Source organism: Acinonyx jubatus, chromosome C1, assembly GCF_027475565.1.
Source record: "Acinonyx jubatus isolate Ajub_Pintada_27869175 chromosome C1, VMU_Ajub_asm_v1.0, whole genome shotgun sequence".
In the NCBI taxonomy this organism is placed as follows: Eukaryota; Metazoa; Chordata; class Mammalia; order Carnivora; family Felidae; genus Acinonyx; species Acinonyx jubatus.
Genome location: NC_069381.1, coordinates 215,456,336 through 215,599,176, shown reverse-complemented (window position 1 = coordinate 215,599,176; position 142,841 = coordinate 215,456,336). Strand labels below are relative to the sequence as shown.

Below are 142,841 nucleotides of genomic sequence, written 5' to 3'. Positions count from 1 at the left end.
CGAGTGAGCTTCCTCTGTTGCCAACACTCCACACGTGGTGTCAGCCATCGCGGTCTGTGTGCCCTCCTAGCGTGGCTATGCACTTCCGGCCAATGAGATCTCCAACAGGACCCACCTGTTGTTTAGAGACACACAGAGGAGAAAAAAGCAGACACCTTCCACGGCCCCGACTGCCTGTTTCTGGCACATCTGGCCGCAGACCATGCTCTCCAGAGCAACACTGCTGACATTTTGGGCTTGGTCACGCTGTGTTGGGGGGGGGGGGGGGGCCTGTACTCTGCCGGCTGTTGAGCAGCATCTCTGTTCCCTATCCATGGGACGCAGCCCTTTTGCATGTGGTCACTAAAAATGCCCCGGGCCATGGCCGTTGTCCCATGGGGGCAAAGTCACCCCAGTTAAGAACCACTGCTCTAGAAGCACACAAGTAATGTTCAGCTACTTTCTTCAAAAGCACTTTCGCTTTCTTTATGAAACAGACACACACACACACACACACACATACACACACACACACCACAGAAAGCCAACTTCCCCGAGGTACCAATGAATAAACATCTCAGGGCAGGTGCACATGAGTCGAGGCACCTGAGCGGGAACACTTGCTGAGGGCGGCAAGACCAGGGCCTACTGGCCGCGTGTTGTGAGCACAGGGCCCAAGACGGATGCCAGGCAGGTCTACACTCCATTCGTGCTTCCAGGGAGGCTGCGGGGAGCCCAGCCAGCCTCTGCCCGGCGAGAGCGGCTCGGAGAGCCTGGCCACACCACACTGCTGTCATTTGGGTCCCACGAGACAGCCCGTTTTCCAAATCCCCGGGTGCCGTGGGAGGAGTCTGAGAACGTGGAGAACGTCACTTGAAGCAAGACATCAGGTGGTGAGAGCACAGTGGAGGGGCTGACACATCCAGCCGCCCAGCCAGAGCCATCCACAAAGCCTGTGGTCAAGGTCGCTGAAGAAAACTTCCATTCCTTCATGATTCACATCCCTCCTGGCTCCGCAGAGAGCAGAGGCAGAGAAACAAAAACTAGTTGTTGGACTCCGAGAACATTCCAGGGCTCCAGGACTGACACACAACGCTGGGGCTGGAGCAGCCCCTGGGGGGGGGGGGGGGGGGTCAGGCCATTCTGACGGGCGGCAACCCTGAGGCAGAGGAATTCCTTTTCTCCATGTCCGTCTATAAAATGCTGCTGGCAATTGGTGCATTTTCCCTTTGAGAGGAACCAGAGCCATTCTGACTGCCGCCCCTGGGGGACAGGCCCTGCCGAAGGGGAGTCCGTGCAAGGGGGAGTTAGGGTTCTTGGTGTGCGGGCGCCAGGGCCAGGGCGAGGCCCGACAGCAGAGAGGCTGTGGAAGGAGCCACGTGGGCTGAGGTCACTCGCCCTCCACCCAGGACTTTGGGGGGGGGGGGCGGTGACAGCTGACCTGGGGGAGGGAGGGAGCGCGCAGGAAGGAGGGGAAGTTTGTCAAGACTGACGATTGCCAGAACAGAGTAAGAGGCTCAAAGTATGATCAAAGGGCGGCCTCTCCTGCTTTTGAATAATTCTAAACACTGTATAAGAATGTGGACTCCACCTCAGGCCTCCGGCCATGTAGGCCAAAGGTGAGGCTAATCAAAGTAACTTCTGGAATGTGTGGCTGGACCCCAGCGCGGAGGTGCAGCTGGGGGAGGCCGGCGGGAGGGCCCTGCGCGCACACACCAGCCCCGCCTCCCTGCTGCACCTGGGGAGCCGGTGCCGTTAGAAAGCTGATTCAGACCATGTCCAGGGTGCTCATTAAACCTGAACTTTAAACCATGCCCTTTCACCCTTCGGGGCCTTGGCACAGGCCCCTATCTGTCTACCCTCCCCCATCCCCAACCTATGAGACTGTTCTGGAAACATCCTCTCCCCACGAGATCCCCAAGCCCCAGGGCACATCACCAAATAAGCTGGAATCCCTCCTCTGGGGCCCACACGACAACCAGTGAGATACTCTCCCATCCTTTTCTTGGGTCACAGGGCTGAAGGTCCCAGCGGGGCGGGACCAGGTCACCCTATTCACGGGGCACCAAGAGCAGTGGCTGCCACTTGACTGGGGCTCCAGAAAGGCTGGTGGAATGGGTCCATTTCCTGGAGCTGCTCTAACACAGAACCACAGACTGGGGGGTTTAACGCCACAGAGCTGTATTCCCTCACAGGTCAGGAGGCCCGAAGCCCAAGGGGGAGGCAGGGGCAGAGTGGGATCCTTCTGGAGGCTCTGAGGGAGAATCCCTGGCGAGCCTCCCTCCAGCCTGTGGGGGCACCGGCAACGCAGGGTTCCTCGTTCCTCCTTCCTCTTCCAAGGACACCGGTCTTGGGATTTAGGGTCGCTCTTTAGGGTCACACTCCAGTAGGATTTGCGCCTGCAAAGACTCCAGGTCCAAATCAGGCCACATCCGCGGGTAATAGGGGTAGGACAGGATGGGATTCTGCCCACTGTAGGAAAGCCAGCCTGAAGGTCAGTCCCGGCCCAGAAAGCAGTGTCCGCAAGCATCCCGCCTCCCTGGACTTTCCGCTGCCTGCGCTGGTGGTGAGCACTTCCCGCCCGCAGAAAGGTGACTGCGTGAGACCAGGTGGCTGTCGGCCCTTCCCAGTGAGGGCGCAGTGTAGCCCCCACACCTGCAGTTCCAAACAAGACCAAAGCCTCAGTCACTAACCATAACCAGATGTCAAACACACACACACACACACACACACACACACACACACCATGCCACAGTTGGAGGAAGACCCCTGTGGGCATAGGTGTGCAAGTGTGTGTGTGTGTGTGTGTGTGTGTGTGTGTGTGTGGACACCCACAGCTGAGCCTCAGTCTGCGGAACTTGAGAGCTTTCGTGGACTTGATGTGCTTCCTTAGATAACAATTACCTTTGAGAGGGGCGCCCGGGTGGCCCAGTCAGTTAAGCGTCTGACCCCGATCTCGGCTCAGGCCATGATCTCATGGGTTTGTGAGTTTGAGCCCCGTGTCAGGCTCTGCACCGACGATGTGGAGCCTGCTTGGGATTCTCTCCCTCTCTCACTGCCCCTGTCCTGTTCACTTGCTCTCGCTCTCTCTCTCTCTCTCTCTCTCTCTCTCCAAATAAATAAACATTAAAAAATGTCTTTAAGAAACCAGTCGGGGGAGGTGGGAGAAATCGTATTTTTCAGGCTGCAGTGAGTCGTAAAGGGCAGCTGTATGAGTCAGCTCAGGCTGCGGTCACGAAGGACCACAGGCTGGGGGGCTTCGGCCCCAGAAATGTATCCTCCCGCAGCCCTGGCAGCCAGACGTCCACGATGAGGGGCCGTTAGGGCTAGTTGCTGGTGAGGCCTCTTCCCGGCTGGTGGACCGTCCCCCTCCTGCTGCGCCCACACGGCCTTCCTGAGGGAGACGCTGGGAGAGCCCTGGCCTCCGGTGCGTCCTCCTCTTCCTCTGAGGACACCAGCGCTCCGCCCGCGTGGCCTCTTTTAGCCTCCATCACCTCCCGAGAAGCGCGGTCTCCACATACAGCCACCTCGGGGGCTGGGACTTGAACACACGAGTGTTGAGGAACACGCTTCGGTCCATGAGAAGACGTGACTGGAGAAGACGCAGCTACTTGAAAGGACACAAAGCACCGAGGAGAAGGAGGCCCAGTGGGGCTGGAGGAACACGGAGCACGGCACACCCTCGCCCAGGAGCCTGGCGTGGAGGCGTGACCCCTGGAACTATGCCCGCTAGAAACACTTGGAGCTCCCTGGCTCCCTGGAGGGGCCCGGAGTGCTCGTGTGAGGGGGGTGAAGAGTGAGGGTCTGAGAGCAAAGTGGCACCCCGGTCTCCCTCGCAGGGTCCCCGGTGGCCTCAGTACCATGTGCGGAAGGAGGGCTTCCCAGGGGACCGCGCACAGACTCGCGGGAGCCCAGAGCCAAGGGGACTCCAGGTGTGGCAGGGTGACTAGGGGACCCGGTGCCACCTGTCCTGAGAACCCGATGGTCGGCAAATGTGAGAGACGGACAGAAGAGCCTGGGTCCTATCAGGCAGTCATAGCAGATAAGAGCTGTCCAGCCGTTCTCTCGTGCTTTCCTCCAACACTCCCCGGGGGCCAGCCCCGTTTCAGCCTCCAGACCCCCTCGACTGTGCTGCACGCCACACTGGAACACCCAAAGCTCAGAGGGCTCCCGGGAAGCCACCCGAGGGGCTTTACTTCCCCTCACGGCACACACAGACAGTAAAGGGGGGTCCTTCCCTTTCCCTAGAGGAGCTCGGGGTGGCTCAGAGCAGGCTCCGGGGCTCAGGGGCACCAGGCCCTCGCAGAGCCCCCACCCCCTCACCGGTGGGTTGGCACTTCTCTCAGGAAAATGCACAAACGGTACTCTGCTCGTGAAATCGGTGTGCCAACTACCAACACCCGCCAAGGGAAGCCCACGATTCACCCCGCAATGCGGCCCTTGGCTTCTGAAGAGGCCACCCCAAAGCAGCCAGCCAGCAGAGGGCGCCCCGCAGTCCCCGAACCTCCCTTCCACTTGGGCTGGCGTCTCCAGCTCCGCTCCTCAGCACCTCTGCTCACGGGAGGTGGTGATGGCCCCATTCACCGCACATGGAGTGGGTTTATTTGCTGCCGGGACTTTCCAGTCGCTTAGGGTGAAAATAATTGCATCCACATGGCATTTGTTTATAGAGGATTTCACTCGTGTTTCACTGAGTACCTTCCTTTTAACTCAGTGACTGAACCACCACCCACCAGGTTCCCCTTCTTCAGTTACCGTCGTTTCCTGTTCCCTGAGCACAGTTTGGGTTCTGTTAAATGGTGTCAGGTATGGCGCAAGAGGGCCTCAAGTGTTGAGTAAGGGTTAAAGATGGCCCACCACACATTAACTATAGAGACCCCCTCAACCACGTTAGCCCTCTGGGCCTCAGTGTCCCCCCTCTGTAAGGCAGCAACAATAACTCTGCTGACTACTTCATGGGACAATTATGAAAATCAAGTTTAAAACTCATCTGATAAAAGGCAAGCTGCTGCTGAAACAAGCGGTCTAGAATTATTTCATCAATCTGCCCGATCGTGACAGAAAAGCTCATATCAGACCAAACTCCCCGCCAACAATAACAAGAAACGCTGGATGAAACACAAAGATCCCAGGGAGAAGAAAACTGACCGATGTGAGTCTGACACCGAGTGCTGCTCCCACCCTCCAGGTGTTTGACAATTCATCAGCAGCATGGATTGGAGAGGACTGGAAGCCGAGCAGAAAGCGGCTGTGAGAGAAGCAGATTTCCGTCAGTCTCACAGGTCTGAGAGAGAGAAACAAAAAGCTGGAGTTCAAGGAAGCAAGTCAGCCAAAACGTGAGGACTTTAGGAAACAAGGAGAATGCACAGAGGTGAGCCCGACACTCTTCACCAAAGAGTGTGATCTCCTCAAAGTGATTCCTGATTTGTGACCATAGCCCACAGGCTGACAGGTCCTGGAGATAGCAAGTCAAGAGTCCAAAAAGCCAAGCAGAGCTTCAGGCAACCCCCACTATGCTGCGGAGTCGTTGGAGTTCAGGGCGCATCAAGGAGCACAGCTGTGAACAAAGACAATCCAGAAATAGACTTGGCCTCGCGAAGACTAAAACCACCTCAAATCACTTCACCATCTCATTACATTAAATCAGTCTACCCCTGATCTAACTGCCTGTCATAAACCAAAGTAAACCCTCTCTAAAGGAAGATAATGTCATTCAGAACTGCATCAATTTCTGGTACAATGCCCAACATGCAATCAAAAATTACCAGACACACTGGACACAGGATCAGGAGGAAAAGTCACAAGAGAATAATAACATAGAAACGGTTCAAATATCCATCAACGGTAGAATAAACAAATTAAAGCATAGCATATTCATATATTGGATTTCTACATACCAATTAAAACACTGCTATACAAAACAATATAGATAAATTCAGCCATAATGTTAGTAAACAACTCAGGCATAAAATTACATAATACGGGACCCATTTATAGGAGAGTCAAAGACAGACAAAAGTAATCCATGGTGATAGAGGTCAAAAAATGGTTATCTTTGAGGGAAATATCATATGCAAGGGATATGATGGAGACTTTGGGGTGCTAGGAACTTAAAATATCCTGATACAGGTGATTATTATTTCAATATGAATATAGATAAAGATGAGATAGAGATAGAGATTGAGGTAGAGATAGAGGTGGGTGTGCGTGTGTGTGTGTGTGTGTGTGTGTGTGTGTAACAAATCATCAGGCTAAACATGGGATTGATACATTTTATCATATATAAATGAGACCTTATTGAAAAAAGAAAAGAGGGAAATAACATTAAAAAAAAAATAGAACTCAATACATGACTTTAAAAGCAAAGTATACAGGGTGCCTGGTGACTCAGTCAGGGGCCGCATCTCAAACCTAAACTCTAAAATTGTACGTCCAACTATACCCGTTCCATATTTTTCACTAGGAGGCCTCAAAGATACCTCAACGGAACATTTCCAAGACCAAGTCTCATCTAATAGCATCCACATCAGTGAATGGCAAGACTCTATCCAGTTGCACGGGGTAGAAATCTAGGCAGTTTTGACACCTTGACACCTTCCCCCTCCTCTGCACTCATGACCTGATCAGCCACCAAGACCAGAAGGTCCAACTCCCTAAACAACCCTAACATCAGCGCACTTTTCTCCATTCCGCTCTCCTACCCCACCGACCGCCACACCGTCCAAGCTGCAGCGTCCCAGCTGGCCTCAGGAAAGAGCCAAATCGTTGGCTTCCCCTAGACACCAAGACTGGCTCTTGTGGCCAGTAGAGCTTTTCAAGACGCACGTCCCATTGTGACTTTCCCTACTTAAAACCGTGAGGTGGCTTCCTGAGGCTGTTGGGATGAGGGCCAGAGTGCTCACCTGGCCTGGTGCACACCCACGATCTCCACCTGCTGGCCTCTCCAGCCCCCTCACTCCCCTCTCCCTCCAGCCTCACTGGCCTGCCTCCTCTCAGCCCCTGGGGTGGCACGGCACTCCTCCTCCACGGGCCTCTGCACAAGATCCCCCTCTCCCTCCACCCTCAGACCTGCCCCTTCTCCTAGTAAACTCCCAGATTTGGGCTAGGTGTGGCTTCTCCTGGGGAGCCCTTTCCCCCACTACTTTAATACCTGCCTCACTAAACAGTGCTCCTTCCCTAGCTATCCCCTGCTCAGGTTCATTTAACCCTTGAAATAAGCCTAAGCAGTGGAGGATGTTCTTGGTCTCCCCGCCCCCCCCCACCCCGCTCCCCGCACATGAAGAGACTTCTCTTCCCCCAGAGAAGAGAAATGGCCAAGGTCACAGAGCTGGGGACAGGTCTCTCTCACTGAAGGCTCAGTACACATCCGATTAATGGAGAGAAAAAAAATTAGCCGGCAAGTAGAGCTCACTTAAAAAATTATGACACTAAGAACAAGCAGACAAGAAAAATGCCGTGATGAGGCGTTCCTTACTTTGAAATTCCTTCCCTCCTGCGTGTTCTCTTTCTCCCTTGCTCTTTTCCTCTCTCCCTGCATTCAGTAGCTAACCTGTCTCTCTTTAAATAATTCCCAAGGAAGCAGCCTGAACAGTCTTTCCCACAGATTTGAAAATTCCCTGCAATAAAAATGTCAAGGGTGAAATAAGGCAATGCATTTTCTCAGTCCCACCTCAGGCCAAGCTACACAGTAAAGGACCAAAAACTGAACAATAAAACTCGGGGTGAGGGCCACCTTTAACTTGCTGGAGCCCTGGCTGAGGTCCGTATTCAGTGCAGCGGGTGGAGCAGCTGAAGCTGTCACTCTCCAGCGTTCTGTTCCATGGCTGCAGTCTGCTCAGCCCCCCTCCCCTGCCCCCTCCCCTGCCGTGGCAGGTACAAACCCTGGAGGAACTCCGATCCACTCTCACAGGGCTGATTGCTGCCACACTGTCCTTTCTCGCCAGAAGTAAAAGCTTGCATTGTGCCCGCTCAGAGTTCCTCCACCAGAAGCCCTGAGGGTCCCACATCCCCAGGGCTCTGGAAGCCATCCCTTTTGTGGCTCTGCCCTGGGTACAATGCACCTGCTAAACTGAACCCAGGATGGTGATCACGCGTGTCCCAAACGGACCAGTTCTGCCACGCTGACAGCACATCCGAAGTGGAAGCCCAGGGGCGGGGGGGGGGGGGGGTGGCTAGGCTGATCCCTGCACCAATGGAGACCGTGGAGACTGTACGTGCAGGCATCTCACACCCAGGACAGTAAGTGACCGGGACCTTTGTCGTCACTGTCTTTCACCAGGCAGCCTATTCATGCTTCCCACTGACTCTGGACCCATGGCGCCGGCTCTGGGTCTGTGACATGCCTCAGGACCACTGCCTCTTCTCTGGGCCTGCCCAAGATAAGGTCAGGGCCCAGACTAAAGACCCAGGTGTGCGCCCTCCCGAGGGTCCTCATCCCCAAGATGCCCCACAACAGGCAGTGCCACACTTGTAAAGCCGATTTAGATTTGAAGGGCCTTTGGGGGAAAACGCTGCTTGTTTCTAGAGGCAAACCAGACATGGGTGATGCCCCGATGATGTACTGATCCCCAAGGCTTCGTTCTGTTCCACTGTTCATTACCCTGGATTGGAATCTCCACACAAACTCCCCATGCGCAGTCACGGGCAAATCCAATCTCCGCACTCCTCTGAGGCATCCTTGGTTTCGATGCTGCCATCACGGACAAGAATGGGAAACGCCAAAGATACTTGGTTATTCACCAGAGACTGTTCCTCCCTGTGATTTTGTAGGTAAGGAAAATCGGAGCCAGAGCACGGATACCCTGCCCAAGGCGAGAGGCCCAGCTGGCAGCGGACCCAGAGCCCTCCAAGGCCTTCAGGTAGGTTCTGTGTCCACAGGAAGACTCACGTTAGGGCAGGTGCACTTGTCTCCTTCAGCAGGAAGACCCTACAGGACTCTAACACTGTCCCCACCGCCCAGGGGCCTTCTGCTTGTCCCTCCTGGCTCCGTAAACCTACTGCTTTTGGTTTTCGTCCCATTTTCTGTAGAGATTAAGAAAATGTTTGAAATCTAAGGTCCTTCTAAGTATCAGTGACAAGGGAGCACTGGGTTTGGGGCTTCCCCTGAGATGGCTGATGTGTCATGATATAAACCTAGTCCAAAGGAAATCAGCATAGACAGACAGACACACACACATGCACACACAGGCGCACACACACACACACACACACACACACACACACTCACACACCACAGTGGTGTCAGAGGAAGCCTGGGGGAGAGTCAGGACTTTCAACACTGCCCAGTGGTAATGAGGAGACCACCCTGCCGCCCACACCCCTACAGCTTCTGGGGAGGCATCCTCTCCACCCCCCAGGGTGTCAACAGAGGCCACGAGGGGAACCTGGACTTCAACCCCACCTGACAGTAACTCCTCCCAGCGACGAGGTATCAGGGGTTACCTGCTAAGGCAGGTTTTATTTGAAATAAAACCCCAAATACCCAAAATGTTCAGGATACAACCAAAAATCACTCATCATTCCAAGAAACAGGAAACTCTCAACTTGAATGAGAAAAGACGGTCAGCAGATGCCAACACCAAGCTGACGCGCACAGGAAGTACCCGGCAAGGATTCTGAAGCAGCCATCATAATAATGCTTCAACAAGCAATTACAAACACACTGGAAATCAATGAAAAAACAGAAGCCTCAGCAAAGAAACAGAAGATGTGGAGAAGCTAATACACATTTTATAACTGAAAAAATACCGTAACCAATGCTTTTTTTTTAAACTCACTGGAAGGCTCCCCGGCAGAGCAGAGAAGGCAGAGGAGAGACTTGTAAACTGGAACAGCAGAAATTTCCAGTCTGAACATCACAGGAAAAGCAGGCTGGCAACAAAAATTCACAGAGTCTCAGGGACCTGTGGGGATGACGACGTAAGATCTGACACTCATGTCATCAGAATCCTGGGAAGAGGGAGACACACACACATACACACACAGAGACAAGAAGCGAAGCAAACGCCAGGAAGAGTAAACCTAAAGACATCTGCACCGAGACACGTCATAAGACTCCTCGAAGCTAAGGACAAAGAAAACACCTTGAAAGGAACAAGAGAAAAACATCTTTTTATTTATTTATTTACTTACTTACTTATTTATTTATTATTGAAGTAATCTCTACACCCCGATGTGGGGCTCCAACTCACGACCCCAAGATCAAGAGTCACAGGCTCTTCCGCCTGAGCCAGCCAAGCGCCCCCAGAAACATCGTACCAATATAAGAAAAGCAATTTAAATGACATGATTTGCCATCAAAAACCACGGAGACCAGAATGAAGAGGCACAGTATTTGCCAAGTGCTGAAACAAAAGAACCAGGCTGAGCCGGACTCCGCTGGCCGCTCAGTTCCTTCTGTGAAACCGGCAAGGTCAGAGCCAGCCCGGCCTCACTACCCCTGCCACCCACTGAGCCTCCCAAGTGAGGCCCATTTTACCAGAAATCAAGCACAAGCATACACGTTGACCTGTTGAGGATTTTCTGTATTTATGTTGTCAAATAACAAGTTTTGCTTTCAACGTTCTGATTCTTATGCTATTTATTTATTTTTGTCGTGAATTGCCTCAGTGCCCCCAACTCGAAGGCCTACATTTGTCACCATTGCCAGAATGCTCATTATAGGTTTCCTGCAAGTACCCTGTGCCACAGCAGGGACACCTGTTTCCATTCACAGTTGCCAAGGTTTTTTTTTAAAACACTTTTTCTACATCTACTAATACAATCATATGATTTCACCCCCTAATCTGTAAATACCAGATATATAATTTATTGTATAATGTAAACATTATTAAGGAAGGCCAAAACACAAACACACCCCCCAAAACACACTGCCTCAAAAATGAGAAGTTTAGGGGCGTCTGGGGGACTCAGTCGCTTAGGCATCCAACTTCAGTTCAGGTCATGATCTCGCGGTTCCAGAGTTCGAGCCCAGCGACAGGCTCTGTGCTGACAGCTCGGCCTGCTTTGGATTCTGTGTCTTCTCTCTCTGCCCCTCCCCCACTTGTTCTCTCTCTCTCTCTCTCTCTCTCTCTCTCTCTCTCTCTCTAAGTATATAAACATTAACAGCAATTAGAAGTGTCACTTGTGTAACAACCCCAGGTGGAGGTTCCTGATTGGCAGGAAGCCGCCCCCCCAACTCCCGCGCTAGGCTATACTCTCCCCTCCCAGCCCCTTCCCGCCCCCAGCTGTCTGCTAAACCGCGGAGCCTGCCTGCCTCTGCGTCCAGGGAGCAGGCGCCTGGGGAGGGAGCACGGACTCTGGCGCAGAGCCAGCGGCTGCGGATACAAACCCAAGGGGGGCTTAACGCATCCTACTTTCTATGTCGCTAAGCCAGTTCGCCGGATTTCCTTTCGGATCTCGCCTCTGTGCCTGAGCTAGGCCAGGGTGCCTTTTCCCTCCCGCATCTGCTGGGTTCTGTCATCAAGGCTATGCGAACTTCGCAAAACGAGTTTAGTCGTGCCAGGGTTGTGCAAACGCACTGCCTCCCTCCCATCAGCTCGAACTCCCTTTCGCAGCCGGCCTCCCAGACCGCGGCGTCTCTCCGGCGCCGGCGGCCGCCGAGCCAGGCTCTGCCGGTAGAGGGGGCTGGAGGGACGCTGGAGGAGGGCTGGCCTTCCTCCCTGCTCCCCGGGCCCCGGCTGGAGTCGGCGCACCCAGGGAAGCCCGACTCCCGGGAGTGTCGGGACACCCGAGACGGCTTCCCCGAGGACAGGTCAGCGGCACCCACCGCAGGCAGCTTCCTGCAGCTTCTGCAGGTGGCCCAGCCACCTTCTGGAGAGTTCAACGACACCCCCATGGAGGGCTTGCCAGCCGCGCCCCAGCAGGCTCCTCGGCAAGTCTGGTGGTACCCCCCTTCCCCAGGGGCAGTTTCCAGGTGATCGGTGTAGACCTCCCAAAGGTGGGGGCGAGGGGAGCGGGACCGGGAAGGCGGGGTCTAGCTTCTGCTTGCTCGGAGTTCTTGCCCACCAGTCTTCCCCAACAAACATGGACCAACTCCAGTCCAGATCAAGCCAACACATTCCTCTGCAGTCTGCTGAGCTGAACCGGCACCATCTCCAACAAGGTCTCAATCCCCACGCCTTAGGGAGGGAGTCCTCCCCTCCACATTCTTCCTTCCTTGTTACTCTCCCTCAGGGTGTTCCTTGGAACCCTCTGGCATCTCCACATAGTAGTTAGATCCCCAGAAATAGTCAATATTCTTCACATCACACCTGCTTTGTTCAGATTGTGGTGTGGTTACTCTGGACTGGACTGGACCCTGACGGACACAACACTGGTACCGGGAGTTTCCCAAGGGATAGACGTGCATGGGCGGGACCTGGGGATTAATTTGTACTCTTAATCTTAGATATACGTGGTTGAACTCACTACCTGTGGGAAATGCGATGCTAGTAACCCATGGCATGCACTGGTGTAAGACAAAAGTGTAGACATAAAATGTAATTTATAAAATGTATGATTATTTGATGGCAAAAAAATAAAATCAGTCTTTTCATTAAGAGTAGTTTGTATTTGTTTTTAATTTTTTTAAGTTTATTTTTGAGAGAGAGAGAGACAGAGGATGAGCAGGGGAGGGGCAGAGAGAGAGGGAGACACAGAACCCGAAGCAGGCTCCAGGCTCCGAGCTGTCAGCACAGAGCTGGACGCGGGGCTCGAACTCACAGACTGAGAGACCATGACCTGAGCCGAAGTCCGACGTTCAACCGACTGAGCCACCCAGGCGCCCAAGAGTAGCTTGTGTTTTTTTTAAGAGTTAATCAAGTTCTGGCCTTCGGCTGATTGGAATTCTGACCAAAGCAAGTGCCTTGGAGCCCCAGTGGTTGCTGAATTTGTTGTTTTATGGAAGTAATGACGACTACAGAAACTTGATGTGGGACCACCTCTTGAGTGCATGAGTGCTCACACAGAGAAGGTGACAAGTCATGGTGAGACCCAGAGAATTTCAAGGACAGCTGTAAAGGAAGCTTTCTCCTTGCAGTCACAGGGCTGATATTTCCCTTTCTCAAGGGAAAGCCAGGACACTGACTGGGAGAGGATCCTGAAACTCGGAGAGGGGACATCTGGTCAGACCCAGATGCAACTGGCCATCATAAACCCTGAGTCACTCTGTGCCTCTCTTATCAGTAGTAAGTTTGCCCCACGGTGTCTTAGAAGATTAATCTTCCTTTGCTTGAAAATCCTGTGACGACCTTGCCAAGGAAAAGGGATGCCTGGAAAGGGGATACTCATTCACCACAATACCCTCTGTTGCCACCAGACCCATAACTAGGCCCAAAGGGCAGAGTGCTTCAGAGGGACACACGGGTCCACGCTATGCCCCAGGAAGAACGGTTTGCACACCGAAGAAACAAGTAAGACTTTGCTCGTATATATCAGCAGAAATATGGGGAACATGTGTGGATTCTAAGGGTGTCGGAACAAAGCGGATGGAATATAACACCAGGTCAGACCAAATTTATTGATGATGGTAAAGTTACTAGAGTCCAGATTTAAGGTTCTCACTGGGGCAGCGGGAGGTGGCTCTAAGAGCGTATTTGGTTGCTTAAACTGAAACCTAAACTCAAAAACGGCCTCCATTTAACAAGGTGATAGGAATGTCGGACTGGATTTATCGTGTGAGACCTGCACCTTTATCTCCTAACTACACACTTCAAGAAGGCCCAGGAGATACTCCCTTCACGAGGGCACTAAGAAATACATTCGTGAGAGGAGCACCCGCATCCTTGAAAAGCTCTGGGATTACTCTCCTTGGCAGGTAGGTGTGACGGAGGGGATACTGCCACTGGGATGGGCTGATGGCGCGTTTCAGCGGGGGTGATGGGATCTGGAGGAGCAGAGGCCACACGGCAGGACTTGACCGCCAAAGGCAGGGGGCTGCATCTGCCACGGAGGACGGCAGGTATGTAGCAGTCAGCAGAATGCCACAGTCCACAGGGATCTCTGACAGTGGTTAACTGAACGCGGCGCCTCTAGAAAAGAATACTGATGATAAAACATGGCAAAAAAAAAAAAAAAAACACTTTAGATCCAGGAGCCCAAAACCTGACTTGAGTCTCATCTGTGGGTCGTGACTACCTCTCAGCCAGTCCCTAGAACTAACTCAGTGTACAGGCCTCCAGCCCCTGGCCGAAGGGGAGGCTGGGTCCCCGGAAGAACACTGCCACCCGGCCTCAAGTACACCACCTAGTTCCAAGCCTTCCCAAATCCATTCTCCACTTGTCAATAGAGGGCGCTAGGGGGGTCCTGCGAGGAGGAAGGGGCTTCTCTTCATAGTTCCACTGCACTTCCTTCCTCCCCACGCCCCGGCACTGGGCAGGTACGTGACACGCTGGCTTCAGCAGCACCCAGCAGCTTCGCGGCGTTCCCAGGGAGCCCGGCCTGCCCCGGCTAGCTTCCCACCAAGTTCCATCTCGCCCCCTACACTTAGGCGGCTGCCCAGCAAATTTCTCTGGCACTCCAGCAGGTGGACCAGCCAGTGGCCTTCTCTGCCCTAGAGTGGGATGCAACCACTACAGACCCCCCCTTCCCCTCCCCCACGATCTAAAAGTAAAGCATTCCTATGCAGCCTCCGGTAAGCCAGAATACCACAAAGCAAAGAAACTATGGCCATTTATGGAAAATGTTTGAGGGTTCCCAGACCCCAAAATCACCTTTTAGACTTTTCTGATTACCTCAGGACACATCTTGCTAACAGATGCACAAAATAAATCGAGACAGAACACAGATGCTCACACAGTTCAAAGCTACGGTCTCCTGGTGCTGAGACGCCGAGCGCGGGTTCCTGGGGAAGGAGCTTAGCGGGGCCGCTCTCACCGCTCGGGGTACGCGCTGCCTCCGTAATGGCTCACTGCACGATGAATGCTCAACATTACTTTTGCTTTTCACCTTTTTCACAGAAGTGAAAATGCCCTTCAGATTTCTTTCAGTCAGCAAGAATAGGCACTAATACAGGTCTATGGTAAAAGTGAAGTGGTACTGATGCAAACTTTCAAAACGTGGAGGATACCTGTAGGTGTGGACGGTGAGCATAGGTATAGGAGATCCGGGTCTGAAGATCCTGAGAATTTCTGCACACGCTCCTCTGGCGAAGCTACAGTTACCAGAGCATCTAGAAATGCCCATTTACAAGGGCACATCCCTCCTAACTGGGCCAGTCTTCCCCACTCCCTATTACACCTGGTGTTTCTGCACTAATTATGGCTCCTACATGGCCCCTGCACGCCCCACAGTCAAGGACACCCGCCTCCTAGGTTCTGGACTTCAGGGGTCATGGCTCCTAGGTAGATCGTGGGAAGCTTTCTTCCCAGCTCAGCAGTGCTGGGAAATGTGGGACATGCCCTGGGTACAACAGACCAAACTCAGGCCGCCTGGGGGGACGGGCAGCCACACCAACCACGTCTTCAGGGTGACCTCCAGACCCCAAAATAATCCTGACATCCAGGCCACAGCACTGAGCCCACAAAGCCCTTCAGTCATTCCCTGGAGATCTTGGCGGGCAACGCAAAGCAAGCCAAAAGCGGACTGAGAGTTCTTCCCTGTCATCAACTCTCCACCACGCATCCCCTCAATGCTGCAGACCCCAATTCTGCACTCAACCCACCCCACAGTCAACAGAAACCCCCAGACGAAAAAAAGGTGGCTTAAACAATAAGTCTTTTATTTCCACACCCAGCAGATTAATGGGAGGAAGGCAGTTCCTTGGGAAGTTTGACCTGGAAGCTGGACGAAGCCAACAAGAGCCCTATGAGGCCAATAATATCTCTGAAAAAAAGGTAAACGATCCCTATAAGCCACAAAACGAGCCCAGCTGAGGTCCTCCTCGCCAGAGCTGAGACACACATAGACCCTAACTAGTCAAGCAGAGAATAAAGTCCACCGGTGGCCGCAGGCTGCTCCTGAGTGTCCCCAGGGACTGGGAAGAGCAGTGAGATGAGTCCCTCCCAGCTGGCAGAGCTGGTGACGGGGCTTCTGTCACAAACACTGAGAAAGAACTTTGGCCGGGGTCCCCCACAGGTCAGAAAGTGATCGAAGCTCCGAAGAGCCTCCCACACACCTGGCACGCATTAGGAATATAGCCAGCGTGGACGTATAACCCTACGACGTTCAACTTCCGGCCGGTTGCATCCTCTCGGAGGCTATTCTCAGAGGTTCTCTCCCGCGCATTGGGTCATGCTCGACAAGGAGAACGCATTCCCTGCACACTTAAAGCCTTTCTCCAGTGTGCTGCTGAACGAGGTAAGGCCCTTGGCTGAAGGTTGTCTCACACTGGCTGGCTGCGCTCAGAAGGCCTTTGTGGAGACTTTTCTGGTGCTGAATGAGGAAGACTCTGGTGCAAGGCCTTCGTCCCCCTCTGCATTCATAAGGTCTTCCTCGAGTGTGAATTTGCTAGAGGTGAAGGCAGCCGGATCTGCAGCTTAACGCTTTCTCACACTAGTCATCCTTCCAAAGCTCTTGTGCAGCACAAATGTGGCCTGGGCAGAAGGTTTTCCCACATCCGCTGAACTCCTAACAGCTTTCTAGGCTGGGAACTGCCCAGCGCTGCATTATAGCAATTCATTCTGCGCCTTCAGAGGCAATCTCTCCGGTGTGAACATCCTGATGCTGGCTGAGTGAGCTCAGCTGTGGCTAAGGCGCCAGCACTACGGCGCTTCGGGGACCATTCTCTCGCGCACCTTCCCCGGATGCGGCCTTCCCACACTGGCTGCGCCCACGAGGCTGTTCTCCAGTGGGAACCGTGCTGCTGGCTGCGGGCGGCCCGCTCGCGTCTGCTGTGCCTTCCCGTGGGAAAGGCGGCCCCAGCCGCCCCGCTCCTGCGTGGAAGCCGGCGCGGGCGGGGACGGTCCTCCCCGGCCCCCGGACTCGGCGGCCCCTCCGCAGGCTCTCTCCCCGCGGCTGCTTCGGAGCTGGTTCACGCGGAGGCCGAAGCCTCGCTCGCACGCCTCCGCACACGCAAGGTTCTGCCCGCGGCCACGCCTCGCCCGGACCCGCCCGGCCGCCCCGCCCCCGAGACACTGACAAAACACCCCGCCCGAGGGAGCCAGCCCCGTCGCAACACCGCGCGGCGGGCTCCCAGCCTTGTCCGGAGGGGGGCGGGGGGGTGGGAGGTGGTCCCACTCCTCCCGGGGCCGGCACCGGACCACGTCCGCCGGCAGCGGGTCCTGAAGGCTCCCGCCCCGCCCGCCCTCTCCGCGACGGCTCACCGGCACCGCGAGACCCCGCCCGACCGCCGAGAGTTCGGCACCAGAGGCCCCGCCCCCTCCTAGTTCGCGAGCACGGGAACACCCTCCCGGCTTTTCACTGGCCCCACGCTGTGTGACGTCACCAAAATGGGCGCCGGGAAATGACATTTCCACACGGGGCGGGGCTTCGCTTCCTCTTAAAGGAGACGCGCCAAGACTTACGAGGCAGGTGCTCCAATGACGCTTCCTGCAGAGCAGTGGAGGCTGCGGTTACTGTCCGAGCACCTCCATAGAATGTTCTATTTTTCCAGAAATTTGTCCATGTTCTCTAAATTTTCACATTTCTTATCACAAAGTCGTTGATGATATCCGTATTAATGGATGGCAACATTATCTGTAACATTGCCCTTTTTAATAGGGATTTGTATGCCTTTTTGTCTTGACTAGCCTTTCCGAAGGTGTGTATATTTTACTTAGAAAGAAGCGTATTTTGGCTTGGTTGCTGCCCTCTCGTTTTTGTTTTTTCATGAATTTCTGCTCTTTCTTACTTTCCCCCCTTCTCTCTCTGGGTTCATTTGGCTGTTACTTTCCTACCTCATATTGTCAGCCTTTCTTTTAGGCTTCACCCCTCCATCTCTCCCCACAGAAAATGAGGATCGTATGTACAGCTTTCACTCACACACACTTCCCCACCCTCTGACCCTCTTCAGAGCTTTATGGCTGTATGGTTCAAACTCAGTGTTGATCCTATTAGGACCATGTCAATACTATAACCCCTGCTGAGTCAGCTAGTATTACCGGGGTCACTTTTTCTTTCCCACCCACCCTTTTCTTTTCCTTGGAGTATGTCCCTTGGTTTCCTAGGAACTTGTCAATAACTGAATCCCAACTCCTGTACAAGTACGTCCAGAGGCGAGAAGCAGCCTAGTAACTAAGACATCTCTGGGGCTCATTCACATCTAATCGACACTGGATGCCTTCTCTTCTGATGTACATCTCTGTCTGTAAGACATCTCGCTCGCTCACACCTAATCGAGACTGGATGCCTTCTCTTCTGATGTACAGCCGCCATCCTGGAAGCTTTCACTGTGCCAGCTTCCACCTTGCGCCTTGGCGTTGGGTCTGTTTCCTGTATACCATGTTTTCTCCTTTCTTGGTTTACTTCATTTTGGAGGAGCAGTACATTAACTAGTGGTTTCTGCGGTGTATGTGAGACATAAACTTTTTTTTTTTTTCAACGTTTATTTATTTTTGGGACAGAGAGAGACAGAGCATGAACGGGGGAGGGTCAGAGAGAGAGGGAGACACAGAATCGGAAACAGGCTCCAGGCCCCGAGCCATCAGCCCAGAGCCTGATGCGGGGCTCGAACTCATGGACCGCGAGATCGTGACCTGGCTGAAGTCGGACGCTTAACCAACTGCGCCACCCAGGCGCCCCGAGACATAAACTTTTAAAGAAACTAAATCTTTAAGCTTGACTTTTAACCTAGCTCAAAATATTCCCTCCAGAATTATGAAAGTCAAGGTCCACATTCCTCTAGGGTCCCATGTGGCAACTGAGGACCATGGAGTTATTTTGATACCTGATACTTTGTACGCGTCCTGTTGACTCTCTCCAAAAGCTGTAGCATCTTTTCTCTCCGGTATGGACATTTCAGTGATGTCCTGGCAAGAGTCTTCCGTTGTGTTAGCACTACATTGGCTCTTGTAATCTGGAAAATTTGGCCTTTGTTCTCAGAGTGCTCTTGATCTGTTGGAATCCACTGCAAGACATGTGACCATTTCTTTGCTCACATTCAGTACTGGTATGCTAGGTCTTTGTCAAAAACATACCTGCATATGAATTAAAACATAAAGACGAGGGGCACCTGGGTGGCTCAGTCGGTTAAATGTTTGATTTCGGCTCAGGTCACGATCTCACGGTTCAAGGGTTCAAGCCCCGCATCAGGCTCTCTGCTGTCAGCGCAGAGCCTGTTTCAGATCCTCTGGTCCCCTCTCTCTCTCTGCCCTTCCCCCACTTGCACTCGCTCTCAAAAACAAATAAACATTAAAAAAAAAAACAAACAAAGATGAATTTATTGCAGGGTTTTCGGCCTGCAAACCAGGCAACGCAAGGCTCCAAAAGCAATCAGTTCCAAGTTGCTCACAGACTAAAGGACACATACAAAAGTTGTTTTGTTTTTTCAGCTGATTGGTTACCTAGTGGTCTTCCTTCTTATTTGGATCAGGGTGGTGGAGTCGGGGAGTGGGGGGGGGTGGGGCGGGGGAGAAGTCCAGAGAGAGAGTGAACAGACCCGGCGTTTGGGGGCTGGCTGGTGTCCTCTGCTGACTTCTAAGAAGAGCTTTCGATTCCTGTAAGGTTAAGTTTCCTTTACGCGCCTGCGCTGACCGTCTACATTTTGTCCCTGACCTAAGTGACTCCATTTTAGTCTGGTTCTACACCATCAGGCTGGTGAGATTCCCCAAGAAGTCTCTTTCTGCTCTGCTGCTGCCTACAGGATAGGAGCCCGATTACCCAGCTGCAGACCTTACACACGGAAGGCTGGATGCGGCACACCTCCCTTCAGGGCCCACTGGGCCGGGGCAGGCGCAAGCATCCCACCGTGTGTAGCGGGGAGTCCTGGCGGTCCCGTGACCTGGCTCTCCGCCGGTCCTCACACTCTCACCCTCTTTCACGGCCACTTCTAAGGTCCCTGGAACTGCCGACCCCCAGAGCCTTTGGGAGCTTGGCAGTAAAGTCAGCTTCTCAGATACGCTCACTTCTTGCAAGGTCGTTTTCTCAGATGCGTCTGTAGTAGTTACCATTCACCTATTGTCTTGAGGTTCCAAAATTTTGTTGCCATTCAGTCATCTTAAGGGATTTATACTTTTTTTAAAAAAAGTGAAATTCCCTATCATTTTAACAGAATTTCGGAAAGGAGTTCTGGCAAACAGCCACACCTACCATACAGGACACTGGAAAATGAAGACCATTCCGGGAATTTAAGTGTCCAGCTAAAACTGTGGGTTCTGTTATCACAGATAAAAAGTGGACAGTGAAGGAAAACTAGCAATTCTGCCACACAGACTGAACTGGTTTTGAGACAGAGACAAGCCACCTTTTCAGGAGGGCTGGGGGTGAGGGGGGGTCGGGGTGAAGAATGAAGAAAACATCTGAAATCACACACACAGAGAACGTGCTAGAGCATCACTGAGATATGAGATAGGTCTTTATTTAGTTCATCCATTCCTGGGTTCATCCCTCCCGCTGTCAACATAGGTCACGTACAACAGGGGCCCAGAGAACATGGTTTTCCCCACAGTTCTCCAGCACCTGCCCCTGCAGAGCACTGTAGGGATGCCACCTACTTGAAAGCCATGGGTTTCAAACACTTTAGGGGCACGGTCTCTTCAAACTGGAAACCGCACTAAGTAAAACAGGTTCCATCCAGCAGTATAAGCCTGTGCCACATTCTGGGAGCCTCCCTACAACACAGCAAGATCCTTCAGGGCAGCTCCCAAAAGTCCCTCCTTCCATATTGTTAGAAACTCTCCAGAGAGAAACTTTCCCGAAATGTGTATTCAAAGATTTCACAAGACCCATTTCTACCCATTGAGATAAACGGTCCCCCAAATTAAGGCATGGGCAGGGTGAATTAAAGGGTAATAAAGCATTTATTAAAGTTACAACAACGTATCGAAGACGTTCATCACACTTAGAGAAACTCGTCACCAGGCACGAGGGCAGGCACAGTCACGGTCCCCGCTGCTGCGGGGGACACTCATTCATCACCAAAGCGGAAGGGAGAAGCAGGCCACGGTGAACACGCCCTGCAGCACGCCTCCGGGCACACTGGCCCCCTGCGTGTCACACTCTTGTGCCCAACACCCACAAGCACCGGGCGTCGTGCAAACGGAGCCGAGCAGGGACGCTGCTGTGGTGTCGTACGTACGGGAAAGCCGTGTGCACACCCACCATACTCCAAATGCATTTGTGCACATCTGGAAGCAAAACAACTTAAAAAAAAAAGATCCCCACGTAGTCCAGACACTGAGCAATTACGTGTTAAGGCAACAGAAGTCACCCCTTCTCCCTGCCTCACTCCTCCAGCTGATTGTCTGCCCAGAACTTCTAGTACATGTCGTGTACGTCACTAGCCTCCACTTCAAAATCCGCACGTCCCTCCGTGGACACAATCCCACAAACCATTAATGAGTGCACATCAGTTACTCTACTCCACACCAAGGGCGTCAGGCTGGGGGTGGAGGGGAGGATGAATGAGTAAGCCAGAGACAAAGAGGTCACACGGCCAAATGAGGCACTTCCAGCGAGCAGACACAAGCTGGAAGGGAATCCAGACCCCTCAGGACTGGTCGCTGAGTGCCCGGCAGGCACAAGACCCACCACTGGCGTCGTCACCAACATTCAGCGGTGCCACAGGCCCCCAGGGCCTGAGGTAAGGGCAGTCGTCGCTGAGAAGGCCTGAGAAGGCCACGCGAAACTTCCCGGGGGGGCTTCTCGCAGACCCAGGAAAAGGCCAGAGGCCTATCGCCACAGGGAGCTTCCGTCACTGCCAGGACGTAAGCACGCCCTTCCTAACGCCGCACGTGGTGATCCTGAGATCAGCGGGCAGCAGAAATGCTGTGATGCCCTCCCGTCAACAATGTATAGGCTGTTTGAGGAGTCCGTGAGGACTTCTCATCACCATGTAAACACACACCATAGCTAGACCGCGGTTCCCTGACTTTGAGACCTAGGAGACTGGCAAACCTAGAAAGAAATTCTGGGGCTTGACAAAGAGCAGCCAATATATTATAGCCAAGAGCATTTTAAAAAATAAAAATATTGCCCTCTATTATCTCCTTGATTACATAAAAGTACATTTTATCACCCAAATTAGGAAGGTCATTATCTCAGAATAAAATATGATCCTTTAGGTCGAATAAACTGGACTTTGTACGTTATTTAACACATGTCCTTATCCTTGTGACCTGCCCAGAACCCCCTGTGCCAAGGCCTACGCTGTGGGCTCCCATGACCTTCGTTGCCCCATGGGACACAAAGGACAAGCCCGATCCCCAAGGTCACAGACTCTTCAGCACCATCATCACCTCTAACGCATATCCGCTGAGAAGAAGGACAACAGTCACAGGGAGAGCAGTTTACAGTCACAGGGACCGCTCATGCACAAAGTGCCGTCACACGCTCTCCCACGCGTCCTCACGAAGTCCCGTGGGAAGGCACAGTCAACCGGCTGCCAGTGTGAGAGCACAGCCTCCACGTCACCTGGGACCTGCCCGGGCCACACGGCAGGGAGCGGAAAAGCACAAAGCGCGTCTCTCTCAGGCCGAACTCCCTTTGCTCAGGCCCACGCTCGCGGCACGGCACGTTCCTCTCCTCCTTCTGCCCCAACCTGTATTTACAGAACCAATTCGTGGGAGAGGGAAAAAAGAAAATAGGACGGCACTTAAGCCTGAAAACGGAAACACAGTCAACATGAGGAAACTGCTGACTGCCCTCTCTTTTCAAAATCACCTGACAGGTGCGTGTTGACGGAACCTTAGCAAAGATCAAAACAGAACATCAAAAGCCAAGCATCGCTGCCTTAATCCCTTTCCGTGAGCAAGGCAGGGCATAAATAAATAAATACATAAATAACATAAATAACATGAAAAGGCACGGCTGGGCGTGACATCGATGGCTTTGGGAAATGTACTCAAAATCCCCACCCAGGATGCCAGAGCTGAATTCTCAGATATCGACGCTGCCCCGGACCCTAATCCCTGCCCATCTGTCCACAGCAGCCAAGGCCCCTTGTGTGGGGACAGTAAGGACACTCCTGGGACCAGGCTGGCGGGACACCAGCAACTTCCCATTGGTTCGCTGTGCCCCTCCCTGGGGACGACTCTGGGCCCAGCCAGGCAGCAGCCTCATCACCACATTTCCTTGCTACCCCGGACTCGGGTGCCCCATGCCTCAGAAACGCGATTTTATGAAGTGTTCTGACAGTTACTCTCTCTTCTCCAGGATCCTATCCTTGCCAACAAAAGGAAAGGAGGCTTTAGTACAGTGTCACTCAAAACAGGTAGGAATGACCTTAAGCAACTATCCCTGTTTTCAGATTTGTGTTTGGCAGCAGAAGTTTCAAACTAGAGGCTGAACCTCAAAGTTGCTAGGATTCCGAAACAATCAGCAGAGTCTGGCTGATCAGACCTGTCCTCCTCAAAGGAAATGCTGAGGCCCCAGTCCCCTGCAGACTGCCCTGGGGCACAGCGACATTCTAGGGGCAGAGTGGGAGGCACCCCCGCCACCCACCCCCCCCCCCCCGACTCATGCTAGCTACCTCCCTGGCCAGGTCTGGGTGAGGCCCAACTATGAGGATCAACTCAGTCCATTCCTTTTAGAAAGACCCTGGGAAAATGGTTCCACCCCCCAGAAACCAGCCCTGCACCTGCTCCACTGGGCAATGGACGCTGACCCCACTCTGTGCTGGGCCCCTGGCTCCGTGCAGCCTGAAGGTTGCGCCTACAGGTGCGAGACCTCTGCACTGGCCGCATGCCCAGGTGCTGCTTTCCACAAGGTCCGAGAACAGAGCTACCCTCCTACCCTGGGCAGGGCTGGAGAGGCCCTGCCCCTCACAGGCCTCCGCAGAAAGCACCCAGCGGGGCAGACTCCGTGCGGGCCCTGAGTCCAGACGTAACTCACCCAGAGAACCTGGGCCGCAAGGGGACCCAGAGCCGGAAGAGCTGAGAAGTAAGGTGAACTACCACCTACTCCGGACTCCTCTCTCAGGCCTACCAAGGTGACCAGCCACGGCTTTCACACCTCCAGTGACACGCAGCCCCTACCAGCATCCAGTCCACCCACGGGGCGCTCAAGCTCCCCTGTGCCCAGGCAGAGCCCTACCTCCCCGAGGTCCTGGCACAGCCCGTGGGCCTGCTCCCACCCCGAGTGCACAAGGAGCACCCCCAGCCCTTCTCAGCGGAAACCCCGGCAGCGCTCGGCCGCGGCTCTAATGGCGCTGGTCCCCAGCTACCCACACCCGCAGCTCCCGGCTCGGCACGCGCCAGCCATCCAGGGTCCCAGGTCTTTGGTGGCGGCACACAAGCCCAATCTCGGGCTCGGACAGCCATCCCACACGGACACCACGCACGGCCAGAGCTTGTGACAGGATCACTTCAGCCGCATAAAGCCTCCAGTGACTGCGTCTCCCCTCTGAACCATCCAGCGACTCCTCTGCCCTCAGACCTCACACAGGCACCCGCAGGTCACAGCACGGCTTTCCGGTGGAGCCGTCCACCGCACACAAGGCGGGGCTGAGAATTCTCTCCCCGAGCCGCACACAATGACCGACACCGCCTGTCTGCTGGGCTACGACATACGACGCTGTTAGTCATTAAATAAACCTGTATCATTCATCAGTGCAATTGTTACAAACAAGGTATCTCTTCTTACAGAATATCTACACGCAGATTTGCAATCTGCCCATTTCTAAAGCCTTCTAAAGGTTAGAGTCGCCATCATTCCACACAATGGTCCTCAGAGGCTTCAAAGTGCCACATGTGGTTTCTCCAGAAGCAGCATCTCCTGGAGGGCTCTGCAAGGGCAGCCGGCGGCCCGCCCCGCCCCACCCCTGCGGACACAGCCGAGCCGCACAGCCCAGGTGTGAGTGAGCCCTGCCCACAACCGCAGCCTTGGGGATGGTGACCCGGCTCATGTCACCTCCCGGCACCCCAGCAGGCCGGCGGAGGCCCTCTGACCTCACCGCTATCCCCGTCCTCGGGTTCTAGGAGCAATGACCAAGACGTTCGGTCCCCAACGGTGAAGACCAATCAACCAAACGCCGCATGTTTTGTCCTCTGGACACCAAGCAACTGAGACTGTGGAACCACCCGGAGGACGACCGAGTCTCCCCGGCCCAGTGCGCGCAAGGACTGGGAGGCAGCGCCGCGGGGCCTCCCTTCTGTCGGAACTGGCAGTGAATGCTGTTGGAGCGGTCCTTGGTCCGAGTGTAGGCAGTCCGTTTACTGGCTACTTCTTCGGTGTGCGCCTCCCAAGATCAATCCCCGTCGGGAAGCTCCTCAAAGAGAAGCCGCGAGACCCGGTGGCGCAGTGCCGGGCACGGTCGCTATCAGGACAGGGGCGGCGCTGCGGAAGGTGCCTCTTTAGATGGTGAGCAAACGCAGCACTGAGACAACACAGCCGATCCGTGAGGCCAGGGGACCTCGCGCAGTGAGGACAATTAACGGAGGACACCGCCACCACGAGAAGACAACGCTCCAGTGGCAAGGAAGGGCCGTGTGTAGACAGGTGCCACAGGCCACCCCGGGGGGCAGGGAAAACAACCCAGCACGTCCATGAACTGCGTTCCAGAGCTCTACTTTTCCACCAAACTCTCCTTGCCTTCAGGCATTAGAAGGCTTGAATCAAACAACTGAATGGAGAAGTACAAACAGCAACGGAAGTACAGCTCTGGCAGGTGCCAGCAGCCCTCCCTGCCGGAGCTAGCTATGCGCAGGCCTCCAACCTCAGCCCGTCCTTGCACACGCGGCACGGCGCATTTCGTTAATATGCGACTGTGAGCATCCAAAACAGAGATACTGAGGGAGAGCGAAATTAGGTTTTGTATGAACTTTTCAGCCGACAATGGCCCAAGGACTGTCCAGTGCCCCCAGCACCCGAGATGGAGTTACAAGCCGTGGGAACAAGGCCGTTTCTGCTTTACCAACAGCCAAATGGGACTTGGTCGGAGGACATGGGGGGGTTGGTTCACAGGGGCAGGACCCGGTGTCCGCTTTCACCAGTCACCTTCCTCTTCGCGCGGTCGACCGCTGCATCTGAGCTCTACTCGTAGAGCAGAAACTTTTTTATGGGGTCCGGCAGAGGCAGCGAGGGAATCAGATGGAGTCGGTATTTGCCAAGAGCTCTCCTCACAGCCACCCGGCACAGGTTCAGCAAGGTCCTGGGGACACCTGGAACGCCATGGAAGAGAGGGACAGAGAAGGAGGGAGGTTAATTCCTCTCCTAAGGCTGAAGACGGAAGGCTGGCTGCGACTGACAGAACGCACTGACGCTCCCTGCCAACTGCCCAGCTTCACAGGGGACAGGGCAGTCCCTGGCGAGGAAGGTCTTGTCACCTGCTCCTCCCCCGCCTGCCCAAGGGGTGAGAGCTTCGTTCCCCGGGGCACCTGCTCACCGTGACGGCCCCTCCTTGACCGTGTTTCGTTTCCTAGAGAGAAACAAGGGCCGACTACAGAAGGCCCCGCCAGGTGTCAGCAACTGACCCACACGCGCACAGTCAGCCTCCGCTCTCGGTCAAGTCCAGAAACTCCAAGGGGGGCCAGGACAGACAGGCCAAGCAGTATGTGAGGCGTGCGGGCCCACAATGTTGCTCTGGGACAGGAGAGCCCAGCCACGGCTCTGCCCCGTGGAGCAGGCAGGACGCAGGAGGCTCCACTCCCCCGGGGTGCCTCCCGCTGACCACCGACCAACTCTTCCGGGGAAGCCCCGGCAGGAGCGGGTTCTAATGACAGCCTTCTAATGACAACCCCAACCACAAAAACACAACAAACTAAAGTTCTATGAGAGGTAAGGGTGGGGGCAAAGGTATTCAACCCAGATGCCCTCGAGACCCAGGCGAGAATGAGGCCGGGCGCGGGCAGGTCGCAGAGGGCACGCAGCAGCCTGCAGAGGCGCACGAGGTCAATTTCTGAGTCCCAGAGACGGACTCTGGCAACAAGACCAAGCCCCGGATCAACTGCAAACAGCCTATCGATTTGTTAATTCGTTAGCAAAACCGTTCTTCCGAAATAAGCGCACGATGGGCTTTATCCTAACAAAAATCAGAGGTACCACACAATAAAGACAACATATTTGTGTGGAACCGAAGAAGGGGGTGAGGACCCCTGGAGGGGGCAGGGCCGGCAGTCTGGTGTCAGGCCAACATTTAAAAACCGTGTGTCAGAGAGAGAACTGGGGGGCCACAGAGCAGAGCAAAGGGGTAAAGAGCACATAATTTCAGGCACTCTGAGGACACGCGCTTCCACGGATGTCTTTGTATCGACTCCTGGTGTCTAGGAATTTGAAAAGAGAAGACCCATCTGGAAGTACTCTCGAAAATTCCCAGCCGTAACTGAAGATTCTGACTAAGTGCTCAGTTGGAGGCTTTTTTCATCCCTGCCACTCGACTCCTTCAACTGACCCAAACAGCCTGCGAGTCAGAACGGAAGTCAGGCCACTTACTTCTGGCCTCTTTAAAGACCTGCAGTGCCTCGGGGTCCACCTTCCTTCTGCCTCTCGACTCTGGGCCCAAGGAGTCCCACGTCACCAGGCTCAGGTTGGCTCCAAACTCCACGAGCAGGCTCACGAAGGCGGCCTCGCAGCCGTGGCGCAGGACGGCATCCATGACGCAGCCGGGGGAGCCCCTGTAGAAGCCCTGCGTGTTGACGGGGCCATTGCAGTTGAAGTCGGGGTTCGCCCCCGCCTGGAGAAGCAGCTTGAAGCACTGGAGGTTGTGGTAGGCTGCGCTGATGTACAAGGGGCAGACCACCAGGGAGGTGAGGCGCCGCGAGAAAGGGGGCCGGATGTCAGGAGTCAGGTGGTGGTTGACATCAACGTCAGCCCCGTACCTGCAGGGGAGGCACAGGGACAGTCAGACCCAGGTCGGCAGCTTCCCACGGCACCCTCGGGAGACAGCCTGACCTCCGTGAGCACCGGGGGGCCGCACAGGAGACTCCACAGATCACAAGGGTCTCGTGACTTCCAGCAAAGGTAAGACAGCGGTTAAGAACTTGGAATCCACTCACGCAAGAAATTTACAAGGGAACTCTCTAAACCCTCTGAAGAGCCAACAATCCCACAGCTATTTCAGCTACTTCAAAGCAAAGGGAAAAAAAGGAAAACCTCCAAAGTCATCCGTTGAAATTGGCCAAACAATCCCAAAACCCAACAAAGGCCCCACCACAAAGACAAACTACCAACCGATTTCAATTGTGAATATCAATTTAACAACCTTCAATAAAATGTTAGCAAAGAGAATCCAAAAGTATATTAAAAAAGCAACGTACCATGACCTCATGAGGATTATTCCAAGAATGCAAGGGCAGTTCCAGTATTAGAAATTCCATTAACACAGTCCATCATATTCACAGAACTAAGGGGGAAACCACGATTATCTCTACAGGTGGGAAAAAACCTTGAAGGCATGTGACAAAACTCAACACTAATGCAGGTTCGTAAATACTCAATAAAATAAGAAGTGGTGGACATTTCCTTCTCCAGACAAGACCCAGATGTCGGAGTCTCCCTAATGGGGGGCAAACAGGGGCGGCTCTCCTCCTGGACCCACTCTCCTGCCTACCATCAGTCAGGCATTTCAAACAAAAGTGTTAGCGCAACCAGACAAGAGAAAGCAATCAGCCAATTAAGACGAGAAAGAAAAGGAAAAACCTTCCCTATTTTCAGAAGGTATGATTATGTCTGGAAAGTCCTGAATAATTAATAAAAACACAATAAGCAATGAGAGAATTTATTAAGTACGTTAATAAAGCTATAAAACCAACAGCCTTCATACATACAAACAAAAACAAGTTCAAAAACAAAACGGAAAAGACCTCGTTTATGACAGCAAAATTAAAGTGAGATATCTAAGCATAAACCTAACGGTACGTGTCTAAAATGTGCACGAAGGAAGTTATAAAATACTACTGAAGGCATCACACAAATAGCTCTCAGAAATGGAAAGACCCACCACCGTTGCCTTGGCGAGGAAGGGTCTACATTAAGAGGTCAATTTTCCCTAAGTTTATTACATAAATGAAAATCCCATTCGAGAACTAAATAAGTTCATTATAAATATAAACAAATAATAGTAACATCCCTGGAGTTATAGAAGTTGATTATAAAGGTCATTTGGAAGATCAAATAAGGAAAGACGTAAAAGCAAAGCTTTTTAACATGAAAATTAAAGAAAAACTTTTACGTAGCAAAAAAAAAAAAAAAACCAGCATAAGCAAAGTAAAGCAGTATGTACAAAATTAGGGGAATGTTGCAAAGGATTAATATCCTTAACATATAAAGAGCTAATAAACGGAAAAGATCAACTGCTCTATTGGAAATGAGCTAGAGAGGCTTAGCCATGCAAAAGGATGCTCAGCCTCGCTCATAACACAAATGCAAATTAAAACTACCTTTACACCTGAAATTAATATAACATTATGTCAACTATAGTTCAAAAAAAGAAAAACTAGGGATGCCCGGGTGGCACAGTCGGTTAAGTATCCGACTCCTGATCTTGGCTCAGGTCATGATCTCACAGCTTGTGAGTTCAAGCCCCACGTCGGACTCTGTGCTGATGGTGTGGAACCTGCTTGAGATTGTCTCTCCTTCTCTCTGCCCCTCCCCAGCTTGTGCCCGCTCTCTCTCAAAGTAAATAAAAGAAACTTTAACAATTTTTTAAAAAAAGAAAACAAGAGAAACTACCCTGAGATACCACTTCTCACCTATCAGACGGGGATAAACCCAAAATTTTATTGACCAGGCTCTAAAGAAACAAGAAGTCTCGTTCAGTTCTGGCAGCAATACAAAATGGAACCGTCCCTACGGCAGGAAATTTGGCAACAGCTGGCAAAGTTACGCATGCATTTACCCTCTGACCCATCCATCACTCTTGGAGTCCATTCCCAAGATACAGCTGCACAATTCTGAAAAGAGGCATGCACGCAATTCACTGAAACATCATCCATAACGGCTGAAGGCAGGAAACAACCCACAGGTCCCTCAACAGGAGACCGGCTGAATACACTGTGCTCCACCCGCATAAAGCCGCGCTGTACCACAATGAAAAGGCGTGAGGAGTGTCGCTAAAGACTGCTCTGGAATGACCTCCAGAATACGTTTCACAAGTGAGAAAGGCAGGACAGTCAAAGTGCGTAGTATGCTACTGTTTATCTGGGGGAATGCAGTTGCAACATGTACGTGTATGACACTCCTAGACATATCCACACTAGGCTTACAACTTAACAGGGGGGAATAAACCATAAAAGTTTTTAAATGGTCATCTACAGGGGAGTCGAAGGAGACCAGCGCAGAAGTTGCTAGACTTTTTAAATATACTTTGTTTTATAGATTTGACTTTGGAACCAGCTAAATCTATGTCGTGAAACAAATTAAATAGAAAGCAATCCCCAAAAATTAAAAGCAAAAGAAACCACTTTAACCCAACTGTGTAGCCACCTGGTGCCATCACGTCCTGCCTGCAGGGTGGCTCCTCTTTGCAAAACAACCAGACGATCCAGACCACTCCCAGCATCAGATTCACCTAGAAGAACCCAAGACAGGAAGCACAGCTTGCCAGTAGGACAGCTTCATACAACACCCCCCGCTCCCAGATGGGCATGCTCACGGCAGTCCCTGAGCTAACCCTATGGCTGTCCGCGAGCTCTTCTCTTCTGAGGCCCGGTGACAGCCCAGACGTGAGGAAATGCATCCTCACGGGACGGGTGCGTGGGCGGCCAGACCTAGAAGCCTCAATCTTCAGCAGGGCCCATCTCTAAACCATTCTACCAACGCAGAGTCTTCAGGGTCCCCACAAGGGACCTGCCCTGGTCACTGCACTCAGGGAAGTCCAAATACACAACTTACTGTCAGGATTTGGAGTTCCCCCAGCCCAAGTGCAAACTACCAACCCAGGTCACTTTAAGCAGAGGCCACTGATTAAAGCACAAAGGGTGGCCTGGCTCAGGTTATCAGTGTCCTGGCAAAGTTTAGAGGACGTCTGCTAAAAAACACTGCCTGGCACAGGGTGTTAGAGCCCACGTGGGGTGAGGAGGCATGTGTGGGAGGGGGCAGCAACATTAAGACATCGGTTATAGATGGAGGGACTGGCAAAATAAATAAATATGTTAAGGATAAGTGGAACCAGGCCTCTGTCAGAAAAGCCAATAATAAATCTGGAAAGGGAGAAAAGTAAGATGACCCCTGTGGTACCAGATTGGATTAGAAGTATTGGGGTGAACTCAACTGTCACTGTATTTAGAGACAGAAATACAGACAGAAATGTGTATATGTATGGGGCACCTGGGTGGCTCAGTCGGTTAAGCTTCCGACTTCAGCTCAGGTCATGATCTCACGGTGAGTGTGAGCCCCGCATCGGGCTCTATGCTGACAGCTCAGAGCCTAGAGCCTGCTTTGGATTCTGTGGCTCCCTCTCTCTCTACCCCTCCTCTGCTCTGCTCAGTCTCTCTCTGTCTCTCAAAAATGAATAAATGTTAAAAATAAAAATAAAATTAAAATAAAATAAAATATAAAAAATAAAATAAAATAAAATAAAATAGAAAAGAAACGTGTATAAGTAACCTTAGCTCTGTCCAGTCCAAGAGCCCGAAAAGAACAGCCCATAAGCAATAAACACTCCCAGTAACCAGATCTTGGCTTCTAAACACCATTCTCCACTAAAAAGAAGCCAGGACTCCTTGGAGAAATCTCTAATCCCAGAGCTAAGACAGGCACAGTACTAGATGAGCTTAGAATATATTGTTATAGGAGAAAGTAAGGAATTGTTCAAAGGATGTTGGGGGACAGGTCATAAGGACAAAGCTGGGTTCCAGTTTGACAGGGCTCCCTGTAGCCAAATTTAAGACAATCTGAGCATCAAAATAATAAAGTAAGGGATTATGACTCACTGGGAAACCACAGGTCTAAGACAAATAAATAAATACACTAAAAATTTGATAAGAAATAGGATAAACACGTGTTTCACGGTACCCCTCCACAAAATACTTACTAATTAAATAATTACAGAGGGGAAAAAGAATAGCTTTACAGTGGAGAAATGTGACAGACGCCACCTTAATCAAAAGATCCAAGCGAACTCCAGCGGTAACGGGACAAGTGCAATCGGGTGCAACCTGATAGGGTGTGAGGAAAAGAGCCCAGCCTCACCCCTGTGAGATTCCCGCCCAGCACGCACTCCCCGGCTCCCAGCTGGGTCAGCACCTGCCTCTCTGAGCTTCCCCCACACAGCCCTGCAACGCCACACGGGCTCTATCAGCACGTGTCACTGAAAATAGGGAATCGTGGAAAGCAGTGACGACGGGCCAACGAGCAGGGTCTAGGGCACGGGAAACAGCGTCGTTCTCCACGGTTGGCCAGCAGTTATGTTCTATCACCCGTCTCTTAAGCACTGTTCTGAGTGTCCGAAGGGACTCCTCTCTGAAACTGACACTTCTGCTCTCAGGCAGCACAGGCCTAAGGGAAGAGGAAGGAGGGGCACACAGGCCGATGTGCTCACAAGACCATCCGCTGCCCCACGGATGCCACGTAGCATCGTCAGACACCACAAACGCAGACATCGCCTATCCTCTTGGACCACGGAAACATCCTAAAACACGTACCAAACCAAGCAGAGACTGGTGTTTCATTTCACACACTCGATCAATTAAGAAAAAGAGAGCTTGATTTTACAGGGTGATTTTTTTTTTCCCCTCCTTTTCTTAGGGACAGGTGTTCCAAACTGTTTGTAATTTTGGGCAATAGGACAATCTGGTATTAGCTGAGCTACGGGAGAGACAGCCCCTCATAAAAACATACTGGATAAGATCCAGTTCATTTTAATCCTGAATATTTTCCAAAATTCCCCTCCTGCATTTAATATTCTGGCAAGGCTCCACCGGGACAACTCAGTGAATCAGTATAACTTTTGCACATACAGAAACACCACTCCTTACCTTTAAAAAAAAAAAAAAAAAAACCATCAGCAACATATATCAAGGGAATTTAAAAGCAACAAAATGGAATTTACTTGCAGAGAAACAGCAAATTACAATGTGACAGCAAAGGGCCCTGCATATAAGGGACAATGACTCAAGGCAGGAGCTGACACTGTATGTAGATTGTATTACTTGTTCAGTAACTGAACCACCCCGTCCCTATTTTCCAAGTCAGTAAGTCAATTACCTGGTAATTCAGAGAAAACTTTTTACTATATGCTCTTGGTACCTCATTGTAAAAGTAACGTCCTAGGCTCCAGTGAGGGAAGGAGATGTCTACTAACAGTAACACTTTCTCAAACAGCGCATCTGTGTGTGGACTTCTGAAGGACGAGCCTGCAGCTAACCCAAAGCAGGTATGCATCATGAACTGACTGAGATGCCTTCAAGGATTTCTGGAACCAAGATGAAATTTCACTGACCGATCTTACTCACGAATATTTCCAAATTAATGACTAACATTCTCCAAGATGCAAAGACAGGGGACTGAGGTGGCTTAGATCATCAAGCTAAAAATCCTTAAAAAGAAGGCAAAAAGCATCACAGCTTTATCACCTTCTAGCAAAACAACCATATTACCCTCATCTGTCTCCAAAAGCCAATTCCGTGGTCACTTAAAAAAATTTTTTTTTGATGGAGTAAATATATTGTCGGTACCTGGTTCAAAACCCACATTCTGTGCCGGGCATGGGGGACGGCAGACCTCCTGCTCCTCAGAACCACCCCCACTGGGGCCTGGCACAATGGGACCCTTATAATCCTTTCCACACTGCAAACTGGCTACCTCAACTACACTCTGTCCAACCGCAGAACAAAATGCCTCCAGAGCAAGGCACGGAAAAAGGCACCTTGGTAGAAAGAAGTCACTGGAGGCAGAATATAAAAACGTAATCTTGTTCAGATTTTTTAAAAGGTAACTATTAGTACAATTAAAATAAGACCAAAAATAAGTAAGTTAATTAACCAAGGAAGTAAGTACAAGTAAGTAAGTAAATAAGACCATAAACCATGTAAAGTAACAGAAAGCGGGGCGCCTGGGTGGCTCCGTCAGTTAAGTGTCCGACTTCAGCTCAGGTCATGATCTTGTGGTTTGTGGGTTCAAGCCCCGCATCGGGCTCTGTGCTGACAGCTCAGAGCCTAGAACCTGCTTCAGATTCTGTGTCTCCCTCTCTCCCTCTCTCTCTGCCCCTCCCCTGCTCACTTTCTCCGTCGTTCTCCCTCTCAAAAATAAAATTTAAAATAAAATTTTAAAAATTTTAAGTAAAATAAAATACAGAGAAAGCAAAGAAAATACAGATCATGGAACATGATACAAACTAAGGAACAGCTAAAAAACGAAAAGACAGACACAGACCTAACATCAACTATGGCAATAATGTTGACTCTATTAAAAAAACAAAGAATCCCATACATGCAAAGAAGAAAGGTGAGCACCCAAAGAACCACTTAAACCCAGAGTAAAACTAAATGGCAGAATGCTATGTAAATGAGCCTTCGGTGAAACCTTTGGTTTCGATAATGTGCATACAACCCACAGGCAAGAACTTCTAGGGGCTCAATTAGCATCAAAACATAGGAAGCAAAAAATACTAGAAATAAAAGGGGACACTGACAAATCGCAACAGTGATTAAAGACCAACAGACTTCTCTAAACTTGTGGCAGATCCAATGGCTAAAAATGTAAAAAAAAAAAAAAAAGAGAGAGAGAGAGAGAAAGAGAAAGAGAAACAAGAAACAAGAAATAAAGAAAAAAAGAGGGGCCATGAAACACAATTGAGGCTACCATACTGTACTACGCAAGTAAAACACCCACGGTCATGTACTTTGTTCAAGCAACCACAACAATGTAGTTCGACATTAAAAAAATAATAAACTCAAAAGAATCCCCCAAATGCAAATTACACAGTCTACATTACCTGTTCACAATACTATGCAACTGGTTCATAAAAAGTTGTATTCAACCCTTCTCCTCCATAGCCATAAGAACAAAGAGGAGAGCGACTTCAATAATACCAATTTCAAAATGAGGAAAAAACTTAGCAGATATGACCGAAGCTATAGGCAAAGACAAATTAATAATCTTGAAAGTTGACACTTCAAGAAAAAAAATAATCATTCGACTGCAAAAGTCTGGGGAAAAATAAAGTTAGGCAAATGGGAAAAAATTAAAACAAATTAACCAGTAAGCACAAAAATAAGATAACGGATAGAGCTAAGAAGGAGCTGTTTAGAAAGACCTACAATAGACAAATCTTTTAACAAGCCTAACGTGAGACAGAGAGAGGCAAACACAGACAACAAGGAATGAGAACACGGCCACAGGAACTAGCAGCCATGGGGCCACGCCCCCCGCAGGGACCCATACAGCACAAGGGTGGCCGGGCCTCCGCAGTACTGACCTGATGAGGGCCTTCAGAATGTCAGCCCTGCCCACACGCGAGGCGTGGTAGACTGGGGTGCTGCGGTGGTGCCGGCTTCCGTTGGGGTCGGCGCCGGCTTCCAGGAGGATCTGGGCGCTCTCCAGGTGCCCGTTCACCACAGCCACGTACAGGGCGGTCTGTCCCTTTACATCCACGAGGTCCACCTCGGCCCCTTTCCGGATAAGGAAGTCCACACAGTTGCCATGGCCGGCAGTGGCCGCGATCCTCAGCGGTGTGCAGGGCAGCCAGCCGCAGCACCAGACAGACTTCTCGTTGATGCGGCTAAGAAAGAACATAGGGGAGCCAGGCTGTGAGGGGCAGCCTGGAAAACTGATGAGCCGCTCGGCTTCCTCTCATACTGGTACCTACATGAAACAGACAGCAGGAGGGCAACCTCTTCAGACGGACACTCCTGTGCTTTACGAATGCCCCCACGTGCGTTGTTTTATGAAATGCTGGATCCGTGCACGTGGCAGAGCAGATCTGAAGGGCCCATTCCACGGCAGAGGAAACTGAGGCACAGGCAGACAGATGGGCACTAGGGCTGAGATCTCAGATTTCCTGATTCTCGGTCCAGAGCTCTCTGCTCCACAAAGGGTAGACGGGTCTGCCCAGGGAGTCAGTGCGGGGTGGAGAGCAGGACACTCGCCGGGAATCTGGGTCAGGGTCCCGAGGCCCCTTTTCACCAGCTACCAGCTGTGAAGGCCTGAGGTCGGGCCTCGGCATCCTCACTGGAGCCAGGCGACCGCTGTGGTCCCTCTACCTGTGACACAGCACAAGTCACAGCCTGCAGGAATCACTGAGGCCACACGGGGCTACCCTCCTGGCCAACATCAGCAGAGGGAAACTGGCCAGACTCAGCTCTCATCAAAAGGGAAAATCAGGCCACGGTTCCCTGTCAAGGAGTGCCATGGCCATGCAGTCCACTGACCCACCACGTCCTCCATCAAGACGCGGTTCACTTCACGCTCCCGAGGCAGCTGTGACCAGAGCCTGGTGATCCGGATCACGGAAGCAGTGACGCGGAAATACTTAGTGGGCCAGGGGCTCCTCCTTCGGCGCACTGGCTTCCACTAGCCAAAGAGACCGAGGAACGCGCCAAGGGCTCCTCATCAGAGAAGTACACAGCAACAGGAAAATATCGTCGAGACAGATTTACTGAACCCCAACATAAAACAAGAAAAAAAAGTACTTGGAAAAACAGTATGAAAACACTTGTCTAAGACCCAGCTGAACTCCGTCTCATTCTATTGTTTTTATTGTTACCTCTGCAAATTCAAGCATTTCTTTGAGCTTGAGTCATTCATATTAAATATTCATGTGGAATCCATCTGATGTCTTTGTATGATAATCCTTCCTAGATATTTACAGCTTTTTTTTTTTTAATACTGCTATCTATTCTGAACAATAATGCTAAGACATTAGAAGTAGAAAAAGAAACCTACTCTTGTATTGTTAGAAATCCTTCTCTTGGGAGCTATTCATAAAATGTGGCATTAATTTCACCACTCATATGCAGGCTTTTCTTCTATCAACTTCCCTGAAGGGGAAACAGAAACACAGAGCATGAGGAGTTTCTGGTGGCAGGTCAGTTTCAAATCTAGCTGGGACTCCAGTCCTGGACACACAAAACAGAGAACCCCCGGAGGCAAGGAAGACTCTACGCTCTCCCAGGTGTCCCCAGTGGGAAAAAGGTAACATCAACGCTCCTGCTGCTACGAAGGAAGAGCCTGACGGGGTTGGAGGATCTGACGGGCAACACGCAGAGCTCTATGGACAGAGGGAATAAGAAGGTGAGCACAGAGCAGATCCCAGGAGGGTGAGACACCTGACCTGAGACAGAGCCCCAGGCCCAGGAGGCAGACAACTGGGGACCAGAGAAGCTAGTGGAGAGCACATCAGGGGTGATGTATAAATGGGGTACATCAGGAAGTCCACGCCCACCAAGGGGTAACCAAATGAAAATAACAAAGGGGAACTTATGTATACAGCTTAGGGTAAAAGGCCACGAAAGACTTGGGGGTGCCTGGGTGGCTCAGCTGGTTATGAAAGGGCGGGCCTACGCCAGCCGACTCCATCTTGTTCTGTGTCCTTCACCTTGACCACACCTCCTCCCCTGGAGTAACCCCCCCCTCACCTGCCTAACAGGACTCGACCCTTTCCCAGGACCCTTCCCCAGCCAATCGGCTGAGGCCATAGCCATTACCTCACCAACTGTCCCCAGGCCCCAATAAAACCTTTGTCCTTTTGAAACTCGCTCTCTTTCCCTGGTATCTCACCGCTGCGTCGGTGCAGGTAGGGGATTGAGCTCGAGCTAGCTCGAATAAAGGCTCTTTGCTTTTGCATCGGACTCGGCTCCCTGGTGGTCTTTGGGGATCACGAATTCTGGGCATAACAGTTAAGCATCTAACTCCTGATCTCAGCTCAGGTCTTGATCTCAGGGTCGTGAGTTCAAGCCCCTCCTTGGGCTCCGTGCTGGGTGTGAAGCCTACTTTAAGAAAATTAAGAAAAATAAAAGCTATTAAAAAAAAAAAAAAAAAGAGCCACAAGAGACTTGGAAGGGGACAGGACCGCTGTTGACGAGCGTAACAGTGCTGCCATCAGGATTACCATCAAGGAAACTGACACCAGAGAGGGCCAGAAGTTTCCAGGAAATATAAAGGTCAATGACAGAGCGAGACTTGAACTCAGGTCTCCCTACAAGTCTGACCATGCTTCCCCGGTCTCCTTTCTCCCCCTGGCCTGGAAAGCACCAGGGCCTTCACCTGCAGACCAGGGAGTCACATGGACCCTCATGGATCATGCACTTCAGCTCCGCGCAGACCCACGGGGCCCAAGCACCGGGCCAGCCCCAGGACAGTGACGCTCACCTCCGGTAGCTGTCCTCTTGCAACAGGCTCCTGAGGGTCTGGAGGTCCCCCACGTAGGCTGCATCATGGAGCCTTGTGTCCTCACAGTGCTCCAGCGGATGGTCACAAAACTGCTCCCTCAGCCACTCCTTCAGATTAGGACCTGCACTGAAGAGAGGGGCTCCTGTCAGCCAGGGGAAACCCTGCCAACACCAGCCAGGAGGGGGCGCCATCTGCAGCAAGCCCCCTGTCCTCTGACTACGGGACCCCTCAAATGCTCAAGAACGAATCATTCCCGTGCTCCAGAAAAACAGAGAAATACAGAAAGTTTCCCGTAATGAAAGAAGCACATTCCGGACACCAAACCTGGCAAGGGCAAGAATTTTAAAAACACTGGTGGGGTGGAAGGTAAGGAGTCAACCGTACTGAAGGATACAGAAGATCCTACATCAAATATTAGCAAGGTTCAACTTAAAATACGTATCAAAAAATCCACCATAGGGGCGCCTGGATGGCTCAGTCGGTTGAGCTTCGGACTTCAGCTCAGGTCATGATCTCGCGGTCTGTGAGTTCGACCCCCACGTCGGGCTCTGTGCTGACAGCTCGGAGCCTGGAGCCTGCTTTGGATTCTGTGCCCCTCTCTCTCTGCCCCTCCCCTACTCATGCTCTGTCTCTGTCTCAGAAATAAATAAACATTAAAAAAAAAAATTTTTTTTTAATCCACCATAATATCACTCTACCTATCCCAGGAATGTAGGAGTGTCTTAATATTGGAAGAAACCATACGATCACCTTCTGTATTACAGAAAGACACTTGCCCTTGGCAAAATTCAACAGCCAAACAAATGCGGCTGTTTGTAACAAGCTGACCTGGGTAATGACCTCAGAGGAGTCTACGTGAGTAACTCATCAGCCGGTAACCTAAGATGGGGGCACTTCACTAAATATAAGTTACACCTCGGTAAGAAGGAAAATTTAAAAATATGTGCATATAAATAGAAGGCCAGCCTCGCATAATAGACTATAAACCTGGAAAATAACAAAGACTAGAAGCAGTGAGCACATACCATGCACCCGGGTTAAGAGTCGATGCTAGGAAACTTTTATTTTTTTTTTTATTTTTTTTTTTTAATATTTTTTTTTAACGTTTATTTATTTTTGAGACAGAGAGAGACAGAGCACGAACAGGGAGGGGCAGAGAGAGAGGGAGACACAGAATCCAAAACAGGCTCCAGGCTCTGAGCGGTCAGCACAGAGCCCGACGCGGGGCTCGAACTCACGGACCATGAGATCATGACCTGAGCCGAAGTCAGATGCTTAACCGACCGAGCCACCCAGGCGCCCCGATGCTAGGAAACTTTTAAATGGTACCACATAAATGAAGAGGTTTAACAAATCTCTTGGGGGGGGGGGTATTTATTCTTTTAATGTTTATTTACTTATTTTGAGAAAGAGAGCATGCCAGTGGAGAGGGGTAGAGAATCCCAAGCAGGCTCACAAACCCGTGACATCATGACCTGAGCCGAAACAAGAGTCAGACGCTTAACCGGCTGAGCCACCCAGGTGCCCCATCTTCGGGGTTCTTATATGCAACACAAATATCATAAAAGTTTATCTGGAAATAGGAATGGGAATCTTTTTTTTTCAGCACATATGACACGAAATCTACCCTACCAGTTAGTTAACAGAACTGATTATTTGTCATCAGAATAAAAACATAAACAGAATCCACTGCTCAGGAAAGACCTTAATATAAAGATAAATGGGTATCAAAATCTGTAAGGGATAGAAAGAGTAGTTGCTATCGACTGAATGCTTGTGTCTCCCCCAAAAATAATGTTGGAATCTTAACCCCCAAGGTGAGGGTTTGAAGAGGTAGTGACTTTGTAGGTGACTGGCTCATGAGAGCAGAACCTTCATGAATGAGATTAATGCCATTATTAAGAGAGACCCCAGAGAGCTCCCACTCACCCCCCACCACGTGAGGACAAGGCACTGCTGCTGTCTATGAACCAAGAAGCAGGCCTCCCCCAAAGAATCCGCTGGGGCCTTGGTCTTGGACTTCCCTACCATCAGAGCTAAGAAAAATAAATCTCTATTGCTTTTAAGCCATCCGGTAGTATATGGTATTCTGTTACAGCCTGAACGGACTATAGTAGTCAACAAATTTGTAAAATCAGATACCTACTTGCAAATTCTCGCGTTTTTCACCTGACACTAGAGCTCAGAAATAATCTCCAGATAATCAAGAGGTCTGCATACAACATCACAGACAGGGAGGGGCGTGAGGAAAGCGCTGGAACTCGGCTCCCTGCATTCAAGTTCCTGCCTTGCCACCCTGTTCCAGCATGCGACCAGGCACAGAAGGACACCCCTCCGCAGGTGCACTCCTTCCAATGATGAAGTTGGTTTTTATATTCAAACTGTATCTCTTTTGAATACCTACTGTATACAAGGCTTGGCCCTGGCACAGTGGGGGTGACGAATGTTTCCTTGCCCTTCAGGACTCAACGGATCATTGGCAGATGGGCAGGGCAGCAAGGGTTCACAAACACATGGGTCCCTCAAGCTGATCCCACAACACCTGTGGCAGATCAAGAGGCAGGCCCCAAGGAACCCTTAGGGCCGCCCCAAGGAACCCTTAGGGCCGCCCCAAACTCTCCTCCACTGCAGTTACCCACAGTCTCACCCCACAGAGTGAAAGAGTTCAAAGCAGGAGGGGGTAAGATGCAGAAAACATAGAACAAAGCCTGACAGGTTAAGTCGGGGGCCATGGACTTTTGCTAGGTTCTTCTCCGGCCTCCCCTCGCTGGCCGCTTTTCAACCGGCTCCCTGGCCCAGCTCAGTGCAGCCTCCTCTTCCCCAGCTCCAGATCCCAGGATAACTTCAACTTTGTGCTTTTCTGATCAGCTTCTCCACTGTCAACGCAATTACTCCGCAGAGCACTTAGACCTTCACTGGAAATGTCCGCGGCCCCTCCACTCCCGGGCCTGCAACACTCTAAATAACAAAACAGCACTGCACAGATACAAAAGAGCCCTGTATACAGGGGCAGAGCAGCCTTTCTTCCACACGGCTCCCGTCCCTACTGGGAAGGGGCCCTCAGGCCTCCTCTCAGCCCATTCCTCTCCCTCAGGCTGAAATGACAGCCCAGGCACCAAAGTCCTGATACCTGGGGTCAAAGTCAGTATCAACCGAATCTCAGGATGGAAGGCGCTTTGTCTGACCTGCCCCGGTTCGCTGGGCTGTCCCCGCCCAGGCAAGGTCTGGCCTGCAGGAGTTCCTCGATAAACATCTGGTGGAAGAATGGAGGGATGAAAAGGCCCACTTGAGCCAGTCTCCAGGTGTAAGAAACTCTCGGGAGACGAACCCGTAAAGTGCAGAGCACACAGAAGCACTCGGTAGGCAGGGCAAACCCAGACAACCAACACGGAGGAAATCCCGCCACAGGTTAGGGCGAACCTCTCCTCTCCTGTGCTTAGGAGGAGGGTCTCAAGGTGGAAACCCTAAGTCTGAGGGCCATTGTGGGAGGTCGCCGTGAGCCTTCCTAGCTGCCTCCTCTGCCGGTGGGCCCCTGGACATGCTGTGTCACGAAGAGCCCGCTGGGGACGGTGTTATCGCTGTCCCTTGCCTGTGCGTGTGATGTACCTCCCCAGGCAAGCCGTGGGTGGCGGGGCGGAGAAAAAGACACCTGCCCTCCGGAGGGGCTGGCCTCTGGGGGCTTTCCTGACCCGTGCGTTCGGAGCTGGGAGATGATCCATGTCCTACGGTTACAGTTGGGGTCCTATCAAATCCCCACCGGCTCAGGAGCCGGCAGTTAGAAAAGCAAGTTCCACAGGACAGTAACTCCGGCGCGAGGACGCCCACGCGAGGCCGAGGAGCGGGCACACGCAGCGGCCGGGCCGCCCCGCACGGAGAGCCGCGCTGACCCGCCCCCGGCGGCAGGGCGCGGCTGCGTGGGCCCGGCCGGCGGGGGACGAGGAAGCACGGCCCGGGCGCGGCCGCCGCGTCCCCCCCGCGGGGACGCCGGACCCTGCCCTCCGCTGCCCCACCGCCCCCGCGGCCCGGCGGCGGCGCGCACGTTACCTGCGGGCCCCGGCCCGGCCCGCCCGTGGGGGCCGCCGCCCTCCGCCATGGGCGCTTCCGACTTCCCCCGGTCAGCAGCCCCGGCCCGAGAGCGCCCCGCCGACCGGAAGCAGAGCGGCCACAGCCACTTCCGGCGCCGCGGGCAGGTGGGCCGCGTCGGGGGCGCGGCTTCCGGCGAGCGCGCACCTCCCTCGCGGGCTTCCGAATGGGGCTCCGGCCTCCGGTCCCGACGCCTCCCGTCCCGACGCGAGGCCCAACGAGCGCCGGCAGCGGGGCGCTGGCTGTCCGGGGGCGCGGCCTGTCGGGGGTGCGCGCCGTTGGGCCCGGCGGTGCGGCGGTTTCTGCACGAAAGTGGAGCGGTCTGGAAAAACAAGCTCACCTGGGGGCGGAGCCTAGCGCTCTCCCGCGAGCGCTGGTTGGGCGGCCCCATCCCCGCCCCCGGTAGGGGGCGTGGCCTTGTGCTCGCGGGTGTCTGCGAGACCACGGGCGGGTCGGGAGGCTGGTGGGAATCGGGTTTGTGCGGGGCTGACGGCGCGCTCCCGGGAGTGCGGGTTAAAGAAGGCCTGCGTGGGCAGCAGCGGCCCGCTCCGGAGCAGCCCCGGGAGAACGTGGATGCGAAGGTGCCGGACTTCCAGCTCGGTTCCCCGCGGCCGGTTCTGTTGGCCGGGCGCCACTACGGGGTGCATGTATCAATGTGCTACTAGCAGAAGGCACCCCAGAATGCTTTCTATGAGGGCGGGGCTCTCGTCTATTAAATTGTAGCACTTATTGACTGCCTGACACAAAGCATTTATTGAATAAATTAGTGAACAAAGGAATAACTTCTGCGCTCTCGCTTCTTGCAACGTTGTCAGTACAATCAATGTGTGTATTGAGCGTGGGTTCTGGAGCTCGGATTCCCTTGGCCGCAGACCTGGCAGGCCCGCGGGGGTGTTTGGTGGGGGAAGAGGGCTTCCTGCAATGCTGTTTGGACTTGATAACAGCAGACAGCACCCCTGGCAGAGGGTTGGGGGTGACGCCCTTGGTGCTGCACCGCCGGGAACCAGGGGTGTGCCCAGCCCACTGGGTGCGGAATCACAGAAACAACCCAAGTGTCCATCAGCGCTGGAATAGATAGAGTGTGGTCTGGTCATACAATGGAATGATATGCATGTTAGGAAGGACATTCTACGACATGGATGAACCTTGAGGACCTCATGCTAAGTGAAATAAGCCATTCACAAAAGGACAAATGCTGTATGATTCCACTTGTGTGAGGTCCCTGGAGGAGTCAAATTCTTTAGAGAAGGAAAACAGCACAGTGGAGCCAGCGGCTGGGGGCGGGGAGAATGGGGATTTGTTTAAAGGGCACAGTTTGAGTCTGTGAAGATGATAAAGTTCTGGAGATTGACCACGGATCAATCACACAACAGTGTGAATGCACATAACACTGTTGAACTGTACGCTTTAAAAAAGTTAAATACGTGTGCCTGGGTGGCTCAGTTGGTTAAGCGTCTGACTCTTGATTTGGGCTCAGATCATGATATCACGGTTCATAAGTTCAAGCCCCGAATAGGGGGCTCCACGCTGACAATGCGGAGACTGCTTGGGATTCTCTCTTCCTCCCTAGCTCTCTGCCCCTCCCCCGCTCACATGTGCATGCTTGCTCTCTCTTTCCCTCACAGGATAAACTTGGGGGGGGGGGAACATTTAAAATCATAAAGTCTATGATGTATAAGTTACCACATTTTTTTTTAATGTTTATTTATTTTTGAGAGAGACAGAAACAGAATTGAAGTGTGTTAGGGGCAGAGAGAGAGGGAGACGCAGAATTGGAAGCAGGCTCCAGGCTCCGAGCTGTCAGCACAGAGCCCGACGCGGGGCTCAAACCCACGAGCCGTGAGATCATGACCTGAGCCGAAGTCGGAAGCTCAACCGACTGAGCCCCCCCAGGCACCCCTAAATGTTACCATCATTTAAAAAAAAAAAAAAAAAAAGGAAGGCTGGCCCCACTTACCCCCACCCCAGAGGTCCTGATGCAGATGGTCTGAAGTATGGCCTGGGCCTTCACGATTTTTGAGGCTCAGGTGATTCTAATGTGCAGCCCTGTCCCAACCACCTTCAGCAGTGCTGCCTTCCCGGTCCCCAGGCATCAGTGCCTTTGTATCTAGGGGTTAAGTGGCCAGAGCAGAGCGTCACTCTGTGCCTAGGCCTGGCTTTGATGTCGCCCTCGGAATCCTGTCTCTTCTTGAGAAAGATCTGAGGCCCCACTCCATTCATGGCCTCCCACCCCTCCTCCTAAGCGCCCACCAGGCGAGGACGGTATGGTCAATGCCAGCAGGCGCTGGAAGAGGCATGAACCCTCCCGTTTTTCAGGAGCCTGAGGTTAAGGGGCCTGGTGCCATTCCCAAAGCACACAGTGGCTGAGACGGTGCTCGGCACCCCCGGGGCCGCTCTCCTCAGGCCTCACCTCTCTCCAGGGCCCACTTCCTCCAGGTCTTTTAAGCCCCGAACACCCACCAACAAGAGGATGATCAGTGAATTCTGCAGATGGGAGTAATTCAGCACGCATAATCTATAACCAACAGTTTGCCAGTGCCAGCCCAAGCGTGGGCTCGCGGGGTATGCCAGCCCATGGACACGGGGCCGGTGCCACCCCAGGCACAGTGGGGGCTGTGTCTGCCCCCCTCCGAGTCCCAGCAGCACCCTCACATTCTCCCACACCCACTGCTTCCTCCCACCCTAAGATCACCCATGGCCTCCTGTTGCCATCTGACAGCTCAGGCCACCCCCACAGCAGCCCACCCATCTATGTCCCCAGAACAAAATGCCCACTGTCCCCAGGATGAGCCCTCCTTGAAGTCTGGCCCAGTCTTCCTGGAGGACAGCTTGGCATAATCCTTGATCAGAAATTCCTCTTCTAGGCATTTATTCTAGGGAAGTAACCAGATGTGTGAGAGATTTAGCTATGGTGCTACTCATCAGGCATCATCTTTATAGCAAAAATGTCCAACGATAGCTTTCTGGCTCAGGAGGTCTGGGCTGGGGCCCCTCGTCCCCACTCCTGTCCCTTCCCCTCCTCCCAAAACACTGCTAGTGCTCCCAGTGGCTAGAAGCCTGAGCCCCACAGCTGCATGTGGTGAGGACCCTGGCCCCGGGCTCGGTGGTACTGGCAGCTCGATCCCCACCGCCCAGCTCCGGGAACAGGCAGTAAATCACCAAACGACAGGGTGGGAGAGGGCAGCTTTCCTGGTTCTGGGGACCCTTTGGGCCTGCGTTTGGGGCATCTCCTCCCAGGAGCCTCAGGCCAGGCCCCCCTTCTCCCACACTGCATCCCGGGTTGGGGACCCACCCTCCTTCCCTCCTCTGCCCAGGCTGGGAGGGAAGCAAGGGTCAAAGCAAGTCAGAGGCAGTGTCCCAGCAGGTCCAGCCAGGCTGGGGCAGGGAAAGGCAGCGGAGAAGGGTGGGGAGCGGTCAGTGTGGCCGACAATGCCTCTTCACACACCCGCTCTCCCGGGCAGGAGATGGCCGAGGACAGCGTGGAGCCCCGGGCTGACCTGCTGAGGTGTGTGTCCCCACAGGTGGCAGCGAGACCACGTGTCCTCCATCTTCTCCTTTCACCACCTGCCTAAGCACCTGCCGTGCTCCCGTCACAGGGAGGGGGAGGGAGATTCTGGGGCTTGGCGAGGAAATTTCAGCCCCAGGCCTCCAGACGCAGGAAAGCCTGTGCCTGAGTCTGCAGGGGGTAGTGACTCATGGCAGAGCCCACAGACTCAGGGACGACTCGCCCAGTCCTAGGGGACCAACCCTCCCGCTGCGCCCCCGACCGAGGGGGTTCCGAACGCAGGACTCCCGGTTTTAAAACCAGAGTGACTTGGGCCCCTCCCCGAGCCCTGGAATTGCCGTCGCCCTGCCCTGAACTGCCTCCCCCCCTCGCCACCAGGTCAATTTTCCCTGCAGAGAAAGTAGCTGAGATCCCGGCTCTGTCATGTGGGCTGACAATTCCTATGACATCCTGGGAACTCCCACGTGTTCCTTCGCTGGACACGTGGGGCCCTTCACCCCAGCCTCCTCCCTCGGGCAGCTCCCAGGACACATCCAGAAGCCAGTGTCTGCACGACCCGGACCCTGCCGGCCCCCCACAAAGCAGCCCAGGGCGACGTGTTTCTCCGGCTCCCCGGATGCCTCCCTGCCCCCACCCGAGCCTCTCGGGGGCGCCTGGGCTCCCCGCCAGCCCCCACGCACACATCCGCCTCGTTTATCTCTTCCCACCTGGACTCAGAGCCGTGTTATCTCTGCTGGCGGCCACGGAGCTTCCTCGAAAGCTGCCTCTGGTCCGACAAATATTTTGATTCTCTCACGGGAGCTGCCCAGCACTTGTTATTGAACAAACGGATAAAGTCATTCATCGACCAGAGCTAACAAGCGTCCTCGTCCAGGCGCTGTGCGTGGTCCCGCATGCAGGGGTGCGCGGCCCCGGCCCACGGCACCTGTGGCCCAATGTGGCAGGGTGCGCGGTGGCCCCCCCCAGAAGCAGAAGCCCACCTCCCAACCCCTGAAACCGGACAGCGCGACTTTGTTCGGAAAGAGGGTTTTGCAGATGAAATCCGGGCAATGATCTCAGGGCCCTGGACTCAGTCTAGACCCTAAGCCCAATGACAAGTGTCTTGATAGGAGAAGGACAGAGGGACGTTGGAGACTCAGACACACAGGGAGAAGCCACATGAGAAGGAGGCAGAGACGGAGGATGTGGCCACAAGCTAAGGAAGCCGGGGGCCATCGGGAGCCGGAAGAGACCGGAAGGACCTGCCCCTGGAAGCCCCAGGAGGAATGGGGCTCGATTTCAGACCCCCGGCCTCCAAACTCTGCGAGAATACATTTCTGCGTTTTTAAGCCACTGAGTGTGTGGTGACTTATGGGGGTGGCTGCAAGCAATGAATACCCCCAGTAAATGGAGCCAGAATCACAAATCACAGGCTGAGCGAGGGCTGTGAGGGACAGAGCAGGGCTGGGGCGCAGGGAGGCTTCTGCAGGAGGCAGAGAAGGGCGGAAAGTTAACCACGAAGAGAAGTCCGGGGAACGGGCAGTTGGGCAGTCGGGTGAAGGCCAGGGAGGGGCCGGCTTACTGACCGGGCCTCCCCTGGTGTCACAGGGAAGGCTTCGGGGTACAGGGATCGGATCAGGTTTGACAAGGGGCACACTGGCTGCCGTGTGCAGAGGGACCAGGAGGAAACACATGCAGGACTCCAAGGAGACCCGGGGTGACCCCACGCCACCCACACCAGCCCAGCCGGAGCCCAGAGGACAGAAAACACCTGTGTCCCGTGGGCTGGGCAGCGTGGGGCACTGGAAGGTTGCATTCATTCCTGCGAGAGGCCCGGTGGCCAACAGACACAGACCAGGCCCACTGAAGCTGCTTTTGGTCCAAAGGAGTCTTCAGTTTGGCTTGGGGACATAAGGTGGCCTAGAAAGGCTGGCTGCACTGGACTCAGAAGCTTCTCTGACTCTTGCTGTGTTTCTCTCTTGCAGCCTGCTCGGGTACGGGTCTCTGTATTTATCTCTGCCTGCCTCTTTCCCTTTGTGCCCCTTTTCTCTCTCCTCATCCTTTACCAGTTAAGCAAGAACTTAGCGGCTTCCAAGGACAGCGATCCTGGGTCATCTCCCAGGGTGTCCGTGGGCCAAGCACTTGGATGGGGCACAGCAGGAAAGGCTTTCCTCTGCCTCACGATGTCTGAGGCCTCAGCTGGGAGTTCAAAGGCTGGGGCTGGGGGCGTCTGAGGGGCGCCGGCTCCCGGGCTGGTGCCGTCAGAGCACGACATGTGGCCTCCCTGTGGGCTTGGGCTCCTCACAATATGAGGGCTGGATTCCCAAGAGACTGTCCAGAGAGAGGGAGAGACCTTGCCCACCTCTCGATAAGGAATGTCAATGTCGTTTCCAAAGCAAGGACGGCAGTGGGGGAGGGACGTATATCACTGCTGCTATTTTAGATAATTCAGTCGCTCTCTCTGCCTTTCCGTCCATCTCTCCCCATCACTCTGTCTCTCCATCTCTGCCTCTGTTTCCCTGAACCTTGGTCTTGCTCTGCCCCGATGTGTCACTGTCCCTGACTCTCTCCCTCTAGCACCCTGTGTGTCTCACCCTCCCTCTCTCAGCCTGCCAGCCTCTCCTCTACCCCTCTCCGCAGATGGGTTTCCTCGGTCCTCTCTGAGCTTCAGCCCCTCCCCCTGTGACTGGTCATTGGTCTCAGAGACAGAAACTCCAGCCTGACCCTTCGTGACCATCAGCTCAGGCATTCACCTCCACCATGGGTCTCTCGGTTCACATTCTGCAGACAGAGCCCTGGACAGCCAGTGGGCCAGGGTCAGGGTCCTCTGGCCCCAGAGCCCCTGCTCTAAGCCTGTATCGACCAGCAGAGTCTGGCCACTTGGATGATTACGAGTTTCTGCCATGGTCTTTGGGAAGGCGGTTCGGTTCCCCTCATTCACACAGCCCGTGGGTGACTTGTCAGGACTCCCCATTGCTAATGAGGGTCTCAACTCAAACCAGTAGGGACAGAAGCATCTATCCCATTGTAGCAGGCACTGTTCATGCCCGCAGCCACCATTCTGCAAAGAGGCAAGAGACAAAGAAATACGTGGAAGTTACACCCCTTGCCGGAGGCAGGATTCCCACTCCGAGCCTCCCACGGTTTGGTTCCTGCAGATGCCTGAAATCGCATTCCACCTGCGTCCCCCCTTCCCTGTCCCCTGCCACTGCCTGCTCCACTCCCCTGGGAGCCCATGCTTAATCTCCTGAACACACTTTAGGGTCTGCCCTGGGAAGCCCTCTGTATCAGTCAGGGTTCTCCAGAGACACAGAACCAATAGGATGTGTGTGTGTGTGTGTGTGTGTGTGTGTGTGTATGTGCATTTATACGTGTCTGTTATTACACACACACACACACACACACACACACACACACACACACAAAGAGGTTTATTTTAAGGAACTGGCTCATGTGATTGTGAAGGCTGGCAAGTCTGAAATCCAGGCCAGCAGGCTGAAAACTCAGACAAGAGCTGATGTTGTAGTCTTGAGTCCAAAATCCATAGGGCAGCCTGGCAGCCTGGAAACCCAGAGTCTGTATGCTGCAGTCTTGAGGCAGAACTGCTTTTTTTTCAGAGAAACCTATTTTTGCCATTAAGGCCTTCAACTGATTAGATGAGGCCCACCCAGATTATTAAGGGTAATGTTAATTTAAAGACAGCTGATTGTGGATGTTAATTCCATTTGCAAAATACCTTCACCGCACATCTGGACTGCTGTTTGACCAAACAACTGGGCACCACGACCTAGCCAAGCTGACAAAACTGAACACCCACTAAGACGTCTATAGAACAGGGGTGTCCAAGGTGGGATGGTCTTCAGGCACAGCTGGATCCTGGAACCCAAAGTCTGGCCCCAAGTGTCATCCATCTTTAGAGTTGTTTTGTTCTGTGTGCAGCCTCCACTGTGACAGTTTCCTCTGCGGGGCGTCACCATCGACCTTCAAACACCTCATTCAGCAACTGCGAGAAAACAGCCTCTCAGCCCTCATGCTCCCTCCATGCCAGGGAATACTCTGAGTGCCGTCCTGTGGCCCCGTGCCCACCACAGGGGCCGGTGCCAGGCTCAGAGCTGGGTCCCCCCCCAGGGCCCGGGAGGTCCCCCAAAAGAAGTAGATAAAGGGGCAGAGCAAGAGGGCCACGGAAGACAACGCAGCCACATAGCCCCTTTCTGCCACGTCACGCAAAAGCACGTTGCTTCGGTAACTTTCTTTCAGAAATTTTTTGATTTTGATTTTCAGAAACTTTTCTGATGTTTGAAGACGAGACAGCGATATTCTTTTCTCAAAGGTCACAGCCAGAAAGTACCTGCCATTCAACCTTCAGTTGCCTCTATCCGGTTGACCCAGCACCACCCGCGCCCTGTCCCCTGCAGCTGTGGACACACTGCGGTCAGCACCGAGGGCACGTGCTGGCTGCTTCTGAATGCATAAAGTAACCCAAGAATGCCCTGGGCTACAATTAATAAAGATCATTGTTCCTAGACGTGAACAAAGCCAGCCTTTATTTCTTTATTTGGTGGCCCATTTGGTGAAGCACTTAGGAAGCGCCCAGGCCAACATACACATATAGTGGTTTTAATTACATCCTGTGAATTTATTTTTCCAGAGAGAAATATTTCTTGGGGAAATGTCCATAAAAGCGACGTCAGCAGACGTGTGATTGTGTGTGTGTGTTTCCTATAGGAAGTCTGTTTAGTTTAAGTACCAGCTTGAGCACAACTCCTTGCAGAGGCAGGGGGCTGGCGAAGGCTGCTCGCAGCCCCAGAGGTGGGGATGCCATGACCTGGGGCCTCAGGCTGAGCTGGGCGTGTGGCCCCTGCCACCGGGGGAAGGCAGGTTGGCTGAGGGCGGACGGTTTCCATAGACTCACTGTCCAGGCAAGCCTCAAGGCTGCTCGCACAGCTTTGTGCACACAGGTCCGCTGGCTGCTTCACGTGTTCCTTCAGGAGACTTCTGAGCGATCGATCAGTTTTAGAAAGAAGGAGAAGGATCCCGGATGGAAGTCTGAGATGCACGACAGAATGACGAGCAGACATTGGTAAATAGGTGAATACATTCTGAGAGAGTTGGCTGCCCAGATAAGCAACAATAAAACAATTCGCAAACTAAAAAAAAACAGGCAAAATCGAAACACGGGGCTGGGGCGGCGCCTGGGCGGCTCAGACCGTCAAGCATCCAACTCTTGGTTTGGGCTCAGGTCATGATCCCAGGGTGGTGGGATCAGGCCCCGAGTTGGGCTCTGTGCCGACAGCTCAGAGCCTGGAGCCTGATTGGGATTCTGTGTCTCCTTCTCTCTCTCCGCCCCTCCACTGCTCATGCTCTGTCTGTCTCTCTCTCTCTCAAAATTAATAAACGTTAAAAAAAATGTTTTAGGGGCGCCTGGGTGGTTCAGTCGGTTGAGCATCAGACTTCCGCTCAGGTCATGATCTCGCAGTTCGTGAGTTCGAGCCCCATGTCGCGCTCTGGTGCTGACAGCTCAGAGCCTGGAGCCCGCTTCGGATTCTGTGTCCCCCTTTCTCTCTGCCCCACCCTTGCTTGTGCTCTGTCTCTCTCTGTCTTTCAAAAATGAATAAACATTTAAATAAATAAATAAATAAATAAAATGAAAAAAATTTAATTAAAAGAAACTTAAAACACGAGGTACTACATCATATTAGCCAGGGGTATCCTCGTATTGTTGGAAGGAAGCTAAAGATACGGATTAATCTTAGACTTTGTAAACTCGAAGGAGTTTAAAGTAGCTAAAGTAACTATTAAAATAATGACCATAGTTTGAAAGCATAACTTTCAAACCAGACAGGTCTAGGAAAATGGAGTAATAAAAATAAAAAATAGGACAAAAACTTTTCTTTTTCCAAAACAAGGCAAAAAAAAAAAAAAAACCAGGTAGGGGGGAAGTGAGCAAGAACAAAAAAGTAGGAAAAACTGAGCCCACGTAATGAGAGAGTATAATACGTCCAAATGGAATAGATTCTCCAGGTGAAAACAAAGACTGCCTGACAGAATGTTTCAAGAGACACCAAATGTGAAAATTCAGAGAGATGTAAAGGCAAAGGATGAAAATATACATCAAGGGAAATAATGTTCCTAGTGGGCAGGACACTTTTCAATACCTCTCTCAGTAAGTGATGAAACAAGGGGAAACATCTTCCAGGATGCACATTTGGGTGAGACCATCAACGGGCTTGACAGAATGGGCCTGGATGGTGTAACACGGTGCCCAAGATCCTTTTCAAAATTATGCGGAACACAAAAATAAGTGTGGGCAGGGATGTGGGGGGATGGGAACCCTGGGCGCTGCTGGTGGGGATATACAACGGTGCCCCTGCTATGGGAAACAGACCGGGGATTCCTCAAACAATCAGAGAATCCTCATGTGATCCCCGCAACCCCAGTTCCGCGTATCCATCCAAAAGAACGGGAAACGAGGACGCGAACAGGGATCTGGACAGCCACGTTCACGATCTGGACATTACTCACAATAGCCAAGCACTGAGAGCAACCTGTGTGTCCATCAGCGGACGAACAGATAAACAACATGTGGTCTCTCCATGGAGTGAGATGTCAGCCTTGAAGTGAAAGGCTGCCGAGGCTACAACCTGGATGAAACGCAGCCGTCGTGCCTGGTGAGACGAGCCAGTCGCAGAAAGACAGCACTGTGTGGTTCCACTTCCGTGAGGTCCCCAGAGCCGTCACACCCACAGGGTCGGAGCAGAAGGGTGGGCGCTAGGGGCTGGGGGGGGGGTGTGGGGGGCAGGGTGTCCTGGGGACAGAGTTTCAGTTTGGGGAAGGCGAGAAAGTTCCGGAGACAGATGGTGGTGATGACCGAGCTCCCCTGTAAAAACGGTTTGTAAAGATGGGAAAACGGACCCACGCCAGCGGCCAGCATGTGAATGGGGGTTCACTTAGGAAGGCGGGGCCGTGAGCCATGTTTGTTTCCCTCTTGGCGCTGGTTTCTGGCCGAACAAATGGCGAGCAGAAAGCTCAAACAGCAAAGGTCTTTGAGCCAGAAGCAGCAGCAGCTGTGGGGGCAAAGGACCGGGAACCGCCACCCACCTACCTCTTGAGCCACTCAGTGCTGCTGCTGCTGGCCTGACGCCTGCCCCACACAGGATCCACAGAGGCATCGGTGATCAGGGAAGGACACGGGGGACCCCGCCCCTCCCCTGCTTCCCAGGTCAGGACCCTGGCTGGGGCAGCCGATCTTCCCTGGGGTGGAGGAGGCAAGTTCTGCCCCATCTGCAATGCCCCCCACCCCCACCCCCTGTGTTCCAGCTCTTCTCTGCTTCTGGAACCCCCCTGCCACATGCCAGACCCCTAGGAGCGCCTCAGCAGCCTGGAGCCACTAAATTGACGGGGAGGAGGCCACACCCAAAGCCCCCAAATGCGCCTGTTCCAGAAAACAGAGGCTGAAGGAGCTAGAACCTCAGGAGGCCGTTTTGTCTGCTGCAGGGCAGGTACGGTTGTTTGTAAAGCGATCAGCTCACCTTCTTTGCGCTCCTCCCGCGGCAGACCCCCAGATCCAGCGGACCCGCCTTTACAGGGGCCTGGGGACTCGGGAGGAATGCCACCTGATGAACCACTTCTGGAAGGAGATGGTCTTGGAAGGGAGGATCACCCCAGGCACCTAGGGGGGTTTGCAGGGGCTGCCCTCCGGTGGGCGGAGCCGGCAGGGGGGAGGCCCTGAGCCACAAGGAGACCCTCCTGCCCCCCAATCCCAGCCAGAGGACCAAACCCGAGACTGTCTCCTCCCCTGGTCGGGGTGGGGCAGGGGGAGGTGAATTATAAATATTAACAGGGATATAATACATCTATTCTCATAGAAGATGTTGTTGATTTTGGCTGAACTCCTGTGTGCGTTGTGGCCGCAACTCACAAACTCACAAGTGTGGCTCTGACACATGCGTCATTATTGGGGTCACTCTGTCACTTTGCCCGTTTCCATAGTGTCACTACTCCCAGCCTGGCTGAAGGGAATGAAAGGAAACAGCAGCTGGGAAGAGACGAACAGTCCAGATAAAAAATAACCTCAGGGGCACAGGAAGACAATTAAGTGATGAATTCTCCCTGCTGACTACTTCTGTTTTTACTATAAAGTGTGTGGGGCGCCTGGGGGGCTCAATCGGTTGAGCTTCCGACTTCGGCTCAGGTCATGATCTCACGGTCAGTGAGTTCGAGCCCCACGTCGGGCTCTGTGCCGACAGCTCGGAGCCTGGAGCCCGCTTCGGATTCCGTGTCTCCCTCCCTCTCTGCCCCTCCCCCTTGCCCCCTCTGGGTCTCTCTCTCTTTCTCTCAAAAACAAATAAATACTAAAAACTTTTGAAATAAATAAACATTAAAAGCAATTCTTTACTGTAAAATCACGCACAATTCCCGGAAGCGTGACATTTGTGGGGCACAGGCGGCTCCGGCCTGCCGGGCGCCCGGCGCCCAGAGCTCAGGGCCTCGAGTGCCAGCACCTGGGGGTCGGCCAGGCAGGCAGCCAGGCGGCCGGGTGTGGACTGGAGGCGCCCCGCAGGCTGGGCCCCGCCAGGCCCCTCTGTAGGGCACGGGGAGGGGAAGCCGCATGACACGTGGTCCACCTCACCCCCCGGGAGACCACCTTGCCCTTTACAAGCTGTGACCTTCCTCATTCCACTGCTGAGGGCTCCGAGAATCTAAACAGCACGCACGGTTGTTTGGGCAGGTGTACAGATGAGGGAGATACAGAAACGGGTGTGCAGCCTTGCAGGACAGGAGCCCTGTGGGATCGGGGGGGAGGGGGTGGGGACCGCCCTCGGCTGGGGCACGGGGGCCACTGTGGCGGCGGGGGGGGGGGGGCATTGGGGAGGAGCACACGGGCTGAGAGAACCAAGTCCACGGCCAAGGTTCTGATTTCACAAGCATCCCCATAAGCTGAACGCTTAAGAGGGGTTTTTTTGGAACCTTCTATTTTTAAATGCATCCCAGTGTTTGTGTTGAACGTGCCCCAAAGACAGTTTCCTTCAGACGCATAATCCCTGAAGCGGAAAACCCACCGGAAGAGCGCCAGCTCTGTGGACCCCCTGGACGAGGCGCCAGGCAGAGAGCAGAGAGAGGGCAGCTCCGAGGTGGGCCCAGCTGTGCGGGGGACGGGGTGGGGACCCGGCACCCACTCAGCCTGCGGGCACTTTCTTCGTGGGCCCTTCCTCCGCCAAAAGCATTAAAAATGATCTTTTACAACTGTGTTGATAGAAAGACGACTATGTTAATAGTACATATGAAAACTTCTACTCTGACCTAAAAGTTCCTTTTTATCTGATTATAAAAGAAATCAAAACACCTTCACGGGTCCCTAAGGTACCGGGCGCCCCACAGACCCACTCAGATTTAGCGGCTGCGGCCCACAGGTGGCTGTGGGTCCAGCCCGGGTGCGGGGTTTGGAGCAGGGCCGGGGTCCCCCACAGCGCGCTGGGCTCCCTTAGAGCAAGGACCTCCTTAGCGCTGTGCTCAGATGACAGGACAAAGCAGCCCCACCGCCAGCAGCAGCCTCCAGGGCTGCTCCCCTGGGCCACACGCTCTGCAACTCAGCCCCGGCCCCGTCTACCCCAAAGGTGCCTGGGATTTAGAGCTGGCGGAGGCCTGTGACTTGCCCCTGCAGCCTTGGCTTTCTCATCTGTAAAATGGGTAGGAGGCCTGACTCCCAGCCCCGGAGAGGCTCACATGGGAAACTGGAAGCGAAGGATCCTTGTAAACGATTTCCCACCAAGAGGGTTCTTTTTCCCCCGAGGCCCCAGCAGAACGGGAGAGGAGACTTCCCGGACGGGGAGCCCTGACTGAGGTTCAAAGCCTAGGGCGACTGCAGCCAATCCAGGCAGCCAGGCAGCCAGCCAGCGCCGGGCCTGTGATCGCAGAAGACAGCTTTGCCCCGGAGTGTAAATGACAATTTTGGAAAATCCCGGAAGGACCTCACACAGGCTGCTTGAAAGTGAAGCAGAAAAACTGGCGAATGCCCTTGTCCCGATCAGTATCTGTTCCGAGAGGCACATCTCATCAGGAGCTGCCTGCCATGTTCCCCTGGTGTCCCCGGGGCCATGGTGGAGGCGGTTTCCGTGCAGGAGAGGAGGACAGAAGCTCCCTGGCTGGAGGAGGGCACTTGGGGCCCAGACAGGCCTCTCCAGGCACACTTGAGCGGTGACAGGGGCCTTGAGGGGACCGGCAACCACAGCCAGGCCCAGCCTGCCGGGGTCCTGAAGATCATCTCTGCTGAGGCCTGAAGCTCTAGCCTTTGTGCACGAGGGGGTGTGCGTGTTAAGAGACAGCAGACAGGGCAGTAAGGGGCTGGGGTGTGCAATTTCTGACAATAACCCACAAAGTAGGTGCCATGTGGATTAACCCAAATACAGGGGAAAGTGAGGCAGGAAGTTTCGGCCACTTGCCCAAAGTCACAAGCCAGTAAGGGAGCCCAGCACAGGCCGAAGGCAGGGCGCCCTGACCTGCTGGGATTCCAACCCAGGTTAACTCTGTCCTGTCTGGATTCCAGACTCTCGGCCACGTTATTTCTTGACAGGAAGGTTAAATGTCGGTCTCACACGCTTCTTCCCCACTGGCATCTTCTATGAATTGACTATATCTTTCATCCATCATTCAATTGGGCCATAAGTATTTTTCTTATTGATTAAAAGTCTTCATCTATTATGAATATTAACTCTGTTACAGATGTTGTAAATATTCTTCCAAGGGGGCCATCTGAGTTTTACTTTTGCTTGGCTAGACCCTGAGATATTTCCCCCATGACCCCGGGATCATGACCTGAGCCAAACTCAAGGCTCAGACACTTAACCGACTGAGCTACCCAGGTGCCCCAAAATAGAACTACTTAAATTTTTAAATGTTTATTTATTTTTGAGAGAGAGAGAGTGAGCAGGGGAGGGGTAAGGAGAGAGGGAGACACAGAATCCAAAGCAGGCTCCAGGCTCCGAGCTTTCAGCACAGAGCCCGACATGGGACTCGAACCCACACACCATGAGATCATGACCTGAGCTGAAGTCGGACGCTTAACTGACTGAGCCACCCAGGCACCCCAAAATAGAACTATTTTAAATGACATAAATATATAAATAGTATGATAATAAATGTGCTAAGAAATAACAAAAACACCTATAAATATGATCAATGCAGAGTGTTCTTCAATTATTTTCTTCTAGTAGTCTCATATTTTTAAGTTAATTTTTTTGGAACTTATTTTTGCATGTGGTCCGAGGCAAGGTTATAACTTTATTTTTGCCACGTGGATAACCGTAGGCTTCAATACCATTTACTCTCACAACAATCTGAACCGCCTGTTTTGAAATACCACATTTATCAGAAACGAAATCCCCAGGTTCACCTCTGTGGTCAGAAGTTCCTGTGCTGTCTTATTGATTAATTTATGTTTTCCCATACTTCGTTTTAATTACAATAGCTCTGTAGTATAGCATCGGCTTAAATTTCTTCCATATCCCCATTGGACTTTTTTTTTCACTGCATTCAATTTACAGATTGGTTTGGGGCGGTGGAGGGCGTCTGCACCTCAGTCCTCCAGGGTTGCTGGCGCTCGGGACCATGACAACGCCCAGGGCCCGGGGGACCCGCACCTGACCGGCCATCGGGTGGGGCGGGCAAGCGGCTCCTCTGCCTGGGGAAGCCCAGAGTCTCACTGGCTTCTCACTGCCAAGCCAGAAGGGCCTCACTCACTTTAGGAAGACAAAACAAATCTTCCCAGAAGTGCCGGGCCCCGTTAGCTCTAACGGGCCCCGTGCCCGGCTTCGAAGCCGCGAACCTCTGGCAGGCATCTCTGTTTTCAGTGCCACTACCCAGCAGGCGCGAGCCCCCACGTGGGGGCCAGCCGGCCATGGCAGACCTGTGCCCTTCCCTGCCCTGTTTATCCCCAGGCTCGAGAACCAGGCAAGGCTTTCCTGCGAGACTTCAGCTCAGACCGCCGTCCTGTTCCCTCCCAAGAAAATGCTAGTCGTGGGCTCTCTAACCGCGCAAGACTGGACTTGTATCTGGACTTAAGTGCGTGTCTGTGGCACATTTCAGTAGGCGCTTCCCTCCACTAGTAGAAAATCAGATGTGAGAACCTCCGCCCACAAGGGGACGTGGGCCGACCAGCTGGGAACACCCCATGGCTCCTGCCAGGCCCCCCGAGCCTGAGGGGGCCATGACCACAGGCTCAGAGGTACAGGAGGGGGTGTCCGGGCCACACGGACCCCAAACCCCAAGCTCCACTCCCAGGCCACCGTGGCCTTCTTCCCACCAAGATCTTGTCTTTGCCTTGGGGGTTTCTTAAGGGAAAGGGAAGCCTCTGTCACCAGACGAGAACAGTTCATCAGGGCAAAAGGCACCTGGTGGGGCGCCCGCCCCCCAGGCCTCACCAGACTGTCCTTCTCTGCCAGCGGAGGCGAGGTGAGGCGAGGACCGACACAGGGCCCAGGCCGTGCGTGTCACCGGCTCCTGCCCCCCTCCCCCCCGTCTCCTCCCCGTGGGCGAGGGGCACAGTCCCATCGATGACCCCAAGGCCCGTCGTAGGAAAAGCAGGCCTGTCGTGCCCCGCGGGCCAGCAGGCCAAGCTTCTGGCCTGGGCTCCTCCCTTGTTACGCCTGAAACCCACACCCGTCCACCGACTATCGCTGATACCAAACCGTCTGTGCTTCAGCAAAATGCGGTGACCCAGGAACACGGCACAGAAGCCGGCGATGAAAAGTCACCCGAGCGTCCGGATCCCGGTTTTGATTTTCAAGTCGGCCAAGGGCCTTTCCAGGTAGGGTTGGATTATGACCCAGGAGGGGACCATCCATCCGAAGTGACAATGGGGAACACAGCCCGGCCGGGAACGCGGGCTCCCTGGGCGGCTGCCGGCGGGCGAGAACGTGAGTCCCGGGGGCCGTGGGCGGCGGGGGTCTGCACCCTCCTCACAGGTGTCCTCCACACCGTCTCGGAAGGCACCGGAGAAAGCTTTCACCAGTGTCCCTCGTGGTGCAGAGGTGAGGAAGGGAGTGGCAGCCTCTGGCAGGGGACGCACGGCTCCCCGCACCGTCAGCCTGCGGCACTCCAGGAGCACGGGGGGACCACGCCCCAAGGACAGGGCACCCACAGAAGACTGGGGTAACTGACAACACAGCGGGGGGGGCCCATCCCTCACAACCAGACGGCAAGCACTGGGCGACAAGAAACAGGGATGATGAATACGTAACAGAACTAATCGATGAGTCAGAATAACCCATCCTGATCATGGGGGGTTGAATCTATGAGTGTAAGAGGAGTTTATTAAATTTTTTCAATGTCTGTTTATTTTTGAGAGAGAGAGCGAGCGCAAGCAGGGGTGGGGCAGAGAGAGAGACAGAGCATGAGAAGGCGAGGGGCAGAGAGAGAGGGAGACACAGAATCCGAAGCAGGCTCCAGGCTCTGAGCCATCAGCCTAGAGCCCGACGCGGGGCTCGAACTCACGGACCGCGAGATCGTGACCTGAACCGAAGTCGGACGCTTAACCGACTGAGCCCCCCAGGCGCCCCAGAGCACACTTGAAAAGCAAGGTGTGCAACAGTGTATACGGCATGCTCCCCTTCGTGACTCCGTGTGTTGTGGGGAGTAGAAGAGTGAGTACTCAGTCTGCTTGCTTTTCCCTAAAGAAACAGCGCGGCCAATGGGATGGCTGCCTGCAGGGGCAGGGACGGGAGGGAGGGAGGGCTCCGTGTGGTCTCCTTCCTGCCACTTACGTTACTGATTCGTGTCAATAGATCACCTCCTCAAAAATAAAAAGACCACCTTAAATGAAACTGGAGAGCCGTGTTTTAAAAATTATAATGATGCCACACACAAATACACAAAAAACTGGAATGATTAAGGATAATGATACATAAAAGAAAGGGTAAGTTTCTTTTAAAAAAAAATCATCTTCAGGCACCCGGGAGGCTCAGTAGGTTAAGTGTCTGACTCTGGATTTTGGCTCATGTCATGATCGATGTCACGAGATCGAGCCCTACAGAGGGCTCTGTGCTGACACTGTGGAGCCTACATGGGACTCTCTCTCCCTTTCTCCCTCTGCTTACGCTCTCTCTCTCTCTCTCTCTCTCTCAAAATAAATATTTAAAAAAAATTGAACGTTTATTCATTGTTGAGAGAGAGAGAGAGACAGAGACAGAGCGTGAGCAGGGGAGGAGCGGAGAGAGAGGGAGATCCAGAACCGAAGCAGGCTCCAGGCTCCGAGCCGTCAGCACAGAGCCCGACGCGGGGCTCGAACCCACAAAGAGTGAAATCGTGACCTGATCCAAAGTCCCACGCTCAACTGACTGAGCCACCCAGGTGCCCCTCAAAATAAATATTTAAAAAATAAAATAAAGTACATTTAAAAGTATTAAAAACTCATTTTCACACAGCACAGTCACAGGGTGCCCTGCTGGGCTCTGGTGGGAGCCACGATCAGGCCGTGGCCCAGGGCCAGCCGGGCCTCGTCTCCCAACGCCTCCCAAGGTCGCAGAGTCCGGCTTCATGAGACAACACGGGGGTTTCCACGGCGCTTCCAAGGCCACGCAGCCCCCGTCACGTCCTGATGCTTCCTGCCATCTTTCACTGCGGCAGGGCTGGTTCCGATTCACGTTCCCACGTGCTGAGTCTGTTCTCCAGTGTGTGGGTCCGGCCCACGCACTCAGGCCGGTGTGAGTCACACAGACCCGCCTGCCACAGCCCCCCCCAGACAGTGGTTGGGAAAGATGTCCAGGAGGCAGGCCCACAGGCAATTCCCTCCAGGGCAACACCATTCACAGACATGGCCTCTTTGGCGAGGTCCTTCCAACCGATGACGAATCCGGACATTCCCACATCTGTCCCCAGGGGAGCGGACACCTCGCCAGATGCCTGAGGTCTAGACAGCACAGCCGCGATCTGGCTCAACAACCCCACCGGCTGCAGAGCCCACGAGCGCCTGACGGCCCTCGACGCCCCGACGGCCACGTGCCACCACGCACGTCCTGTGCCGTCCCTACCAGGAAGGACGCTGGAGAAAAGCCAGAGCCCGTCGGGGCGGGACCACCCCCCACGGGGGAGCAGCAGCGCCCGTGTTCACACCAGTGTCCCCCGGGGAGGGAGCCCCGCGCACACCAGCTGGTAGCGTCCAGCCGGGTACTGGCTTCGAGGAAGGTTCTGAAGGGCAAACTTAAGTGCTTTCTGATCGTTACGGTTGTGGCGATGGCGGCGCTAAAAGGCTTTTTCTGAGACCCAAGTGGGAGACGTGAGAGCACAGTGAAGGACAAAACAGACGACGTGAGGGTGACTGATGAGCCCGGAGGCCCTCCGTCCTGCGTGCCCTTGCGACTGCCTGGCAGGTGACAAGGGGGCGGGGGCCCGAGGGCGCCCTGCTGGCAGCTCTGGCCCGGGGAGGACAGCGTGGGTTTTGATCACACTGGTCTACAAAGCCTGGACCCCTCCCCGGCTAACCGGGCACAGCCTCCGTGTCATTTATGGACTTCACGTTTTGAACCCCGTTTTCTTACCAGAAAGATCTCCTTGCTTGGTTTAAGAAGCTATCAATTTGGAACTCAGCTCTAAATATGGATTTAAAATTTTTGATAGTTTCAAAGCCATTTAAATGTCTTTTCTCTAGCTGAATTTTAAAAAAGTCTTTCCCTGGGGCGCCTGGGTGGCTCAGTCAGTTAAGCACCGACTTCGGCTCAGGTCACGAGCTCACGGTTTGTGATTTCAAGCCCCACATCGGACTCTGTGCAGACAGCTCGGAGCCTGGAGCCTGGTTTGGATTCTGTGTCTCCCTCTCTCTCTGCTCCTCTCCCGCTAGCACTCTGTCTCTCACTGTCTTGCAAAAATAAATTAAAAAAAAAAAAAAGTTAAAAAAAATGTCCTTCCCAATCTCCCTTTTTGAAGACGCTCGTTAACAAACAAAAAAGGGAGTCTTGTAGGGCCTCACTTCTGCCTTACTGTAAGGCTTGTATAAACTATACTTATCAAAACACCTCTTAGAAAAATATAAAAGCTTTTTATTTATAAAGCGCATCGCAGGACAGCTAACCTCAGAGCCCAAGGGCAGGCCCCAGCTCGGCTCCGGAGCGTGACAGGAGTTCCGGCCTCCGCCGCTAGGGGGCCTCCGCGACTCCCGTTCTCACTTCCACCCTCTGCTGTGGACCACGTGGAAGCCTGCTCCAAGGAGGCGGTGCTTGGCTCCTCGGAGGCGTGGCCACGGAGGCGAGGAGGCGAGCGGCTCTCTGCATCTCCGGCGTGGGTGGAAGATTCCGGAGCTGGGCTCGGAGTCCAGCTCTGAGCGGAATGTCTTCCCCATCGGCGGGAACGGCTGAGCACATGGTCTTGCTGTGCGCGGCCTCGTTTGAGCCGGATTCTTGAGGAAGCTCGAGCAAACGGGTCACCCTCGGCCTGTGACCTTTGACATCTACCTGTTCATTCGGCTGCGGGTCCCCGCCCTGCTGGCCCTGCTTTCGCTCTATGCCCTGACACTGCGCACGGACGGAAGATGAGTCTCAGTGAGCCGGGTGCAGCTTAGCGATCGAGTCCAAGTACACTTCAGGGGACCTGTCAGCACGGAATGCAATTCCAGGCCACCCCAGATCCTAACCCGCACTTCGTGCCACTAAATGACATCATCTTCACAGATTTCAGTCGTTACTATTTTTTTAAGTTGCTTACTGAAAAGAAAAATAAGCGTGAATACGGGAGCAGAAAGCTCAAATTTTAGTCCTGAATTAATTTTTCCAAAGCTTTACGCATTCTCTTCGAATGTAAATTAGCGTCAGCTCAACTTTTAAATTAAAACTCCTGCAGTGTGACTTCAGTACTTCCTGGAAATGTCTCAGCCAAAGTAGAGGAAAACACTTAATGATCTCCTTTGTGTATTTTCTCAAAGTAATGAATAACCTGAGGACTGACTGTGCCTATGACAAGATACGGTCATAATCACATGCAGAGACTTTCTATAACTTCATGAATGATCCTGAAATTTCTGATAAATGCTTACCTGGCTTATAAAACCTCAATTTACACAGAAGAGGTGTAAGTGTCATGGTATGAAGGAAAAGATAAATTTCCCTGAACTTTCTTCACCAGAAAAAGCAAAATACGCACATTTGAAAATAAAAAAACTCCCAAATGCTTATAAATGTTTTTTCCAGGTGTGAACTGAATTGCACAACCCATACGCTTCTAGCAAAAATATGTGATCGTTTTTAATGATTTATGTATAAAATAAAAATAAATTTTATGATACAATTTGATAAACTACTTCATACAAAATCTGACTCACATAAAATGTATGCCATTTTTTTGCAACACAAAAACTCTATTCAGATATACAAATTCATAAAAGGCAGACATCTTGAAGCAAAACAGTCCCTGTAGGGCTAAGTCGTTCAACTCAGTAGGAGAGAGAGAAGTGTACGAAGGACAGTTAACTGGCCGGCCGCCCGCCTCCAACAATGTACTCAGCACAATCTGATCACACAATTTAACGGTGCGCTGTAGAAACGAGGAGCTGGCCCGTGTGTGGAAACGGCGGAACTTAATCATCGGATGTCAAGCTTATTCAGCTTGGAAGATCACGTAACTACCTTAGAAAAGGACGTATTTTGGAAATGCCAAGAAGAAAACCTACCCATGCCATTCGTGCTAATCCTTAAAGAAGCAAAACTCCTCAGGCAACTCTAGCGTTTCAATGGCACTGCGTGGTTCACACAACAAATATCTAGAAATAACGGTATCGGGACCCAGAACCCAAGACCTGTGAGTATGTCTCTGACCAGGGGAAAGCCTTTACATACGAAGTTAAGACTTTCGTAAATGTTGACGATATCGTATGTGAAAAACTAAATATAAACCATGTTTTTAAAAAGCCTTGCTTTAAAAAACAAGTTCCCAAAAAAATGGTAACATCAAAAAAATGGGGTCAACTGGTGCATCCTTCGAAGTCTTCCTGCCTCCCAGGGACGCACGACTGAGCGCGGAAGAGGGAAGAGGCCGAAGCCGCGGGCGCAGGACAGCGAGGCCCCCCACCCGGGCTCACTGCTGCCTCCGTGGGGAGAACCCGGGGGCCAGACACCCGCCAAGGACACACTGAAACCTCCTCAAATCTCTGAACTTTAAGGCTGTAAACACAAGCCAGAGGCAACAGGGACCCATGAGAAAATGACCTCGAGCAGCGCGGGCCGTGGGTAAGAGGTTTAAAAACCTCCCGCGTGCCTCCTAGAGATACAGGCTCAAATGACCCCTCTGCAAGGGGGGATGAACTCAAAGTCGACCTTGCTCATCAAAGTTGACCTCGCTCTGCGTGTAAGTGCCAGTGCCCGACTCGAGGCCTGAGACCTGAAGACGAGGGACGCGGGTCTCCCTCGGCGCGCCAGCACCGCTCGCCTGCTGGAGGATTCTGGCACAGAGCTGAGCACACAGGCCACGGCCGAGACACGGAGAATACGCGTGTGGGAGTCCCCTCCACGGGCCACACGCCCGCGGGAGGAAGGTACGAGAACACGGCCCTTCCGGGCGGGAGCGAGCCTGCGCGTCGGTCGGAGGACACCGAAAACTTCATTTTTTTTCGGGAAACTGAGCTTAGAGAGGAGCGAGGCTCTCTCTGCCTTTTTATTCTCGGCCCGAGGAGGGCGGGCGGCTTCCGAGACGTCCGAGCATTCACCTTCTGGAACTCAGAGTGATGCTGCACACCATTTTCTGGATCTTCTCGTCGTTCCTCAGGATGTTGGCCTTCACGGCGCAGATCTTGTCCTGCTGGTCTCTGATCAGCTGCTCCAGCTCCGCCAGCTCGGCCTTCAGGGGCTCCACGGCACAGTCCGTGATGCTGGCGGGAAACAACACAGGGGCTCGTGAGGACCACGTGGCTCCGCGGACGCGCGCTTCTTGACCAAAACGACGCAAGAAGACAAACGGAGGTTATTCACGGCATCCACAGAAAAGGGCTAGGAGTACGAACACGCTCGGGTGATGACACGGAGGGCGAAAGCCCCACGCCTGAGAACAACGGGGGTCACAGCCTCACCGCGACCCGAAGTGGAGTCAAACGTGAAATTATACACAGGAGCCTAATGTGTCTGAAGTCTTTACGTGACGTACGCTGCAGAGAGCCCTGGGGACGGCGCGGCCACCAAGACCGCCGCGCCGGGCAGCCCTCCGCCTCCCTCACCTTCCTCCAGGGGGAGGCTCACCCAGCTGCAAGGGCTTCCCCCCAGAGACCCTCCCTCCGGACTCCCTTGCCCAAGGCATGAGGCCTTTCAGTCCTGGGTTACGTGCCAGGAAAAATCTAGCACATACTTGGGAAGGCAGAGGTCAAATCAGCCTTTCCCTTTAGTATTTTTTAAGCATATCGATACAGAATAAATACAAAAAGAGTGATGGTGTCCAACCATCCTGCCATAAAGCAACATCAGTTTTGCAAAGGAAGAACCATCTGGGTGCTACTTTTTAGTACGTTAAACGAAACGTACGAAGTGCTAACAAATGACCACGCTGGACTTGGCACCAAAAAGTTCTCGGTGATTTCCTAACTCCTGTCGTGCTGGAATTTAAAATCTTAAGGAAATTTTTAAGAATAAGCAGACTAATAAAAGAGTATAGCTTCGTTATAACACAGCTTATTATACGGGCTTAGAGATATATCACTGAGTCCAATCAGATACTTTTCTGGAAAAAAAAAAAAAAAAAAAACATTAACAACTGATATAGTTTCATGCTGGGACGATTATAAATACAGAGTGTCAAACATTTCCCTAAGATAAATCTCTCTTTAGCGGTTCTATTTCCTTCACGGTAGCAATTTCGAAATGAGTTCACCTGCATTTATTTCTTCTGGAGTAAAAAGTGAAAACACTGCCAAACTACAAACAGTTACAAAATTGGGGGGATTGTGGCAAGACACATAAAAAAAAATACCCATACTGCACAGTTCCCCGTAGTTTTTACTGCCTACGTCTAATTACGTGCGAAAGGTAACTCCAAATCTTTCCTACTTGTTACAAAGAAGTGCATGTTGCAGTATGAATGCAGAAGACACCGCTTTTGGGGAGGGTGGTGGTTTCCTGGGAGATGTCCCCCCGGCCCTGGGCAGATGTGGGGCCCCCCGCCCCAGCCCCATGCCCCGACTGACCTCTGTTCCTCCTGCAGGGGAGATGTCCCCCAGGCCCCGGGCAGAGGTGAATCACGGCTCCCCACCCCCCCCGGGGCCCTGGGCAGATGTGGGGGCTCCCCATCCCCCCGGGCCTTGGGCAGACGTGAGACCCCTCGCCCCCGCCCCCTCACCCCTGCCAACCTCTGTTCCTCCTGCAGGGGAGATGTCCCCCAGGCCCCGGGCAGAGGTGAATCACGGCTCCCCACCCCCCCCGGGGCCCTGGGCAGATGTGGGGGCTCCCCATCCCCCCGGGCCTTGGGCAGACGTGAGACCCCTCGCCCCCGCCCCCTCACCCCTGCCAACCTCTGTTCCTCCTGCAGGGGAGATGTCCCCCAGGCCCCGGGCAGAGGTGAATCACGGCTCCCCACCCCCCCCGGGGCCCTGGGCAGATGTGGGGGCTCCCCATCCCCCCGGGCCTTGGGCAGACGTGAGACCCCTCGCCCCCGCCCCCTCACCCCTGCCAACCTCTGTTCCTCCTGCAGGGGAGATGTCCCCCAGGCCCCGGGCAGAGGTGAATCACGGCTCCCCATCCCCCCCGGGGCCCTGGGCAGATGTGGGGGCCCCCCGCCCCCCTCGCTCCTGCTGACCTCTGTTCCTCCTGCAGGGCCTCGGCGTGCTGCTTGTTCTCACGGTGCCACAGCTGCAGCTCGTTCTGCATGGCGTCCACGTCCTCCTGGATGTAGTCCATGATCTTCCCCAGGGGAAGTGCGCTCTTGCACAGGGTCTGGATGGACACACGCAGCTTCTCTATCTCCTTGGAAACGATGTCCTTCTCCTTCTTCCACGCTGACTCAGAGACAAGCAATTTCTCCTGTGGTCAGGGGGGAAAACAGGAAGAGAAGGAAACATCCTCATTTCTGCGGGCCTGCCGAGGGCGGAAAGACACGGGAGTGGGGACAGTACTGGCTCGGGACCCACTGTCCTTCCTGTGAACGTGACACTTGGGCCAGCCGCAGCCCCGAGCCATGGGAGCAGGTACGCTGTGCCCACCGGGGGTCCGTGCCTTCCCTTCTCAAGGGTAGAGGGGTCTTGACCTGGAAGGCTGTCTGAAGGGCAAATTTCTATAAAGTAAGATTTATTCCCCAACTGACCAGAAACTTAGAGTTACTGTTACCAAGGCTTAGGGACACTGATGATTTTCCCAGACAGACTGGCAGAAAAGGGATCTGACCCTGCACCTCACTCCTTGAACGGACCTCTTTTCCATCTCAAGTGACACCGTAACCCAGCTCGCCAGGCGAAAAGAGGAAGGGAACCCTCCAGAGAGGAGGAAACCTGGCAACGTGGAAGGGAAGGAGAGGAAGTCTGCAAGCAGGGCATGGCCAGCAGCACCAAGCCAAGCGGAGGGTCAGCTGGAGAGGGCTGGACTGAGCTGGCTGGTACAGAGGTCAAGGAACCTGGGGCCTCGGTGGGAATCACTGGTGCAGAGGGTAGGGGGGAGGTCTCACACAGTAGCAGGCAAAGGAGGGAAGGAGACAGAGGCAACTGGAAAACTTCATTCAGTTTTGGCCAGGAGTTGCTAGGCTCTTTGGCAACCGACGTTTACAATTCTCTTCATATGAGCTTTTATCACAGACATCTCTGAATTTCAGAAATTGACGTACATGACAAGAACCAATGAATAGTTTGGCTTCTTGGAAAACCGTTCCCAGGATAATGGATACTGTTTAGGAAGCCCTCCCTGGATGTTCCCGCTCCACAAGGCTGGCTAAGGTGTCACTGCTTTACTGACTTAGAGTATGGGTCAAATGCTGTTAATTACATTATAACTAATTAACTTGTTTTTATCATATAACCATTTGTGTTACTTCTAATGCCAGTTTCAGACTGTAGGATCCAGGAGGGCAGGAGCCCTGTGTCTGCATCCACTGTGGCCCATATAGGTTCTCCTTAAATATCTGCCAAACTAACAAATGAAGTGACCGAATAGTCTGCCTCTCAAGATTCTGGCTCCACTACCTACTGAACTTGGACAAGCACGTGGAAAGTCTTAACATAATGCCTGGCACACAGAAAATGTTAAATAAACATGAGTAGAAACAAAAGGTAAAACTCATAGAACTAGTAAGAGTTAGGCAAGGTTGCAGGATATAAGATAAATATACAAAAATCAATTATATGTCTATATATTGCCATCACATGGACACTGAAATTAAAAATACAGTGTCATTTACAATTGTATACGTAACCAAACGAGAAAAGTATCTAGGTGTAAATCTAACAAAATATGTGTGGAACTTGCATACGAAAATTACATAATGTGGATGAAAGAAATCAAAACAGATCTAAATAAATGGGGAGACATACCATGTTCCTCAACTGCAAGATTCAAACATCGTGAAGATGTCAATTCTCCCCAAATTGATATACAAGTTTAATAAAATTCCTATCAAAATCCAAACTAAATTGTTTGGAGACACAGAAAAGATTGTCCTGAAATTTATCCAGAAAGACAAAGGATCTAGAATAGCTAAAATATTTTTTAAGAAAGAAATAAAGAGGGAGCAATCAGTCTATCTAATTTCAGGACTTATTATGTAGCTACAGCAATCAAGACTGTGTGGTATTGGCAGGATAGACACATAGACCAATGGAACAGAATGAAGAATCTAGAAATAGACCCTCAACCAAGTATGCCCATCTGGTTTTTGACAAGAGTGCAAAAGCAATTCAATGAAAGAAATAGAGCCTTTCAACGTGTGGCACTGGAGTAACTGGATATCCAGAGGGGAAAAAGGAACCTTGACCTAAGTCTCATTTCTTGTACAAAAATTAACTCAAAGTGGGTAATGGACTTACATATAGAACGTACAAGTACAAAACTCTTAGGAAAAAACCTAGGAGAAAACCTTTGGAATTTATGGCCAAGCAAAGAGTTCTCCCACTTGACCCCAAAAGCATGACTCATTAAAGGAAGAGGTGACAAAGCTGACTCTGTCACAGTCAAAAACTTTTGAAGACCCTGTTGAGAGGCTGAAAGACAAGTTGGAGAGAGAACATACTTCCAAACCGTGTATCTGACAAAGGACTAGTATCTAAAAAATATAAACTCTCGAAACTCAATAGTAAAAAAGCAAACAGGAAATCCAATTAGAAATGAGAAAAGACACAGACATTTCACCAAAGAGGATACACGGATGGCCAATAAGCTCATGAAAAGATGTTCAAAATCATTACTTATCAGGGAAATTCAAACTGAAGCTACAATGTGGTATCACCCTACACCTACCAGGGTAGCTTTAAGAAAAAGGAGTGACAATACCAAAGGCCGGTGAGGATGCAGAGAAACTTGATTACTTGGACATGGCTGGTAGGAATGTAAACTGTACAGGTTTTGCAAACAGATTTTGGAAAACAGTTGGGCAGTTGCTTGAAAAACTAACATGCAACCAGCAGATGACCTAGCAACTGTACTCCTGGACACTTATTCCAGAGGAATGAAAAGTTATATTCACACAAAGTCTGTACGTGAATGTTTACAGCAGCTTTATTCAGAGTAGCCAAAAATTAGAAACAACCCAGATGCCCTTCAACAAGTGAGCAGTTAAAGAACCAGCGCTACACTCACATGTGGGACAACACTCAGCAATAAAAAGGAACGAACTGCTGATTCACGCAGCCACCTGGCTGGTTCTCCAGACAGTTATGCTGCACGAAAGCGGCCAATCTCCAAAGACTACATGCTCTATGACTGCATTCACAGAACGTTCTTGAAATGACAACATTGTAAAAGTGGAGAACAGTTAGTGGTTGCCACAGGCTGAGGAGGGGGTGAGGTGGGAGGGGAGGGAATAGGCGTGGTTGTAAAAGGGCAACAGGAAGGATCCTTGTGGTGACGGCACTGTTCCGTATCTTGACTGCATCAAGGTCAATATCCTGGTATGATATTGAACATGGCTTTACACGACGTATCGGTGGGGAAAACGGAGTATATGGGAAATCTCCAAAGGCCGGTGAGGATGCAGCAAAACTCGATTACTTGGACATGGCTGGCAGGAATGTAAAATGTACATTATTTCTTGCAACTGCACGTTGAGTCTACAGTTATGTAAAAATAAACTTCACTGACGAAAAAAGTTAGTGGCCACACAAATGCCTTTCAAGTAAAATGCTAAATGACCAAAATGAACTCAAGACAATAAAAAACTACTTCTCAAGGGAAAAAAAAAATGTTGTCTTTATTATATCCAGATTAGTAAAACTCTGACTTAGTTGAGCAATTTAAAATTCTACTAAAACCCATTCATAATGCTTAGTAAATAATTCCCACGTACTTGGCATTGTGTTGAGTCTGATACAAAACTGTTTAGGGTGCAGAGCTTAGCATGGCTAATATGTGTAAATGTGCGATAAAACAGGTGAGTTGCAAGGGAGACAAAGACACTAAGGGGTTATCTGGCCAAGCTCCCTATTTTGGGTCACCGTGTCAAACTCCCTCATAGCTCTGAATCACAGCGCCAAGCAGAATTGGGAACACTAATCTTACGTTTATAAGTTTATTTTTAAGAGGTTAAGAATTCAAAACAAAATGCATTTGGGCTGGGATTATGAGTGGGGAGAAACTTTTATCATTGCCGCAAACACACTGTGGCAAAACATCAAAATTCTGGCCTTAAAAAAAAAAAAAACCAACCAACTACTTCCATCTAAACGAACATGGCAGGGTGGGGTGGATAAGCCAGTGATTATTTGCTTTAAAAGCACACCCCTCTGACGACAGACTGATTTATACACAGCCCGTATAGCTGTGTCAGCAAATTTCCAGACAAACGTAACATTATAAACCCTTGTTTTATAGACTTTTAATACGTATAGTGAAATATGAGAATCTAGCACCGTATCCACCACCCAGGAATCAGTCACACGAGCCACGCTCAATTTCTGGGAACACAAGAGGAAGATACAGTGAAACTCCACCATTCTACGTCCACTACCGAAACGACGGGGAATACAGGGAGCCTTTGGGGAAACGCGCGGGCCAGCGGTCGGAACACGTGCTCTGCACATACGAAGCCTCGCCACCTCCTCACTGTATGGCCCCGGGAGCCTCACTTGACCTGCCTGTAGCTCAATGTCCTCACCATAAAATGGAAATAATAATATTTACCCTGTAGGTAAGATTAAATGGGATCATATAAAATAGGCAGCCCGGAGCCTCGCACGTAGTAAACCTTCAATGGGCGTTAACCGTTGCCATAAATTTCTCGGACAGAAAGAACGGAAGCACGAGCCCCTGCGGGACGAGGCCCGCGTGCTCTGCCTCCAGTGCGGCGACGTGGCCCTTCTCTCTCTCGGGCGGACTCGTCAGCTACAGAAGACTCGAAGTCGGGCCTGCTCTGAGCACTCTGCTCCGAGCACTCCGGCACGTACCGGAAAACATGTGCGGGTGGAGCGGCGGCACCAACTGACCAGCTTCAGAGAGACAGGATCGTTCATCGAGAATACACCCTCCTCCCCGACACGGTCCCGTCCCCAGCTCTACTTTGTAAACATGTAAATGCCCCGCTGCCACGAAATCAGATCTCGAAACTCTCTGCCGGGAGAGCACATCTCCGGGCCACACTTTTCTGCCGCACTCCGGCCACGGCCTCGCTCTCCACGGGCGACGCGCACGGAGGTGGCAGCGGCGGGTCTCGCGGGGACACAAACCCACCGGCCTGTGGCCTCCAGCTCCTCGTGCAGGCTGCACACTGTTTACTCAGCTGCTTCTCCGGCAGGAAGGGCCTCTGACAAAGCGTTTCGGCGTCTGGCTGCCCACTTCGCACATGGGCTTCAGAAAGCGTGAGTTTCCAAGACTTTCCAGGTGAACGGCTGCTTGCTTCTGGGACTTCATACGATTTGCATTTACCGCACGCACACTTGTCCCCAGAAATGTAAGCGTTTGTGTTTATGGCGACTTTTTTAAGTTTATGGTGATTTATTCTAAGTCAAATAAATAAGAACCACTGACGTGAAAGGTTTGTTCCTTTAAATTTTGATCACAATGCTTCACCAGAAGAAAACGCTGTTTTTAAAAGAATGCCTTAGGAGCCTGACCCTTAGGCACCGCCAGAAGTGTCTCAGGAGCAGGATTTAGGGTGCAACACGAGGGCTGCGGCATGTGCACACTGCCTTCCACTCTGTCTCTGGATCCGAGGGGTCACGAACGCTGCCGGGCAGAGCTCTACCCTACATTAAGCAAACCCAATAAACAAAGGCCTGAGTAATGTCGGGTGGGGAGAGGGAATAATAAATCAAAGAGTGTGAGTATTTGCTTTAAATAATATACTCTCCCATGACCTCGGGAACTGATTTATGTACAACCTGCCAAAAGTTCATTTTCTTCGTAAGCCGAGAGTGCCTGCATCCGAGTTACAAGAGAAAGGCAGAGATCGACAGAGTAACTATTCCGAGTGTCCTGTTCATCCAGAGATATTCTACCGCCAAGCTTCTCTGTCAACCAAACACGTGTCCCTAGCGTGGGTCAAACCCGATCCCTTGAACGCACAGTAAAATAAAACAGTCTGCCATCAGATGTTTTAACCTTTTTGCACACATACAAAAATGCGCATCAAACATAAATGGTATAACAAAATGCTAAAGTGACTCCAGCAGCCTTCGCCTGGGTCAAGAAAACCAACCTTCCCAGGGTCCCCAAAGCCCCAGGCTACGACCACGCTGCCCTCCACATGGTCCACTACTGGGTCTGTGTGCACCTGCGTGTTTCCCTGTGTGCCCGTCTCCCTCGTAGGGTGCAGACGGAACCACACAGTACATTTCCGCACGTGTCTGCCTCTTCTGCTCAACGTTCTATTTAAGAATCAACCATGTAGCTACAAGCACCTGTATACTGTTCATTTGCATTGCTGAACAGGGATTTCATCACACAAATATACCATGATTTTATTCACCCGCTCTACTGCTGATGGACATTTGGGTTGTTTTTGGTCTGGGGCTCCGACAATAACTATTTAGGAAAAGTGATTATTCTGAACAGCTAAGTAATGAGTCGCTACTACAACTGTTAGACCACTGTGGACGATCTTATATATGTCCCGATGCACATGTGCACAGGACTCTCTGGGATGTGCAATGACCAAGGGCATTGCTGGGCCAAAGGGTGTGTAGGTCTTCACCTTTGTGACATAACGTCAAAGAGTTTTCCATTTAATGGTTGTACCAACTGACAGCAAATATTTTTCATGAACCGGCATTTTGTTTCTGTGCATATAAAAGAACATCAACTCCTATGGCATTTCCATAATCTGACAGCTGCGGGTAATATCTACTCAATTATTTCACGGGCAGCAGAGAGAAAACCGGCACGTCAGGAAGATACTGTTAAGAGAAACCTTCCAGGAGAAGCCGCGTGCCCGGACGGGGCCACAGAGCCACGCGGGCGACGACCCGCCTCTGCCACTCACGGCCTAACAACCTCAGACACAATAACTCTGTGACTCTGTTTCCAGGCCTAGGAAAGGAGGATGGCGCTTATCTAATAAACTACGGTCAAGTTAAATGACGCGATGTCTGTAGCTCCTTAGTCGTAACAAGTGCTCTAGAAACGGCAGCTGTTGTTCTAGTGGTCTCTGACTGAGAACTGGTTGGTAAACTTCCACGGGAGGAAAACGCAGGCCACAGCATACCTCGTAGCACCCGGCACAGAACCAGAGCTCGCTACACGTTAGCTCCTTCCACAGACACTGGCGGCCGTGGACGGCGGGGGGCGGGGGAGGAACCGTCGTGGAAGTCTGTGGAAAGTACGAGTGAGGAGGCTCGGCCTGAGGCCCAGCGGGGTCACCACAGCGGCTGCAGGCTAGGGACAGCACAGAAGAGACAGCTCTTCAGACTGGCCTTTCTGACTTCCTTGAAAATTGGAAATAGTTTTAAAGCCATCTTTTATCCCACAGGGAGCCGATCTGACTGACAAAGCCAGCAGGCAACAGGGAAATGCAGAGCTCCAGTTCTCAGCCCCGACAATCTCTCCTCTACTTAAAGTAACCAGAGTCATACTGGCCTAAAACTGGTCCTTTCAAACATTTTGATGAAAAGCTATTCTCACATATTTATTCTCAGATGAACCTGAGAATATTCTTTGCCAAGCTCCAGAACATCCACTGAGTACTTACTGTTATTCCATTAAATTTATACAGTAAGTCAAGGGAAATAACATCCCTATCGTATTGATTTTCCCACCCAGAAACACTCTCTTGACTTCTTCCAGGCCCTTTGCATCTCTTGGTAAAATTCTGCAGCTTCTCAAAATAGTTACTGTAAACTTCTTGTTAAATGCATGGCTTGGTAAGTTACATTTTTGTTCCCAGTTCTGAAGAGGAACTTCAGGCACATTATTTTCAATGGATTATTGCTGACTTGCAGGAAAAACACGGACTTGGGATATTTATTTTGTCACTGGCCACCCTATGCATTTTTTCTCTAACAGTTAACCTTTTGGGGATCAATTTCCTTGGCAGACTGCTGTCATTTCAATTAATGATGACCCCGTCTCCCCCCGGTTAAAGAACTCCACGCCTCGCCTCTTTCTGTGCTGGCTAGAGCCCCCAGAATAGTCGGACAGGGTTGTGTTTCGCAGCCCTGTTCCCGAGTCTGGTGGGAACACACACAGTCGCTCGCTGCCACGTAGGGTGCTGATGGGGACACGCGCTCTCCTACGGAGGCACCTTCCCATTCCCAGGTCACTGCACGCTCCAGTTGCAAAGGATGCTGAAGTTTATAAGCGCCATGTCTTCTTAAGAGGCAACACACTCACGGGGCGCCTGGATGGCTCAGTCGGTTGAGTGTCCGACTTCAGCTCAGGTCATGATCTCATGGTCTATGGGTTGGAGCCCTACGTTAGGCTCTGTGCTGACAGCTCAGAGTCTGGAGCCTGCTTCGGATTCTGTGTCTCCCTCTCTCTCTGCCTCTCCCCTGCTCACAGTGTCTCTCTCTCTCTCTCTCTCTCTCTCTCTCTCTCTCTCAAAAATAAACATTAAAAGAAGATAAAAAAAAGAGAGAGAGAGAGAGAGAAATAACACACTTACTAGTGACTTTTTTTGGTTCAAAAATAGTTTCTTGGGAGGTAAGCCATGGTCAAAGGGTGCTGCAACCACTGACCTCCACCTGGTTTTAGCTGAAAGGCTGCCTCTTCCCTGGATGTGGCGGCAGAGATGAAAAGGAAATGCTATTCATGGAAACAGAACTATATTTATCTGATAGAGGTGGATCTTCAGTCCTAGAACATATTCTAGTTCACTCTTAATTATATAAAATACATGATTTAGGAACAAAATATTAGTTCCTAACCATGATTTCTAGGGTTCTATAATTCCGTTAAAATATCCCAAGGAGACTCTGGCCAGAATGGAAAGGCTGGAGCTGAAGTAGGAAACAACTAGAAAACAACAAAACATCGGATGCAGCTGTTTCCAGCCCACATCTGACTGAGAGCCCGAGAAGGGACGGGGGCCAGCCCGCCCTCACCCTCGCTCGCTGTGTGGGGACAATCTCCCGGCTCTGGCTCAGAGCGTGAGGGTGTCGGTGAGCCGAGGAGGCAGAGAGCCCTCCGTGAGGCAGCAGACGGGGAGGGCCAGCCTCCAGGAGGGGCCGGGAACCGTCTTTTTACAATTACCCATGGACGAAGAGAGCCTGTGTGGAAACCCCGGTTTCCAGAGAAGTTCCAGCACACCGATGGAGGAAAAAAAAAAACAAAAAACAAAATACACACACACACACACACACACACACGAGTTTGGAAGCATTGAGAAGGGTAAGAGGAACGGTCTGACTCTACCCCCATCACCTCTCCAAGGGGTCAGGGTGGAGGGCCAGGAGAGACCTCAGCTCGTGATCTCTCCCATGGGGGAAAGTGACAGGGTGACAGGGGGTGAGGGAGCACCTGGCCTCCTCAGCCGTGCAGGACGCTGCCAAAGAGGCCCAACATCTCTCTCACCCTCGCCAGACCACTGCGTCTTGAGCCGTATGACTGGGGGCAGGGAGCAGCTGGGAGAAGGCAGACAGGACTCTCAGAGGGCATCAGAGGGACCCAGGTCCTACTGCACTGCGGACCCCGCCAGAAAATCCACCCTGCCCGTGGATCCCCACCCCCACGGGCCCACACCCACACACCCCCGCCCTGCTGCTGGCTCCCTGTGTGCACTCCTGATGGCAACACAAGCAAGCTTGGACAGCCAGCCGGGGAGGACTGCAAAGCCAGTGCGAACCTGCAGGCCAGGGAGCGGCCACAAACAACAGCTGTAGTCGGCCCCTGGGGAAGCAAAAGGGAGCTGTCAGCGCCTGCCCGCCTGCCCTGGGGCACTGCAGCGTGGAGAGAAGGCACAGAAACTCAAGAATTCTGCCCCAAGAGGGAGCAAGAAACACAGGGCAGGTGGGTCCACACAAGGTCTGAAAAAGCATCTGAATCCCCGGCAGGGCTGACAGAGGTCACGTGTCTCCTGAAGTCGGTGAGGCAAGATGAAAGCGATCACTGCTACTCCAAGGGGAACACAGCAACACAGGCCTCCAAGGAACATGACAGCCAGGGAAACATCAACACCACCAAGTATCTCCGTAACTGTTCGGTAACTGACCCCAAAACGGGGAGATCTGCGATCTACCTGGTGAGGAATTCAGAACGGGTCTTTTAAGGGAGCTCAGTGAGCTACGAGAAAACACAGAAAGACAGTTCAATAAATCAGGAAGATTATACATGAAAAGAATGAGTGGTTTAACAGAGAGAGAGAGATCATAAAAAAGAACCGCACAGAAATTCTGGAGCGGAAGACCCTATGAACAAAATGAAAACAACACGACGGAGAGCGCACCAACGTCATGATGCATCAGGAGGAAAGAATGTGTGAATTACAGGACAGACCTCTGAGGACAACAGAACAGGACAAAAAGAGGGAAGGGGGTAAAGAAAGGCCACGTGATCGTGGGATACCATCAAATGAAGCAATCTGAGCATTACTGGAGCCCAGAAGGAGGAGGGGGAAGGAGGGGCAGAAGGCTTCTGCAAGGAAACAATGGCTGAAACGTCCCAAGTCTGGAGAGAGGTCTGGGTATTCCAAGTTCATGAAGCTCACGAGGTCCACCAAACAAACTCACCTTCAGGAGATCCTCTCCAGACACCTTATAATAGAACAGGACCACACACAAAGAGGGAATCTTCAAGGCAGCAAGAGAAGAGCTTGCACCTCACCAGGAACCCCATAAGGCCGCAGATTTCCGGCCAGGAGGGAGCAAGGGGATAGGTTTAGAGGCCGAGAGACACCAAGTGCCCATGAGAACACGACCCCACAGAGCTGTCCTTCAGAAATGAAGGCGAGGAGACAAACACATTCCCGGACAGAGAGGAGGAGATTGCCAGCAGCAGGCCCGCCTCACAGGAAATCCCGCGAAGAGTCACCAAGCCGCAGTGAAAGGCGCAGATGAGAACGTGAGCGTGGCCGAGGAAACACTGGCGGAGATGAGCAGCCAGACTCAGGCCCCTCACGCTGCCGGGAGGAGGGGTGTCAGCCACTTAACTCTGTATAAAGGTGAAAGAACAGAGTACTAAAAATACAGTCATAACCATTTGGTAATGAACACACAATATAAAGAGCTGAGCTGTGACACTGAAAACCTAAAAAGGGAGAAGTCAAAGGGTTTTAAAAAGAGTTTTTGTGTGCTTTTGAAGTTAGCTTATGACCAGTGCAAAGTAGAACCTTACCTATAAGATGTTTTATGTAAGCTTTGTGGTAACCGTGAAGTAAAGACCTGCAGTGGATTCCCAAAACACAGAGAGAACGGAATCAGAGCATACCATGTGGGAAACCGTTAATTCACAACAGACATCGCAAGAGAAGAACAGAACAAGAGAACTACAAAACAGTCGGGAAACAATAAGATGGTATTAGTACATCCTTACTTATCAGCAATTACTCTAAATATAAGTGGATTAGATTCTCCAATCAAAAGGCATAGAGTTGCCGGACGGGTTAAAAAAAACGAGACCCAGCCATATGCTTCCGACAAGACTCACTGTAGCTTTAGGGACACACAAATTGGCTCAAAAGGACGGAAAAGGATCCTCTACAAATGGAAACCAAAAGAGAGGAGAGGCCACATGTGTTACAGTGGACAAAACAGACTTTTAGCCAAAACCTGTGACGAGAGGCAAAGAAGGTCATGTCACTATTTGCTGAGGAGGGCCAGCTCGTCCAGAGGACATGAACACTGTAAACACACATGCACCCCAGGTCAGAGCACCCACGTGCCACGCAAATACCAACCAGGGGAAGGAAGATCGCTTCTGGACCCCAGCTGCTTAGCCCCAGAAGCTCCATGCACACAGCCCTGAAAGACACCAGGCACCATGTCGCATGCTGTCTGTGGCGAGAAAACCGGTGGCACTTTGTGAACAGGACGGCGGGCTCCAGGAGAACCCTCAGAAAACCAAACCAGAGGAGCAGACTTAACAGACTGGGAAGAACTGAGATCACCGCAGAAGTCGCTCCCAGGAAGGTCCTTGCAGACCTTTCCTGCCGCCACACTAGCGTTTACGCACCCCCCACACATGTGCGCACAATCGAAGTCACAGACTCGCGTCTCTCCCATGTTCATCCCACCACACACTCCCCTGGTCTCTTTACGCCTGTGTGTTACATAGGTTTCGGGGCTCAGAGATCACCAGGTGTGTGCAGGCCTCTCACAGCAGTGCTACCTGGAGGGCAGAGCGCCATGAGATCAGCGAATGTGCTCAGGGAGGGATGGGCTCATCCCTGGTGCTCACACAGCAACCTGGGCACATGGGTCATCCAGGGATCCGTCCAGGTCCCCATCCACTCATGGGAGCAAAGGGAAGATGTATAACTGGCCCACACCCAGGCCACCGGGCAAGGACAGCAGGGCACGCTTTCTATTGGTTAGGAAGAAGCTTCAGTATCGGCCTCACCTCCATAGCTTCCCGCTCAAATGAGCCAGATCCAGTTACCGCCACCACCCAGGGACCCAGGCAGGGACAGGCTCTGTCCTCTCCTAGCATTAAGACTTCCGGGGGGTCTTTGGAGGGGTTGACGTGATCAGCCTTGTGGACAGGAACCAGAGGCCGGTATAGGCAGCTTCCCACCTTGTTCCTCCAGGGCCCAGCACCATCTGGACCAGAAGTTCTACAGCAGCTTCTGGTCCCTGGCTGTGCATTAGAATCACCTGGGGAACTTTGTAAGCTACGGATGCCAGGACCGTGCCCAAAGATTGATCTAATGGGTCTGAGGAGGGGCCCTGGCACCAGTATTTAATAATATGGTCCTAATGCACCAGTGGCTCTAAGCAGATGTACCTCTAAGTACCTTTCAAAGGACGTAAGATTCCAAGTTCACTTGCTTTACATTTTACAATCACTTTCCATGCTACAGGCAGGGGCCACAAACAATCTAAGTTTACACTTTAGGGGCGTCTGGGGGGCTCAGTTGGTTAAGTGTCCAACTTCAGCTCAGGTCATGACCTCACAGTTCGTGAGTTCAAGCCTTGCATTGGGTTCTCTGCTGTCAGCACAGAGCCTGCTCTGAATCATCTGTCCCACCCCTCTCTCTCTCTGCCACTCCCTTGCTCGCACTCTCTCTCTCTCAAAAATAAATAAACTTAAAAAAAATACACTTTAATGTTTATTTATTTTTGTGAGAGAGCTCACGTGAGTCAGGGACTGGGGGAAGGAGGAGCAGAGAGAGAGAGAGAGAGAGAGAGAGAGAGAGAGTCCCAACCAGGCTTAGAGACCGATATGGGGCTTGAACTCACAAACTGTGAGACCATGACCTGAGCCAAAATCAAGAGTCGGATGCTTAACCGACTGAGCCACCCAGGTGTCCCTAAAAATACACTTTAAAAGTATTTTTCCCAGAGTGCCTGGGTGGCTCAGTCAAACATCTGACTTCGGCTCAGGTCATGATCTCATGGGTCCGTGAGTTCGAGCCCCGCGTCGGGCTCTGTGCTGACAGCTCAGAGCCTGGAACCTGCCTCGGAATCTGTGTCTCCCTCTCTCTCTCTGCCCCTCCCCCACTCACGCTCTCTCTGTCTCTCAAAAACAAATAAACATTAAAAAAAATTTTTTTTAAGTATTTTTCCCTTTTCCCTATCATCTCTGGAAATGACCACCAAGATTATTAAATTATTTTGCTTTTTATTTCCATCCCTTTATTAACTAATTGGATTTGCTATTTTAGATTTCATCATTTTTTGCCAAGCCTACTGCTACAATCTTTCTTACAGTTCTGGTTCCAGTTCTGCTTTTACATATTTAGCCTCCTAAATTCTGACTGTATTTCATAGCCCCGAAGTACCAGATCGAATTCACCATCAATCATACCCGGCAGTCTCTGGGCAACGTGAAGGCCACGCATGTTAACGGTCGGCACGTGAACTGGCAAAGAAAACGCGCAGGCCTGTCACGAGAAGTCAGGCTATCCGAGGACTTCGGCGGAAAATAAACGTCATGGGGTTAGTGGAGACTGTACGGAGTGAGTCGAAACACTAGAAGAGCAAAGGCAAATTCAGACACAGGAGGTCAGGTCCCAAGTACCCCTGCGAGTGGCGAGGCCACGCTGGCAACCACGTGCGGCAGGTGCCCTGACCCGCTGGCGCAGACGAGGCGGTGAGCTCTGGCTTGTGCCCGCCACACCCACTCCTCCGGCCACCAGAAGTCAATCCGAAACCACAGCCACAGTCTCAGCGAGCGGTGGACGCCGGGGAAGGAGGTCGAGCAGGGTCAGAGCCTGGTGGGCGATGGGTAGGGGGGGGACTAACGGAGCCGCTGGACAGGGAAGGCCCCTCTGAAGGGCGGCCTGTGTGCAGGGACTTGCGTGGTGACGGGAAGGGTCTCTAAGCGAAATGGGAGTTTTCTCCGACAGCTCCTCCTACAGTCCAGCAGGCCCGAGATACCAGCAGCCTGCCTCCAGAAAACTCTGGACCGGCAGCACAGACGAGAGCAGGGAGAGACCTGGGCCTCAGGAAAACAGGCCCCCGCTTATGTAGAGACACCTGCTCCTCCCTACTTCCCAAGGACAGCTGGAGTACCCGCGAGGAACAAACCGCGTAACTCTGGGATCCTGCTGAGCCCCTGCCACAGGGCAGCTGGACTCTGTTCATCCCAGGGCTCCTGGGGCCAGGACGGAAGGGGGACAACACGAGGAGTCACTGGGAGCACACCGGAGAAGGACTCTCCCAGGCCCCCAGGCCTCACACCCACGTGCCCCGCAGGCAAGAGCAAAGGAACCCGGGCCGTGTCGGCAACGGCTGCCCACAGAACCACGCAGGCTCCGAGCTGCCGGACCTCAAGTCGTCATCGAATAGGAAGTGAGCTCCTGCTTCTAAGCAGCAGCCCTGGGGAGACACACCCCCAGAGAGAACAGAAGGGCATTCAGCCCCACAGTTCCACGACCTTCGTGAACCAGGTCACTCCTCTGACTTACACTATTCTAGGGCATGGGAAAAACTTTTATAAAAATTAATTACATAGGGGCACCGGGGGGGGCCCAGTCAGTGAAGTGTCCGACTCTTGGTTTCGGATCATCGGATCAGGTCACGATCTCACGGTTCGTGAGTTCAAGCCCCACATCGGGCTCTGCACTGCCTGGGATTCTCTCTCTCCCTCTCTCTCTCTTTCTGCCCCTCCTCAGCTCACTCACTCTCTCTCAAAACAAATAAACTTAAAAAAATTACATAAAATGAACATAATCGTGTTCCTAACAACTAACAACAACAGCACACACGTGTGAAAACTTCAGGCCAATGTCACTTGAATATAGACTTCCATTTAAAAATATTAGTAAACTGAGGGGCCTAGCTGGCTCTGTGAGAAGAGCATGTGACTCCTGATCTTGGAATTGTGAGTTTGAGACCCACTGGGTGTAGAGATTACTTAAGTAAATAAATAAAATGTAAACAAACAAAAAATAAATTAAATATTAGTGACTTGAATATGGTTTTGCATTGGATAATTAATAGACTATGACCAGGCAAAGGTTATTTTAGGAACGTAAGAACTGCTCAGCTTTAGGAATCTATTAATAGATGATAATCTCAACAGCTGCCAAAAAGACATTTGGTAACGTTACACATCCACTTCTGATTACAAGCCTGGGAGATCGCCCAACAATCAGCAGGTGATAAATAAACGGCTGGTGAGGGAATACGGACTCACAAAACACCGTAACTTGTAATCGTAAAACAAGTTCATATTAAGGTTTAAAAAAAGGCTAAACAAATATTAGTAATGTAAGTGTCCAACTTAGAAATCAAGAGGACAACAGAATAAACACAAAGAGAGAAAAGGAAGGAAATTAAGAAAACGGGAGAAATCAGTGAAAAGAACAAAGATACAAAACAGAAGGTCAATGGAACCAAAAACTATTGGTTTAAAAAGACTAACAGACAAACTTCTGGAAGCACTGCCTCAAAAAAAGAAGAAAAAATACAAATCAGTAGCATTATTAATAAAAACAGAACAAAACTGAATTTCAAATAAAGCAGATGTTAAAAGAATTCTATCAAGAGCTTCTTTCCAATAAACTTGAGGACTTAAAAGAAATTAATAACCAAAACTGACTCAAGAAGAAACAGAAAGCCTGAATGCTCCCATAATTAATATAAAAATAACAGCAGTAGCCTAAAATTTTCCTATAAAGGAAACATCACACTCAGATGGTTCTATGGACAAGTCCCACCAAAATGTCAAGAAACATACCTTTCTTTCCATCATCTACTGTATCTTCTAGAACACAGAAAAGAACTCTCCCTGGTTCACTCTTCACCTTGGGACTAACACAAGATAAGGATCATATGAGGAAAAGAAAATCATGGGCCCATCCCATCCGCGAATATAAATAGAAAAATACTAATTAGCAACCAGAATCGACCAATGGATGAAAAAGAGAAGACAGTGTAGCAATGTTGGTTTCATCTCAGAAATGGAACGATCACTTAATATCAGAAAGCTATAAATGCCATTTAGCGAACTAAAGAAATAAACGGAATTACCTCAATGCAGAAAAAGCATTCAATAAAATTCAACGCCCATTCATGAGAAAGCCCCATAGGAGGAAAAAATCAGACTTTGTCAGTCTGTTAGGTTGCTCGATGCTACATTAAGTCAGTTGGAAATGGGTAAATTCCAGAACTGTTACTAAAAATCAGAAAGGAAGAAGGTGTTACTATCGCTGTTATCGCTCCTCTCGAACTGGAGGTCCAGTGGGAGTAACTGGACAGTGGTGAGGACAGCGTTAGGACCAGAGAGGAGGAACAAGGCCACTGGGTCTCGGGGCAACGGCGACACGGGCACAGCGCAGGGGAGGAGCTCAGGCGCGGGCCACACGCCTGCACCTGCACCCGGGCTCTGGTTCTCAGCAGTCCCATGGCCCCAGACAAGTCCCCCCTGATGCCCCCGCCTCAAACCAGGGGTGACAACAGTACCTGTCTGTACCTCACTCCTCTCTGGGCTAGTATCCAGCTGCTCCCATGGCACAGGAAACACAGAAGGATCAACAGACGTCTTTTTCAAACAACAGTTTTATCGAGGAAGTGATCATAAGCACTCAACAGCTTGTACCCACCAATGACCAGGAAAAAAATCTAAAGCAGAGTCTTTCCAAGAGCAGAACAACCTCTAGAGTGCCCAGATACAAACTACCAAATGATGGGCACAAGCGCCACAGAAAAAAGTCACAGATGTTCACTGAGAGGCATCAGAGGAGGCCAAATACACGGAGAGATCGTGTTCACCAACACTCCTGCTGAGTTCCCAAGAGGGTTTTTTGTGGCATTCACGAAGCTGCTTACATGGGGCGCCTGGGCGGCTCAGTCGGTTGAGCGTCCGACTTCGGCTCAGGTCGTGATCTCGCGGTCTGTGAGTTCGAGCCCTGCATCGGGCTCTCTGCTGACGGCTCGGAGCCTGGAGCCTGGAGCCTGCTTCCGATTCTGTGTCTCCCTCTCTCTCTGACCCTCCCCCCGTTCATGCTCTGTCTCTCTCTGTCTCAAAAATAAATAAACGTTAAAAAAAAAAATTAAAAAAAAAAAAAAGAAGTTGCTTACAGTACCTCTATGGGAGGTAAGGACCGGGAAGAGGCACATCACCAGACACAAGGCCTGTTCATAAAGCTGATCGAAGCTGTGCGGAACCGGGCAGGGCCAGGGAGAACAGACCGCAGCCTGCAGCCGGGCCCACGGCCTCTTCTTTTGGTTCACCCCACAAGCGAAGAGCGGCTTTCACAAAACAAATAGTTGAAAGCAATATCGAAAGGGTAGTATTTTGGGACACATGAAAGTTCTAGACGATTTGCCTTTCAGCATCCGTAAATAAAGTTTTACCGGAGCCCAGCCACACTCGCCCGTCTGCATGCTGTTCATGGCCGCGAAGCTGAAGACCGGTGACAGAGCGTGCGTGGTTCTCGCAGCTGCAAATGCGTGCATGCCGACCCTTTCTAGAAAAAGCCTGCTAAGCTCTGGGGTCCAGGATCCAGAAAGCACCGCAGGCACGCGTAACTTTCGCATACAGCAGAGGTAACATCACGGAGCCATGTGGAGAGGATGAAAAACTGGTTATTCCTACTGGGAAAAAAAAAAACCAACGGCACCTCTGTCTCAACACAACACAGGAAAATCAACTCCAGGTGGATTAAGGACTGAAGTGTCAAAACAAAGTTTTCATCTTTTAAAGAGAATAAGTATCTTTCTGGCCTTAGGACAGAGGAGGATTTCTTAACTAAGACACCAAACACATGAAGTGTAAGCGTGAAGGCCGAGCAATTTAATTACATTAAAATTAAGAACTCAGTCCTCAAAAAAACACCTAAAAGAAAGTGAAGGGGGCAAGTTCTGAATGATGATTTTCATGTGACTTTACCTCCCTTGGCCCTCTACCGTCGATTCTGTTATTCTTCCATAAAACTGTGTTTCAGGCCAGGCTGGCTGCTTTTCTTCTCTTTGCAGAACTTACTCCTGAGAGAGCACACGCTAGCAGAGGAGGGGAAGAGAGAGAGGGAGACAGAATCCCAAGCAGGCTCCATGCTGCCAGCGCAGGGCCTGACGCGGGGCTTGAACTCATCAACTGTGAGATCATGACCTGAGCCGCGACCAATGGTCAGATGCTTAACCGACTGAGCCAGCCAGGCGCCCCCCCACTGCGAATTTTATACTACGTGTTTCAGGTCGGACTGGAGCTTTTCAGGTGCTTACACACCCCAGGGGACAGGTGGCCCCTGCACCCGTCAGCACAGGTCTGCCCCCTGCTTCTGCAGAGGTGTGGGTTTTTCACGTTTGCTTTTCCTAGTTCTCTGGGTGAACTAGGTCTCAGGCAATTTATTTTTTCGAGAGTCCAAGAGCAATGTTTTTTGAGCCCGTCCAACATCTGGGTAGATCTTTCCTGACTTCTACACCTGTAATGCCAACGTGACTAAATAGTAAGAATCCCGAGTCCACCTGTTTCCCTACAAATCCTGCAGCCCCAGCTCCCTCTTCTTCCAGCAGTTAGGGCTGCAGAGCAAATCTAAAAGCAACTCTGACTTTGGTTTTTTTTTTTAAAAGAACCTATTGTTTCTTACAATATGTTCTTTCCTGGAACATAAAAGCCCTTTTAAGGGCAGACCCCCAGCAGGCTAAGTGCTCACTCTCTGTGAAAGGGCCCAAGTGCCTCTAAAAAACCATACTTTGTTCAACATCCCATCTAGGTCAGAAACTTACCATTCTCATCACACTTTACTTTGAAATCTGTATTACTGTCCACACTACAACGTCCACATTGGGGCAGCAAACTACGGGGCAAGACAGCCGTGCCTGCTTCCCAGGCCTGGGGCCAGGCCATGCAGGGCTCCGCACCAGGACACAAGGTGAGGGGTCAGTGTGGGGCTCCCCGAGGCTACGGCACCTGCTTACCAGGTCCCCTTTTCCTCCATAAGCATCGTGAAAACTTCCACTGTCTTTCCGCACAGGGTTTTACTTCATTCTGCCAGGTGCTGCCTCATACGTGATCATTTGTTCCCGTCCACTTACCTGTCTCTTGTGACTTGTGTTTAATTAATTCGCTGAAATTCATCTAGTCAACAAGTTAAGGGTAACTTTCGTCTAGCACCTTGCCAGCCACAGAAGAGACATAGGTCTCCACCTGACGAGATTCTATTCCAGGGGAAAGTCCTTGGTGATTCTTTCCTCCTGAACCATTCAGTTCCGAAGCCCGTTAGATGGGCCAATCCAGGGAGCACCTGCACCAGGGTGGGGGAGGGGAGAGCCACAGGGCCCAGAGTGAGGACATCCACGTGGGGGAGGGGTGCAGCAGCCAGCACAGGGTGGAGGAGTCCTATCCGGGGAAAATGGCTAGCCCAGCAGCGATGAGGAGCCTGCCCACGGGGCAGGGGTTGCTGGAGCCCAAGGTGGGTGTAGACGACATGCACCCGGGACAGTGATGACCGCAGCAACAGGAGACACGGGATTCATTCACCGACTCGATCTATTAAGGACAACGTGTTCCTCATGACCGGACAAGGGAATTATAAACAAAGGGAAGAAACTAGCCCGATGCCCATGGCGCGCGCACACACCCACACACACCCACACACACACACAGTTCCCGTGGCTCGGACACTGAGCGGGCCTCAGAGCTGACATACCACAAAGGCAGTGGGCACACAGACAGCAGATCTGGCTTCTGCCAAGAGGGAGCAGGAGAAATGGCGGCTCCGGGGGCAGGGAGAGTAGAGGAGGCGCTGGACACCCCAGTGAGCTAAGAAGGCAGCCAGAGCAGCCGGCAAGGACACAGATGCCCACCTGAAGGGGCCCCCACTGGACAAAGCGGACACACCGTGAGCACCAACACAGGAGGCAGAGCGTCTACGCCCTCGAGGAACCCCGCCCACGTGAGCCCGCGATGATATGAACGAGAGGTCACACTGAGAGTAAGAGCAGGACACTCACACTTCACGGTACCTTCCAGAAAAGGCGAGTCATCACAGGGGGAAAAGGAGGCAGACAGTGGGGCAGCCTGGCAGGGTCCTCCGCGTGGGGAGACCCGGGCGAGCACCGCAGTCATGGGGTGGCGGGAAACGCGCCCTGGGACGGATGCTGGGCCATCAGCCGCCTCCCTTCTGGAGATTCCTGCCCCGGAGGCCCTACCTGCATCTAACTGTGAGCAACCCCTGCCACCCCCACCCCCCAGCCCAAGGGCCCCTCCACGAAACAGCTGACCCTCTTCAAGGTCGACAAGGTCACGGAAGTGCAGAGGGCGCACTGTTTCCAGGCTGGGCGCTTCTATGCACGGCGCGCTGGGAGGCCCGGGCTCCTGCGGTGCTGATGCAGAAGGTCCCAGTCTGCAGCAATCGGTCAAGTACTCAAGGATGAGGTCGGCCATTGGTTCTTGAGCAGTTTGCGGGTGGGGGTGAGGGGCCCTTCTCTGAGCCGCGGCACACCCAAGCGAAGCTGGCCGAGCGTTAGGACATTATGGTGGCCGCTACCACGCACGGGGACGCGCAGTGGAAGGAGCCCTTCCTTCCCAGACCGGGGGCCGCTCCACCTGCTAGAGGCTGAGCGCAACCCACAAGGCCCCAAATGGGCCCAGCAGGGCAGACCCCGCGAGGACAACGCGACATGCTCTGCCAGGACCTTCAACACCGTGATCAATCAGATCTCGGGAGGATCTGAAAGTTCCCAAAAGTGCCCCTCACAACTTAAAATGTTTGACCTGCTTCTAAATCTGCTTTTCTTCAAAAGTTGCTTTTAACGCTGTGTAAAATGATTAAGTCCATTTGGTTTATTTGTTACAATTACAACATAATTTTCTATCATCTTTCAATGCAAATGAACTCTATTTGTAGTACAATAAAGCTTTCACAAGCTACCTGGAAACCTAGTGAGTACCAAAAATACGCGTATTTGGAAATTACTCCTGAGTTTCAAAACCTAGTGAAGAAAACATTTAGAATGCATCGTGTTTGTAACAGGAAGCACACCTATAACAGTGAACTTCAGACCATGCGTTAACATGAGGTGTATTTTATTCATAATTTACAGAAAACCAAATGTCTGAAATAAACACATTTCTGTTTTATCTTAATTTTTTTTCTTGTAAGGGATTTAAGAATATTCTGTGAAATCAGAAATTTTTAATGTTCATTCTTATTTTTGAGAGAGAGCGAGCGCGCGCGAGAGCGTGAGTGGGGGAGGGACAGAGAGGGAGACACAGGATCAGAAGCAGGCTCCAGGCTCTGAGCTGTCAGCGCAGAGCCCGAACTCGTTAGCCCTGAGATCATGACCTGAGCCCAAGTCAGACGCTTAACCGACTGAGCCCCCCAGGCGCCCCAAGAATTTTCTGTGAAGTTTAAGGCTTATGTAGAGCAAAACCCTGACATAATGCAAGCTCTTCACTAAGTGGCTGTCAGTCCTGGCCTCGGTGAGAAGGCTTTCCAAGAGGCTCTGTTAGTTATTTAAGGGGTCCCGGCTGGTGGGGAGGGGTCTTTGGCCAGAAAGAAAGGTTTGGAGAATTCAATCAGAAAACCTTGATAATGCTCCAATATGAAAAATTATACGTGCGTCACTGCTACAAGTAGGAAATCAAAGTATGTATTGTGATGTCAAGCATTTCAGTTTTTTACCCTAAAAATTCCCTTGAAACCCATCTCCCAGAGAAAAGGGAGAAAGCCATGTCACTGGTTGGCCATGTCGGCCCCTTCTGAGCCCAGGTCGCCCGGGTTAACGGGTCATTTATCCGCCAAGCCTGTCCCTCGGGCAGCAGAGTGCTTCACGGGAAGCTGCTTCTCAAGTCAGAAGCAAACAGGCAGGAACAACACAGATGGGAACTCGGAAAATAGAACAAATGCATTTCTCACTTAAAACAATGAGCACAAATGTGTACGTTTTAGAAAGGACGAAAATAAGAATAAGGAAAAAAGTCACCAAGAAATAAATTTGTCTAAAGTGAAGCCAAGAAACATGGAATTTCGGGATGAAAATAACTCTGGAAACAACTGCTCCTCCTACAGCCAAGAGCTCCACGCACGACAGGGCCTGTGTCCCAACACGTGCGGGGCTTCCTGGAAATCTGAGACCCGCCTGCTGTGGCCGAGGAGCCCGTGTGCCTTCCTGAGTTAAGACCCTGTGTCCAGGAGCCAGATGACAGATGGGACATAGGCCTGGAGCACAAGGCCTGGGGCCGGGTGCTGGGGCGCCCCGACCCTCTGGGTGCCGGGCGCCAGGGTGACACCGGAGGTGGTCACGTGTGGGGACGAGACCCAAGAGGGGAGAGCTGCCGTGGCTCTCCTCACCGCTGTCACCTGAGGAACCCCCACTCACCCCCGGGCAGGCAGAGACCCCAGGGCCCCCGCCCAGCAACATGGCTCCCAGCCAAGAATGAAGCCAGACCACGCCAACGGCTCGCCCAGGCTCAGCCCGATCGCGGGTAAGCCTCTCCTCTCCAAGGGTCTTTTTCCCTTTAACGCCTTCGTGAGGTCTCACTGGGTACTTCTGAAAGTCTTCACGGCTCTGCAAACCGGAGAGAACTCTCCAGCAGGGCCGGGGCCTCACCAGTCTCCCCCGCGGCAGGCCCACACTCGCTGGGCGGCCGTAGCTTCTAGAACTGCTCCCCGACTGCTCTCTGCACAAGCGCACTGGGGTCCGCTGAGCTTCGCCCACCTTTTACGGTCACTGTGACTGACCTCGATCTGCATTCTAATCCTTACCAACTGATTTTCTTCCCGAGGCTAGAACTCGATCCCTCATTAACGTGCTGCAGGGACCATGTGTCAACACCGGCACCTGCACTGAGCCCCCAGCTCCACAGACTCAGGCTGTGAAAGTCAAACTCAAGACTTGTTTACATAAAGCAAATAGGATATTGATGGACACGAGGCCACAATGACTGGTCAGGCCAAAACTGACTAAATCTAGAAAAGTGACAAATATAATGACACGGATTTCAAGTTGACGTTTTGAGTAAAAATAAAACCTTTATTTGTGGCACCATTCCCTGAGTGAACGTACGAAACAGAAGACGATGGGTATTTGAGTTGGAAATGTTTTTAAGGCTACAGCTAGTCACAGTTTTGCAATCCAATTTTAAGTCACACATATGTATTTTCGGGGAAAGGACTCTGACACTTTATCCACATTATGACCTTTGTTTATACAAAGAAGGCCTATTTACTCGTAATGATCTTCACAAAGTTCACATACATGTGACATTTTGATGGTTTCCAAACCATTTTCACACTCTAGGATATATCCATGGCATGCGTCTGTAAATATTTTTAAGTGATATCGTTGATAATTTGCTGGTGACAATCTAGTTTTACATCCAAAATCTAAAATCCGCAGCCTGCATACTGGAAGAAACTGCACTTCTTGGGAACATGAAGCGATGGCCTTATTTCCTGAAATGAACAAAAACTCACCCTTTCTGACTAAAGACAGGGTCAGTGGTTCCCCATTTGGCCACCGAAGTCTCATCAGTGAAGAATATCGTAGTATGTGTCCCTTGTTTCCTTCATAGCAATTTAAATGGAAACAGTATTTCTATTTTCCCAATAATACTGGGACCACAAAACGTCCAAACTAAACATACTTTTTATCAGGTGCAGAATTTCAGTTAAGGGGGGATTCTGAAGAGCATTTTTCAGACAGGGTTCAAGTATTTGTGATGAAACTGCACCACCTAGTGACCAAAATGAGACATAACTTAAAGATGTATTCAGATCGCCAAGCTAAGGGAATAAAATAGAAATCCCTGATGTTCATGTAAGAATTTAGCTAACAATTGTTCACTATATACGACTTACTGTAGCTAAAATACAACATGTGCGTGGTAAGGTCATTTCATCCGTCAAGAGTCATTTCAAGGGGCGCCTGGGTGGCTCAGTAGGTTGAGCATCCAACTTTGGCTCGGGTCATGATCTCACGATTCCCCACCCAGTTCATGGGTTCCAGCCCCACATCGGGCTCTGCGCGGTCGGTGTGGAGCCTGCTTGGGATTCTTGGTCTCCCTCTCTCTCTGTCCCTCCCCCGCTCTCTCTCTCTCTCTCAAAAATAAACATTAAAAAAAAGGTCATGTCAAGAGTCAAGACACACATTCCCAAGGAAATGCTTCTTTCAGATGACTGTCCATAATCTCTATAGACAGCTGATAGCTACATTAGTCCCTCATTACAACTTTCACCGAGAAGGGCAGTAAAATACATACATTCACGTCAAATTAAACACACACACCAACTTCACATGTGAAAAGATGTACAACCTCCAGAAGACGCAGTTTATGTGACCAAGAAAGAAGGCGAAGAAGAGTAGGGGAGGGTGGCTCAGTCAGTTAAGTGTCCAACTTTGGCTCAGGTCATGATTTCATGGGTCGTGAGTTTGAGCCCCACATCGGGCTCTCTGCTGACAGCTCGGAGCCTGCAGCCTGCTTTGGATTCTGTGTCTCCCTCTCTCTCTCTGCCCCTCCCCCACTCACTCTTGGTCTCTCTCTCTCTCTCAAAAATAAACATCAAAAAAAATTTTTTTTAAAAGGTGAAGAGAGTAAAATCACAAAAACTTTAAATAAACTAAAAAAGAAATCCACTAAGAGAAATACTCTATTTCAAAATAAAGAATTTGAAGGAGGGGCGCCTGGGTGGCTCAGTCAGTTAAGTGTCTGACTCTTGATTTCAGCTCAGGTCATGATCTCATGGATCATGAGTTCAAGCACCACACTGGGCTCTGGGCTGGTGGCAGGGAGCCTGCTTGAGATTCTCTCTCTCTCTCTCTCTCTCTCTCTCTCTCTCTCTCTCACTTTCTCTCTCTCTCTCCCCACCCCAACTCACACCATCACTCTCAAAATAAATAAATTAAAAAAAATAATTTGAATGAAAAGAAAAAGGATCTAAAATTTACATTCGATTAGAACAGACACGATGTGGAGAAACCCGAAAGAGAATGTAGGAGGAGACAGAAGCAGGCCCGAGAAACCCCGAGCAGCACTTCCCGGTGAGGGAACCATCTCTGAATTGCCCCCTATCACTCTCAAGCATCTTATTTATGACGTTCAAAAAGCAAGTATTTTTAAAGCACAAGAAACACTAATAAAACTGCTCTTCTGGCTGTTTTTCAAAAACCCCTTCATAAACGTGAAGGAAAAAAAATGCTGGCATGGGCTTAGTATCTTACTATTAGCAGAGTTTATATTTCCTCTTGAAAAGAGAGCAAGTTGGTCAGGACAATGAAGAAAATGCCCAAAGCGGCCTGATTCACATATTTATTCTATAATGTGTTATTCAAGTCCATTAGTGCAATAAGAAATAGCTTTTCTTCCAACACAACTTCAAAGACCGGCTGGAGAGACAGCTGGGCTACAGGCATGCTGAAAACACACGCTGCCTCCAAAGAAAATACAAAGTACCGAGACTAAAGGCAACTACAATTTATGTGAAAAGCAGAGGAAACATCTACCGTTTGATTTTTAAGTGAGAGAGAGAGAGAAGGCAAGCAATTACTATTACGACGGGTACGTATAAACCAATAACGGCAACAGGCGGACGCGGCCGACGCAGCTCGAAGAGATTCTTACAGCCACCTCTCAGCAAACCAGGCGCGTTGGAGTCTGGATCCGAAGTACAGAAGGTACACACACCTTGCGAGCTTTCCGGAACACCTGTGAAAACTGCCCTCAGACTAGGCCTCAGAGAAAGCTCGACTCCAAATAATCGGTATTATATAGACCATATTCTTTGAACGTGAAATTGTATTAGAAATCGCCAGTAAAAAGACTTTTTAAAAACCCTTACGTTTCAAAGCTATGGAACAGACTCCTTAATAACCCACATGATAAAAAGAAATAAAGTATTTCATCTTAAAGTTCAAGGAACTTTTAATATTCACATTAAAAATTCAAAGATAAACCATGCTTAAAGAGAAATGTACGGCCTTAAATGTATTTGTTTAAAATGACAAGAACTCAGGGGTGCCGGGGTGGCTCAGTTGGTTAAGTGCCCGACTTTGGCTCAGGTTATGATCTCGCGATTCACGAGCTCAAGCCCTACACTGGGCTACACACTGACAGAATGAAGCCTGCTTGGGATTCTCTCTCCCTCTCTCTCTGCCCCAACCCTGCTCTTGCACTCTTGTTCTCTCTCTCTGTCTCTCAAAACAAATAAATAAACTTAAAATAGATAGATTTATTAATTAATTAATTTTTAAAAATGGCAAGGACTCAGGCACCTGGGTGGCTCAGTCGGTTGAGCGTCCGACTCTCGATTTCAGCTCAGGTCATGATCCCAGGGTCGTGGGGTTGAGCCCCGAGGCAGGCTCTGCACCGAGCGTGGAGCCTGCTTACAATTCGGTCTCCCTCTCCCTCTGCCCCTCTCCCCGACTCATGCTCTCTCTCTCAAAAAAAAAAAATAAACAAAACAAAATAAAATAAAATAAAATATAAAGGCTAAAAATAAAAGAGCTAAGTATTTTACACAAGGACTAAAAACATAAATAACCAAGGAAATTAAAAGGAAAAATAAAGAATAGAAATCAATGAAATGAAAACAAAAGTGTCTATCTACAAAACCAAAAGTTGATCCTTTGCTAGAGGGTGTCTATTTCAACTGTTTCTTTAAAGTCTCAAGGTAAAAAGACACAAAATTTTGGGAAGAAAAGGAAAACTGTGACCATTAAAAACTGTGTTTTTAAAATCACAGAGGCACAGCTGAAACGTGTTCATGTCACGACTCCGGAAAACGTGGACGCAACAGTTGCCTGGAGAAAGGCTGGAGAAGGCACAGCCAGGGGACGCCGATTTTCGCTCTCGCCTCTGCAGCAAAGCTTCTTTGCCCCATGTGCAGCCTGCATGTGGGAGATGCTGGTTCCAGAAACCCTCGGGCCCTAGCCAGGCAGCCAGCCTCCTCCACTCACCCATGTGCCTTGCAAACATCATCTTCTGAGCACTCCAGGCAGTGAGGAATTTTGGCAAATTCTCGTCTATGTGAAAACCTTGATCTTTAACTGAGCACACTGACTTCTGGAATGAAGATCTCACTTCACGGCCCCTTAGTGACAAAGACCCGGCCACTATCGCGGAAGTGGAAGCGGCAGGCACAGCTTCCAAGGAAGAGTCTGGAAGGAAAGGGGCATGCTTTTCTCCTTCTCCCCTTCCTGCTGGCTGGCAGGCAGTCCTGGATGGACCTGGGACAGCTACCTTGGCCCATGAGGTGCCCTGAGGCACAGGGGGTCACACAGGCGCCACCTCCAGACTCTGACTCAGGAGCTACAGCACTTTCCACGCCATTTAAGCCACTAATGTTTTCGATGTCTCCTTCACTCATAGGTGAACCTAATCCTAACTGATTCAAACATGAATCACCCAAAGAGACTCAAGAAGGAAATAGGAAAACGGAATACACTCACTCCAGAAATTGACTTGGCAAAACAAAAAGAAAGGATTCGTTCGAGAGAACAGAAAAGCTAGCAACGTTAAGACTTCAATACGAAGAAAAGAGCAAGAGGGGGAACCAGCAGTGAAGAGAGAATAGTCATCAGCCATTAAGGAAATGCAAATTAAAACACAAAAAATTAGAAAGACCGGCCGTTCTGATGCTGACGACGACGTGGGGAAGCTGGAATTCTCCTCTGCTGTGGTGGAAATGTAAATGGTACAACCACTTTGGAAAACAGCCCGGCAGTTTCCCGAAAAGATAAATATACGTCTACCACGTGAGCCAGCAATCTTACTCTTAGGTGTTCACCCGAAGGAACGAAAGTGTTTGTCCCCACAAGGGCTCCTAAGGGAGTGTAACTGGCCGAAACTGGAAACAACCCGACGGCTCATCAACTGACAAATGGATACACCCACTACAGAGGATGATAAATCCATACAACTGCAGTAGGTGTATCTTACAACGCGCTCACGACTCAGCAAGCAAAAGGACACGTGCTGAAAAATGGATACGTCTCAAAGTAACAGGATGACTGAAAGAAGCCAGACCGAAAAGGAGCACACGCCATGTGACTCCACCATCTGCGATTCTGGGAAACAAACAAGAGTGACCAGGAGCAGAGGAGCAGCTGGCGGGTCCTGGCGGGAGCGGGGCGTGGGGAGAGGTGGCCGCAAGGGATTCCGAAGGGCACAGGCCACTGTGGAGGGCGACGCACACGTTCACCGTCCTGACTGTGGGTGGCACAGACGTGTGCAAACAGTCTCACTCCACTGGGAGAGTAAATCAGTGCAGCCACTCGGGGAATGATTTGGCGGTATGGGGTGAAATCAAAGCTCTGTGCACGCTCAGGAGCTCTGGGTCTGGGCACAGACGCTAAAGCAAGGTCGCAAACCCCAGCCCCAGGCTGGGTCCCGCTGCTGTGAATAAAGTTTTATTGGAACACGGCCACGCATACCGTTTCCTGTTGTCCTCCCTAGGGCTGCTTTCAGGCTATCAGCAGAGCTGAGAAGTTGCAACAGATTGTATGGCCCGTAAGCCTAAAATATTTACCGCGTGGCCCTTTGCAGAAAATGTTTGCTGACTACGGTTCCCGGAGACATTGGCTCCCATCTGCCTGGAGACGTGGAGGTGTGTTCACAACAGTGGAAGGCTGAGTCAACACGACATCCCTCAATAAAGGAATTAATAAATCACGAATACTAGTTACCAGTTAAGAGGAACAAGCTAGATCCACAGGTATCCAAACGGGGAAGGTCTCAGAAGCACACTGCGGCCTGAAGAAAGCGACCAGCAAACGTACCAGCACCAGGGGGAAGCACTGAAACCCCCCCCCCCCCCCCCGAAGCAGTAGGAACTGCTTATAAAGTAAGGCTCACACCAGCTCTTCCCTGTGACTGCCCTGGGGACAATGGGCCTGGGGCGAAGGCAGAAAAGACATCAACTTTTCCGGTGTGTTTTAATTTCTTTTATTTAAAAAACTCTAAGAGGTTTTTAGAAGACCAGTCAGCGAAATGTAAACCTGATGTTTACCAACACACTAAAGAAAACACAGCAGCATGCGTTTCCCCTGCCTGTAATACACAGACCTTGAAACACTTACTAAACCGTACTTTTCTGGGGTGCCTGGGTGGCTCAGTGGGTTGAGCGACCGACCTCAGCTCAGGTCACGATCTTGCAATTCTTCAGTTCAAGCCCCGCGTCAGATTCTGTGCCGACAGCTCGGAGCCTGGAGCCTGCTTCCGATCTTGTGTCTCCCTCTCTCTCTGCCCTTCCCCCACTTGCGCTCTTTCAAAAATAAATGTTAAAAATAATGAGAAAAGAAATAAACTGTACTTTTTTATTTTTCTGAGAGAGAGAGCGCGAGCGAGCGCTCCTGTGCACACAGGAGCAGGGGCAGGGCAGAGAAAGAATCCCAAGCAGGCTTCACGCCCAGCGCGGAGCCCAACAGGGGCTCGATCCCACAACCACGAGCCGAAATCAAGAGTTGTATACTCTACCGCCTGAGTCACCCAGGCACCCCCATACTAACTGTACTTTTTTTAAAACAGCAAATTGTTCACCAAACAAGGACGTTTTTTTCCTTGTATCTTCTAAAGTCAAAATACCTACTCTGAAATGGACTCTTCCGAGGAAGTCTGAAGCACAGACCTAGCGTGCTTTGCATAAAAAGCAAGGCTATAAAATTTAAACCAAGCGAAGCCTCAAAGGTTACCTCCAGGAACAGCCTGGAGGGACACATTCAAGTGCCAGGAACACGGCCAGGGACACCAGGCCAGCTCCGCAGGCTTGAACGGGAGCAGGACACATTAAAATTCCACAGCAACAGACAACAGGCCGCAGAGGAGCCAGCGCGGCGGGGGCTGTCCAGCGAGACCTCAGCAGCATTACCCACCCCCCCGGCCCCTCCCCCTCCCCGTGACACTACAGGGGCCCTTCGAATGTCACTCTCACCAGTCTTCTCACTGGCGGCTTCAGGCCACATCTTCATGACAAGCTAGGACGTTTTAGGCAGAATTATCCACGTGTGCATGTGTGTGTGTAAAACTTATTGGAATTATTGGCTGCCAGCAAAACTATCCAAAAAACATCTTTCTGTTAAAAAACCAGTAAGTGAAGATACACTCTTATTTTTTAAAGTGGCTGTAACAGAAACCTAGCCGTGACGTTGGAGGCACCTGGCCTGCCAGCAGGAACCCCAGGGTCACACGCCCAGGGGCGGCGGCTGGCGGGAAGCCCAGTCCCGACAAAAGTACTCCCACACCAGTAAGCAAGACCGCTGGAGGGCACATACTAACAGCAGGTAGACTGAAAAGCCAGACCGGAAGCTGCCCAGGCTCTTCTCCTGCCATCGGCCAGGGGCAGGCGGCCAGCCTCCCGACCCTGCAAGCAGGGAGACGGGATGCACCAGGCAGGAAGGGGATGGCCACGGGGTCAGAGCAGAACAGGCCTCTGGCCTTGACTCCCGAGCTCCCAGGCGAGGCCACGGCCCCACTTGGGACACACTGGAGGAGCCCTGAGTTTTCTATCCTCCCGGCCCAGGAGGTGGGGGGACCTTCCAAGTGTGTGCAGCCTTTGCAGAAAGCCCTCCTTACCTTCTCTCCAGGTCTGGGTGGCTGCTGAAGCTTCTCATAGTCTTTCTTGGTCTCCAGAATCTTTTTCACAAGCCCTCCTGTTGAGAATCAGTGGTTTTATGTTATTGTCCGCCCTGAGGAGCCCTTCCATTCTAAATGGGGAGGGGGTGGGGAGGACACTAATTTCTTGTTCTTCCTCTTTCTATACTGAAAACGGCTCCAAATAATCTTTATTTGGTGCAAGAGAGCCTGCAATCCACTGATAAGTAGCTGGTGGTGGAAATTAAGGATAAAATTTCAGTGTTTCACTACTAGGTATCCAAAGGATACAAAAATGCAGATTCGCAGGGGAACATGCACCCAATGTTTACAGCAGCAGTATCAACAGTAGCCAAAGTATGGAAAGAGCCCAAACATCCATCGATGGATGAATGGATAAAGAAGATGTGGTTTATATATATAATGGAGTATTACTTGGCAATCAAAAAGAATGAAATCTTGCTACTTGCAACGACATGGATGGAACTAGAGGGGTATTATGCTAAGTGAAATTAGTCAGAGAAAGACAAACATCATATGACTCCACTCACATGAGGACTTTAAGACACAGAACAGATGAACATAAGGGAAGGGAAGCAAAAACAAGATAAAAACAGGGAGGGGGACAAAACCTAAGAGACTCTTAAATATGGAGAACAAACAGAGGGTTACTGGAGGGGTTGTGGGAGGGGGGATGGATAAAGGGGTGAGGGGCACCGAGGAGGGCACCTGTTGGGATGAGCACTGGGTGTTGTATGTAAGGGATGAGTCACTAAATTCTATTCCTGAAATCATTATTACACGGTATGTTAAATAACTTGGATTTAAATTTTTAAAAATTTCAGCATTTCAAAGAAATGAGTTCCTCAAAGGTGAAAAAAACAAAACTTTGTAAATGGAAAACGATGAAGAGGAAGAGTAAATTAAACAGGTAAGTGTTGCAAACACGTGTGACAATTCTGAGCTGGTTCTAAGCACAAGATACTCCTTTTATATTAAGTCGAGAGTCTTCAGCTTCCTTAGAAAAAAAGAATTACCCATGGGGTAAATACCATAAAAAAAAACACCATTTTCTTTAAAATACCATCTCACCCAAATGTACATCAACATGAAATTGGCTGAGTAAACCCCAAGCACCTGGTCGGTGAGGGAGGCCGGGGCTGGGAGCAGGGGTGAAGCCACTTCCCCGCACCGCTGCAGAGCAAATGCCAGCACACGCTGCCCAGTGACAAAAGCCAGATGGAGAAGCATAGATCCCGGTGAACAGACACACACAGACAGAGAGAGACACACACACACACACACACACACACACACACACACACACACACAGGCACGTATTCACATATACTTTTTAAAGGAAAGTATAAGCCGTATTTCTCACTGTTTCCTACAGGGGGAGGGAGAGGACAGGGCAGAAGCCCCGAATCTCTGAATCTATCTTGCTTGGTACATTTGACCTTGGAAACAAGTGACTACTTTACATACATAAAACAAAATTAAATCCAATTTTTCAATGCCTAAAAACTGAAACCAAAATGAAACTAAGAAACTTAACATCAAAGTGGCAAGCGTAGCCTAACAAAGAACTGTTCTGTTAACTGGTTGTCCGTCCCCAGTGGGACGCACCCTGAGAACAGACAGACCTACCAAGAAAACTCCTAGTGTTTTCAGTCATCTGCTGCGGCTCATTACCGGTGGTGGCGTTCTCCAAGTGCTGTGCGTGCCGTAGGGGACAGCAAACGGACGGCTGACGGCGCTAGGAGCCAGGATGCGGGGCATGAGACAGATATGCATGTATAAAATCGAAGATTTAGGAAAAACTCTAAAGAGTAAAGCTGCGTTAGAAATGCCAATGTGAACTTGGATACATTTTTCTCGTCTTAAAAAATGTAAGAAAACCCCTAGACACAATGACCAATCCAGAGGCAACATGCAGCCAGGCTCCGTGGAGAGATGGAAGGTTCCAGATATGGGGCGGGAAACACGCAGAGCGAGCCTCAAACATCTTCCCCATATCAGAAGACGAGGAAGCTGCAAAGTCTCCCGGGATGTGTCAAAAGGTCCCAGACAGCCACTCGAACAGGCTCCACTGAGTCAACACTGGACAGTCAGAACACTGATGAGAAAGACTGACTTGGCTTGAAATGAAGCACATTACGTGCATTAAAAGGAAACCCGTGATTTCATACAGGTATCAACACCAACCCTCAACAGTCAGATTGGATGGCGACAGGAAACAAACTCAGGAAAACCCATCAACAAAGGGAGAGCATGAATCATGCCGCCCACCTCTCCCATAGAGACTGAGCCCTGGGGCCACGGCTGGGGAGGCAAAGCTGTGCACGATGGCATCCTCCGGCTAACCTTGAGGAAGGGCAGGTCCGTCCTGCCACCAGGCTAACATCACAAGCAGAGAGAGACGCAGACGTCAGGAAGAAGCACCACCACCTACTAAGTATTCTGGCACCTGACTGGGTCTCTGGAACCAAGTTACAAGCACAGAAGAGCATGTGAAAAACCACAGGCATATCGCAGGCAACACCCAACTGTGGGAAACTCTTACAGACAACCAACCAGCTTCTCAACAAATACGTTATGAGGGAAAAGGGGAGGGAGGTTAAGAGAGACCTAAGAGTTAACATCAATCAGCTGCAACACAGGGACCTTATTTGGATTCTGACTCAAAGTAGAAAAAATATACAAAACAACTAGGAAAACAGTATTTGATGACATTAAGAAATTGTTTTGTTACCACAGTAGAATTATAGTTATATATATATTTTTAAAGAGCCCTTCTCTTTTAGAGGGACACGTGACATGTTAACAGAAGAAATGATCTTCTCCAGGACTTGAAAACAATCTGGGGGAGACAGGAAACCATCAAAATCCTAGAGGAGAACAAAGACAGCAACCCCTTTGACCTCGGCCACAGCAACTTCTTACTAGACACATGGCTGGAGGCACAAGAAAGAAAAGCAAGCATGAACCACTGGGGCTTCATCAAGACAAAAAGCTTCTGCACACCAAAGGGAACAACCAACAAAACTAAAAGCAGCCAAAGGAATAGGAGAGGATCTTTGCAAACAACATATTGGACAAAAGGTTAGTATTCAAAATCTACAGGAACTTATCAAACTCAACACCCAAGAAACAAAGAATCCAGTGAAGAAATGGGCAGAAGACATGCATAGATACTTTTCCAAGAAGACATCCAGATGGCCAACAGACACATGAAAAGATGCTCAACGTCACTCATCATCAGGGAAACACAAATCAAAGCCACACTGAGATACCACCTCACACCTATCAGAGTGGCTAAAATTAACATAAGAAACAACAGGTGTTGGCAGGGATGCAGAGAGAGGGGAACTCTTTTGCACTGTTGGTGGGAATGCAAACTGGTGTAGCCACTCTGGAAAACAATATGGAGGCTCCTCAAAAAGTTAAAAATAGAACTATCCTATGACTCAGCAATTGGGTAATTTGGATAAATATGAATAGGTATTCACCCAAAGGATAGAAACATACAGAATTGATAGGGCACATGCACCCCAATATTTATAGCAGCACTATCAACAATAGCCAAACTATGGAGAGAACCCAAATGTCCATCGACTAACGAATGGATAAAGAAGATATGGTACACACACACACACACACACACACACACACACACACACACTGGAATACTACTCAGCCATCAAAAAGAAGGTAATCTTGCCATTTGCAACAACATGGATGGAACTAGAGTATATTATGCTAAGTGAAATAAATCAGAGAAAAACAAATATATGATTTCACTCATACATGGAATTTAAGAAACAAAACAAACATGGGAGGGGGAAAAAAGAGGGAAACAAACCATGACTCTTAACGAAAGAGAACAAACTGAGGGTGATGGAGGGAGGCGGGTGGGGGATGGGTCAGAGGGGTGATGGGCATTGAGGAGGGCGCTTGTCAGGATTGAGCACTACGTCTTTATGCAAGGGATGAACCACTGAATGCTACTACTCCTTTTGAAGAATTGTTTTTTAGTGTTTATTTTTGAAAGAGAGAGAGACAGAGCATGAGCAGGGGAGGGGCAGGGAGAGAGAGAGAGGGAGACACAGAATCCGAAGCAGGCTCCAGGCTCTGTGCTGTCAGCACACAGCCCGATGCGGGGCTCGAACCCACGAACTGCGAGATCATGACCTGAGCCAAAATCGGACACTCAAGTGACTGAGCCACCCAGGTGCCCCACTGAATGCTACTCCTGATGCTGATATTACAATATATGTTGACCAAGTGGAATATAAATAAAAACTTAAAAACAAAACAAAGAAAACAGTGTGGGGGAATGGGGGTCTGCAGCAGGCAGAGACTTAGAGAAAACGAGATGAGCCGATCACGGCTGAAGCCATGTGATGGGTACAAGGGGGTTCATTAGGAGACTCTTCCTGCTTTTGCAACTGTTTGAAATCAAAGACATTTGGGAAGAGAACAAATATTACAAATATTGTCAATTTGGAAACAACCCCAGAGGTCGAACCTCTACCCTAACCCCACGCCACGCTGGAAGCTACTGACCGAGCCCCAGGGTCCCGGGGCACTGCACCCCTCGAATCCGGGACTACGAGCCACCAACCGAGGAGGAGCCCATCCATGCTGCGGTGTCTCACTGATGCTCCTCAGAACCCTGGCCGACACGGGGCACTCAGAGCTCAAGGGCACAGGACCCCCTCCCGCGCACAGCTGTGCGCACCCCACACTCACCGTGTTTCTCCTCTTCCTCCACGTCTACCACTGGCACCTGGGCAGGAAAGGAAGGAGGAAAAAGCTGATTCTCGAAATCCTGCCTCTGCGGATGTCCCCAAAGCAACGACAGAATTAAAGAAGGAGGACATCTAACTGAAAGGTTAGAGGAACGTTCGTCTCCGGAACCTGAATGCGGGAGCATGGATTCCAGCGTCGTCCAAGTGCAACTACAAAAACACGCTCCCGCTAACTCACCACTTCAAGTTCGGACATCTCAGGGAGCTGGGGGGCGGCCTCCACCACAAACTGGTCGTCTTCCTCACCGTCGGAGTTCTGTGCGTCTACAATTACACTGGCCACGGCTTTGCCACTCCCTGTCCTAGAGCACCAGAAATCACATCACACAGGAATGTGCTGGCCACACGTCTGCATCAATCCCATGCACCCCGGGCTCCGAGGGAGGAGTTCAACCACCAACCACCTCCAGAACATCACAGAATGTAGGCCTGGGTCCCTGTGAGTCCTGCCCTCTGTGCCCCTACTAATGTTGGCCTCTGGTCCTCACCCAGCCCCCTCCCTGTGCCCCTATCACACAAGGGCCCCCAGAGCCTCCCCCAACCAGAGCCTTGCCCCTCCCCTGGCCGCACTCTCTGGACACCAGCCCTCTGCCTGCGGCCTCTCACCTGGAGGGCCCTATTCTTCCAAGTTGCAACACCAGGGCAGGGGTGGCAATGTGGCCACAGACCCCTGCTTCTGGGTCTCTCCCAGGAACACAGCAGCCTCCCCCGGTCCCACTTTTCTGGGTCCTGCTCCCTGCCCAGCACCTCCTCTCCCCCGAGTCCTACCACCGGTCTGAGTCAGCCTAACACCCAGCTGCCCAGCCCGCAGGCCTGGCCCTGTCCCCCCAGGTGACCGCTTCCATCCTAGGGCTCTCTCAGGCCTCCCGTGGCCACTCTCAGGAACTGCCCCGCCCGCTGCCACCCCCCACTGCAGGCCGCTGTCAGCTCCCCTCTGCTCGCACACTAACTTCTGCTGCACCTGTGCCTGGACCACAAGCCTCCAGACTAAATGCACCGTGGCTCCCACCTGCCTTCTCCTCCTCCCGACCCGCCTAACACAACCACGCTTCACCGAGTGCCCGTAACTCCCTCCCCACGATCACAGCACAGCCAAGTGCACGCACACGCATGCAGGCTCGCATGCACACGTGCACACCCTCTTCCTGGCTTCGGGGACCTTGTACAAGGTCAGGAGGGAACCTGTGCTCGGGCGTGAGCTCTTGAAACGGTACACATTTCTCCGGCACCAGGCCCTTCAACCCTCAAAAGCATCATCCTGCCCCCGGCGGGGCCCAGCCTCGCTTCGCCCCGTGCTCCCCCCCACCGCCCCCGGCGTGCCCGAACCCCTCCCACACACACTCCCCCATCAGGAAGCCCTCTCCACCCTCACCCCGCCTCGCAGCAGAGGCCTCACCTGTCCGCCGTGAGCGCCTCCGCCCCGTCCTGACGCTTCACCCGGGGAGGCGCTGGTCTCGCACTCCCAGGCCGAGGTGGTTTTCTAAACCCAGATATTGGAAAACCAGAGAGGGAATGTGACACACTTGCACAATTCAAAGGGGACGACAGAAAACCCAGGTCAATGTCATCGCTAATCTCCCACCGTCAACTGGTCAGGACGCAGTCTGCAGAGCATTAAGAACATTCCAGTAACCTGACAAGTTGAAAGTATCCGTCTTTTAATCCTGTATTTTCATTAAAGTTAAGATCCAAAAAGTAACCAAAACATTACCATAATTATGAATTTCCCTAAATCTTTAAAATGCCCTATGTGTAGTTACTTATACCCAGCATGTGAAAATTAAGCAAACGGTTTTTGCGTTCTTTGTACAGGTATTTCCTCATAATTAAGCTCAAGCACCGGACAAACGGCAGAAGGTGCAAAGAGAGAGCACGTTGGCCGCAGACCTGATGTTGGCCGGAAGCTCGCTCGGCAGCTCGGATTTCTCCTGGACAGAAGGTCCGACTTCTTCTGAAGCGTGACGATCGCATCAGCAATTCACAAAGGAAGAAACACAAATAGGTAAGTGCTTGAAAAGACAGCCATCAGGTAAGTGCAAATGCAAACAAGCTTTATTCATCTATCATTTTAATGAAGACAGAACAGTCGTTTCTAGAGGTGGGGAAGATCTGGGAGATGGCGTTCGAACCCTGGAAGTACAAACCGATTCTGTTTCTTTGAAAAGGTGGATGGATCCGGTCAGCTACAACCTGAGAAGGATGGACGTGTGTAATCAGCGGTGTCAAGAGGGTCACCTGCCACCATGTATTAGTGACGGGCGGTGGGTAACCCCAGCCGCACACCGGACCCTCTGCACAAAACGTCATCACTCCAACATGTAACAGTAACGAGCGTGTCTCATCACCACACACACACACACACACACACACACACACACACACACGACAGGGGTCCTAGAAGGATGGTCATTTCCATGAGAAACAGTGCTTTTCATCTCCTTCTTCATATTTTTCTGCATTTAAACAGATTCTACTTTGGGTATGGACCAAATTGTTTCTGTAATCTGAATAAAGCTTTTTCATTTTGGTGAAAGGACTTAATCAGTAAGTAACAAACTCTATTAAGGCAATTAAATTCATCCCACTATTTAAAGTAAAAAGGCTTTGTATTCTAGAGAATAAAATGAATCAAAATTTGAATTTAGAAATGTACTTTTTACTCTGGAAAGAGTCCTGAGATGCATTCTTCTGGAACATAAGGTGTGTAGATTAAATCTTAAAGTGGTACACGTATGGTTCCTTAACAAATCTGAGAGTCTATGTTCATATTGACACACACACACACACACACACACACAATTTATAGCAAACACACTTAGTGCAGGCCATTCCTTACCTGTATTACTAGGGGAGTCACCTAAAAAAAAAAAAAAAAAAAAAAGGCACATCAGAAAACCGACTTTTGTTTTAGTGAAGCTCGGAATATGAAACGAGCAGGACTAGGGAAAAACACAAACTAAGTAACACAAACGCCTGTCGGGAAAAGACGGCCCTTTCCTCGGAGCCTTTTCCAGTGTCCCACTGTGATCACTTTGTTTTCAAAGAGGGAAAGACAAAGAAGAAAGGAAACCATGACCCATAAAATGCCATTAATGAAAAGACGAAAGGGATATGAAGAGAGAGGATCACACACACAGACGAAAGATACAGGCAACAGCTGACACGCCCAGGGAGCCGCCAGCAGACCGACGGGGACACGAGGGACGAGAGGGGTGACCTGGCAAACAAGGCTCCGGGCACTCTGACGACTGGACAAGAGCGACGGGGCCCTCCCCGCAGAGCTGGCCAGCAGGGCTCTGCCACGGCCTAGCTCCCTATGGGCTACCTTTGCTCTTTTCACCCAGGATCCTTCTTCAAGGGCTGCTTTTTGGGGACAGAGGTGACCTACGTGGCCACAAGCACACGAGTGAAGGCCCGGCAGGGGTGGGGTGGACCCCAAGTCACAGGAGGACAATCTCTGTGTGACACGACCACGTTTGCAGAAGCACTGAAGCTGCACGGGTCTGAGTCAGCGCCAGGGACCCGGGGTCGCCCCGAGGGCACACACGCACCCACAGGAGGAAGAGTGCTCCTCGGACACCTTAGCCTGCCCGCTGAGGCGCACTTGAGAACGTTCTGGTCACCGGTCATAGAGCCACGTGAATGATGCCCCAAAGAAGGTGGCTCTAGGGACAGGAGAGGCCACGCCTCCGGGGCGACGGGAACCGGCAGGCCCTTCAGGGCCCGTACGTAGGGAACACAGGAGCCTCCCAGAGGTCACGCTGCACAGAGTGACAGGGCAGCGGCCAGGCCCAGTGCAACCATGGGTTGGTGGTTAGGAAGCACCCAGAAATGGCACTTCCAGACAGCGCCACTGGAAGGACGGGGTGATGGCAACGGGGGGCTTGGGCTCAACCCCGGGACGGGCCTGCCCTGGGGCCAAAGCAGGTAGCAGCAGACCCTCTCCTTGACACCGTGCTGCCTGGCCCTAGACCCCAGACTCCTAAGCTCTCGTTGAAACTCACGCCATCGGGTTGGGGACACACCGTGGCTGCTGGAGCTCAAGGCTGACACCCGGATGGTGAGCTCACAGCGGCCTCACCCCTTCACGGGTGGGGTCCCCCGCCCTTTGGCGAGGGCTCCAGCCTCAGGGGCGCAGGTCTCGTCAGGACCCTTCACCAGCTCTGCCTCTTTCCCCGCCCACACACACCCCCTCCCTGGGCAGACCCTGCCCGGAGCACTCCGGAACCTGCCTGTCCCCCCACCGCCCACACGGCCCAGGCCACCCCCACCTGGACCAAACTGACACGACCCACGTGCGATTCAGCCGCTCAGCCAGCACGCACCCACCCCCATGCGGCCCCGTGGCCCCCACGCTCCCGGCCAGCACCCCTCACCACACGGCGCCCCCCAGGCCGGGTCCCCGTGCCCACCGCCTCGGGCCTGCCACGCACCCAGCCTGCGGCGTGCACGAGCCGACGAGTGTCACCCGGCCCGCGGATGCTGGCTGCGGGACGTCCCCTCCGAGCCCGACACGTGCCCGACAAACGCCGGACGCATCTTTCACCACAATGTTTTCTCGATGCAGAGAAAAACCAGGCCCAGAGCAGAATCTCACCAAGGTGCGACTTAGGACACCCCGAGGACATGACAGAAACGTCGGGTCAGGGCAGTGTCCCGAGATGTTTAAAAGTCCTCTCTGAACACGAAACGTGGGAGGTGTGCGGCTGGGCCGACGGGACTCCAGCAGTGACTCTGAAGCTCGGTTCGGGTCGTTCCCGACTCCGCCTGGGCTCCGCCCGCCACCCCAGAAAGAACACTGGGGTCACCACGCAGTGACCAGCCTGCCCTAGCCCAGCTGATGTGAAAAGGCGACAGTGGGCCACCCACCACATCCAGTCCCAATGAAGAACCAGGGACTGGACTCCGTGTGGGTCAGAAAGCCAAGGGGACCTGGCTGCCGCCCTCTGGGGAGAGAGGAGCCCCTCGGGGTTACATCTGGGGGGACCCCTCTCCCTCACCGAGAAAGGAGTGAGGAGACGGTGTCCCGCTTACCTTTCTGCTTCACTGCTGGTTCTGGCTCGACGTGCTCACGCCTCAGACTAGCTGAATTATCGTCTGAAACGTTAGCTGAGTTAGTATTAGCTTCTTTTGTGCCTGACATAAAACAGTTTAAAATGGGTCACGAAGACGCACACACAGGCGGGTCCCCTCCGGCTCCAGTACTTACCCTGCTCTCCCACCCCACAAGCTCCCAGAACACCCACTGAAGGCAGCTTTGGAGAACTCACACCCAGAACATTCCTCTCAGCGTGGCTGTGGGATCAGGAGAGGGAAGGGGTGCCCAGACTGTGAGCAGACCCCAGGCCCACTCAGCCCAGGCGGAGGCGTGGAGTCCCCACGGCCGAAGCCAACTAGCCCCTCCACCGCCATTTCCAGAACCTTCTCCACCCACCTCCCCACTGCGGCCAGGCCCAACTGAGAAGCCGCAAATAGGTGGCCGTGTCAGGAAAGCAGGGCGAAGAGAAAAATCCTTCCAGCACAGTGCACAGTCCTAGAGATTGAAAGTTCCCAAATAACTTGTGTACTGATGGCTGACTAATGTGCCAATGTCTATGAAAATAAAAAAAATATCAAACACCTAATAAAACATTTTTTTATACTAAAAATAAGGGGCAGGAGGTGCTAGAGGAACAGATTTTAAACTGTGGCAGGACCCAGGGTAGAAAGCTAACCCATCACCACAGGACCTCACTCTCTAAAATGAAATCAGGAGACAAAAATAAAATTAGAAAAATTGTTCCCTTTCCTGAAACACAACCTTACAATTTCTTTAAAGTATTCAAATAAACAGTTTATATCAGAATCAAACTATCATTAACTATCAAAGACCTGATTTTATGTAATAGAACTACATACAATAGAAGACACGCAATTTTCTAAGGAAATTTTGTTTGATCTATAAAAATGCTTTAAACAGCCTGATTCCAATCGTTAATTATTTATGATCTATAAGACAACTAAAGAATATGATATACTAACCTCAAAAATAAATCTAAACTTAAACATCAGCTTGGCAACTGTAGATTATCAATTTTAAAAGAAAACACAAGAACTATAGGTTGTTACACTTTATTTGAAAGTGTCAAAACTTTCCTACACTATACAAAACCCACCATACGGTAAGTGATTTCCAAATGCATCGCCTCTGCCTGTATCTCAAGGGGACCAATGACACTTTGCACCATTTCACCGCTTCCAAGGTCTTGTGGCATTCTTTCTTTCTTTCTTTTTAATGTTTATTTTTGAGAGAAAGAGAGACAGAGTGCAAGCAGGGGAGGAGCAGAGAGAGAAGGAGACAGAATCCAAAGCAGGCTCCAGGCTCCAAGCCGTCAGCACAGAGCCCGACGCGGGGCCGAACCCACGGACTGTGAGATCGTGACCTGAGCCGAAGTCAGACTCTTGACCCTGAGCTACCCAGGCGCCCCAACTCTGCATTTTTATAATAAAAAGTTGTACACAACAAAGCAACAGGACATGGGTGAGAGCACCCGAGCACAACGCAGCTGTAAGGATGTCCCCATGTCCCGTCAAACAGCGGCAGAGAGAACAGGCCCATCACGCAGCTGGCGCTCCGATACGGAGCAGGGAAGAAGCGGACAGCTTCCCTGTGGGGTGGTTCGGGGCGCGTGGGAGAGCAAGAGGGAAGACATAGCAAAACGCAGGAACGCTCCCGTGACGCCCCGGTCCCGTGGGCGGGCCGCTGCGGCCGAAGTCAGGCCAGGGCCCGGGGAGCAGGCACAACAGGGGCCAGCATGGCTTAGCAGCACCAGCTCAGGGTGAGGGGACCCGGGAGGAAAGGCTCAGTGAGCAGACCCAGCACTGGATCTGGAAATCACGCCCAGCTGGAAAATCAGCCAAGATGAGGCAGCTGAGAAAACGGAGTCCCGACAGCACGAGATGACCCCTGTGACAGGCATGCTGGTGACCTGCAGGGGCGGGACGTAGGGGCAGGGGGCGGAGGGAGGGGACCGCCCAGGGACCGGGTGCAGGGTTCCACTCGTGGCCGCCAGGGGGCACCGGGCTCCGTTCCAATCTCTGCGAAGCTCTCAACTGAGAACTGTGTGCCACAGGGTTCCGGAGAGAACACCCACCAAGTGAGGGCACAGGTCTAAACAGCCACTCGGGTGTACTTCCATCCCATCAGACCATCTCAGCACAAGACCCACAGTAACTAACGGGGCATCTGCAAAGCAGGTGCCGTGTGGCCCACGTGCGACAAGCTGGCCACTTTCTGGGCGGAGCTCATTTAGCCTCAAGGCAGGTGCTTCTACACCCACTGAGCGCAGAGGGGCCTGCGGCTCGGACCACGCACCCAGGAAGCTTGCTCAAGGCCAAGAGGTGGCAACGGCAGGAATGGGGTCTTCCCTCTGGTCTGGGACACGGGCAGACGGTCACCGCCCGGCCGGCTGCCCCAGGTGGCGGTCTCCGCTCACACGACCGGCACCACCCACCCCTCTCCCGTGCTACGGGGGCTGCCCGGGGCTCCCCTCCTCGGAGCTGCCCGCAGCTGAGCCTCCGCAGAAAGGAGATCCGTATACTTTGAGAGGATGTGGCCGAATGGCAGCACGCCCCCCCCGCCGTCAAGTTCGTCGGTGAGAACCCCCTCTGCCCCACCCCCACTCGTGCTCACGCTCTCTCTCTCTCTCTCAAAAATAAATTTAAAAAAGCATTAAAAAAAAGATTTACGCTATATTTTCTCTTAAATGTCACTCAAGCTTCTTAATATTTCTGAAGAATTTAACGTCACAAATACTGACACTCATCAAGGATCACCCCATCTGAAACCCCGAATTCATGCACCTAATGGCTCCACAGCAGCAGGGCGGGGACACGACGCACCTGTCCCACTGCCGCCTCAGGGTAAGAGCGCAAGCCACGGGCAACAACGTCCCCTCGTGCTGCAGCAAGCACCCTAAAACCTTTATCGGGGGCATTCCCTTAATACAACACAGCAGAGCAGGACCGGAAAGCTGAATAATTTCTCTATCCACCCACCCGTCCACATCGTTTTTCTAAATCCCACCAGCAAGATGAAGAAAGCATCTTGATCTAGATGCGAAAATGAGTTACGTGTAAAAAGGCACGTAAAAGTTAACTAAAACTGAGTTAATATTCTTTATCATAACTTAGCAAATTAAAGCAAGCGGAATATCAATGTCATTGATATTGTATCAATATTTGGTATCATTTCTGATCTTCAGTACATCATGATCAGAATAATAAAAAATATAACTACACCGAGATAAATACTTTATGTCAAAGTGGTAAAGAATTTAAACTAAAGAATATCTTTTTCTTACCTATATCCGAGGTCGTAGTTTCCTGATCTGGTTCATTATTTAATCCAGACACTATGGAGCCTAAAATTTTAGCTGAGATACTATCTTCCTTTCTTCCTAACACAAAATAGTTAACAACAGATTAAAACATTGCAGAAGACTCTGCGTGTGGGGCAGGTCTTCCCGTTGGGACGGACAGGGCTTTACACGAGGCTCATGCTCGCTCATCCCCTCCAGAGTCACAGGACACACGCCTCCCCCCCTCCTCCCGCCGCCCCTCCGGCCCCCGGCTCTCAGGACACCCTCTCTCCGGACTGTGGGACCCCCAGCAGTACCGCCTCCGCCCTGCAGGTCCTGGCGGGCTCCAGAGCCTGCCCTCTTCATCTCCACGGTCCCCTACTTGAATTTCACACGAGTTTCCATGTCAGGGAAAGACCACCGTGCAAAAGACCCCCACCTCCTTCGACGTCACCTTCAGTGGCTCCTGCCCCTCCCTGAACCCCGGGCCCACGCCTCCGACTGCTGTCTCCACACACCACCGGGCTGTTCGCAGGCACTTGAACCTCGTGCGCGGGAAGCAGAATCCCTCGTGCTGCCGCCCATCCCACCAACCGTTTCCTCCCAAAGCCCCGTCGCTTCAGTGAATGGGCCACACAGGTGCCCAGCCCCCTCCCCACTGACCTTACCTCCGTGCCCTCTCCTTTCCAGCAAGTGCCCCGCGGTCACCCCGCATATCTGTCATCCTTCTATAAATGTGTCCTACACCAGTCTGCTCTCACCAGTGACACTCGGGTCCCTGCCATCACAGTCTCACCCGGACACCTACCTGCCGTCCGGCCTCCACACTTGCGCCTCTCTAGTTTCAAAAGGAGAGGCTTCTAAAACCTGAGTCTGATCAGGCCTCTGTCCGGCCTCATGTCCTCCCAGGGCTTCTGCTCACACTCGCTACAAACACTTGACCAACGTGGCCCACACCTTGGGCCTCCCTCCTCAGGGGCCCCTCCCCCCATCCCCTCCCCGTCCGCCTCGCTGCTGGGCCTCCCATCACTCACACAGGCGAGGCTGTCCCCCGCCCAGGGCCTCTGCCTGTTCCCAGACGCCCGCACGTCCCCCGTCACCTTATCAACTCTGTGTCCAGTTGGCCCGTCCTCGGAGCCTCTCTGCCTACGCACCCCGCCCCTACCGCACCCACCCCTCTCGGCTACAGTTTCCATCAAAAGTCTCGTCATTAAGGTGAAGGCAGCACCCTCGTTCTCTTTATTATCTGCCTTGTCCCTCTACGTTACACTCCCCGGGGGGGGCAGGTACTCCAGAAATATCTGCAGAACACTCAAATGGACAATTTCAGCCCGTCACTGACTTACAGTAGGAGACCCACTCACGGTTGGGGCAGCTCTGGCGGGCAGGGCTTCACGCCCCGAGCCTGCACCACCCTGGCCAGAGCCACCCCTCCACAGCCCCGGCCCGGCTCAAGCAGGGCTCCACCCCCAGAGCTGCACCTGTCCCCTGGTCAAAGAGAAGCAACGGTGTCACTCTCCAACATTCACAGCCCCCACGAGGGCTTGCTTAGTCTTACCGAGCTGTTTCACGGTATGTTCCTTCTTAGCTTTACTGTAGGAAGGGTTATGTTGTTTTTCAGGGGAGGCACTATTTTCACTGGTTCTAGAGTCCCTTCTTCCTGATGTGAAATTGCACAATGAAAGTATGTGTTAAACTTAACTTGTAATGCTTCATTGTACAGTCACTCGTAGTATATTTTTCTGCTATAAGACACTACTTAATCATAGGCAAAAATCATCGTGTTGTTATGAAGAATGTTTTTTGGGTTCTGTGGGGATTCTAGAAGAGCTTTAAGAGTCTGTGTGTCTAACAAACCTGGGACCCCACACTCCAGTAAATGTAGGCTCATCTCCTTGAGTAGAACATAGATGTCCTGTGCCTCATGCACCTTGCGGATGCTGGACATTTGCCCAAGTGCCCTGTGCCGTACCCATTTGAGCACGGCAGCTCTGGTGGGGGAGGCTGGGCGCTGAGGTCCGCGCCTGACTGGCAGGGAGAGGAGAGCCCACCAGCTTGCTGACACCTCGGTAAAGCTCATCATCACAAAGCCTGGAATCTCTGGTGATCGGATCTCAGTGAGACCACGGGAAAGGAGCCCTAAGGCACAAGCTCCCCAGTCAACTCAGACGCACACGCCCTGAGCTATTAGAAAAGCAGACAGTAACAACCGTCAGCTTGAAACAACCCGAAACCAACAGAACTATGGGCTGAGATGAACACAGGCCAGGTTTGGGGTGCAGTAACAACAGTCAGCGACACGCACACGTTCTGACACTCATCACTAGTAACAGGGGGGAGAGAAGACACCATCGCTGAACAAAGTGACCACGAACGAGCGCAATCCTGACCGCCGACACCGCCCAGCACGGGCACACGCGTCCTCTTGGGGGAGGCGGAGACACGCGTCCTGACTCGAAACCATAGGTGTCCAGTCTTCCGCAGTGAGGGCACAGGCAACCTAATCCTGACAAACTAATTAGTTCTGTTCGAGGGACGTGAGACTCTTTGATGCAATGTTGTAAAATAACCTGGAAGAATAAGCGCATAAAATGGCTTAATATCAATAATTCTGGAACACCTGGTGTTCCAGAAAAATAAACTGAGAGCCTCACCTTACAGCGTCACTAAAAAGATTAAATATAAAAATGCAGGATAAAGCACAAATCTTCGTCTCTCGAATCTCTAGACAAACTACAAAAAAAAAAAAAAAAAAAAAAAAACGACTGGCCGCTTCCAGTGCAGAAAAATCAAGCACTCAGGCAAGTGAGGAACGAAACACAGCGAGTAGAGATGAACTGGGGGGTAAAAAAAAAGAACAAACACGTATCTAAAAATCAGCAGACATGCTTCACAGACAGCGAGCTTGTGCAAATTAAGGACAACACGGAAACTCCATCACAGCGGTGACGAGCCCACAAAGGAGAGGACAGGCCCGAGAAGTCAATACACATGATTAACACACGTTAAAAATGCACAATTTCACTAGCAATTAAAAAGAGCCAGCACCGTTCATTTTTCACGGACCCAAGTCGGCAAGCCTCAAAGACACCAGAAAAGGCGTTGGGCGCGGGGAACTGATGTGCACCTTGGCTGACACCCGAAAGCCTGCCTGCCCCGGGCACCAGGGGCCCCTCCCGGGAGCCTCGCCCACAGAGATCGTCCACAAGAGGCCAGGTGCTGGCACAGAGACGCTCAAGGACACCGCATACCATTATGAGGAGAGGACTCTGCCTCATCTCCGTGCCACTTCTCACGTCCAACTAGGTCCACGCTACCTGGACCTCTACGACGTAGGAAAAGGATGCCTTCTCGGACACGGCCGCTGCTCAAAGTAACGTGACACTTCCCTGGAAAGCCTGCAGGGGTGCTCGCCGGCACCGGCCTGACCCTCGCTCCCATCTACTGGTCCGTCAGAACCAGGTACTGCCCATGGGCTAAGCCCCGGCCGGGCCTGCCCACTTGAGCTCCAGCTCCTAGCTTTTGGCATGATTCCTGGGGACCATTTCTGATCTTTAAATGGTAAACATCACCTAAGAGCAGGGTGCTTTCGTCAGCCACTCTGCATCAGGATTAAATTGAGCCTACCGATTCACACGACCAGAGTCAAGGAAACACGGGCGACTGGCAACCATTTCTGGAAGATTAAAATTTGAGCACATCTCCCAGATTGCAACAGATCTCCAGCAAAGAGGCGCTCCCCTGCCCCTGGTGTCATGGGCTCACACACACACATGCACGGGAGACAGAGGAAAGAGGAAGGGAGAGAGGGAGAGAGGGAGAGAGAGACAGGCAGACAGACAGGCATATCTTCACCCCTTTCACATAGCCTTTGTTCATTCCCCCAATGGTACATCTGCCTTCTAGCCACAGGACTTTTTTCTACCAGATATGGTGACCGATTTCCATATTTTCAGTTACTTATAATGATAAATGTGCAGTACCTTCCATTGAATTTTTGGATCGCCGTTTTGACATCTTTGCTGTCACGGACCCAGACGCTCTAGTGGAAACCTCAGTCTTAAAGAAAAGAGAAGGAGAAGGAATGAATTAGTGCGCATGTCACAGCAATACGTTGAGCAGACTTCCTACTCAAGCTCTGCTTAACGAAGAACAAAGAGCAAAGAGAACACCACCATCCAGACGCTCGAGCGCGGAACGGGGCTGCTCCAGACCCAAGGCTGCACTGAACACACGGAGGCCCCTTCACTCTACAGTCAGAAACCAATCTTCTGCAAAGGCCTAAAAAGGCCAGCAGTCCACCAGCCACACTGAGAAACACCATCTTAGCAGCTGTGCTCCCGAGGACTCACTCTCGGTGGCTATCCGCTATTCACTCACACGCGTCCGTCCGTAACAATTCGCAGTGCGAGCGTTCACGTCTAAAGACAGCGCAAAGCAGCCGCTGTGGTTTTGCTGCACCTGCCAGGGTGACTCCTAACTGGCCCCCAGCCTCCGCTCCACACCTCATCCATCTTCCCGGAAGCTGCCTGGATACACTTTCTGAAATGCAAACTGGACTGTGAAAGTCGGGACGAGTCCAACCTCTGGGGCCCAGAGGCGCAGAGATGACATGGCCCAGCCTCGGCTGTCCCCCAGCCGTAGGATACGCACCGCAGGGTCCCACATAGGCTGGGCACAGCTTGGAGGGGTCCCTCCAGTGCCCCTGCTTTCCCTGTCTGCCTGGAGATCGGACCCTCTCCCGGATGACGCCCCCATCCCTTTGTACCCCATACATCATACTTGTCAAGTAAACGAATAAGCCCACAGCCCACCATGGACATCTGGACTCCTGCATGAGCCTGGGCCATGTCCCGCGCCTGGGTCTCCGTGGGCTGGAAGAGGCCACAGTGCTGCGGTCACCACATCAACACAGCTACCCATTTACGTCTCTTGAAATTACTTTTTAAAGTTTACCTCTGTTTCAGCTTTGGAGTCTTTCACAGATCCATCTGACAACTTTTTAGACACCTCCCCTGAGTTCGAGGACTGTTAAAAACAACAACAACAATAATTCATCATATTCTGTTGGTATTCAAATCTGTGACATCTATAAACACACCAGCAGCAAGATCACTTTCCCTTAAGAGCATCGGTCACACTCCAGGCCTGATGCCACCCATGTTTCCAAAGGGCCTTCCGGGACCTTTCTCCACGGGGCAGACCGGGCAGGGCCACGGGGTCAGGGCGGTGCCTCTTGGGAAACTATGGAACGGCATCTCCTAGACATGCGGGATCCCCACACCAGGCCAAACTCCTCAGCGAGACGCAGGAATCTGGAAACGGGGTAAGGAGTGAACAGAAACGGACACACAGCCACAGTCCGTGCTTCCAAGAGTGGGGCAACGTCCAAATGGACGCTTCTTTGTAAGCGAAGGCTTCAGGCTGTACATCGGGAAAGTTCTCCCAGAGCAAATTACGTGCAAACTGCACACGCCAACTCAGTCCTACAGTCAGGTCTCTAACAGACGCATCTTGATGCGAGGAGGAGAAAGCAGGAGAGACTACACAGAGATCGTCCTCCTCGAGGACTGAAAAGCAAAGGACAACGGTTCAAGTCAACGACCACGTGTCCTCCTAACTCCCTGCAGAAGGCACCAGGCTGTCCTCCTAATTCCCTGCGGAAGGCATCAGGCTCTGTGGGCAGCCCCTCGCCCACCCCGCTGTCCCCTGAGGGTGAGGAGTCACCGTACCCCCAGCCCTGACACCTGGCCCTCCCCCCCCCCCACACCCCCACACTCTAGACACACCAACCACCTGCCTCATCTTCACAAAAAGCCTGAGGGGGACTGAGAAGGTCTGATCATCGTCTCTTCCAGACAGAAATCGAGTGGAAGAGAGTCAAGGGAGCTGACGGAGGGTGAGGACGGGAGCCTCCCCAGAGCCGCCGGTACCAAAGTCCCGGAGCCTGGTTCCCTGGGAGGTGTCCACACGGGGTGTCCTCACCACCAGCGAGCACTGCCCTGCAGACCCCGCAGAGGAACCCCAGATTTACACGGGAGCAGCTGGCCCCGCAAAACCACCCGACGGCCGGCTTTGGGGGCCTGGAGGACCAGCTCTGAGCAGAAGCACAGGCCCAGGGCGCCCGGCTGGCTCAGTCGGTAGAGCAGGCGACTCTTGATCCTAGGGTCGTGAGTTCAAGCCCCACGTTGGGCAAGGAGCCTACTTAAAATTAAAAAACAAATAAGTAAATAAAAATAAATTAAAAAAAAAAAAAAGGCGGCAGCAGCACAGGCCCCTCGCCCTGGTCTCACCCGCGAAGTCAAGCCGTCACTCCCACCAGGCTCCAGTGTCCCACAGACCCGCCTATAAAAACTCGTCTTTGGAATTAGCTTTCTATTTATAACACCGGTCACAGCATCAGCAGTTTCAGTGAACGTACAGTATGGGAAACTTCATAAGACCTGGACAGCTGAGAAGGTCATCCCATTCCGGGGGCTGCCCAACTCGGGCACAGAAAAAAACGAGAGAACGTGCTAGCGCCTCAGAAAAATGAGGTCAGTGAAAAATACTTTTTCTTAGACCTCTAAAAAGAGGCCAAAGGTGCGGAATGCCTTTGTTATTTCTAAAGACTTTCTCTAAGGGAAGCCTGGTTTTCAGGACACATATCACAGGGCCCATCACTCCAGGGGGCTCCTGGGAGACCCTGAGGCTCCCCTAGGGTCATGCCCACTGGGCCCGTCATCGCCCAGTACAGTACATCCCAGAGATGCCACAGGGCCGGGAGGCACAACCCCGAGTGCCAGCACTGGCCCTGCTCCTCACTACCCAACCACCTCACCTGGGCAGACCCTGAACCTTTCCAGACCTTGGCCCCTCCTTCCTAGTAGCTGGAAACCAGCAGATCTCCACATTCTGCCTCTGGGACGCCAAAGTGTCCCCGTGAGAACAGGCACCTGCAAAACCAGTCCTGACGGAGGCCTCCCCTCCTCTATGAGCCCAAAAGTCACCTGCACGTTTAGAAAACACCATCTGAAACCAAATAAATTTTCTGGCCTGTCGTAAATGTACCTGAAAACTTAATCAAACGAGAATTACAGCAATCAGAGGTCTCGTGCTCCTCCACTAATGCGCACAGGACTTAGAGCGTGGCCTAATCCTGCCAGAAGTCAGCCGTGCCCACAAGCCAGGCGGTGCGTAAGAGCCTGCACACAGCTGAGGCACACATAGGAACCGCGTGCACAGCGACGGCGTGAAGCTCCGACTTCCAAAACGCCCACGTGCACGCCCACAGTGCAGAGGTGAGGGGAGCACCTCGTCAAACACCTGGCAACGCCTGGGGTCGGTCTGGGGTTCCCCTGGGAACCCGAGCCTGCCGTAGGTGGTGCTGGAGAGAAGCGGTTTCCTAATCGTGCCACGACGACGACAGAAATCACTGCAGGTTAAAGGCAGAGGGCTGCAACCAGGACTTTACCTTCCTCTCCGGTTTGTCGTGCTCTCTGCTCTTCTCCCTGTCGGGGTTCCTGGAGTGGTCCCCGTCCTTGCCCCTCCGCCTGTCGCGGTCCCTGTCCCGGCCCTTGTCTCGCTCCCGCTCTCGCTCTCGCTCCTTCCGTCTCTCCTTTTCCTTCCCGGCCTCACTCCGTCGCTCTCTCTCGCGCTCCATGTCCTTGTCCTGCTCTCGGGTGCCTCTGTCCCTGTCCTGCTTAGCCCGGTTCCTGGCTCGCTCTCTCTCTCCTTCTCGGTGCTTGTCCCTCTCCGGCCCCTTGTGTCTCTCACGGTCGTTCTCCATCGTCTTGTCCTTGTCCTTGTCTTGTGCTTTGCTTTCTTCTTTCACTTCTTCCCTCTGTTTCCGGTCTCTCCTTGCACTTTCCTCATTTATCTCAGAATATCTTTTATCCTGAAGAAAAGGTCAAATAACAGCATCACTTACAAACACCTTTACCTGGGCTACAAAAAGACTCATTATCTCCCTTCCGGGTATGCACAACTTGCAATTCACCTCTTTATCTTCACGAACTCCGGGCCCTTCCTCTCGCGCATTCCTGTTGTCCAATTCCTGAGACTTGGACGTCAGGGAGGTCCTTGCCTTCGCGTCCCCCCTCTCTCCAGCCAACACTCGGTTCACCGCATCGTCACTGGAGAGCTTGTCATCAGAGCGGGAGGAAACAAAAGGCAAGGTGAAAGTGACATCAGCACAAGTGACAAATGCGAGTGTCGGCATTCAGGGACAGCTCATTAAACGCGTTCTGCGTCTCCCCAGGAAGGTCCTGGGAGAAAATACTAGAAGGAAATGCTGTTAGCACAAAGCACGGCCTCTCCTGGTAACTGTCGTCTCCCACGCGTTAGCACGGACAACAAAGGCGACCCACACAGTTCCACAAGTGCCTGAACTCCGCCCAGGATCAACCGGGCCCCGCATGGAAAGGGCCTCACGGAATGATCTAACTCGAGCTCTATGAAACACAAAAACCCTCCTGCAGCGTCCCTGCCAGCGCACAGAGGCTTCGAACACCTCCACTCAGGAATCCCGCCTGTTCATTCCACAAGGATGCCCTGAGCGACTGTCACACGCCAGGCGCTAGACCACAGGTCAAGGATGCTTGTGCGTACTGGGGGAGAGACCAAATGCAACAAGTACACGCCTGGGAGGGAGGAGAGGCCAGGGCTCTGGGACAGCCGATCCCACACCTGCTGCCAGACAAAGAAACAGGAAGCATGACCATGCAGGGGACCTCAGGGTTCAGGCACGGGCGTGAGAGCTGAGAGGGAGCCGGGGGACAGGAAGTAGACCAGATCTCCAGAAGCCTTGTGAGCCAGGCCATGGAGAGGCTGTGCCCAGACGCAACAGGAAGCTGGCAATGGATTCAGCAGGGAAGGCAGGAGTCAAATGTGTTTTGAAAGAGAAGGAACATGAAGGATGCAGGGGTGGGGACTGGGGACAGAGCCGGGGCACTGGCGGAATGAGCTCCTCGTTTCCAAGCCTGAGAGTTGGATGCAGACCAGGGCAAGACTCTCTGGAGGCCTCCTCGGGGCCCTGCTCCCCACCCCCACCACCGCTGTGTGGGCTGAAGGCCACCCTTTCCCACTTTGGCAACATGGAAGGTTAGCCCCCGCCCACGATCCATAGGGTCCACGAAAGGTTGTATCAGCAGCTATGCCCTCTCCCCAGGCCTTAGAGACACCTGCTTCCATCACCAAGCTGAGATGTCCTTAACGTCCTTGGCAAGAATGACCCGGGCTGGGTCTAAGCAGAGACCCCAGCTTCAAACCCACAGTGAGGATCCCAGGAAGTAACCAAGCGGCCCCTGTACAAGTGACACAAGGTGTCTCTGAAGGCAGCACAGCTCTGCAGCCAACAGCCAGGAGGAGAGGAGGAGCAGAGGGACAGTGCGGGGCAGGGGGAGGGAAGGAAGGGATGGAGAGAAGCAGAGAACAGAGGCTGGAAAGGTAGGCAGAGGACAGGAACATCCCATGAGCCCCAGAGAAGAAGAAAAGCAGGTCCTCCGCCCTGCCCACCCCCTGCCCCTGCCCCCGCCCCCACCCCCGCCCCCGTCCCTGCCCCTGCGCTGGAAGGAAGCCCAAAAGGAGAAGGCAGGCAGGGCTGGGTGCACGGGCACGCAGCCTCCAGCCACCCGCCCCGAGAGCAAGCGCCTGTGAGGTCCCCTGGTTCACAGTGAAGCCTAGAGAAGGTGTGCGTGGCATCCCCTCACTTGTTTCGCGGTACAGTTTTAAATCGCTTCTCCTGCAACTTGGAGGCTGCGAAGCGTAGCCTTCGACAGACGCCACCAGACCCTCTCCCCACGCTTCCGACCCCGCCGTCCCCATCTTGCTTTCTGGTCCTGCCAGCTCTGCACCCCTGTAATACCTTGCTGAGGCAGCACTTTGCAATTCCCTGCAGCAGCTCGTTAGTTCTCTCAGGCTCGTGCCCGGCCACGATCCGCACTGGTTTCGCCGACAGCGGCTGTCCTGAAACCATCACCACCACGTCTATGGCCTTCTGAAGGAAGCTAATTTTTGCGTCTTTATCCTGAAAGATTTCCATTCAAAACACAAACAAAAAAGTACTTCCAAAGAACTCTGCACCCTCTTCGGTATGTTCAACAGGCACGCTTACTGTTGGTAGATGTCAAATCTGGAAATACGAACCCTCTGTCACAAAGCAAAACGACTCGCTGACGCTTTTAATTCTAGCGGAGAGGCCGGAAGAAACCTTGAAACACTGACTCCGTTTGTTAACGGATAAAATCAGCACGATGCGCAGTTGGCGGAAAAAAGGAAACGGAACGGGAAGGGCGAACCACAGCCCACAGAGTGACCGACCCCTCGAGCCGACACACACCCGGCACGCCGCTAACAAAACACCCATTTGTTAAGGTGAGGGTGTGACGCCCCCAGCCTACCTTAACGTTGTCGGACTGCATCTCGGCATCCGTGTAGAGGCCCTTCATGAAACCAGTCACCCTGATCACCTTCAAAAGATCGAGGCCACGGTCAGCACCTCACGGGACAGCCCCTTCATCAGCCTCACCCCCTGAGCCCCACGGTCAGGAGCCGTCAGAGCCTGTCCACATCCAGGATTTAATTCCTTCACTTGCTCAACAAGCTTTTGAGTATCTACCGCATGCACAGCCTTTTACCAGGCAGGACCCAGTCTGGAAGTGGGGACAGGTGAACGTTACAAACACTTGCGGGGCACTAGGGAGCACAAGATCGGTCCCCAACCCAAATGCAGGAGGGGCAAAGGTGTCAGGGAAAGCTTCCCAGAGGAAATCAGATCTAAACTGAGGCCACCGCTACCAGGAAACGAGAGCGGGGGGCAGGGGTGTTTAGGAAACACGTGTCAGGCTGAACAGTCCCTGCAAGGTCCCGGGGCCAAGAGGGTCCCGTTCAAGGGAGCAAAAGAGTTCAGTACAGGGGTACCTGGGTGGTTCAGTCGGTTAAGTGACCGACTTCGGCTCAGGTCATGATCTCACAGTTCGTGGGTTCGAGCCCCGCGTCGGGCTCTGTGCTGACAGCTCAGAGCCTGGAGCCTATTTCCGATTCTGTGTCTCCTTTCTCTGCCCCTCCCCCACTCACACTCTGTTTCTCTCCCACTCTCTCTCTCTCTCTCTCAAAAATAAACATAAGGGGCGCCTGGGTGGCTGAGTCGGTTAAGCGTCCGACTTCGGCTCAGGTCATGATCTCGCGGTCCATGAGTTCGAGCCCCACCTCGGGCTCTGTGCTGACAGCTCAGAGCCTGGAGCCTGTTTCAGATTCTGTGTCTCCCTCTCTCTCTGACCCTCCCCCATTCATGCTGTCTCTCCCTGTCTCAAAAATAAATAAACATTAAAAAAAAAATTTTTTTTTTAAATTAAAAAAAAAAACATAAAAAGAGAGAGAAAGAGAGAGAGAATCCTTAATATTCCTGGAACCTTTTCATTTTGTCTCTTTTGACGTTTTCCTAGTTTGCAGGCAGTAAAATTGTGAATAATAATTTTAAGGGACACAAAACATTAATCTCACAAGATCAATGCTTTGATTTATGAAAGAGGCTGAGTTAGTTGAGCCGTAGCTAAGATACCAACGGTGATTTGAACACAATACTCAGGCAGTGAAGAATTTTCAGAGGAGACTCTTCACCCCCTACCTGAAGATGCTTTCCAATAGGTCAATCATCCTAATATCCTTAACAAGTAGGTGCCAATTAATGAATTTGCCTTTACACAGGGCAGAGAAATTAATTTCAGCATTAGATTAGGAAAGAAAACCCATGAAAGAAAAGCAGACCGTCGGTTCCCAGCGGAGAACGTGTAACTCCTTCCACACAGCCTGGCTGCCTGGTCAATCGAGTCAATTCCTGCTAGAATGTCCCTCCTCCTCCTCCACTTCAATGTGCTCTGGCCTTCCAGGAGCCCAGCACCACACCAAGACCCACAGGATGAGGCATATGCCCCCTGCCTCCCCACTTCAGTGGCCAGACAGGACTAACACAGAAGATAAAGGTGTCATGTCGGGCCATGGTGGCACGCACCGGGGTCAGGCAGCCTCACCTCCTGGCTTAGACGTCACTACCTGCCTACTTCGCAGGATAACACAGCACACAGCCCAGCTCCCACCAGGCTCTCCACACGGCCCTGTCCCCTCGCAAACACTGGCCGGGACAGGTGGAAGGAAGTAGAGGCTAGGCAAGACAGCCCTGGGATGTGGCTGGGATTCCAGAGTCTCAAGCACAGTTAGGGTGTTTAACACAGAGGTGCACGTTATAAACTAAGTTGAGAGAGCGGATAAGTAAAGCAGTTTGTGGAGAGGAAGGCACCCACCGGTCGGAAAGAGAAGTGAAGACGAGCACCAATTCGGGGAGCCCTCAGAAGCCTGCAAGTTCAACCTGATTCCTAACTCCCAGAGGCCACGCCCAAGTTGCTGGGTTCAATACTTCTTAGCTGCACCACGGAGCTCCTGAGTTACCAGGAGCCTTGACAGCCCTGTTCAACGACGAAGGCTGGCTGTGCACCTTCTGTGTACCTTACTCAGTTCAGTTCACCCAGGATATGGCAACAAACACACACGGTCTCCACCGTTTGGTAATTCACCATCCACTGGGGAAAAGTTACAGACAATCTCCATGGAGGCCAGGCTGTGCCCTTCAGCGGCAAGTATCAACCTGCTCTTCTAGAGTTTTCCCTTTGGGGTCCCACTACAACCACCTTCAACAAATTCACCCCCAGGTTTTTATCAAACATCTAAAACATGGGGACCACGGTGCAGAGTAGTGTGGAGAATGCTCGGGAAACATGAGGATAGAAAAGAATAACTTCAATATCCCACAATGTCTGGTCACCTTTCACGAGCCAGGCACTGAAAGGGGGGGAGGGGGTCACAAAAACGGCCCTGCCAAGCTAAATGGAAAATGAGTTCTAACAGATACACAGGAAAGAAATAAGGCTCCCTGAGGGGCGGAGGGAGGCGGCCCAGTGGGGGTGGATGAGAGGGCAGAGCAGGGGTGAAGGCAAGGAACTCGGTGCACAGGCACCGCGGGATTGGGCCCAGCGGGCCCGGGCAGCGGCTGTGCTCGGCTAGGCGAGGCCGACTCTAACGTCAACCCTGATTCTGGCCTCGACCCCTACCTGGGCCCCGATCCCCGGCTCCGACCCGGCCCGTCCGCACCTGGGCCCTGACCACCCCCCCCCCCACACCCCCGGGCCCCGCACCCGGGCCCCTGACTCCCGGCACTGACCCTGACCCGGGTCCCGACCCTGGCTCGTCCGCACCTGGGCCCCGGCCCGCACCTGGCACCCCAACTCCGGCTGCACCCGGGGCCTGACTCCTAGCGCCGGCGCCCACCTGGGTCCCGACCCGCACCAGGGCCCCAGCCCCCACCTGGGACGCTGACTCCGGCCCTCACCTGGGTCCTGACCCCCACCTGCGTCCCGACCCGCACCAGGGCCCCGACCCTCGGCCCCCGGCCCCGCCCGCACCTCCGTGATGATGTCGTGCAGGTAGCGGAACGGGGGCTTGTTCAGCAGCTTCTCCGTCAGCGGCGGCCTCCGGATCACCTTCCCCAGGGCCTCCTGCGTCCGCTTCACCACGGCCGCGTTCATGGCGGCGCCGCCCGAGCCCGCGCCCCCGCCGCCCCCGCCAACCCGCCGAGCCTAAGCCGCGCTCCCGGGCCGCCGCCGGCCCCGCCGCCGCCGCCGTCCGCTCCGGCCTGGACGCAGCGCCCGGGCTCCCATCCCACAGTGCACCGGAGTCGGCTACGGCGCGTGCGCGGGGCCGCAGGCGCCCGTCGCCAGGGCGGCGCGGCCTTAGCAACGGACGCGCCGCGGCGCCCCGCCCCGCCCGCAGCGCCTGCTGGGAGAAGTCTGCCCCAGAAGTCGTGCCCGCGCTTCGCAACTTGGACGAGGCCACGCCCTCGGTGTTCTAGCAGGTGTCGGTGATTGTGTCCCACCCGTCTGCGGGCCGCCGCGCACAAGTTCGCTGCGGAAGTCCTTCCAGCAGTTTGGAGGCTCTGTGATCTGTTTTTGGTTCTTTTTTATTAAAAGATGCTGATTGTAGCCCCATTTTTAAATCCTTTGTTTTATTGAGATATAATTGACTTATATGGCATCAGTTTCAAGTGTAGGACATAATGATTTGGTATTTGTGTACGTCGCAAAATAATCACCACAGTAAGTCTAGTTCACATCCACCACCATAGTTTCAAAAGCTGTTTATTGTAATGAGCAACTTTCAAATCAAATATGTAACACAATATTAACTAAAGTCACCATGCCGTCCATTATATCCCCATAACTTAGTTATTTTATAACTGGAAATTTGTACCTTTGACCCCCTTTATCTGTTTCTTTCTTCTAATCGTACTTTTTAAAATTTTATTTACATTTATTGTTACCATGTTCGATGCTCTTCGTTCTTTGGGTAGATTCAAATTTCCATGTGGTATCATGTTCCTCCTGTCTAAAGAACTTCCTTTACTATTTCTTTTAGCAAATATCAGCAAAGAGTGCTCCCATGGTTCCTTTATTTGAAAGTGTTTATTGCACCTTCACATTGGAAAGATTGTTTCACAGAGCATGCAAAGCTGGGTTAACAATTTCTTTTTCTTTCAGTACTTTATACATTTTACTCCATTGGCCTCTTGTTTAGTTTCTGAAGAGAAGTCTGCTGTAGACCTTTGTTCTATGTATCTGGCTGCCTTCAAGATTTTCTTTTATCATTGGTTTTTAAAAATTTGCCCATGATGTTTCTAGGTGTGGGAGTTTTTTAACTTAAAATTTATGTTTGATTATTATTCATATGCAATAAGCTTTACCTATTTTAAGTATGCTTACTGGCCAATGCATTTTGGTCACTATATACAATTATGTTACCACCACCACAATCAAGATATTTCCTCTCGCTCACATGCAGTCTATCTCCTCTCTCTGCCAGCAGGAGGCAACAACTGATCCACTCTCTGTCATGATGATTATGCCTTTTCTAGAGTTTCATATCAATGCAATCATAAGGTACATAGTCTGTTGTGCTTAATTCTTTCTTTTACAATTTTGAAATCCACCCGTGTTGCTACATACATTAATACGTCATTCCTTTTTGTGGCTGAGTAGTATTCCATAGTACATTTTGTTTATCCACTCACCAGTTTATCAACATTTGGGTTGCTTTTGGGTTTTGATTATTTATAAGTAATGCTGCTAGGGGCACCTGGGTGGCTCAATTGGTTGAGCATCTGGCTCTTGATTTCAGCTTGGGTTGTGGTCTCACAGTCATGGGATCAAGCCCTGCATCAGGCTCTGAGCTGAGCGTGCAGCCTGCTTGGGATTCTCTCTCTTTCTCTCCATCTCTGTCTGTTCCTGTCCCCACTCCCTTCTCTTCATAATAAGTAAATAAGCTATAAAATCTTTTTAAAAAAAATAATGCTGCTGAGAACATTTACATACAAGCCAGGGCAAACATAGTTTTCCTTTCTCTTGAATAAATACCTAGGAGTGGAATTCCTGGGTTGTATGGTAAGAATATGTTTAACTTTACAAGATGCCACCAAGTTTTCAAACTGATGGCATCATTTTTCATTCCCACCAGCCATGTGTGTGATTTCCACTTGCTCCATATCCCTGCCAAGACCTGACAGGTCAGTCCTTTTTTTCTTTTTTTAGGTCACTCTTTTTTTTTTTTTAACATTTATTTATTTTTGAGAGAGCACAAGTGGGGGAGGGGCGGAGAGATGGGAGACACAGAATCCGAAGCAGGCTCCAGGCTCTGAGCTGTCAGCACAGAGCCCGACGCGGGGCTCAAACCCACGAACCGTGAGATCGTGACCTGAGCCGAAGTTGGACGCTCAACTGACTGAACCCCCCAGGCGCCCCCTAGGTCACTCTTTTTAACTTGAGTCATTCCTGGGGCACCTGCGTGGCTCAGTCAGTTAAGCATCCGACTTCAGCTCAGGTCACGATCTCACGGTTCGTGGGTTTGAGCCCCGCGTCGGGCTCTGTGCTGACAGCTCAGAGCCTGGAGCCTGCTTCGGATTCTGTGCCTCCCTCTCTCTCTGCCCCTCCCCAGATTGATCTCTCTCTCTCTCGCTCTCAAAAATAAGTAAACATTTAAAAAATTAACTTCAGTCATTCTAGTGGTGCTCTGATGGTATCTTATTACACTTATAACTTGCATTTTTCTAGTGATTTGTGATTTTGAGCCTCTTTTCATGTACTAATTGGATATTCATATGTATTTGGTGAGGATAACTCATAAAGTGTCCAGGCGTTCATGGAATCAGTGCTATGTGCTGTGAAAATTAATAAAAGAAAAGAGTGTTTAGCATAGTCAGAAGGCCAGCAGGCTGAGCTCTCATTCCTAGCGTTGGTTAGCAATTGCAGATCCAACAGGAAGAGAGGGAACTTGCACATGGATATTATTTTAGCATCCCAGCAGCAGGAGGAAAGATTTCCTCCTGGCCAGGCAACAGCCCAGCCAATGAGAGACAGTCACAGCTCAGCCAATGAGAAGCCACTGTACTTCCAACTCCCGCTTTACTTCAATGGACTCTGTTTGGAACAGCCCTCTGAACTCACCCTTTCCTCTATTGGAGAGAATTTCTCTCCTTTGTCCTAGGGACTTGCCTATGGTTTTGCTGTAGGTTGCTTGTCCCTGATTGCAATTCTCTCCTGTTCCAGAACAGCCTTATTTTTAAGGTCAACAGGGGCTGGGGGCTTCTTGGAGAACCACGTACCTTCCAGTAAGCAATATCCCTGCCATCCTCTGATATCCGCACATCACTCACCCCGCTGCTAATGGCACCCAGGACGGCATTTGGTCACCCACACAGAGGCCAGGTGAGCCATCGGGGCTCATTTCCCTCCAACAGTGCCAACCTCGCCTCTTTCTGCACTCCACCAGGCAGGCAGGCAGACCGGCTGTCTGAGACTTCACTGAGAAGTCAGGGGCCACCTAAGAGAATGGCAACCCAGGAGGGAAGGAGTTCGACAAGCCTCGTTATATAGAGCTATTCCGTGCCCCGTGGGGAAAAAGCACGCAGCAAATTGCACCCTCAGAGGTGTTCCCTCCTGGGTGGCCCTCAGTTAGTAACCCTCCCCCCAACTTTCAGGTCTTACCCCCTTGGCCACAGCACTTCCGTCCTCTGCCCCCTGCCTGGTCAAATTGCCCTGACTTTCTAGAAACCCCACCATCTACATATGTATCTTCTCATCCACCCCCTTTCTTCAGCACTGGGTTCTCCATTCCAGACTCAGCCCAAGGCAGGGGCAGGACTGTCTAGCAGTTCAGTCCCTTGGAACAGTCCAGCGTGATGGTGGACGCTGTGAATCAGGTCCTTCCGGGGTTCCAGATCGTCACTGTCCTCGTGTTTGTCCCCATATTTGTCTTTATCACACACATGTCCTGCCTCCCTAGGACGAGCGTTAAATCAAACTCCATAAAGAAGAAAAAGAAGAAAAGAATTCCCCAACCACCTCACCATTTCTGAACGTCCTTGCCCATGTTGAAACACTTCTTATTCAAATGGAGAACAAGGTTAGCCCCTCTCTTCCCCTTCCCTACCACCCCCCTCTGACGGCGCTGAAAGTCTTCTAAATGGCGGGGTGGACCATAGTGAGATTGTGTCCTTCTTCACGGCTGTGCCCTTCGTTCCCGAAAGCTGGCCCAAAGCTCTGAAGCGATTAAGCCTTCAGACAAAGACGCACCAGCTTCCTGCCCTCCAGGTGCTGGGGAGAGAAGGGTGGTATGTCATTCTCACAGGATGGCCGCATGGAGCCCTTCGGTGCTGCACCTGATACAGAGGATGTCGTACTGTCTGAGAGCTGGAAGGTCCTGAGTCTTCCCTGATCTCACCGTGGCCGAGCTGGGAGCCCAGAGGCTCCTGTGAGGAATGCCCACCTCTGAACTCTGAACATCGGCTGGGGTTGGCCTGAGTAAGGGTAGAGGGGGCACTCAGGGAGGTCACTGCCTGGCCTCTGACCCCAGGTGCTCCCCCTTCCCCAAAGACACTGCCTAGACCCTTTCCTTGGAAGTTCACGCTGGGCAGAATCATCTGGGCCCGGAGCCATGGGACACCATGGCCAACAATGGCTGGTCTATGAGTGGTCTGACAGAGCAGTGGGGCCAGGGGGCGTGGCCACGGAGGGCCCCTGAGGGACCACTGAGGAGCCCAGCCAGAGCCACACGAGGGGGAAGCCTGCTTCCAGTTTCTCCCACAGCCTGTGGAGAGCAGGGGAGCCATCTAGGCCGAGGAGGCCCCATGCAGGCCTGTGGGTACAGGCCTCGCTGCTCTCTTTGGGACCACAGGGCCACGAGAGAGGGTCTCTGAGAGGATCTGGGACAAGGAAGCTGAGCCACCCGATCCCACTGAGGGCCTGTCTGGGGGAAGCAGGCCACAGAGTGTGGGACCATGCTCCAGCCATCCACTGCATCATCCTGAGGCCTCCACACGGAGACCCGGGGCAGGAGCGCTGGGCCCTGGGCAAGCGGGGCCGGCAAGACGCAGCGAAGGGTCCCAGACGCCGAGAAAGAGACACGGATCCACCTGAGGACAGTGGGGAGGCAGAGGGGCCCAGAGACCAGCGGGCGGCCTCCAGTTCCGGGGGCTGGCGTCATGGGGGCCCTGCAGCCTGAATTACCCCTCAGCACCTCAGAGTCATGTAAGGATTAGAGAAAAAGAGAACGTAAAAAAGAGCCATTCATGAAAGCGGCAAGTGATTAAAGAAGCATAGGAAATCACGGCACAGGAAGTGTTCGAGGAATAAAGAGCCAGCAGGATGCTTTGCAACGAGCAGTTTCTGAATGAGTGAAGATGTCAGTGGCCGTGACTCATCCCAGGAGAGAGAGCTCCGCAAAGCCAAGGGCCTCCAGACCCTGCCTCTCCTCCCCCGAGACAAAGGCCAGGGGAGGCCAGGAGCCCAGGATGTGGGTCAGCCTGCGGGGAGGACTGGGGAGGTGAGCCCAGGTGAAAGAGGAGTGACCCAGAGCCTGGAGACAGCCTCACCAGCCCTGGATCTGAGACTGGACTCCCTGGCAGGCTCAGAAAGGAAGGCATCAGCTTGTGCGGCCAGTCAAGCACCTTGCTGTGTGCTCCCCATCTAAGCTGGGAGGTGACTGACACCATTTTGTGAATCCCGAGGGGCCTGCAGAGAAGACTTTGTCCTGTCCTCTCCAGCTGAGCCTCGAGAAAAAGAAGACAAGACCTTCTTCCTACACTGGCTAAGATCATTTCTGCCTCAGGACCTTTGCACTTGCTGGTCCCGCTACCTGAATAACACTCATCCCCCAGATCTTCATACAGCTGGATCCTTGCCATTATTTGGGTCTCAGCTCACGTGTGACATCTCAGAGATACCAAAAATAGATCACATCTGAATTCTCTAGCCTGTTATTTTACCTTATTTCCTTCAAAGTACTCATCACTCTGTGAAAGTATTTTTTTTATTCCTATCTGTGCTTTTGTTGCCTATCTCTTCCCCCACCCCATTCACCCCCCAGAAAGTGAGTTCAATTAGTAGAGGGGCCCGGTTGATTTGCCTACCCCTGGACCCCCTAAACCTTTAACATTGCCAGACGCTCGATAACTGTTTGCTGGATGTTGAATAGACTATGCTCTTACTAAAACTGCTCTTTCAAAGGGCTCCTAATAATATGATTTGTTTATACCACAATTTTAAATAAAAAAATTAAACTGCTGTGTTATGTAAACAATGGGATCTCAGCGACGTTGAACATCTATGTGTGCGAGTGGGAGTATGTGTGTGTGTAAATACGTCCAGCGATTTCAAGGTTTCAGAGACTATCTGGGAGTTGGAATAATGGGACATTTCTTCTGCTTCTTTATACCTCCTTGTAATTTAGATTTATTTCTCAATACGTGAGAACTTTTTGATCAAAAACAAAAGTTAAAAGTTGTCAGAGGAGGAAATCATGGTATTGATAAACTGTGTTGGTAAACTGAGTCCCAGGTCCCATTTGTAGCCTCATTTATGTCTAACTGCTTCTAACAGGGTCATTTACAAGACTTAAGTTGACCCGTGAAGGTTCTGTGGCAAGCATCCCGAACTAGCGGTGAGGGTAGCTGTCACCTGGGGCGGCCTTTACCTGTAACCAGGTGTCCCAATGGGGTGGCTTCCGACCTCGTCAGTCGTCAGTTATTTCACCAGGAAAGTGAAGGATGTGAAGTACATAAGCTCAAACATCTCTCCTAATAACTATCTGTGACAGCAGGCACTCAGAGCAGTGCCCCCGGAACCATCAGGGCAGAGCCCCCATCCCACACGGTCCCTTAATTATTTTTTTACATTGTTTTAATGTGCATTTGTTTTTGAGAGAGAGACAGAGAGACACAGAGCAGGAGCAGGGGAGGGGGAGAGAGAGAGCGAGACACAGAATCCGAAGCAGGCTCCAGGCTCTGAGCTCTCAGCAGAGAGCCTGACGCGGGGCTCGAACTCACAAGCTGTGAGATCATGACCTGAGCTGAAGTCGGACGCTCAACCGACTGAACCACCCAGGTGCCCCAACATTTGTTTATTTTTGAGAGACACAGCGCAAGTGGGGGAGGGGCAGAGAGAGAGGGAGACAGAATCTGAAGCAGGCTCCAGGCTCTGAGCTGTCAGCACAGAGCCCGACGCGGAGCTCGAACCCACGGACCACGAGATCATGACCTGAGCCAAAGTCAGATGCTTCACCGACTGAGCCACCCAGGTGCCCCCCCACATGTTCCCTTAAACTGGGTCTCCTAGAGCCTGGGGGCCTGACAGATGGCCCTTGAATCCCTGACAACACACACAGATGAATGCTTAACGGTCCTGGAGCAGGGACCACGGCTCTCATGCTTTTTGCACAGGACGCTGGTTCTCCAACAAAGGGCAAGAGTCTTCTGCTGCCAGAGTCCCAAGCAAGCCCCTTCCCCAAAGGTCTGGTTAACTAGTATCTAGAGTCGGTCACTATTTGCTCCTTCCAGAAGTACATGAGGATGAGGCACGTGTGCGGACCCGGAGCTTTCCGCCAGAGTGGGTGTCAGCAAGAGGGCAGAGAATCGAGGGACACCACCCAGGGACTCCCTCCACCTCCCTGTGCCCAGCCGTTCCCGTGTGTGCGTCCTTCTCACACAAGACAGGCTGGAGTTGAAGAGCACAGCTTCCTTTCGAATCACCCAAAAACAGAGTCTCCCGCCTGAACTCTCCCAGCTGCCACCCTGCAGTGGACTCCCACCAACACGTGGGCCCCTTCTCAGGGACCACCTGACCTGTACCTCATGGTACCCCTGCCTCGGGGCCACGACTGAAGAATTGTGTGGCTGGCTGCACAGTGTCCCCGCCCCTGGAGAACGTAGGCTCCAGGAGAGGGAACTGATTCTACGGTGTCTCGGGGCACACCATGAACCTCGGCCACCTGAACCCGAAGGAGAAGGCTTACACCACCTTAGTGCCCCCAGGTGCCCCTCCACGAGGAGTATCGGTCCTTGTCAGCTCCCAGCTAAGCTCCTCTCTGGGACACCACCAGAGGGGCCTACTCACCTCCTGCTCCCCAGAGGCAGCCCCCATTAGAGGGCTGATCAAGTTGGGGGCACAAACCCACATTCTCAGGGACCTCCAGCTGAGATCGCTGTTTTCAGGAGCAGTCCGGGGAGGAAGCCCCTAACGGGAGAATTTGGGGCGGCATCCCCCACTGGCAGCTGACCTGAAGTCCCCAGGATGGGGGTCAAAAGGAGACCAGAGCCCCTGGTGCTGCAGTCACACAGCCGTCCAGCAGGGGGCGCCACCACAGGACTGCAAGAGGACCAGGGACTCGGATGGGGGTTGCCTGGACAGAGCAGGAAGACAGGGGAGGCACAGGAGAGGCAGCCGGGTTGGGCCCACTCCCTGGCAGCCCACAGGTCAGAAATGGCTGAGGACCAGGCCCACCATGAATCACGAGGGTGGTGGGGCTCCAAAGGAGGTTTAACTCTCAAGTCCGGGGAGTTCGAGGGGATCAGAGACCAACCTGACGGGCAAAGGGAAGGGAAAAGGAGGGGGCAGGTAGTGCGGGCCAGGGGTGCAGCCTATGGGCTGCGGTGGGGAGGAGGCCCAGCCCACACCTTGTGCTACAACGTGGATGAGCCTCCAGGACGTGAGGCCCAGCGCAACGAGCCGGTCACTAAAAGGCAAAAACTGTAAGATTCCACTTACATGAGGTTCCTAGAGTCGTGGAAGCCCAATGACGGAACAACGGTGTCTGGCGGCTGCCAGGGAGCTGGGGGGAGGTGGGGCAGGGCGAGGAGAGTTTTGGTTTTGCAGGATGAGAACGGTTCTGGAAACTGGCTGCACGGCAAGGTGAATGCACTTGGCACCCCAGAGCTGCGCTTAAAAAGAAGGAGGATGCCAACTTTATGTTACGTGTATTTCACCACAATGTAATTTTTTTTCATGTTTTATTTATTTTTGAGAGGGAGAGAGACAGAGCATGAGCAGGGGAGGGGCAGAGAGAGAGCGAGACACAGAATCTGAAACAGGTTCCAGGCTCTGAGCCGTCAGCCCAGAGCCCGACGCGGGGCTCGAACTTACGGACCGTGAGATCATGGCCTGAGCCGAAGTCAGCCGCTTAACCGACGGAGCCACCCAGGCGCCCCTAAACGTCGATTTTTAAAACAAAATCGGGATAGGTCCTGCCGTTCACTCTACTTTACAGAAGAGACCCTGAGGCTCAGGAATATATCCAGCATCGTGCACCGGGTCGACGGCAGGACAGGACGGGGACTGGGGCTCCCTGCAGGGCCTGCTCTCGGCAACCGTACAGGGCTCCTGATGGATGAGAAGGTTTCCCCTTAGATGACCCCGCAAGGGGGAGAACGTCCCATTGCTGGCTTCTTACTGACACAAAAGCCCAGGCATGATGTGCTTCTTCAGAATGGCAATATTTAGCTAACAATTCACATTTTCTACGGTTTTGGGGCGCCTGGGTGGCTCAGTCGCTTAAACCTCCGACTTCGGCTCAGGTCATGATCTCACGGTCTGTGAGTTTGAGCCCCACGTCGGGCTCTGGGCTGACGGCTCAGAGCCTGGAGCCTGTTTCAGATTCCGTGTCTTGCTCTCTCTGTGCCCCTCCCCCACTCATGCTCCCCCCCCCCCACCTCTTCAAAAATAAATGAGCAGTAAAATTTTTTAATTTTTAAAGTTTATTAATTTATTTTGAGGGACAGAGAGAGAGAGAGAGAGAGAGAGTGCACACACGTGTGCCTGTGCGGGAGAAGGGCAGAGAGAATTCCAAGCAGGTTCCTGCTATCAGGACACAGCTGGACACGAACCTTGATCTCAGTAACCATGAGGTCATGACCTGAGCCAAAATCAAGACTGGCACGCTTAACCAACTGAGTCACCAGGCGCCCCTAGCTAACAATTTAGACATTTGTTCTCTTAGGGTGACTTTGTTCGATCCGAATAGGTAAGCTTGATACGTGCCCGCGAATGATTGTAAGTGTCAGACAGGTAATACTAGGCACAACTCCAGCGTCTAGAAGAAAGGAGGGCTACATCATTGAATGGAGCCACTGGATGAGACAGTCCCCCCCCCCCCACCCGGCGACTCAGGGGTCCGCAGGCAAGAGGAGCATGGAGTATTTTAAGATGAAAGCAATTGTTTTTGTTCTAAGTGCAATGCCATTTTACAAACAAACCAAAAACAATTCAACTTGCTGGGACCCAAAGGGCTCTGGACAAACGCTGAGCACACTAGGGCTTGTCTTAGCCTGGACCTCTCTCTGCAAACACGAGGTCGGCTGGGTGCAAGCCCTGAGCCCCGGGGGGGAGGGGACCCGACAGCCGGCTCTGTGTCCCAGTTACCAACCGCGGGCTATGTTTTTGGGGTGTTCCCACTGTCCACCGTCGGCTTCGTGTCTGAAGGCAGGTTTCAGCTACGACCGAGGAAAAGGAAACGAGAGTCTTCGAAATTTTCCGGGAGGAAAGAAGCTGAACTTTTACAGGAGAGCCAGGCCTGCGCCTCCTCGGCCGTCTGCGAGGTCCACACCCCTGCCCTTAAACACGGCCCGGCTCCAGTTCGGGTCTGCTATACAAACCCAACAAAGGCTCCGCTGGCCGCGGGGAGGCAGTGACGGAAAATGGGTCAGTCTTTTGAGGCTGATGAAAGATGCAGGTCCCCGGCGACGGGCACCCTCACACATATACACACCCACGGCACACATGCACACACACACACACCACGCTCACACTGTGCCGTGGAGCTGGAGGCCCAGAGCCGCCGGGGACAACAGGGCTGTGGCAGGGGTCATGCGGCCTGGGCCTGTGCACCCTGCGAAGACCTGGAGGGACAACTCTCCATCATAGACGCTCCGCCGGCAAGTCTGCGTCAGGCCCTTTATTGCCGGCGAAGGGCGTCCGTGAGGGCAGTTCATCCCTGGAGTTACCTAAATGTGGCCTGAAACCCCGATGACCTGAATACTGAGCAGAAGGAAAAGTGGGGATAAAAGGGTTAAAACAACGACAACAACAACAACAACAAACCCCTTGGAGAGGATGAGGCAAAGCTCATCCTTGGTAAAGGGGGAAATGATTTTTTTTTAATGTTTATGTATTTTTGAGACAGAGAGACGGAGCATCAACGGCAGGGAGGGACAGAGAGAGGGAGACACAGAATCGGAAGCAGGCTCCAGGCTCCGAGCCAGCAGCGCAGAGCCCGACGCAGGGCTTGAACTCACGGACCGCGAGATCATGACCTGAGCCGAAGTCGGACGCCCAACCGACTGAGCCACCCGGGGACCCCGGGAGATAATTCTTATTTTGAGTGCGTTTCAGACAGATTTGGAGAACGCTCGTCAACCTCCAGCCCAAGGTTTAGCCCCTAAGAATTAAAAAGCCTCCATTATCCTGGCATGGGTGCCATCGAAAGTTGCCTCAAAGGAGACATTGGCTGATGAGTTCTGAGTTTTAGAAGAAGTCCGGAGTCCTGAGTGGAGGACAGAGGGGAGAGCGAGAATGGAAGTTGGGGACAAGGTGGGGGGCCAAGGTACACAGTGTCCCCGTCCCAGGCACCTGGGACAGGTGGAGACTTTCCTCATCGGGTGACTGCCAGGACCCCAAGCAGCTCCCACCCAGTGCTGACCGGCAGCGCTGTTCCGGGGCCCCGTGTCCTCACCCAGATGACACGCAGGGATCCGCCGGGTCCTCACTGTTGGAAGAGCATGGGTAGTCCCACGTTCCAGCCCTGGGGCCTGTGGGGCATCAGAGGAGGAAGCGTCTGCAGAGGGACCAGGCCCAGGCAGGGCAGAGTGAACCCACCGGCCCCCCAGGGCCTCCTCCCGGCTGCCCACGCTAAGTCTCTGCCTCCGCTGCCTGAAATCCCGCTCACGAGACACGCAGGGCCTCTAAGCAAACACCCTTTGAAGGCTGTTTGTTTGTGTTTAAATCCACGTGAGAAAGAGAGCACAGGAATTAGCAACCCAAACCCTGGATTCTTTGTACAAGCAAAACAGGAAGGCCACGTACAGAGCTTGGACGATCCTTTCACTGCATCCACCCAACAGAATGGGATCACTCTTCCGTATTCCCTCCAGTGCCCCCCCATCAGCATATGTTTTATTCCGTCACGCGCACAAGACCCTCCGAAAAACACGAATTCTGCGCCGCCTTTGGGCAATGTCGCCGCGTCGACTTTGCTTTGGCTTCGCGGGTACGCCCACGCCCATCGCTTTATCTTTCTACCTCTCTGTGGCATCTGTGTCTTGCCGTGACGCTTAAAAGCCTCTGCGTGTTCCGTATGTCCAATACCACAGTGTGTCCTCCATCCCTGAGAGCTCACGGCTCTCGCCTCCGCTGGCGGTTCGCTGGGCTCACACCTGCACCCGGTCTCCATCGTCAGATTGTTTTCTGCGGTTTGTTCATTGTTTCCCTGACCTCTGTAGACTGTTTTCGTCATTTACCATGTTGGCAGATTTGCACGATAAATGCAAGGTTGGTGAATTTCCGGCCGTGGCTGCTCAAAATAGCATGGAGCTAATATTTATCTGATTATTGAAGACAAAATCTGGGAAATGAATCTTCGCCAGACAAAAATAGTAAATTTGCAATGAGAAAAAAAATCCAGGGCTCTGGCTGTTTTACTGCGCTGGTCCTTATTCTCTGTCTCTGTGAATACAGCCCCGGTCACAGAACAAGCCACTTAATCGGATACTAAACATCCTGTTCAAAATTAATTTTTTACTTTATATTTAGTAGTTTATAACATTTAAAACCATAGTTGTGTAATTATGAAATGTTTATAAGAGGGGCGCCTGGGTGGCTCGGTTAAGCATGCTACGTCGGCTCAGGTCATGATCTCACGGTTTGTGGGTTCGAGCCCCACATCAGGGTCTGTGCTGACAGCTCGGAGCCTGGAGCCGGCTTCGGATTCTGTGTCTCCCTTTCCTTCTGCCCCAATCCTCCCCCCGCCCCCGTCTTTCTCTCTCAAAAATAAATAACCATTAAAACAATTAAAAAAGAAATGCTTATAACCTATAAATGCAGATTAGATAGAACTTACAATTTACATATACAAGTACATATAACATAAGAAGTACCCATTAAGGAATACATGAAGGGCACTGAAAAATACAAAGAATAAAACTAATGTCATTCATGTTCCACAACCCAGAGAAAACCCACTGAAGTTTTGACATTCCTCTTTGATTCTCTCTTGTGTACACGTGCATACAAACATACTCCCCTAAAAACAGAGACTGCCACGCTCATGTACAAGGGAAGTCCATTTTCTTTTCCTAAACCGCAAGTCTGGGTCTCTCGAGCCAATGTTCCACATCAAGGGCAGGGGGACTCGGGCACAGCCACTGGCCAAGCCCACCCTCCCTATCACTTTGGAACAATCCGTCCAGCACTGAGACTTTCAGGGACCTCTTCCTGGCCTTTGACCCTGAGGGCTAGAAACGGTTCAGGCCAAGGTCCGCCCAATCGTCTGGCTCTCCAGGCTCAGATGGTGAGAGGTGGGCTGACAGGAAAGGTCTCGAGGGCCAGATCATTCCGGAAGGGTGAAACAGGGATGCCTGGCAGTCATCTCTCCTTCCCCGGAACCCTAATGACTTAACACCAGCACTTGAGGGAGCGGGGGCCCTCACCCGGAGGCCAGAAGCCTGAGTAGCCTCCTTTCTGCTGACAGTACATTTTATGGCCACAAAGAGCAGGAGTGGCTTGACTGAGCCCTGGCCTGTCCCTGCCACAAACAATGTCCTGAGGGCCACTGTTATAAATCCAACACGAACTGGCTCACAGCAGACTCCTCATGCCAGAAACCAAGGGTCTCACCGACTTTGAGAGCTGTTTTTACAACGGAAACCTGAATGAGATTCTTTTGTGACAACAGCCCCTTTTAAAATTGCCTAAATCTTTTGGAAAAATAGCCTTGTAGGTGCTGAACTTTGGGAGACCCGCTTCTCCTTGTAACTGAGCAAACCCAGACTATTTCCACAAAAATTTTTTTTTAAATCTTTATTTATCTTTGAGAGAGAGACAGAGCATGAGCAGGGGAGGGGCAGAGAGCAAAAGGAAGACACAGAATCCGAAGCAGGCTCCAGGCTCCGAGCTGTCAGCACAGAGCCCGACGCGGGGCTCGAACTCACGGACTGCGAGATCATGACCTGAGCCCAAGTCGGATGCTCAACTGACTGAGCCACCTGGGCACCCCAAACCCAGGCTATTTCTAAGGCAATGCTGGGTGGGCCGTGGTGACAGCCCTAGGTGGGGAGAGGTGGGCCCCTTCTCTTCCCGCATTTGGCCTTTGGAGGCATTGCCTCTTTCATAACCGACCCACGCTGGTAGCTTGAAATTGGCCACAGTGTGGTTATTTACACCAGAAAAACTGGCAAACGCTACAAAAATTTCCCCTTCAGAGAGCCAGCTGTTAAACGTTTACTAGCAGGCTGCCGGAGTCATCCCGGGAAATGATTAGAACGAGTTCTGGGGTACTTGCCAAAACGCTGTGTTCTAAATCACAGATGAGTGCCCCTGGGCCAGTGATTTCTCCTCCAGTTCAGCTGACACGGGACCTTCGTTCCAGGCCTGGAATCAAAGGGGGGCGGGGTGCTGAGGGCAGGCCTTGAGAACAAGCATCATTATGCAAGGCACCTGCTCCAGGTGAGAAGCTAGCAAGGACAGTCTGTTCTCTGGCAAGGTCAGAGGCACTACCTCTGCCAATGGGGAGGCTCCTGGGAACCTGGGGCTCTGAAATTCTCAGCTCATCTATCCGGCGGCCCACATCCATGGCCCAAGATCATTCCCTGTCTGACTCCTGACCTTGTACAGGGGACTGTCAAGGCTGTGGCTTTGGTCTCTTCTGTAGCTCTGTGAACCTTATAATCAGAGTCCAGGGCTGAGTTCTGACAGTCTACCCAGCGACTGCGGAAGATGGGGATCTGCCGGGCTGCCATGGAGGCCTTCGGGCTTGCACGCTTGGTCTGAGGTTGGCCGTGAACTGTCCTAAGCCTATCATTTGCTTGCCAAGGTCTCCCGCACCAACATAGGGAAACACCCTTCTCCATCATCAGCATCATTCCCATGGTGGCCTCGCTGATGAAGGCCCGCATCTGCTCACTCCCTCAGGGCCTTGGTCTCTGTGGTCCCCCATCGCAATGGACCGTTGGTGGAAACTTCCAGAAATGCAGTGCCACTGCATGATGGGTTATTACCCAGGTCAGCAAATTTTTTTCTGTAAGGGGCTAGAGAGTAAATAATGTCCGTTTTGTGGGTCTTATCCAATCTCTGCAGCATATTCTTTGGCTTTCTTTTCTCCCCTTTTCCTTTAAATAATGTAAAAGCCATTCTTAGCTCAAGGGCCACTGTCCCACTCACCACTAGGAATGGGGTCCCTATGGCTTTGAGACAGGTAGGCAGTTCAATCCCAAAATGAACCTCCAAGAGTGTGCTTTCTAGAACCTTTTGCAGTATCCAATGTCTTAGTGTAGATTCCCTAGAAAACGGAGCCTCGGGATAGGCATAAGAACCATCGCTTTAGGGGTGCCTGGGTGGCTCAGTCGGTTACACATCCAACTCCTGGTTTACGGCTCAAAGTTTGTGAGTTCGACCCCTGCATCGGGAGAATCCGTGCTTGGGATTCTCTTTCTCCCTTTCTCTGCCCCTCCCCTGCTCATTCATGCGTGTGCGCTCTCTCTCTCTCTCAAAATAATTAAATAAAAAAAATTAAAAAAAGAAAGAACGAATGCTTTAATCCGGAAGTACAATTCCAGGGAAGCAAGAGTGAAAGACAGGGGGAGAGGCAAGAGGAGGCATTGACACGCGGCCACTGCTTGCTGATGGCCACACGGGACAAACCAGACATTCAGCAGGTGCCCGTGCTCAGCCTACCGGGCTTCTCTGGACTGGCTGAGCAAAAAGCCACGCCTGGGGTCTCTGCCCCCGTGAGGGCAATGGGTGAGGAACAGGTGGGCTGGTGCCTTCCTGCCTCTCACTAGTTAAGTGTAAGGCCTTCCCTGCGGTGCCCATGGAGGAAATACGGGAAGAACCCAATAGCATGTATGACGGTGACTTTTCTGGGTGACGGAGACAGCTACCTGGGCTCTGAGGTCTAGCCAGCCCCAGATCATGTGGGACCCCGCCCCTCTCTGGCACGTACAGACTGGAGCACACGGTCCGCGATCTCCCAGAAGGGAGCACAGAGGAGCCGGCCTCATCCCTCATTCTCTTTCGCTTTGAAGGACTCACCCAGGGTGCAGGGAGGCCGGACCAGGAATGGCCTCATGGGGGGCCCTAGAGCCACACGTGCTCTGCCCACAGGAATCCCGGGCTGAGACTGTCAGACTGTGGTGTGTTCGCTCTTCCGTTTCACCCACTGAGTCTTCCTTCAGGGGGGCTAGAAGCTCTGCAAGGTGGCCCTCCCAGGTGAGAATGACAGGCTCTGATCTCCTAGGGGCCCCGGCCTTCCACTTTTGTCTTCCTTCACCACCGCCCCACAGGCCCTTGCCTACTGTTGCCACAGGCCCCCTTTCATCCCTCTCGGTCGGCCAGCTCTCTGTGGTCCAGGGCTTGGCAGGCCATCCTTTTCCCTCTGGGTGTCCTTTGTTCCCAAGCCATAGCTACACAGCTTGGGAGAAGGGCAGGTCCTCCCTGCCCCAGACAGGGATCTGGGAGGACTGTCCCATCCATAAGCCTGCCTCCCAAGGGGCAAAGCCCCCGCCTCCCCTCTCTGGAGGGCCTACCCACATGAAACTGCCCACTGCCTTCTGAGTCCAAAGAGTGTTGTCAGGGGGGCTCTCTGGATTCCCACCAGTGCTCTCAGGGGCTCCTGGCCTCCGTGGGGTGTCCTAGTTTACGCCCCGGGTCTGAGGGAGCTCCCCCACCGACAGGTCTGCCGAATTCCCTCGAGCTCGCATTCCAAGACGCAGGCAGGGATGCCCTGTGGACCAGACTGCTGGCTCTGCAGCAGGGCCCTGGGCTGGTCCCCACTGCCTGCCATCTGCTTTGCTCAGCAGCACTGATGTCGCCTCTCATTGTGCAGACAGACCACGCGGGCTTTCTGGGAGCTCCCGGCTCTCCTCTGAGCACCTGTGTACTCCCACCCATGAGGTCTCTCCGCTGCAGCCTGGGGCCCAGCAGCTTCCATGGTGCCAGGGGGTGGGCGTGTCCTTTTTCCCTCCTCCTCCCTCGTGGGACCCGACCTGTTGAGGAGGAGCCGGGAGATGGGCACACGGCAGGCTTTCTCCTCCAGCTCCCTTCCACGTGGGACCGCTGTGTGCCCCAAGGCTACTGCAGTCCACAGTCATCTGCCCTCCACCACCCCTAGAGGGGGTGGCTCCCACTCTGAGAGCGGTCCAAGAAGCTCTGGTCTGGGGACAAGTGTATTTTTTCCATGTTGGGCAGCAAGGAGAAGCCGGTGAACGAGGGCAAACACTGCGACTGATGCGCTGTGAGGCCCAGGGCAGAATTCACCGGAGGAAAACCGGAGGCAGAGACCGAGGCAGAATTCAGAGGGCCCTTTCATGCCGGGACAGGCACTGTGGGCCCGCATGGCTGCATGGACAGACACACAGTATGTGTTGGGACATGTGGAGGACCTGTGTTCCTGCTGTCTACACCCCTGAGCCTCTATGGATCCGAAAAGGAGTTACGAGGATTCAGGGGGCACCTGCCAGCCACGTCATAGAGGGAGATTTAGGGTGGGGAGGATGTTTAGGGGACGAGAGGGACACCGGAGCTTGGACTCTGTCATCACCTGGTCCCCAGACTCCACAGGCACAGGGTGGCGAGGGTGGCCGTGAGATCATTCTATGTAGGCAAAGGTTGTCCCATTTGGTGACATAAGACCTAGCGCCACACGATTCCTTGGTGCATCATGACATCAAGGGTGCTTTTGCAAAGGGACAGTGGGGATCTGGACACATGCCCTACAGAGGTGTGAGGGTTGAGGAAGAGCCCGCGTGTGGAACACCGAGCTTGTGCCTGACACAGTAAGCACGTGCTGAATCATGGCTCGTCAAGGGCGAGGGGCACCTTGAGGTCTGTGCCCACCCAAGAATGTGCAGCCCAGACCCCAGCCTCCTGAAGGACCGGACGTCCTGATGGGGAGGGGCCTCATTTGTCCCCCAGGACACGCAGAGCCCCAGTTCCCGACACCGCCCCAGGACGTCGTGGTTGGGGGGTGCCTGCTGGGCCCACCCCAGCACTACAAACAGCCAAGCTGAGGACACACGACGGGCAGAGTGCGACTGGACAAGGGACGCTGTAGCAGGGAGCTGCACTGTCCAGCCGAGTGGCATGCCAGCCGATGAGAGACTTCTGCCCTCTGAAGAAAGAGGCACCTCGGACATGGGGGTCGCCTCAGACATCGGGCATCACCTTGTACACAGGTCAGCTTGTTGGCCTGCTGTCTTTCCAGGAGACCGAGGGATACTGGTGGCCCAGGACCTTGGGGGGTGGGGGGCAGGGAGTTGAGCTGCCAGAGGCCAACTGGCCCAGAAGTCAGCCCTCAAGGTCTAGGCAAAGGTCTGGCCAGCAACTCCACCTGCCCCCTTCCTCCCCAGCCCTCCTCACCAGAGGGGACAGTTTTCTCCTCACTTTGTCCTTGGGCTTTAACGCCCTCATGGCCAGGACATTCGAAGTTTTAGTCCTTTCTCAAGTGACATGCTAGCAAACAGGTTTTGGGCTTCTGTTAAAACCACGTCTTTTATTTAGAAAGCAGATAATAATAACATAAGGAAAGCAGAATCTTGGGCACTAATATTTTCATTCACTTACATTTTTGGTTGTAAATTACAATAAGGAAGAAAGCA

The 142,841-nt window shown here is 52.2% G+C and overlaps 2 protein-coding genes across 9 annotated transcripts; both read right to left on the bottom strand.

Moving 5' to 3' along the window:
- Window positions 1-25,785: 25,785 nt before the first annotated feature.
- On the bottom strand, window positions 25,786-42,474 carry ASB1 (ankyrin repeat and SOCS box containing 1). 3 transcript variants are annotated; one of them, XM_027046244.2, is made up of 5 exons: window positions 42,301-42,474; window positions 38,236-38,377; window positions 35,345-35,647; window positions 27,421-27,806; window positions 25,786-26,150 (listed from the first exon to the last, which is right to left on the bottom strand). In XM_027046244.2, exons 1-5 carry the CDS (start codon window positions 42,347-42,349, stop codon window positions 26,023-26,025), a joined length of 1,008 nt encoding a protein of 335 aa, XP_026902045.1. In that variant the 5' UTR covers window positions 42,350-42,474; the 3' UTR covers window positions 25,786-26,022. The 3 variants fall into 3 exon arrangements, with proteins under 3 accessions (XP_026902045.1, XP_026902052.1, XP_053072001.1); XM_027046251.2 differs by having other exon boundaries at window positions 35,345-35,730; window positions 38,236-38,382; window positions 42,301-42,440; XM_053216026.1 differs by lacking the exon at window positions 42,301-42,474 and adding an exon at window positions 41,863-42,169 and having other exon boundaries at window positions 38,236-38,382.
- A 19,356-nt stretch (window positions 42,475-61,830) lies between these two features.
- On the bottom strand, window positions 61,831-124,317 carry TRAF3IP1 (TRAF3 interacting protein 1). Of its 6 annotated transcripts, none has more exons than XM_027046261.2 (18): window positions 124,063-124,317; window positions 121,009-121,077; window positions 120,474-120,635; window positions 118,608-118,751; window positions 118,083-118,505; window positions 115,586-115,657; window positions 114,613-114,688; window positions 112,188-112,289; window positions 110,633-110,728; window positions 107,325-107,426; window positions 105,127-105,147; window positions 104,178-104,241; window positions 103,687-103,770; window positions 102,469-102,592; window positions 102,232-102,268; window positions 97,459-97,535; window positions 66,578-66,801; window positions 61,831-64,667 (listed from the first exon to the last, which is right to left on the bottom strand). In XM_027046261.2, exons 1-18 carry the CDS (start codon window positions 124,183-124,185, stop codon window positions 64,502-64,504), a joined length of 2,166 nt encoding a protein of 721 aa, XP_026902062.2. In that variant the 5' UTR covers window positions 124,186-124,317; the 3' UTR covers window positions 61,831-64,501. The 6 variants fall into 6 exon arrangements, with proteins under 6 accessions (XP_026902062.2, XP_026902064.2, XP_026902069.2 ...); XM_027046263.2 differs by having other exon boundaries at window positions 104,178-104,238; XM_027046282.2 differs by lacking the exons at window positions 61,831-64,667; window positions 66,578-66,801 and adding an exon at window positions 69,460-69,979.
- Window positions 124,318-142,841: the final 18,524 nt, after the last annotated feature.

Bases quoted from the DNA above. Each gene is read 5' to 3' on its own strand.
- TRAF3IP1 (XM_027046261.2), bottom strand. From the start codon at position 124,185: ATGAACGCGGCCGTGGTGAAGCGGACGCAGGAGGCCCTGGGGAAGGTG. The intron at 118,506-118,607 runs GTGAATTGCAAG...CCTTTTCTTCAG, and splicing joins GAGTTCGTGAAGATAAAGAG to GATAAAAGATATTCTGAGAT. The intron at 107,427-110,632 runs GTAAGAAAAAGA...GTTTTATGTCAG, and splicing joins AACTACGACCTCGGATATAG to GCACAAAAGAAGCTAATACT.
- ASB1 (XM_053216026.1), bottom strand. From the start codon at position 41,975: ATGGATCATCTCCCAGCTCCGAACGCACGGGTCAGGAAAGCCCCCAGA. The intron at 35,648-38,235 runs GTGAGCGTCACT...GTTCTTTCTTAG, and splicing joins CAAGAGGACAGCTACCGGAG to CCGCATCAACGAGAAGTCTG. The intron at 27,807-35,344 runs GTCAGTACTGCG...CCTCCCCTGCAG, and splicing joins ATTCTGAAGGCCCTCATCAG to GTACGGGGCTGACGTTGATG.